Raw genomic sequence first — 140,109 nt, 5'->3', positions numbered from 1 at the left:
CAGTTACATCAGCACCGGGCCCACTCTCATTAAAATAAAGAGTGTGTTATGAATATCAGAAAAAATAACAGAGTTTCCTTGAAGGATACTCGGTTTTAAAAGCTTACATTCCCAGATGGGTACCAGGAAGCTGCTGTACTTCTATCACCATGTTTTTTTCCACAAGTGGAACGATTTCACAACATAAACGTTTGCTTACAAAAATCTCCTACAGAATTCCTACATGTAAGCACAGAGCAACTGTGTATGTGATGGAGCTGAAGGACAAGACTGAACATGTTCTGTTCAAAGAGGTAGAGGCAGGCAGAAGGGTGAGGTAACACTGCCTTGTTAGATATGACTGGATGTTTTCTACAGTATCTGTCCAAGAAGGCTCTGATATGTAGTTCACGTAACAACAAACCCACCCAATAAGGCCACTGGCCTATCGCTACTGGACCTCAAGAGATGTGCAGTACATCACGCTGTAAACAAGCATGTTCAAACATGAGCCAATTTGCGGAATGTGCAAAATCAAATCCATTTGTTTCCCATCTTTTTTTTATACATAGTTATGCCTAAGTTGCAACATAGAATGATGTGAATGATGTGATATAACAGGGAATTAATCTGATGAAACTGCATTCAAATGAGCTTTCTGATGAAACGTGACATACGTGTTCTAAACAATCCCGCCAAACTGAAAGTGTATAAACAGATAATTATGTAATTACACAAGAAGTTTCATGCCTTCAAGCATCAAATCTCACCCATCTGCATCAGGACATTAAAACTCACAAAGAAAATAATTTGTTCCAGGTCTGCCAGCCTGAGATCTGCTATGGTTTGACCCCACCTAGCTGTCACTAAATGTGGATGAAAGCAAACACCCAGGTATACAATCACTGTAATCAATACTTTGCACTTGTCCTAGTGAGTTTCATGGTACCAATAGTTAGTATTCCGGTAAGCTGCCCAGAACCTAGAGGAGACATGACATTTCGCTTCTTTCCTATCACAAGTATTCTGATTTCCTGTTAAACTCCTTAAAGAGCAAGTCATCTCTTTTCAGGAAACCATGCATGGAACAAAAGAGTGAAAATGATAAATAAATAAAGAGTTCAGTTAGTGATATTTTCAGAAGAATCCTGTGGGTAAGATTCTCATAAACCAAGCAGCGTGAGAAAAAGTGGGTGGGGCAGCAGTTTACCGAAGGTGATGTCTAAACCTGCCCATCGATTTAATTTACACTGGTATGTTAATTACAACTCATAACAAACCAAAAATAACATTCCAGTTACTCTCAAGTTTCTTTTCCTCCTCTGTTTCCATATTGACATTTTAATAATTTTCCTAAGTACTGAACCCCCCCACACTTAACTTACATTTTCATCCTAATAGGGAGAAGCAAACCTGTTTGATGTTGAGCTCGGGGGCATTTTTTGTGGTCACATGTCAATTATTCAAGGACTTTCGTAACAGCTCTTATCGTTTATCAATCTAGTTGTTGAAGTGATGAAATAACGACATTCTTTGAGTGTATTGTACACTGCAGCCCTAAAGGTGGTGTCCCAGCCTCCAGACATATGAAGACATCAGTAAAGAATCACTCTTGGGTTGCCTAAGATTTCAGTGTGGATATTAAGGTGAGGTTCAGGACTTTTCACTGCAAATAATCCAAACTTTGTGCCCATATATAAATTTCTAACCTTGTGCTGTGTTTGGGCTCATGTCAGGCATTTCTTGGCTTGGGTTTAGTCCATTTTTGATGTTTTTATCCTCTCAAATTGGAGATTATGTATCGGAATTTCAGGAGCGGGACCACGCCTCCAAACATCTCCTTCCGGTTGTCATCTATATAGGTTCCCCCAGTTCTGCAAGCTGTTCATTCTTGTTTACGTGGCATTCTCGTTTACGTGCAAACAGGGTCCATTCTCGGCGAATACCTTTAAACACAGCTCATCTCTCAGGAGTAACGTAATTTTATTCACCCTTCCATTCTGTACAATCGCCCTCTTGTCCCTCAGCGCGTCAGACGAACAACTACTCAAGCTCTGCATCCATCGCTTTTCCTCCGGCAATCCCAGAAACAAACCGAATGTCATGGTGGCGCTTCCAAAAAACCGAATGCTGACGACCTCCTAGCAGTTTTCTCGCCACCCGACATAAGGTCTGCTAACCCATCCATCTAGTCGTCTCATCTCCGCCAAATCCAATCATGAAGTAACTCCGGCCCCCCGCCTCTTCAGCGAAAACCAGCGGGGTCGCCCGCCAGCAGAACTCACAGCAGAGTCACAGGCCGGGCAAGTTAGCCGAAAAGCCGACGGACGTCAGCACCCAACCCACGCTTCCAAAGAAATCGCAGCTCCAACAGCAGAAACTACAGCGTACTTCGTAACTCCACCGTAACTCCACCCACCTGCCAGCGCCAGGTAGCACGGGGAAGCTCAGCTCCGTGCTCCTTCCTTCTAACACCATTTAATGCAAGCTGGAAATCTGTCGCTAGCTCCATACTCTCTACTGTTCTCCATCGTCGTGATGATTCCATCCCTCCTTTTGCTAAATACTTAAGCAAGTTGGCACCTAGATGCCCGGTCATTCCCTATCCGCCATTCGCAAATGCAGCAGCAAGCTTCCTGCCACCGTACTGCCAGTCTCTCAGCAAAGACGACACAAACCCCCCCCCCCCAAAAACCCCACCTCTCATCTGTTAAACTCCGCAGCAAACCTCGGCACCAAGTTGCCAGGTTCTCAGCCACTCATCCCTCTGCTAAACTCCGCAGCAAACCTCGGCACCGAGTTGCCAGGTTCCCGGCCTCTCATCCCTCCTCGGCTAAACTCTGCAGCAAACATCGGCACCAGGTTGCCAGGCGCTCAGCCACTCATCTCCCCCCCCCCCTTGCCTTGCAAATTCTGCAGCTAACCTTGGCACCGGATTGCCAGGGTCCTTTCTCCCTCATTCGCAAAAGCAGCAACAAGCTTTTTGACCATCGGGTTGCCAGTTTCTCAGCATAGTTAAGAAAAGAAAAAAAAAAGGGGGGGGCACAGAGTTGTCAGTACTCCATCTGTCATGGTTCTGGGTCATTTTGAAACAGCATTTTCTGTTTCTTATGTTTTGGTGTTTTTCTTTATTATGATTTATATCTGATTCTTTAGCTATCCTGTTTTGACGAGTATTATAAATCAATGTTTCAGTTTGGTTCTGGTCATGAGTTTAGTTTGATTTTAATTCTTCTTTAAGTCTCTGTTGTCCCTGGGTTCCATGTGTTGTATTCTTTCAGTCTGCTTCTCAGTGTCAAGTCTGCGTCTTTGTGATTTGTTTCGTGTTTTCTGTTTTATTTTGATAGTTCCAGTCTAATGTCAGTGTGTTCAGTTTTACTTCTCCCGTCTCATTAGTCTAATTTCTCCTAGCTGTGTCTCCCTCCTGTTTCCCATTCCCTGATTATTCCCCTGTGTATATTAGCCCTGTGTTCTCCTTTGTTCTCTGTTGTGTCGTCCCCTCATGCTGTGTGATTTTCTTCCTCTGTGCTCCTCGTCACCAGGTTTCTTAGTGTTTAGTATTAGTTTCCAGTTTTGTTTTTGCAAGTTCTTTGTTTATGGAGTTTTTTCTGTGACTGCAATAAAGCAGGCTTTTGAGTTTACTCCTCTGTCTGAGTATCCTGCACTTTGGGTCCTACTCCTGTCTGCCACACAGCCGATTCATGACACCATCCCTCTGTAGTATGTGCAGCATGCTTCAGCACCGCGTTGCCATGCTCTCAGCCACTCATCCCTCCTTCACAAAATTCTGCAGCAAACCTCGGCACCGAGTTGCCAGGTTCCCAGCCTCTCATCCCTCCTCGGCTAAACTCTGCAGCATACGTCGGCACCAGGTTGTGAGGTTCTCAGCAACTCATTCGTCCTTCGCAAAATTCTGCAGCAAACCTCGGCACCGACTTGCCAGGATCCCAGCTTCTCATCTCTCCTCAGCTAAACTCTGCAGCAAACGTCAGTCCTGGGTTGTCAGGTTCCTTTATCCCTCATTCGCAAAAGTAGCAGCGGCAGCTTTTCTACCATCGGGTTGGCAGTTCTCTACATAGACAAAATAAATAAAAAGGCACCGGGTTGCCAGGTTTTCCTTCATCCCCCATTCGCATGCAGCATCTAGCTTCCCTACTACTGAACTGCCAGTTTCTCAGAATCTATCATTGCAAGCAGGCGGCAAACCCTTCTAGCACAGTGGTGTCAGGTTCTTGCTATACCTGCCATGTGCAAACCGCAGTGACAAGCTTCTTACCCCTGGGTTGCCAGTTCCTGTCCATCTATCATGGCTAAAGCACCTTCTAGCTGGTTCCTTCTATATCCACCATTTGTAATCGCAGCAGCAAACTTCTTCCACCACATTGCCAGTTTCTCTGCATCCGTTATTGCAAAGCAGTAGTAAACCCCTCTGGCACCGAGATGCCAGGTTCTCTTCCTCTATGCACCTACGCAAATGCAATAGCAAGCGTTGGCACCGGGATGCCAGCTTCTCTTCCTCTGTCCCTCCTTTACGAATGCAATATCAAGCTTGGCACCGAGATGTCTGGTTCTTCTTTATCCCTCATTCGCAAACACAGCAGCACGCTTTCTAATATAGAGTTGCCAGTTTCTCTGCATTTATCACAGCACTGCAGCAGTGAATCCTTCTACCGCCAGGATGCCAGGTTCTCTGCATCTAGCCCTCACATGCTAAGCTGCAGACGTTCCTTTCGGCACCAAAACGGCAGGTTCCGTGTCTCTATTCCCTATTTGCAATGCAGAAAAAGCTCTTTGCCCCGAGATGCCAGGTTCCGTTCCCTAAGCAGCTCCCCCTTCCGGTATTGGATTGGCAGCTTCTGTCATCAATCACTTGCATGCAAAAAAAAAAATAATAATTCCTCTCTCCAGGATGCCAGTTTCTCTGTTTCATCCAGTCTTCCACAAGATGTAGCAGCAAACCGATCTGGCACCGAGATGCCAGTTTCGCTGCCACCTTTCCTGCCTTCGCAAAGGCGCCGGGATGCCAGATTCTTTCCTCTTTCGCTCCTTTTAAGACATCCAAACTGCGCCGTGCGCATAATTCTTCATGGCGTCCCTTCACTTCTCATGTGCTTTCACTAGCATCATCAGGCATCCACCCTCGACACAATCATTCGAGACCACTCTCTAAGTTGACTCACGGTTCTGACTGCGTCTAAACGGCTTATCATCTCCCACAAAGTCCAGTGAACTCGCACTCTGCTCTCGGACGATTTTGGGGGTTATTATTATGGAGATTATTTTCCTCTAATCAGTCTTTCAATTCATCAACGCTTCCCAAGCTGCTGCTGTCACTTTTGTTCAATCAGAAATCAACTCAATCGTTAACGCTACCTTATCTGAAGTACTTAACCAGCTAAGCACCCCCTCTTCATCTTCTACTCAAACACAAGCTCACAAGCTTTTCGAGTCACCAAGCCCTACCTCAAATCTCAAATCCACCATTCTTCTCTGTCAGAGCTTCAGTTCAAAGTCGAACGACGTCGCTACCCGATCGAGGGTTCCCCTCATTCATCTATTAAGATTTCCGTTGTTTGCAACTTCCTTTGATCTCTTCTCCCGCCATTCCTTCCTAATTGTCCAAGCTCATCCAATCCACACCACGGAACATCGTTCCCTATCTCTGTCCTTGTCTTTGTCCTGTTCTCCTTCTCCCCAACCGGTCGCGGCAGATGGCTGCCCCTCCCTGAACCCGGTTCTGCCAGAGGTTTCTTTCTGTTAAAAGGGAGTTTTTCCTTCCCACTGTCGCCAAAGCGCTTGCTCATAGGGGGTCATATGATTGTTGGGTTTTCCTCTAGATATCATTGCAGGGTCTCGAGTCGTCTGTCACTGTGGCTCGGTGCCGTATAAATAAGTCGAATCGAAAATCAAATTATTCCGCTGACATCTTCGACCTTCGTATCGCACAGTTATTACTGCTTCTAGGGGATGCCTTCTTTGGGGGATCTGCCAGGCCCGGGAGCTGTCGCTAGTCTCCTTCGAGGCCTTCCCCAAACCAATTCATGTCAGCCCAATTCATGTCCAAGCATTCACCTTTACCTACTAAAACGCTGTCAAACCTAAAATGAGGACTTGGTCCAGTTAGTGAATTGGAGATTATGTATCAGAATTTCAGGAGCGGAACCACGCCTCCAAACACTCTCCTTCCGGTTGTCATCTATATAGGTTCCCCCAGTTCTCCAAGCTGTTCATTCTCGTTTAAGTGCCCCACCCTCCCTCTCTCCCTCCTTGTTCTCAATTCTTTAACTTCTTCACTCCTATTTAGTGCATGGGGATCTGCCAGGCCCGGGAGCTGTCGCCAGTCCTCTTCGAGGCCTTCCCCAAACCGCAGCTCAATTAATGTCCAAGCATTCACCTTTACCCACTAAAACGCTGTCAAACCTAAAATGAGGACGTGGGCCCAGCTAGTGAAATAATGTTAGAACATGAGGGGTTCTCAACATGTTGGGGTTTTTTTTTTAGAGAAATGCATCCTTCATTCTACAATTTCCCTGTAAAAAGGTAGCTCACAGATCATATATGCCAGCTAGTCCAGGTTCACTGACACTCACTTGTGTTGATTTCTGTCTCTGTTGACATTCAGAGTTGTTCACGAGACCGCTGGGATCTGCTTGGCTCTGAGTCATCAGACATTGAGACCAAGGGTCCATGTGGATGTCTGCATGCTTGCCAATTTTCGTGACTCCACAGACTTGTTGGCAGATAATTTACATTACGTTACAATGTACAGACCATACACATGCTTTAGTTGACAACTTTTTTGACAAATGAACTACTTTGCCGCAGCGTCTCCAGCTCCAGCAGCAGAGTATAATCGAGTCTTTAGCATCTATGTTTTTCACATAAGCCTGGATGTTACATTTTATTGTAATGCCCAGTAGAGCGTCAAGTAAAAAGAAGCTAAATGAAGATACAATCACACAGGTACCAGGTGTAGATTATGGCATTTAGAGTGAAAAGACAGAGAAAAGCTTCACATGGAGATATCTGAAGGTTGTAGATTTGTAGATTTTTCAAGGTGATCAGGATGAACCGCATTTTAACTGCAGGACAAGTTCAGGTCAAGTATTTTGGATGTAGTTTTTTATTTTCTACAGATGGAGCTCCCAGACAGAAGGAGGAAAAGAGGAAGACCATAGAGAGGATTTGTGGATGCAGTGAAGGAGAAAATGCAAAGACTTGGTTTGACAGAAGAGGATGATAGGGATAGAGTTAGATGGAGGCAGATGATCTGTTGGGAAGACCCCTAAAGGGAGCAACTGGAAGAAGAAGATTTTATCTTAAGTCCAGAATTGAATCCACACCCCAAACACTCCTGTCTATAAATGCCTGTGTGTCCACACACGTTTCTTATAGTTTCTATGCCCTACCCTCTCTCTCGCGCACTCTCTCAAAGGTATCAGTCAGGGAGCTGCTGACAATACTTCATAAGGCTCCAAGTTTTGTTGCTTCATTATTATAAAACATTCACATGTGGGGTTTTGGTATTTGCTAGTGAATTATGAGTGCAACAAATAGCATAAATGAGGGAGCCACTCCTCATTATTCAGTTTATTAGAACGCTGGGATGAACAACAACAGGGTTGTGACCAATTTATCACATCTGTATAAACACCTTAGTTTCATTGTTATCATCTTGTAAAAAGGTGACTTCAGATTGGCTTAAGGTATACTCCTGGGTCATAAAAAAATACAATAAAAAGTTCATATCTGCGTATGGGATCTTTTCAGAGGTGAGCCAAGGTTCAGCGTTCTTCAGCTGCAGGCTGTAATTAACAGGTTCAATGGGAATGTCAGGAGCAGAAACATCAGCAGGCAGAACGGCATCTCACATGAAGGCGTTTGTAATGCAAATGGGATTTCTCCTTTGTTTTTGAGAAAAAAAACAGTGCCAGCTATTCAGTAAATCTTTTTGTGCGCTCGTTAAAAAGGAACTAAGATTGCACTACTTCACAGAATGCAGGCATGGGGAGTGACGTTATGCACTGATATGACAATGTACCATAGTTTTACCATAGTTTTACGTGTAAGTGCAATCTCACTGCACACAGTCACAAAACGAACAAACATCGCTACTACTACTTACTAGTGTAAGGACATAATATGTGGTAGATAACATTATTTCTGGCCCATAACTTTTAAGTTGAGTTTTTCGTTGCTTGTTGCCATGCAGGAATGTTTGCTTTTGGCAGGTCAACAAAGTTGCTGGGACAAGTTTAAAGGCAACACCATTAGGGGTAGGGTGGCTTACATAAGTGTTATGGTTTTATAAGTATGCACGCATCTGTTTGGGTCCGAGTTGTGCTCTTCATCAGAGGCTGAATGTCAGGCCCCCCGCCTGTTAGTTACAGTGCCATGAAAAAAGGTATTTGCACCCTAAAGCTAATAATTGCAATCAAGTGTTTGCAGTAAAGTTATTCACTTAACTGCAAAGATGTTTTTTGGCAAATATTTGAGCCTTTGTGTTTTTTTGGATCTCTCCCATTGAAGCTGTTTTGGTCTCTTTCCTATCGTTGAATCAGGAACTCCGACCCTAACTGAGACAAGTTACGACAAATTATGCATCCGTCCTTCAGGCTGATTCTAAACAGACTTAAAAAATAGACAACTACTTGCCTCTGGCTCTGTTTCTAGACAGGCTCAATTCATTTGACACTATGTGACATAATAATCAGTTTGTTTGAATTTGTACTTCCTCTCCTCTACCAATCCTAAAGTTCATTGCTCTGTAGTGACTGTGACCTGTTGATTACAGTCATGTTTGGCCACGTTTTAGGAAATGTCAGACACCGATGATGCTGGAGATTTAAGAATATTTTCCTTCTAAATCATTATAGTTTGTTTGAACATTAGTCTATGAATTAAAGTTTATTTACAAGAAGTGAAAATGCTTGATGTTTTCCAACCTGATGAGAACTGTTCTGCTTCATTGCTCAGTTTAAAATGATTTTGAATTCATTAATAATAAATAATTGAGTTAAAAAAAAATGCAATAACGTTTTATATTTTCAACAGGGCAGCAATCAATCTTTGACTTATTGCATTTCTAAAATAATTTAAACATAAATCAACATCCTTTATGGGGGTTTTTTCCTTTAAATGTTGTTTTCTTTTTCTTTTATGAGTCTGTTTTATAAAAAAAAGAAAATTTGTTTCTCACATTTCAAGCGGAAGTAGAAGTGAGAAGTGCATGCTTTGACACACCCTGAGTACTGCGAAATCAGAGGGCAGTACAGTTTATCCTTAGGTCTTTTTGGGGTCAAAAGGTGACGTCATGTTAAGTCATTCCAGAGGGCAAACTCAGTTTCTACCTCTATGTTTGATCATACAGCTTGGTTGTTTCACTGGTAAACACGTATTGCTGCCTGTGGTCTCAACTGCTGGTTGTTTGTCTTGAGCGTGTCCCGTGAGTTGTTGGCTAATATGGAGCCAAAGTACACACAGGGAGGAAGAAGGGGGGTTGTAATGGAGAGGAAAGATGGTTGGTCACTTGCTTAAATGAGAGGGAAACTGAGGCAATTCAGTGACAAGCAGAGGAAATACAACTGATGAAACAGCAGTGTCATAATCTCTAACCACACCACCCCGTGTGGTCAAAAGGTCCAATGAAGACTAAAAGGTCATTAAGGCAGCAGTTCACATTTAACGAAACTACATTCAGTGTATTCGCTGTTCTAATCATCACAGCTGCTTACTTAACTACTGACGCATTAACAGAATACAAGAAAGATGAGTGTGAAAGATGAGGAAAGTCTGGCATCCAAAGGGCTCCATTTTTCAAAGAATCTGCCTGGGTATCAGTTAACATCTGGTAAATGATTTGGTAACACTGGAATGTATTGCATTATTAATGTGGGAGTATCCTGTCAAAACATTTGATTTAATTAACATAGTCACCCTGGTGTCAAAACCAGTTTCAACAGCTTTGATTGTGTATTTTGTCTTAGTTTCTCCACGTTTTGAAGCCTACAGGATGCTCAGCATTACAGACGTGGTAAAAACACAGCACATCCTCTTATAAGGTTTGATTTAACAGCACAAAAAATATTGGTCATTTTGAGGTTTTCAAAATTACAACCGGTGTCATTATTTCTCTATTTTATATCTATGTCAAAATACAGAAGGAGAGTGTAGATAAACGGTCTGATTTGGCAATGGCCCAGGAAAAGTCCTCACCTTGAACTGATTGAAATGTCGTGTACAAATAAATGCCTGTAGTCCTCAATGAAATGATGCAATATTATAAAGAAGGGAGGGCCAAAATTCCCCCCACTGAAATGTGAGACACCAAAGATATGAAATTACATAGATAAAATAATAAGATAAAATTACACATTAAAGTATTACTTACTCATATTCTTGTCACGAAGGGTGGTTCTACACTCCTGTTCCTAAACAAACAGCTACAGGGTGGATTATTCACATGGTTTCAGCTTTCACCCCAAGGCTAATTTAACATTGCAGGCATGTATATCCGCAGTAGCGGTTTTTGATACGGGCGACATGGGCAGTTGCCCGGGGCGGCATCGTGGTGGGGGGCGGCATCACGGGCATCCGCAAAAAAAGGGAAAAGAAGAAATTGCTCGTACTCATGCTGCCCCGACATCAGCCAGCGCATATTGGGAATGGCAAAGGCACCGGTCGGTTTTCTATCGCCCATTTGCTGAGAGCAAGGGCGCCCTCCGTTTGCGAGGTGCGCCTGCTGCTTGCGGCACAGGGAGGAGATGGTGGGGTGGCGGGGGCTTCTCTGGCTGGCTGGAGCAGCATCTAATAATCAACTCGCAAAATAAAACAAAATCAAAACAAAACAACAAACACGAAAACACCAGACATCATGATACAGACTTATAATTTGCACCGATGTTTTTTCGAAATTCTATACGGGAAAAGTGAGCGCGGTGCGCCTGCTTGAGATTTATTAATTAAGATTTATTGTTTTTAATTTATCTCTATAAATAACGTTGGAACAGGTGGTATAACTTTCCTGGTAAAAATTGGGAAAGACTCTTTGGTGCTCTACGCCACATGAATCAACTGTAGTTGCTCAGGTAGTTACATGAAGCATAGTTTCTCATGGTGCCAATGATCTCCAGCAACAGACCTGTAAAAAAACAAAAAAACAAAACAAAACTGGAAATAGCACAAAAAAAAATGAGAGCATCTGTCTGTGATAACCTTCACGCGGAAGGTTAACGTTGCATCTCCTAAAATAAAAGGAAACAAGTCATAAAGTGCAAGAGGTTCCAGTTCAAAGACAGAGAGACAATTTTGCTTTGGCTTCATTGCTAGAAGCAGCAAAATAAGCCCTCACTTATAATTTCAGAGTTAAAAGAGGATTTGTGTAAACTGTGTGATGAAAAAGGCATTTAAAAAGCTTTCAAAGTGTTATAATTATTTAGTGCTGCTTGCACTAAATTAAATCTATTTGTGAGATGCAGACCAAAACCTTCAACACCTAAACTACTGCAGAAACAGATGAAACCTCTGTCCATTTGGCACAACCACTACTGTTCTAGGGAACTTACTGAGAATACAGTTCATATTTCAGCAGAAGTGTGTGTGTAGATGCGTTGGAGGTGAATGGAATTTTTATGTCAGCATGTGGGTGCGTTGCGTCTGTCTGTGAGAGAGGATATTTTGCTATTTTCCCTGAGCTTTCCATCAGTTTTTGAGAAATTTCTAAAGGAAACTAGAATTACTCCAGTGCTATTACATGCCCCCACCACTCATCAAGTTAACACTTTACTTTAATGTCTCATAATAAATTTAGTGAAAGCTTTATTAAATAGATGGTCACCAATAAACTGATAAAATAAATCATTTTAAATTGGTAATATCTTCACAATCTCCCTTTCTATCCCTGAAATATGCTACTGAGTAATTGCTAGAAATTTTATGGTGTAAGTCGACTTTAGAAAAGACAGAGAAGTTGTCATTTGATTTAATTTGATCTCATTAACATTTATGAATAAATATTATAATTCGCCTAGGAACTTTTGAGCTATGGTTACTGAGGTCACCCATTAGCTTACCGTATTTTTTGGACCATGAGGCGCACCAGATTTTAAGGCGCACTGTTGATGAACACGTCTGTTTTCATGAATCAGACACACCGGATCATAAGGCCCATTAAACAAAACAAAACAGATAAGTCAAACTTTACTCACCTCATTCTTCTTGCTTCCTCCACTTCTGTACCATTGATTCATTAATGCTGAATTCTCTTGCAGCTGCTCTATTCCCATGTTGTTGTAGTATATTAATGACTAACCTCGTATTGTGGATGGATTATCTCAGTTGTTCTCCTGACTGAAGTTTGGTCTGTTTATAACATTTGTCCCTAACCATCGGGAACCCTCGCATTAACTTTTACCGAGTGGACAATGGTTAGCGTTCATCCTCCAGCTTCACTGTGTTTATGTTAAGCTAACATAGCTGTGTCGCTAGCGATCACGTAGCACATCATTAAATACCAGGTAGCCCAACTTCAGCAACCCTACAAAAGTCACTGCTGTTTAATTTTCTGTCTTCATTTATGTTGAAAGTGATAGCAGAGCAGCACGGTGGCACGGTGGTTAGCACTGTTGCCGCACGGCAAGAAGGTCCTGAGTTCAATTCCACCATCAGGCCGGGGTCTTTCTGTGTGGAGTTTGCATGTTCTCCCCGTGTTTGCGTGGGTTTCCTCCGGGTACTCCGGCTTCCTCCCACCGTCCAAAGACATGCAGTTTGAGGGGATAGGTTAACTGGATACTCTAAATTGTCACTAGGTGTGAATGGTTGTCTGTCCCTGTGTGTTGGCCCTGCGACAGACTGGCGACCTGTCCAGGGTGTACCCCACCTCTCGCCCTATGACAACTGGGATAGGCTCCAGCGCCCCCCGCGACCTTGGAAAGGATAAGCGGAAGCGAATGGACGGATGGATGGTGATAGCAGAGCTGTACGTTTTAATTTTTTCAGAAATCTCTCAGTGAGAACATGATATATCATGTTTAGGTGGAAACTAGCGAGCTAACTTCCTGCTAACTTCGAACTTTGTTAAATTTAATAACTTCCGTTTTCATGGATGCCTGGCTGTAAAACTTAATTGTTACACCTGGTAAAGCAGCAACCCTGATCATTTTATCAAAGATGAAAGAATTTAGACAGTTTTTAAACTCTCAGTGATGCCGCAGTGTTTGTTTGACTTTGGGACCTGAAGCGGACGGAGTTTTGGACCCAGATTACTCCGCGAGGCTCGGTACAGTAGCTGTAATGCTCTGACAATCCATCTGACAATCCATCAAGTGGTGCGGCTTCGTAGCTTACCAAAGTCGTACTAGAACATTTTTTGAGCGCCCTGTACCACATAAAATTGGCTTGAGGTCAGTAAGTACAACCAGAATTCATACATAATTATAAGGCGCACTGTCGATTTTTGTGAAAATTAACGAATTTTAAGTGTGCCTTATGGTGCGAAAAATACGGTAGTGCCGTAATTTAGTACCACAATCATCTATTTTATGAGTGCAGCTCACAGAGACACTTAATAAAGAACCTCCATTAAACTCGCAAAACTGATGCTTTTCATCACAAACAGCCAAACTATATGTCAGATAATTAAAAAATCAGTCAATTGATATAATTCAAGGACTTGACAAAAGTAAAGCTTAGTAGTCAATAATCAGTGACATATAACAATGCCTAGGCCAAAAAACATGGACTTTAATAAATACAAACAAACAGCTATAAATTTGGTAGAATCTGAAAAGTTTAGTGTAGGGATACTGTACAACATCATACTGTCTAAACATTGTCCAGCTAAAAGGCAACAATGGGACTCAAACTGTACTCTCCCGGGTAAATGTCCTCCTTTAAAACAAACACTTGATCCCATTCCCATGCAGTTTGTTTGCTCTTTAATCTCGGTCACCTCTCTCACTGGATAAATTTTTCCATTACAGGCTACGTTTCCTGAAAAACTGAGCCAAGATGCTGAAATTTTACTATGGAATTTCATCTCAGTGGCTCAAAATGATTTATAATCTCAGCATTTCTAAAACATTTCCTGCAGCCCTGTTCTCATCATTCTTTATCTGTACACAGAATCAAAGATTGTATCAGAATTTCAGCAGAACTCTGTGGATATTTGTGTGTGTGGTGTTACTTGGCAGTTGTGTAGCTGCCTGAATGCCTTTATCTTTGTTTGTTCTGGGTGATTGAGCATATATTTGTAGCTTAATTATCTGTCTATGCAGGCTGCCTACTGGATTCCTCTGAATAAGTCAGTGACATATTCCTTCCCGCCTGGGCAACGAGCGTTTCCTTACTTATTGTGCACCGTGAGTTGTTTTAGAGAATGGTTCACTTATACGTTGGTCTCGGCTCAGTTTCAAAGAGTCTGTGATGTCAGTTTCCTGAGGATGTCTGAGGAACTGGAGAAGCCAGGCCAAATATGGTTTCCAGGCATTCAGTGTTTAATTTGTGTAACTTGGAGACCTTGATGGGTGGAGTTCAGCACAGTAAGGCAGCTGGGAGTTTTGCAAGATCATTTCAATTTTTCCTTGAAACTGTTGATCTCTGTTTCATTAGAAAAAATTTTGTACTTTTTTTTGGCCAGTGGTGTTTACATTGGAGCAGATTAATGAGTGGATGTACGGTAGGTCAACTTTTTCTGGGTCCTAAGAAATTTTTTTCTAATATCCTTGTAAAACATTTTCTCTTAAATTCAACAACTTAACATAATTTGCTTTTTCAGGCTGTAAAAGGTAAGACTTCCTCATTTTCCAAAGTATTCAGACTTCTGGACAATAAAATGACCATTAGAAATAATTTAAAACCACTTGTAAAATATTTTAACCTTCACAGTGGGGGAAGCAATTATTTGATCCCAACTGATTTTGGCAGAAATGACCAGTGTCTCATTTTTACGGTAGTTTTATTTTAATGAAAAGCGAAAATATCAACCAAAACTCCAGGAAAAAACACATTACAGAAGTTACAAAATGATTTCTGTGTCATTTAGTGAAATAGGTGTGCGATACCCTACGACACAGCTAGAATTCTGGTTCACACATGTGCAGTGTGCCTGACCCAGGCATGCAGAAATGGGGGGGGTCAGCTCAAAACTACATGGAGCTTTTTAATGATCAGTCGGGACCACAATCACCAAGACCACCATTGGTAGCACGCTACATCGTAATAGACTGAAGTCTTGCAGCGCCTCGCAAGGTGAGAATGACCCAAAGAGCACCATCCCCACAGCCAAGCATGAAGGTGAAAACATTATGCTTTGGGGCTGTTTATGTGTTAGAGGTACAGAACTTCACCGACATCAATGGACAGGGGCGTGTATCCTAAATTCTTGGACTACAACCTCCTTCCCTCAGCAAGAACACTGAAGATGGGTCATGGACGTGTCTTCCAGTGTGACAATGACCCAAAACATATCGCCAAGGCAGCAAAGGAGTGGTTAAAGAAGTAGCACATTAGGGTCCTGAAGGCATACCTCATTGCCAACTACTGGAAACATCTTATCACTGGCTTTGCCAACAAGGGTTTCTCCACTAAGTACTAAGACATGTTTTACGTGGGATCAAATAATTTTTTCTGCCACTATACATAGAGTATGGGTTAAATTTGGCCTGCTGCAGCCTATCCCAGCTATCATAAATTAATTCTTTTAACATGAAAGTTAATGACTTGTCTTAAAGTGTGTGCAATGAGGCTTTTCCCGATCAAATTTGACCTGTATGTGGTTAGATGGATTTTAGAGGGAAAGTTTCAGGGAATCCTGAAACTGTGAAAGCATACTATGGGAGGAAGTGGGAGTACTTGGAAAGAACTTCCTCAGAAAGAGGGAGAACATACAATTTCACATAGAAAGGCCCAAATGTGAATTTGACCAGGACCTTTTTACTATGAAGTGACATATCTCTTTAAGTGTTTATTTAAAAATTCCACCAATGTTAAAAATATCCAGAATCTACGTAGATTTAAAGTTTTAAAGAAGTTTTAAACCTACTGTTCATCACGCCTCTTTAATAATACATATTATTATAATTTATTCATTATGTAGACATCATTAATGTTGTTTAGACTGATTTTCCATGGAGCCGCCTACTGCCAGCTGTAATTCTACACTAAAACGCTGAAAACAGCTTACCTTCCCACTTTGTTTCTTTTTGTCTTCAAAGAATTTATCAGCAGGTTTGTGGAAGAAAAGCATCAGTTTGGCTTCCCTGAAATCTTTTGCTACGAAATGGTTGGTCTCCAGTGGTTTGCTTCATCATTTTCTGTGTCGAAATGATCCACTCACCTCTTCATGTGAAGGGGGAAGGAAGGAAGGAGGAAGGAAAAGTGAAAGAGCGCGCTCTGTACTGTGCTGTCTTAAACTCTGATGCAGTTGTGGTCAAAATGGGGAACTGGTAGCGTCCGCCAACTTATAGATTTCTATTCATATGCTTAAGTTTGTGTGACTACGACATGTCTGGGTTCAAACTGACCTCAAGACTTCTAGTGAAAGGATGTGATGTCCTCAAAGACGTTTCTGTTACTTAAAATGATGATGGTGAGCATTAGCTAACCCGTGACGCAACTGAGAGATTTCGCAGTTTTCATACATCATGCAGGTCTGGCTTTCACTCAGTGGGCTTGACCTTTTGTGAGTTTGAGCCACACAAACAAGTTTTAATGTTCTGGTTGTCTGGTGTGGTGTCACTGTGGGACTGTGGGAGGAATCCCAGGCAAGCATGGGAAGAACATGGAAACTCCACACAGAAAGGCCCCATGTGACCAGGAGATTTAAAACCAGAACCTTTATGTTGTGGGGAGACAGCGTGCTAACCACCGCACCATTGTGCATTAGAAAACAAAGCTTTGATTCAAAGTGCGGTCTGTGGGTTTAGTACTTGACGTTGGTAACATTTCATGTGTCTCTTAAGTGCAAAATAAAGTGCACTGCTGTGCTTTTCTTTCAACCAGGACTCATGGCGTATTAGCATATAGCAACACAAAATGATGCTAAAGGAACATTTTACTTCAGTGTCAGCTTCTTGTTTCATCCACATCTTCTGACAGCCATCTCTCCAAACAATTAAAAAAAAGGCACAAAAATAATAATTACCAACTTAAACCACTAGCACCTGAACAGACGCAAGTGCTTGACTTGTGCAATTTTATTGTGCAGTCAGCTAAACAAACAACATCAACAAAAGGGATTATCATAAAATTAGGTTTTGGGATTTTACTTTTTTTTATCACTGGCAGAGTGAAACAGCTACTGGAAGAAGCATTCTCACAGAAATTGTCTGTCTCTGAATTAAAGTTAATAAACAGTCCTCAGGGCAAAAATGCCTTGTTGATGTCAGAGGTCTTAGGGAAATGGCACACTGCTTTGAGCAGGCAGGAAAGAAACAGGAACTCAAATAATTACTCATTAAAACCAAAGAAGGCAATATCTGAATGCACAACAGGTCCAAACTTGAAGCAAATGTGCTCCAGCAACAGAAGGCCACACCAGCTACCACTCCTGTGTGCTAAGAACAGGAAACTGAGGCTACCGTTCACACTGGCTCACAGGACTGGAAGCACATTTGTATTGTAGAATCAGTATTTGGTGAAAACAACATACAGCACGGATCCATCTGGCGTTGTATCAGCAGTTCAGGCTGCTGTTGGTGTTGGAGTTATTTCCTTAGCACACTTTGGGATCCTTAATACCAAATGAGCAATGTTTAAACAACCTGACCAGTGATTATTGATGAGTAGGGTGTGTCACCTTCTAGCAAGATAACACACCCTGTCACAAAACTCAAATGATCTCCACCGGGTTTCTAAAACTTGACAGGGAGTTCACTGTACATGGATGACGTCCACAGTCACCAGATGTCAATCCAATAGAGCACCTTTGGGATGTCATGAAACGAGAGACTATTGTGAGGCTATCACAGCAACATGGACAAAAACTTTCCAGAACCTCAGTGAAGCTACGCTACAAAGAATTATAGCAGCTCTGTGGGTAAAAATGGGGTCCAGCCCCGTACTAGTGAGGTGTACCTAATAAAGTGGCTACTGAATGTGTAAACATTCTTTCAATCCCTATCCCTGATTAAAGCTGATTAAACTAATGTTGTTTTATGAGCAAAGGTTTCAGACTAGCTTCTATGAGAAGAAGAAGATAATAGTAATGGCCCATCTTTCTTCATTTAGGAACAGTGAAAATGTATAACCAGATCCATTTTGTTAAACATATGTCCACATAGAAATGAGTCAGTACTTTATTCTGATCACAACAAAGACAACAATATTACACTGACGTTGCTTTTCGACTGATAGCTTCGTATTTGCTGCAGCTCAGGTCTGCTCTCAGTAACATGATCAGCTCTGTAACAACACCACCAGAGGACGCTCTTCACCGGGATTTGAGATCAGCAGCAGCTCAAACCTGTTGCATCGTCACTGTGTTTAAGCGTGGTGAACAGCGCTCTCTAGAGGTTCACTGCAGCATTACAGAGACACCAACTCTCAGATACATTCAGAAGTTTAACTCGTCTTCAGAAACTTTGTTCCCTGCCTCAAACAGAACGGGCTGCCATGTTCTCGGGCTGCAGGGTGGAAGAGGTGGAGGAGGCAAAGGAGCAGTGCATGATGGGACAGAAGGGCTCGTGGGCTCTAAGAGCTTCGGTCAGCAGGTGCTGCTCCTCTGACAGAGAATCCACCTGCAGATGAATTCACTCTGTTACTGCTGTGTAAAAGCAATGGAGGTACACCAGAACTATTTTATTTTAAATATTTAACTTGGTTTCATTTCTGCTGTGTTTTTAATGCATTTCATACAAACAGGCCTTGCTGCTGTTTATATAAAATAAAATTGTCTGTAAAAGACGAACAGAGACAGAATTAGCAGTGTGTTTACCTCCCTCCTCAACTTCCTGTTCCTCTGCTCTAGCAGCTCACAGGCCTGGAGGTGAAGAGGGGGAAACAAAGTGGGAAATACATGTTACATTAAAAAATAACAGCTTTCATATAAATATAAAATAATATTTATTTGAAAACAAAAGCTAGACTGGGCATTTCATCATTGGGGTATTTTGATTGGGATTGTAATTTTGGAAATGTGATTTTTGCATAAACACAGGTAAATGTGGCTGCTACACATTCATTGCATAACTGCACAATCGGATTTTTATTGCTGCAGTCCCAGCTTGTAAGCACTCAGTCATCTCTGGATTTGATAATATGGAGACAGAGTAGTCAGAGAGCACTCTCCTTGCCCTACTTCACAAGCAAACAAACGGTCAGGAGCCACACATCACATTTTTTTATTAATAATAAACTTTTTTTTTTTTAAAGCTACAAAAGTAACATTAATTAACTCCATTTCACTCCATATTTTTATCCTGGTGGTCCACGTGTAAATGCTAGTTGCTCTTTGACCGACAGTTTGCTTTAAACCAGCAGCTTCAAGCAAGAGAGGACCTGTCAAAACACTCATTCTAGTTTATCAGCCACATACATCCCAATTTGATCTGAACTGTGGTAAAACCTAAAACAGTTTGAGAAACAAACCAGCCAGCCAGAAACACTCCAGCTGTAAATCAAAGAAACATGTTGGCATGGTCGTTGGTTTAACCACCTCACTTTAGCCGATGTGTTATGGTCAGTAACAAGTCTGTAAAGGTGAGCGGGCGGCCATCTGGCTGTGATGAAATTAACGTCGCAGACAGCCAGTCTCAAAGACACAATCTGCTCTCAGTGACTTGCAAACTAAATCTTCATGGAGAAAAAAATACAGTGCAAAAAATATTTGCAACATTTTGCAAACCTGTTAAGAGCCCAAAATAGACCTTTTGGTGGGCCACTTTGGGCCCAAGTGCCATATGTTTGACACCCCAACTTTATGCATATAATCAGAATCTGATCAGCAGAAATACGCTCACCCACCTCGTGCAGCAGGTCGGCTCTCTGAGTTTGTCTTTTGCGGCTCTTCTGAGCTGCAACTCTGTTCTTCTCTCTCCTCTTCATCCTCCGCCCCTCATCCTCCGAACACTGACACAAACAAACACTATAATCCGTTGACACGTTCTACATTTGTGATATTTTACATCTCATTTTTTACTGCTTAACCCGAGTTTGTTTGTGCAGATTCATGTGGGGACGCTGGCAGAGTAACATCACATATCTGCCTATTTCTCACACAACCTCAGTGTGAAGCACTGAGGATGACCATAGCGATATCAGCCTATATACACAAGACGATGCTTTAAACCTGCTTAAAACCTCTTGACCCCTGACCTCCCCGTGGATTAGGAGGAAGGTAAACAGTAAAAACACAAACCTAAATGTACACGTGTAAAGAAAAAACACGATGACGTGATCTTTCTTACCTCCCATCCTTCACAGAGCTGGTTGGTGCTGATGTTATTCTGTTGAGACTGGCATGAAAAACCAGAGTCTGACATCACAGGCTTTAAAATCAAAACCTAAAAGGAAAGAGGACGGTATTCTGAACACTGGTTCTGTCAGGAGACTGATAGGTGTGTGTGTGCTGGGCACTGAGTCCAGTCAAGTTCAAACACACCGGGTAGAAAACTAGCTCGAGTTTCACTTCAGCTTACTTTTCAATTTCGCTGCCTTTTTTAAAGAAGTGGTGAGGAGAGTTAATGTAAGTCATGTGACTTGGGGGGCCCCATGGTTAACCTGTATTTAGCATATGGAAGAAGTCTTTCTTCAGGACTACCAGAAACCCAACTGAGATAATCAACAGACGAAGCAGATTCTATTAAAAAAAACCTGGTAAGACACAAGACTTTCACCCTGGAGGTTAGAGTTCAGCTTCAGCTGCTGTTTACAGTCACACATTAGATTTATGCACCGAAACTATTGGTTAGATTTACAGAGTGAAATGTTTTGCATTAAAATACACACTTCTTCCATTCATAAACATTTTTTAAAGTTTCTGTTTTTACTGTGAGCACAGATCATTCCCACATTCTGCAGGTGACAACTATAAATCCACTACTTAACATAGTTTCCCAAAAATACAGTTTCTCTCAGTTAAACCTGTGAAAAACAGAAAAGGGATTTTAAAAGTTGTAACATAACAATATATTTAACTAAACCAACAGTTTTTATAGAGTGTTAACCATAAATTTAAGGTTTATGAATCTCTTTAAAGTGGATTAAAACGACCACAAAGTGATCAATATGAGAAAGACGGTTACAAGTACAAGCAAAGCCTCTGGAATTGTATTTTATATAATATGCACAAGATAACAGAAATGACCGAAATGATTTCATTTGATTCACTCAAATCCTCAATACTAATTACAGTTTTCCCTTTACAAAAATCATCAATTTAGTTAAACAATCTTCTAACAAATGAACAAATCTGATGCTGATGAAGCTGAGATAATATGCAAAAACATGCTGCACATAACTCCACAAGATTACACCTCTGATGCTACTTTAGTCCTTGCAAGTGGAGAAACAAATCAGCCAGTTTGGGCTATTTTTATCTGTGCTTTTGACTTGCCAAACAGTATCTCTGTTGCTGCCCACACATGAAACTGAAACTTCTGTTTGGCTTCATGGAAAAGAATGATCATGTTTACACTTATTAATTTCAGCCACAGACTGGATATTTAAAAAGGGATGTATCCACTGTGACACAATCTGGTGTATTTAAGGCCCCAGTGTTGCTATTTTGGCCACCACAGTGCTGGTGAAGTGCCCACAGAGAGAGCAGTGAAACGTTTTTGGCTAAGCTTGGACAGCAAGCTGCATACACAGAGACAGGCCTGCTTATACTAAAGTTAAACCTTGTATAATTGTTAAAGTAGGTGGAGCAGGTTACAGAGAGCAAAACATTTTTGTAGCAGGTTGTAAAGCGCATTTATTTCCGTTGTAAAGTTGGACATTTTAATGTGGGAGTCTATGGATGTGCTGGTTTTTGGGATCAGCCAAGTGGCCATTAGAGGAACTGCAGTGTTTGGCAATTTCACACTGGTTTAATGTTTCTTGAAGTGTCACTCGAGCTTGTCCTCTCCCACGCAGCACTCTGGTTTCTTGGCTTGGGGTACATAGCCCTCTGCGGCTGCTGCTTCCTCTAAGGCTCTCTTGATTGGTTGCTTGTTTCCCATGGCTCTTTTCGCAGGAGGAAAGGGAGCCTCTGATTGGTCATTAAAACCAAACACTTCTCTGTGTATCTCCAGAGAGGCTTGGTTGGGTTTCATTTTGAGGATTTCGCACAGGCCTTCAACTTGTGTTTGCAGAGTGTTGATTGACTGTAGAAAAAAAATATGTGTCAGTAATGACTCCATACATGAAGGTGTGACTCTATACATGAAGGACAACTTGCTAAGAGCTTTCGGTGTGTTACCTTTATGACCTGGATGGCCTGCTTTACCACACCAGGAGCGGCTGCTGTCAAATCATTCATGATGTTCTCTGGTAAAACACAAGAACGGCACTGTTATCGAGGGTAAACTGCACATCGGTGTCAGCAGTGTCTACAGTTAGTCTTGTCTGTCTGCTTAGCCAAAATAAAAAGGACTGTCCTCACTGATTTCACACAAAGAATATCACAAAATAGTCACAGAATCATTGGAAATAATGAAACTAAACTTAAACTAAGGGAATACTGTCTGGTATAAAATTTGTAAGGAAACAGTGACTATATTTGGACAAATATTACTTATACAAAGCACTTCTTTTTTAATTCCTTATTTCAACATCTAGAAAATTTAAAACAAACTAAAAACAATTCAGTTTTATTTATATAGGACTAAATCAAAACAACAGTTATCTATTTATAAACCATATAAACATATCTGCTTGATATGCTGAGTTTTTGTATATTCTGCTGTGATAAAGAACTGCACGGTCGTTTTTACGACTGTTCAGGAGGCCATGCAAGAATTTGCTCTCTTCAAGCATCATTTATCGTTTTCAAGCTAATGTTGATTCAAATTCATTTTAAAGAGCGATTGATTGGGTGGCTGTGGCTCAAGAAGTAGAGCAGGTCATGTACTAATTGGAAGGCTCCAGTCTTCATCTCCAAGAATCAATGGGAAATATACTGAATCTCAAGTTGGTCCTGATGTTCCACAGAATGATAGAAAGCACTAACACGCAGGAAAAAGTGAAAGTGTGTAAATTAGCGACACTGTATACATGTATAAGTGATAAAGCATTTTGAGTGGCAAAATAAGGTAGAAAATTCTGTGCATTTACCATTTAAAGTGGCAAACTGCCAGCATTTCATTGGGTCCTACTCACTGCTCTTCAGCAACATGCTTAGGCCTCATTTTATCTGAAAGCCAGCACTAACTACGCTCTCTCTGGCAAATCGCTCGTGGTAGCAATTTACTATGAAAGTAATGCAGCTCTGCTCTGCTTACCAACATCTGTACAAATTACTCCTTAAGTTTAAAAAATATATATGTGTATATACATATATAAACATTTTTCATGGTAACTGTATGAATGACCGTGTGACCTGCGATACTACAGTAAAACTATTGTTATCGCTTCATGAGTCATTTACAACCTGCCGATATGTTTTTATTCACAGTCTTTGCTTCAGTCTACTAAAAACGGTGAACAAGAAGTACTGATGCATTTAGGTATTTCACTTCAGTGACGCTGAAACTTTCATGTCTGCCTTTAAAAAGAACCAGTTCTTCCTAAATGCACTTTAAAATAGCAAACACCCCCTCACTGGACAAAGGGTGCTTTATGTGTTTTTCTTTTTGACTCCACACGTAACCATAAGTTGTCTAAACTTACTCTTCAAACTAAGACAGTAACACTGTCCTGAGCCAGCAGTACAGCACTCTGTAGCTGGTGCTCAGCATTTCAAGTCAGCTGTAGGTGAACACTCACTACCTGTAAAGATTTGGTGTTTGGGGAAGACCTGAAAACACTAGAAGCTAAAATAAAAAAATGTGCATGTCTGTAGAAATGATCAGAGGCTACTACCTTGATCAGGATCTTTGACCATCTCTTGAGGTTTGATGGCCTGCTCATACAGCCCCTGAAACATGAAACGTGTTTGTTTCAATCTTTAGACAAATATCTGTTTATGAAAGATTCTGTGAAATCTGTAATAAGCAATAAACATTTTCTCAAAGACAGAAAATACTCTTTGCTTTGAAAAACACTTGGCACTTTTGCACTTTAGTTATTCAATATGTTTATTTATTTTTATACGAAAAACTAAAATTGAGAGTAATGGACAATAATCAGAGCTGGTAAATCAAAAAATAAACAAGGAGGAAAAAAGCCCCACCATGATTTTCCGTTCAGCCCTGAGGGCATGCACCACATGAGGAAGGATCTTTTTGGGGAATGTACGGCGCCTTCTTGTGGTCTCAACGACAGTATCGTCCAGGAGGCTTTCCAGATCTACAGCTTCATCCTCTGCTGAGGGTGTTGGTGGTGGAGAAACAGGCAGCATATTTAACTAAATCAGGCTTTCCTCAAAATATGATAATTGAAACAAGAGTATGAAAAGGGCGAAGGATCACCTTCATCATCGGGCGCCTCCTCCCAAGGCCGTCCATTCACCAACACGTTAGCCTGAACAGCAGCCTCAAAATTCTGCACCGTTTCAAATAAACAAGCACACAATCAGTGGCAACGCACATTAAAATATGACGTCAGCTGTGCAACTGCAGCAGGATCAGATCAATTTGATAACATTTCTATTTTGGTCAACACAGGAAGCCATATTACACTTTATTTTACAGGACTGTCCTGAGTAATCTAGTCCCAAAGAAGACTACCAGGATCATTTTCAGGAAACTCTGTTGCTGTTATTATATGAACACTGTACAGTCCTCCATACAAAGGTCAAACGTTGATCAGAGTTGTTTCTGTACTTAGTTCACATGAAGCTTAAACTGAGCTACAAATAATCTGCACAACTGAAACACTGTTTTCCCCAAATTTTCATGAAAACTTTCGGTTTCTTCTACTGCAGTGTGATGATGATTCAGTATGAAGCACACAGCTCAAAATACATGGGATGCACTTACTGTGTACTTAAAATATGGTTTTATATTAAGCACTAATAGTGTGACAAAAAGACTTTACAACAGTCATGCCTGTCTTTGAGGATTTAGTCAGTGCAAAAACTGATACGAGTCACAACATAAACTTCAAACGCTGCGTCGGTTACAATAAAATCATTTGTTAGAAGACTGACAGCCGGCAATATCTGTAGATCGGAAGTTTATAACGCAAGTATCCACACAGTAGTGGACAACTTAAAACACTAAACAAACAAACAAACACACAGCATTCACACACTCTCCATTTAATTATTCTCCATCCCGGAGCATTTAGACTACCCCTAAGTACTGTCACCATATCAGATTTCCTCTATGTAATTAAAAAAATCACTATAGTGGCATTTTTTTCAGCTGCCTGTCTGTTGTCTCTTTTTGGCACAGACAGTCTGTAATCATAGGTGTATAAAGGATTTGTAAAAAGAACTAGATCCAGAAATGGGGTCATCACAGCAGACCATCTCATCCTAACCCAGGCATCCTCTTCTTCTCTCCCGCCCGGCAACTTCATCTTCAACATCCATTGTGCAATAGAGCCATTATCCCGCCTCTGCACTTTTCCACACCATCTGTACCTCGCCTTTCTAACTTTGTCTCAAAAATGCTTAACCTGTGCTGTCCTTCTGATGTACTTATTTCTAATTTTGTCTCAACACGTTCAGCTACCATCTTTTTCCACCTCCCTTGTGCATTGTCCATTTCTTTGGAAGGTGACCCCAGGTATTTAAGCTCCTCCACTTTCTCTACATCCGCTCCTTTCATCTTGTTACACCTGCCTTCCTCTCATTCACACACATCTATCCTGTCTTGCTTCAACTGAGTTTCCAGAGCATACCTCCAACTCTTCTCTTCCACCTACTCTCAGTGTGGTCTGCTAACAGCCCACAGACACTAATGCCTGACCTCATAACTATTACTGTTGAGTTTAACAGATGTAGCTTATTAATATCAAGCTGTAAAGTATATATGCAAAGATTTTATTCAATTCAATTCAATTCAATTCAAATTATTTATTGTCCCAAAGGGAAATTACTTTAGCAACAGGATAAAAGTAAACAAAACAATAACATAAAATGACAATAACAGTAATAGAAAATCCCAGAACGGTTATATGCCATTTAGGAGACAGGATGCAGTAGGGATAAAAGAAGCCTGGAGTCTATATATTTTTATAATTTATATTATAAATACAAATACGCCTTAATTAAAACAATTATCAGCGGCCTGGCATCTACAGTTTAGCATTGCCCACATCATGTTCAGTTACAGTCAATCCCAAAATGTGAGAAAGGACTCGGACTCACTGCCAGCAGCTCCTGCAGTAAAACTCGCTTCGTCTCCTCCGGAAAGTCCTCCGGCTGTCCGTCCAGAGCCGTCTTTAAAAGTTCTTTGTATTTGTTCACCTGCTCGCTTACTACTTTCTTCGAGGTTACCTGGACCCTGTACTCTTGATTTGTTACCTCACTTGGTAAGACTTCACTCTCTACGGCCTCCATCTTTACCGCCAACTTGTTTATATTTTTAACGCAACCCGGAACTGAACAGAAACGAACCGGTCCTACTACCAAAGATGACCGTGAAGGAACAACGTTTATTTCTGGAGGACTGTTCCGGGATGGTTGTTAGCTACTAACGCAGAGAAGTTATTCTAATATTATTGGTCTCTTAGCTTTTATTTGTTGATTTTCAATGGAGAATGGCTTCGTTGATTGTCACTGTCATATCTCGGCTCATGAGTTTGAAGAGGTAAATTGTCACATGTTAGAAATTATTCGTCCCCTCTTCATGAACTGCAGGAAATTTAGAGCGTTACTAGATCAGGAAACGTGCCACTCTTTTTATTTACAGTCTGATTACAGCTCCTAGCTTTATATATACTGATCAAATAAAGCCTTTCTTTTACTTTTAGGATTTCGAGGATGTGATCCTGAGGACGAGGGAGGTAAGCATAATGAATTCATTTTATACCTTCACATATGCCTTACAGGTCTTGGCCATTTGAAAGCAGTAAATATTTTCAGAGTCATCTGGAAATACAGCCTGAAACTACAGATGAGAAAAAATGTAGTTGTATGTTTCATCTTGGTTCACACAAGTACAATAAGTGCAGTTTAATATAATATTTAAAATAGTAAGCATGCAATTATGTGTGTCTATGTGTAGGCTGGTGTAAAGACTCTGGTTGCAGTTACAGAAGAAGTCGGAGAGTTTGCCCGAGTTCTCCAGCTGCAGGAAAGGTCTGCATGTCTGCAAAGCACATTGTCTGTCTCACAAACATATATTATGCTGCTTGCTTTTTATTGAGAGGACACCAAATTGAAGAAAAACGACATCAACAGCATAAAGCCTAAAAGATTCATTAAGCTGAGCTAAGACAAGAAAAAAAGAGACAAACTTTCAGTTATTTGCTGATGAAATAAATAAAACTATCCAGGAACTTAGGTGCAACTAAAGGTTAGGTTTTCTGGACTAATATTTGTATAGTAAAAGTACACAGACACACTGAGGTTCACTCACAGTAAGAACAGAGCTTGTGTTACTTTTTCTTCTAAAGTCAGTCATGCAGAGTGTAAAGAAAACAAATGTTTATACTGTTCTGCGCAGCTGCTCACAGCTGGAAAGCATTGCATTTATTATCTTTGATCTTATGTTGAATTTCTTTCTCACAGCTATCCAGATCTCGTGGCTCCGTGTTTTGGCATCCATCCACTGCAGGCTGCCGAGGGGCCTCAGCAGCGCAGTGTGAAACCTCAGGTACTGAAACAATGTGTAGCACATGTGTCTTTTAAATATTTTACTTAAATGATTATGAAAAAATGGGAAGGAAATCTGTATCCAGACTGTATCCAGCGATTTGTGTAGTTTGCTTACTACAGTAGAAATCTGCTTTAATTCTTTATGGCATCAATTTAACAAGGTGTTTGAAGTATTCCTCAGAGATTTTGGTCCATGATAGCATCAACAACCCAATACAGATTTGTTGGCTGCAGATCCATGATATGAATCTCCCGTTGCACCGCACCACACCCTAAAGTGCTCTGTTGGATTGAGATCTGGTGACTGTGGAGGACATTTGCATACATGTTCAAGAAACTAGTTTGACAAGGATGTTCCAACCAGCTTGAAGCAACCATCAGTAGACAGGCACACTGTGGTCATAAAGGGATGGAAATGGTCAGCAACAGTAATCAGAAAGGCTGTGATGTTTAAACAATGCTCAGTCAGTTCTAAGGTGGTGCAAAGTGTTGTGAAAGCATCCCTCAAGCCATTACACCACCACAGGCTTGAACAGTTGATACAAGGCAGGATCCATGCATTCATGTTGTTTATACCAAATTCTGACTTTCTGTTTTTCAAATTTATTGTTGTTTAATTTTGTGTGTGAGTGTGTGTCTGTGTGCTGAGAGATGCTCTTCTGCTTCTTCTGCGCACTTCAGCTATAACAAGTGGTTATTTGAGTTACTGTTGCCTTTTTATTGCCTTAAAGCAGTCTGGCCATTCTTCTTTGATCTCTGTCATTACCTGCACATTTACACTCACAGAACTGCTGCACACTGGTTGTTTTCTCCTTTTCAGACTATTCTCTGTAAACCCTGAAGATGGTGTGTGGAAATTTCCAGTAGATCAGTGTTTTCTGAATACCCAGAAAAATATTTTTTAATGTTTTTTTTTTTAGCCTCTCCTTTAATAAAGAAATGTGTTCCACAGGATCTGGATGCCGCCCTTCCACACTTCTATAACCACAAAGAACGCCTCGTCGCTGTTGGAGAGGTAGACTTTTAACCTCTAACTGAACCTTATAATAACCTCTTTTATTAAAATATTTTTAATTTTACTGCGGAATTAATAAAACATGTTTATATGTCTGAGCTAAACCCCTTTTTAAATTGACTAAGAAGTGTGCTGCATCTCAGACAGGCCATTTTTCTACTGAAATGGAGCTCAGTAGAAAAAGTTTAACCAAAATTTTATATAATAAATAATTCCATGACTGGAAGTCTTCATAGATAATTTAAGTTACAGCAACTTCTGAAGGCTTAAGGGTGGTCATGGATTCAACTGTTACAAACACACACATTAACACACACTGTGTCTGCTCTGTGTTAAAAAATCTTTACATTTTTAATGTAACCTGTCTTGAAGCAAAGCAGATTAAACGTGTTAAAAGCCCAGATTTACCTGCTAATCTCGCGTGTAAGAAAAGGTTAATGCACACAGTCAGTAACAGTCTTTCTCAGGCTCACAGACAGTCACACACACTAACTGCTCTCCAGCAGGTGCTGATGGTGGAGGGAATTTCTACATGGTGTCAATGAGGAATGTGTGTTTGTTCCAGCACATTTCAGGCATCACAGGGCTAAATCAACACTCTCCTACTGCTGTCTCCAGCTGTTGGATTAGGTTGGAGACATAGAGCTCCATCCTGTGCTCCACTGAGCACATTTTAGTTCAGCTACAGTTTGAATCTGTAACCTTTTCCCTCATATCTGTTCTGGCAGTTTTTTCTTTAATCTGCGGACGCTTGAGAGATTGAGGGTACTTTGTGGTTTTAGGTTGAGCAATCAAAACCAGTTTGACTCGACTTCATTTGGACATAAGCTCCATGAGAACGGACTCACTTGAGAGATGGCGACTTAAACCTCTTCCTTGCCAGAGGCTCATGCACCAGAGCAGGTGTCAGTTTTTAAGGTGGCACACACAAATGCATCCAATGTAGCATTTGGTGTTCCTCATTTCTGTTTCTTATGAAACTTATGTTTCAGAAATTTCTTATGTTTCTTCACTTATGAAACTTAATCAGTAACGATTCACTGACATAGTTCAAAGTTTTAAAGAGCGAACCTGAGACGAATGTTTAGTTTCTACAGTAGCATGCATAAATCCTTTGAATACTGAACTTGTAGATCAGTGCTTTAAATGTTTATGTCATGTTTATGGTGAGCATTAAGATGTTTTTATAAAACCATAGTCTGAGTGTATCTTTACAGGAGAGGAAATTTTAATTTGTTCTAAAAAGGACTTAAAATTTTGAACTGTCATAGTGAAAAAGAAATGCAAAGTGATTCTGGTCTTCTAAAACTTCTACTACATTAATAGTAGTCTGGGATGGGATGACTGATTTAAAAAAAATGTATTTATTTTTTACGATTTGGGTGTGAGAGGTCCTGTGTTCAAATCCCGGATAAGCCCCAAACTTTTACGTTCTCTTAAAAGGTCCGGGGGATGAGGGAAATATCTAAAGGTGTCTGGGTTGAAAAAAGGAGACGGGGGAGGCAAAATGGTTAAATTAAAGGGTTTTATTAATGTTTCTATTAGCAATTCAACTAAAAGAGACGGACAAGCCCTATCACATTTTAAAGAAGGAAAACAAAAAAACCCAGTAGTTGGTCAATAAACTGAAAAGTAAGTCAAAAAAGGGTTAGTCACCAAAACACACTCGTCTCCACAGAGCAGGCTAGCTACAAAACCCGACAAGGCTCTCTGGCACTAAACCTCACCTGTCTCTGGCCTTAATTGCTGATTAGAGTCAGCTGTACAAAAAGGGTGACACCTAAGGTAGGAGAGGGCAGGACACACCCACACGAGGTCAGTTTCACAGGAGGCCCTCCTAGGGTCATAACAGCCTTCTTTTGATTTTTCAGATTGGTTTAGACTTCACTCCCTGGTGCGCCCCGACTCAGCAGGACAGAGATGACCAAGTGATCGTCTTCATCAAACAGCTCAACATCGCCAAGGAGCTGGACTTACCTGTGTGAGGATTAATTAAAATAGCTATTGTTAGAATTCTCAGACTTAAGTCATGGCGAGTAGTTCAAGTTCTTTCCCTTTTTTTTGGTTTTTCCTTTTTAATCTGGTCACTCTTTGGCTACTTATAGATCACAAATGTAACACAGGGTTTATACGGCCAAAGGCAGGTGGGAAATTGTGAAGCCCCAGACTCCAATGTGTTGAATTCCATTGTTTCATTGTTTTAAGGTTTGAACTTTTAAATGATGGATTTAAGACATTTTAGGACGAAACAAGACTTAAAGACGTCCCAGTGCACCAAGACTCAGTGTAAACATGAATGAGCAAATCATAAAGAGTCCAAGAATAAAAATATGAAGCTCACACTGAGCTTTTTACCCCTCAGCCTGAAAGGCTCGGGGTATTGTCATCATCCTGCCAGGTGAGCGGATGGCGTGGACACCCAACTTCGTTAACACGATAACTCAGGAACGAGGCTACATGGGATTTTCAAAGTGATACCATAAGTGTGTCTATTAAAAATCTTGGACAAGTTTGATTCTCAGGGACCTCAAGATAAAAGTCAGGTCAGGTCTTCTAAAAATATCATGTGACTGTGATAACTCAAGAAGGAAGTCACCCAGGATTTTCAAATTTATATATAGCTGCATAAACTAAGATGCTGAGGGGTAGCACTGGTGTCCACCAGTATTTTTAAGGCTTTTTTTTTAAGACCTTGCTTCCAGTTTTACTGCGGTTTATTTCCAAACTTGATTATCACATTTATGAATTAGGTTAATTTAGATTAAGTTAATTTAGAATACCTCCCCAAATAACTGCTTCAACGTGGCTGCCAGATGCCGTAAAAATTGCTTACTGAAGGGCTGCTTCGCTTTCTTTTAACTTGTTTTTGGAGAAGCGTTAGGTTAGTGGAGGTACAGTTCCTGTGATGGTCAGACACAAGCAATCAAAGAGTCAGTCTGCCGAGCATGCGTAAGTGGCTAAGTGAAGGTTTTTAATCCACATAGAAGTCTATGTAACGTGTTGATTGTGAATTTCTGTTCAGGAACGTCCACTCCAGATCAGCTGCTAGGGTCACGATTGAGACCATGAAGGAACAAGGTGGGTGTTAGATTCCAGCGAACCATCCAGACATCTGAACGTTATCTCATGTTCTGTTTTTCTGTCAGGCATCAGCCGAGCTCTGCTTCATAACTTTGCGGGGAAGCCATCGGTCGCTCTGGAAGGTGTGAAGGCGGGCTACCTCTTCTCTTTTCCCCCTGCTGTCTGCAGAAGCAAACAGGTGAGATGGGAAGTTTCGTCCTATGGAAAAAAAAGTTTTTGCAAATTTTTTTGCTGAGTCACCTGCAGAAGCAGAAGCAAACAGGTGAGATGAGAAGTGTCATCCTGTGGAAAAGATTATATAAAATTTTTTGCTGAGTCACCTGAATAAACAGTTTTAATACCGCCACACAGAGATACAAGTTAATCAAGCAGATCCCGTTGGAGCACATTTGTCTTGAGACAGACTCTCCTGCCCTCGGGCTTCACCAGCATGTAAGTTTGAAAGGCTTTAAAATCATCATCATATTGAGACACAGCGCCACGAGTGCAGACATGTTTAATCTGTCTTTTGTCTACCAGGTGAGGAATGAGCCCGCCAACATCATCCTACCATGTCGCTACATCGCCGATGTCAAAGGTCTCCCTCCAGAAACTGTTCGGCTGGTCACCGCACACAACGCATACAGACTCTTCCCCAAAGCTAAAACACGCTGACAGTGACGTGAGCGTGATTTCGAAATCCAAGGCTCACCCAGTGTGTGACGTCATGGAAAACATAACTTCCTTTCCTACTGTCCGCCCCTCAGTGTTTCACTGCGAGGCTCAACGTGAACTTTTTTAAACACATGATGAATAACACTGCTAACGTTTGAATATCAGAAAGGTTTTTCTTTACTTTTGAGGTTTTTTTTTTTTTTTTTTTTTAAGTTTCACACAAGCTAGAAGCTTTCTGCAAAGTCTTGCAGATAATTCTAATAATTAATAAGATGTGTCTTTCTTGACCAAAATGAGTGATGCATAGAAATTATTTTTCAAAAATGAGTTTTTAATATCAGTACTGTCAATAACAAGCACAATCAAATGTCTCAAGACCTCACGCGTCATGATCTCCAGCATATTTGGGGTTTTGTATTACGTCAGATATTAGTCATGAAAATAAAATACTGAAAGTTGCCCCATGTCTGGGTCCCAGCTGTATGTGTAGTAAGAGCTCAGGTCATCTTCTAAGGCTGCAGCTCTCTAGACCAGGTGAGTTTTGTCTGGAAGAGAAGAGACAGATCTCAGGAGTCAACAGCTGCGCATTTTCTCTTGGATCACAAATCAAATAATACAGCTGTTCTCAAACAAAGTTCTATTGAACATTGACAAAAAAAATACTTAAGTAGAATTTCAGTTAAGTAAAAGCAAGCAGAATAGAATCAGCAAACTCTTGTTTTGTTTTCCTTCATAAATCATTGATACAGCATAGTTCCACCTCATGTTTTTGATAAATATGTTTATGTCAGCCGGATCAAGACATGCAGAAATTAAGTGGTGCACTACAGATTTTCAACTTTCAGCCAATTAACTACAGTACAAGTGGTAAATTTGCATTAGATGATTGTCTGGGTAAGTGGTGTGAAACTCATTTTACTTTGTGGGCTGCATACCATCAATTTAACGTCAAGGAGACTGGACTGGTAAAAACACTGCATCAGTTTTTTTTTTTTTTTTTTTTTTTTTGCACAAACTGATAATAACATGCCTCAGTTTTTCCTTTTTCAGTCTGCTGTTAGGGCGAAGAAAGGCTTCAACGTGGCTCCTAGGTGTAAGTGGATTAGTAAGGTGTTGTATGACACATTGTGGGTAAAGTCTTTTAATAAGAAGGCTGGGAAACTGACCATGATTCAAGCTTGAGGCTCAGATTTAGCACGTTAAACAGCCATGCTCTCCTTTTCTGCAAAATCATCCAATGAGGTGGAAAGGACCTACTGAGGCTGGGTCTGTCCCCAAACACATGTGGGCCACATGTTTGACAACAGCAGTCATAAAACCTGTAGGGTCCTAATGTAATGGCATGTGTGCAAACTATCTCTCATCACTGAAATTTCATTTGTCTGTACTGTGGACCAAATGAAGCTACTAAACTAATTTCATCTTTAATAGTGTAATAAGGGAAATTGAAATATCTGGCAAGTAGGGTTCTTTGATAAACTAAATTGTGGAATAGGATCTTACATAATTGCTGTAGTTTTAAAATACTGAGTCTTTCAGCCTTTTAGAATGTAATTACCTAATTAAATATTAATATCTTTAAAGTATTTGGGACACACACACACAGTTTCTCGTGTCCATATCAGATCTACAGAAATATTTCTGTAAAATCTTAAGACAAGCCTTCTTACAGCCCTCCTCGAAGTGCCTTCTCTCGGGGAGCTTGACGGGGGCAGGCCGCTGGGTGCAGGCCTCTCTGCGCTGCGGTCTGCCGGTCAGAGCTGTAAGGAGAACCGGGCTGGTCTTCAAGTGACTCCGGTAATGTCTCCTCTGGGATCTCTCCCAGCCCTGCCGGGGGTCCATCTCCACCTGACACCACGTCTCCCTGCTCTGATTCAGCTCGAGCAGAGCCCGCTCCTCATACCCGGACATTACTTTTTACCTTTGTAGGAAGTATTAATGTGGACTAGATTTCCTTTCATAAATTATCCAAAGGTAAGTTGTGACAATACACTTGTTACCAGGGCAACAAGAAACCGGAAGAGGGGTCTCAAAGACAATTTATTAAGGAGGATGAGCCACTCTGTGGGGAGCGAAAGTAGAACCTCCCTCGCTCCTGGGACCGAGATTACTAGAATGTGGAGTAAGAATCCCACATCAGATATTAAATTTCAAATTTAGTGGGAAGTGTGATCTTAGTTTTCTTTGGTTTTATTTTATTCTTTAGTTGTCAGGCTTTCACAAAAACACTGATATATGAGAAAACAATATATCTTGTACGAGATTCAACCTGTCTTCAACAGTCTGCAGAACCTGTGAAGTCAGCTGCATAAAAACAAAATAAATTAAAAAAAAAAAAATAGACACAGCTGTGACGTCCGTGGTTTTCTTTTTGTCTGGTATCTTAAAATAGGGACATAGTAAGATTTAGCTGCTTTATGATTTCAAAAGGAGGCAACACGTGGACAGTAGTTTGATTGATCCCACTGAGAAAGGACCTACTTAAAAATAATAATAATAATTGGGATACTTAGAAGCTCGAGATTTATAGATGATTGCAAGCTGAATATTTACACGTTGTTCAGTGAAGTCAAACAACACTGCACTGCCATTCATTGGAAATGAAAACCAGAGAGGGCTGTGAAATGTTGCTTCCTTTGTATCTTAAAGTCCAGTAAAGAGATCAGCTGTGTGTAGATTTTACTGTAGGTGTGAATCACCTGTAGGATCAGACTTGCTGCTGCATCCAGTCTCACTGGGTCACACTAGGATTAGAGCAGATAATGCTCAGCATATGGACAGGCTACTTTGAGTATATGGAGCAGGCAGCGTAGTTACAGACTAAAGGAACAATTACTGATTAGTTTTATATTTTTTCAATCAGTTCTGTTTATGTTTACTTGTATTCCATTTACAGTATTAGAGGAAGAACCCATACAATCTGATAATCCCCATTAAGGTAGGGCTTGGCGACTGTGGTGAGGAAGAACACGGTTTTATCCAGGTCTCCCATAAGCTCAGGGAGGCACAACCATCTGTTGTGACCAAAGAAAGAGGATTGTAGATAAAATATAAAATCCATGAGAGAGTGGCCAAACATTAGTCACATACAGTAGTGGCATATTAGCAGCAGGAGTAAAAAGAAAAAAAAGGAAATCCTCAGTGCATCATGGAAAGTATTGCAGCACCCTGAGCATACAACAGCATAAATATCACGTGAGTCAAGCGTGCCTGCTCCAGCCCTGCTTTAGACAAAGTAGATTCAAATCTAAAAAGTAGAGGGTGTGTCTAGCTCCCAAACTGAGCTGTTTCCACGGGAGAGTAGCCTGACAGGCCGTGTTTCTAGGAACCACAGACTTTATGGTACTGAGAGGTCTCACAAGGAGCCCGGATCACATATGAAAATAACTCACTCATCTAATTTGGCAGAAATTAGAAACAGATTCTGAAAAAGTCTAACATCCAGAAACATTTAAATGATCTCGCGTTATTTTTTTGTTACAGATTAAAGAGAAGGTGATTTAGTAACGAAACTGACTCGTTTTGACTTCCTAGCAGAGCATTTTCGTTACTAAGTGTCGCATCAGAGCTTCCACGGTTACCATTCACACATACGCCCAGACAGGCAGCACTACTAGATACTACAAGCTCATGCTGCTCTGCTATTGGTTCATCGCTATCGAAAGGCTTCGTGTCAGAGTCGGCTTAAAAGGTAGAGAGACGTATTGAAACCACCAGACAGGGAGAGAGAGAGAGAGAATCAAGTGTGTCAGACCGGGAGCAGCACGCTGTTTGACAGAAGCCGGGTATTGTTTTCAAAGGATTGCGACATGTTCGAGTATTTTCATATTTAGGGATGTGTAGTCTGCAGTTGTTCATATTTCAGTCATCTACAGCTCAGCCTTCTTTTTCACAGGTAACCAAATGAGGAAACCTCTCTGTTTCCTGCTCGGCTCGCCTCAGTCGATCATCTCTGGACTCAGCATCACACCAAAAGAGCAAAAGGCTGCGAACACGCATCATGGTCGCCGGTGAGCTCGTGCAGGAGCATCTGCGCGCGGGTACCGACGCACCTGACGACATCACGGTCGGCAGGAAGGAGCCGGAGGACGAGGAACGGCACGCGGAGCGGCCACACGGAGCGGCGCACGCGGGCGGGGCCGGGGAGACAGGCTCAAAGCGCGCGCAGGAGCTGGAGGAGGACAAGGAGGCTCCGCCTGATGAAAGAGAGGTGATGCTACCCAACGGAGGAGGAGGAGAAGGCGAGGCGGAGGAGGAAGAAGAGAAAAGGCTGGAGACCAGGGTGTACGCCCGCCGGTTCGCCGTGCTGGCCGTTTTCAGCCTGTACTCCCTCGTGAACGCCTTCCAGTGGATCCAGTACAGCATTATCACCAACGTGTTCAGGCAGTACTACGGGGTGACCAACGACAAGGTGGACTGGCTCTCCATCGTCTACATGGTGGCCTACGTGCCGCTCATCTTCCCCGCCACCTGGCTGCTGGACCGAAAGGGTCTGCGCTTAACGGCCCTGCTGGGCGCCGGCCTCAACTGCGCCGGCGCCTGGCTGAAATGCGCGAGCGTGAACCCCCAGCTGTTCGCAGTCACCGTCACCGCGCAGGTCATCTGCTCCGTGGCGCAGGTGTTCATCCTCGGCCTGCCTTCCCGCGTGGCCTCAGTGTGGTTCGGACCCCGAGAGGTTTCCACCGCGTGCGCCACGGCAGTACTCGGAAACCAGGTTAGCGCGTGCGCGTGTCACAGATTATTGATAGGTTAGGTTTGTGTGGAGTTTAGTGAGCAGACCGAGTCAGGGGGGAAGAGAGACGTGATTCTATTTTAGTGATCAGTTTTTACAGCAAATAAACAACAAACACAATAATAACAGCCAAGAATTCACTGACAATTATTGACCCCCCAAAAATTATTGTACCCACGAACGAATAGTCTAAATTCCAACATTTTCATTACTAGTAATAGAAAAATGAGAAAAACTAGGGACTCATGGAACATAATACTACTAATAAAATCTAAGAATAGGCCTATAGTAGATGAAAAATAATTCCTTAGCCACAGCCAACTAATGGACAACACTATCATCACCAGATCATCAGCTCTTTATATGCTCAGTTTAGCAATAGTAATATTTGTGTGAGTAAATAATCTCTTCTTCTCTCTCTTCCTGTGCCTTGTGTTTGTAGTTGGGGACAGCCATTGGCTTCTTGTTGCCTCCTGTTTTGGTTCCTAACACCCCTGATAATGTTGAACTCACAGGTCACAACATCATGATTATGTTCTACGGTACAGCTGCCGTCTCCACGGTCCTCTTCGTCCTGGCAGTGATAGGTACACATTTAATATCACACAGTCGCACGCTGGCTTACATTATGCAAAGCAGCATAGGTTTTCTTGATACTGCCAAATGTTTCAGTTGCCAGGGAGTGGTGCTCAGACTCAGACTTCTGTTGTGTACATGTTGACAGAGGCTTGCAGGTACAAAAGAACACTGGCACACCTCTGCTTCCTGGTACACAGGTGTGCAAGTGTGCTTTTGCACATCTAAGGGCCAGGTTGTCTTCCTGAGACTAAGAATATTGTAAATATTCTCAAAAACACTAAGCATCCAGTTCAGGATCATGAATTTGGGTTTGAGATTGAGATTCTGCATCATTCTGTAAAGTGGGGTAAATAGTAAGTGTCTTTAAATAGCTATGACACGGTATGTAAACACACAGTGTTGAAACTGCAGCTGGTTTAAAACGAGCCAATCAAGAGATGAGATATTACCCGAGTTCCATTGCAGTAATTTCAGGAACTCCTGGTTTTGGCAGCAGTTCAGTCATTTCAAACTGCTGAGGCAGCTGACTTCCTGAAACTACCTCAGACTCTATAACACATCTTTGAATTGAGTCAAAAATAATCTAAATAAATCATTTATCATTCAAAATGTGGGTTGTATGTATGCAGATGTGTAGTCATTACATTTGATACCACATATCAATCATTTTCTAACTTTTCTGGTTCTTGTATGCTCACAGAGGCTCTGATTTATTTTCTTCTCACATAAAAGGTCCATCACTTCACTCTTTCTGCCTTTTCCACAGTCATAAAAGACAGACCTCCTCTCCCTCCCAGTCAAGCACAGGCTGTCTTACCAGACTCCCCTCCTGAAGATTACTCCTACAAACAGTCCATCCTCAACCTGGTGAAGAATAAAGCCTTTGTCCTGCTCCTCATCACCTATGGTAAGTGTAAAACACCTGATTTTTACATTGTTTGTCTTTATTTTTGGTAACATTATGGAGACTCTTTCAGGTCAGCAGATCTAATAGATTAGCATTACTCAAAACAAACCCTGGCTACACTTCACTACTATACACTACTACGATCATTACCTCTGTTATCCTGACTTACGGCCTATGCTATTATAATCATGATGAATAGTAGCAACTTCTTCTCACCCACCATCATCACCTATACAGATTATCATTACAATGTCACAACCTTATCACTATAAAGTTACCCCAGATAGCAGCATTACCCATAGTACTGCTACACATATTTTCTTTCATTTGGTATGCTTTCCTTTTATGCTAAAATTACTCCTCTATGCACACCTCTATTTCTGCATTCTTAGAAAACAGCCGACCGCTGTCTCACATTTGATAAGCTTCATTAAACAAACAGTGTGGCACCAAGGTTGAATTTCATAACCTTTTTTTGCTAGTGTGTAAATTTCAAGATCCTTGGGGCGATTTGTTCTAAAGAGAGCAGCACTGGGCCACTTAAATAATAATAACTGGATATGCTAATGATAATTGGGATGGTCACTTCATCTTCTCTCCAGGTGATATTTGAAGAGTCATTGATAAAACAGGGTCTGAAAATCACTGAGGGTATAAATCACATCCTTTATAAAGAGTATGAGTTGATACCCTCAAGAAAAAGGTACATTGTATCAAACTGTACCTCTTAAATAGATCGAATTTTCATAAATAGATAAAAATGTTTCAGTGCCTTTCCTAATCAAATTCTCGAATAGTAAGAGGTGAAATTATAAATCAGTGCTTGTACTTGTGTGTTATCTTACATGATGTGTGTTCCTCATTTGTCCAAGACAATTTTCCCCTAAAGGAGACAACAATGGCTAATCTAATCTAACGCACACACACACACAGACACACACACGGGAAGTAATTGCAGTGCAGACAAACAGAGCTGTGCATTTAGTAATTTTCCATCAAATAAACATTAACTTCTAAAGTTGCAGCAATTCATTCTTGTGCTCTGTGAGTGAAATCAGTCTGAGGCCTCTCCATCAAGCACAAATTATGCATCCTACATGAGTCCTACTGCACTGGCAAGAGGACATTGTGGGCTTTGTAGTGATGCCACCTATCTGAGGGTTAGGCTAACAGATAACATATTTTCTACAATCATATCAGATTGTTTCTTTGATATGGGGTGCCTTAATTAAGTCTAGTAGGATTTCAGAAATATACATCAGTTTAACCCTTTTAAAACAAACCTTTTATTCCGTGTCCTTGGCAGTGGACGTGGAATAACTGACTTGCTAACTCTTGGTGTCAGCCTACGTCCCTCCTTCAGGAAGCTGAGGGAAGGGTGAGGTAGAAAGGATTTTACTCAGAATTGTAGAAAGGGAGTCAGACCTATTGTAGTCAGGAGGGGAGGTGGAGGAGGATAGAGATTAGAGCAAGACGGTGAAAGTGCAGAGGAGGCCGTACGAGTTATTGCAGAGCTTGAGCAGGGAAAAAGTGACAGCACCGTTATGGGTAAGAAGCAATGTGTAACCCAGGGCTTTAAAGCTTTTTGGGATTACAATGTGTACACATACACACACACACACACACACATAAATGTAGAATGCATAATGAGCTAAAATTTAGATTTTGTTAAAAACTTTTTTTGATTTCTATCATTAGTAATACATTTGCTAAAAGTACATTAAAGTTTGGCTCTAAGGGGAAAACAATAATGCCCTCTGGAAGGTGAGACCTCTCTTAAGCAGACTGCAACAGGACTACATCAGTCTGCTGAGACTGTGGTGTAGCTGAGCAGATGCTTCCCTTCACAGGCCAGTGTATGTTAGACTGAAGTTGTGGGATTTGGTTTGTCTGGCACAAAGTGGAGAACAGGACACAACACTTCCTATCAATAATAAACTTCAGGTATCGTCATTTCCTCAAAAGTTAGTATTCCCTCCTCTGAGCTTTCCTGTTTTGCTGTCTGGCCCTCCTCTACCTCGTCTCCTGACAGCACTAAGTCTGAGTCCTCTTTCACAATTCTGAGTGAAATCCTTTCTGCCTCACTCATATCACTCTGTCATGTCACATATGATCAGTGGGTGATGTGACCTAACAACCCTAATGATAATTAGGCGTGCAGAATGAAGTTTAAGCTAAAACGTCTTTGTTAAAATCATGTTTTAGTCTTCAGACATGTTACCTTCAACAACTGTTGAATGTCCATGAAATAAAAATACATTTTACCAGAAACCCACACAAAAATGAAAACAGTATCATTACATTATACCATTCTGTAGTCAAGCAAGACCAGATGTCCTTTACATACGACTAAAAATAAATATATTTTTTTTATTTTGCTGTCACATATTTCTTTTAACCACAATACTTATATAAAAAAAATTAAATATCAAAAACTTCTCAGAGGTTCATGAAAGACGAGCTATAACGTCTGTTTACAGTACATCACTACTACTAATGCTACTTTTACTGTTTGGTTCTTATTTTAATGTCTGCTTTGATTGTTTGCATTCTTATACTTATTGTATATTATTTATAATTATAAACATCAAATTCAAGCTCAGTCATAATCCTCATGGATGAATTCAATTTTAAGCTAAATGCAAAACTGTGCTCACCTTTGCCTTTGTTGTCTGTCTGCAGGTATAATGACTGGCTCCTTCTACTCTGTCTCAACACTTCTCAACCAGATGATCATGGCCTGCTATGAGGTAAAATCATCCATCTGTCCCAGCTGAGACTGGGCATGATGACTCTGGAGAAGTTATGAATGTGTCACGGGGCCATTTTAGAGTTATCCATAGCACCCGGAGGAAAACCAAAGCAGGAACAGGGAGAACAAACAGACTCCACACAGAGAGGCCCCACAGAGCATGTGAGGCAGTTAGTGCTAACCGCTGTTACACATTACAGTACAATAATGTAGCAGACATCCATGGCTACAAACACTCATCACAATCAAGTTGATTTGATTCTGAAGAGGCTGTTATTAATAGTTAACATAATAATCGTTATTCTGAGCTCTTAGCTCATGACGATATTCACATAATTTTGTAATTTTGGTTCTGGTGTCATTAAACTGGTCAATGGATTGCTCACCAGTTTGATATAATAATAAACATCTTGATCTTGTGCAAACATTTTGATGTTTGCATTGTCTGAGACAATATCCCACTGGTTTGAAATTTCCATCTTACTTATTCTGATACTTTTGATGTTAAGAAGCTCTTTCATTTGGTAAAAGTGCTGGAAACTTGCAAATCAACATGCTTACTTACTTATTGGTAAGATAACTCAGTTTTATCATATAGCAAGATGTCAAGTAATACCACACAACCTGCATACTAAATGTATGCATGTTAATCTGGCTTTTTTTTAACTTAGGCTAGTAACTGTGATTCATCTTTTTCTGTTTTGATGCTTTTGAGACTTCAAAAAACACAGTAAAAGCCACCTAGAGACCGAAACTGGGGAGTCATGAATGTGAGACATAAATGTTTTTAAAAATAACCCAAACAATAACTGGTGACAGTCAACAAAGCTGAACATCTCTCCGCCTTGCATACAAGTGTCTAATATATATATCGATTTCCGACCTCTACAACACAGAACTCAATAGACTCTTTAAGCATAAAAAAACGCTTAAATTACACATAAAACCATCTGATATTGCACATTAATATCAGTATAATCCATTATTCTAAAATCAGCAGCTGCAGTTCTGCGTATACTGTATTTTGAGCCAAAGGGCAAAAGAAAGCCTTCAGTTCACTGTTTATCTTTGATTTGACCCTCATGTTCTTAAAGGTTATGATGAAAAGAACGCGAGTGTGGACACGATGTGGGTAAAATAGTGTCGTCATAGTGGAAAAGTGTTACTCTGTCAGCACATATGTGCACCAGCTGATCCACTTCGACCACTGTAAACCATGTTTGTGTCGTTTAGGTTGCTCTGGTGAATGTAAAATGTAGACAAAACAGGTGTTAGGAAACTGCAGAGTGGCTGGAGAGGCTGAGAGGGAGAAATATACAGAGAGGTTATTGAGAGAGCAAAGAACAGAGCAGCTTCAGATGGCTGCGATGGGACACGAGGTTATTGTCTGTGGCTCTGAGTTCATTAGCTGCTTTCATGCATGCCTGCATCCCACCATAAGACACACACACACACACACACACACACACACACACACACACACACACACACACACACACACACACACACACAGCTAAATCAACAGAGAGCAAGCTGATTCAGTCACTTTGAAAGACTCATGTCTTTCTTTCTCTGTCGCCCTCAGACACTGTACACACACTGAGTGACGGAAAAGCTGATGCTCATTCAGCTGCTGCTTGTCTCAGCAACACACACACACACACACACACACACACACACTGAGAGATCCTCAACCTTACATGACCTTATAAAACTCTTTGTCTCTTAGCTAAACTGTTAGATGACTTTGCAGTCCTCTCCCACCAGAAGCATTTTAAACCTCTGACCCCCCTCACCCCACCCTCCAATTAAGAGCCATCATACTGACAGAACATGTGACTATTTTTTAATCTCCACCTGTAACTGAGATACTGTATTCTCAGTTTAAAATGAGGCTAAAGCCCTTGAATCAGCTGCACTTCATTTCTGCACTGTGGCTCTTAGTGTAACCTCTCCTCTCCTCTCCTCTCCTCCCCTCTCCTCTCCTCTCCTCAGAACCAGGAGTTGAATGCTGGGAGAATCGGTTTGACTTTGGTTGTTGCCGGGATGGTCGGATCCATCCTCTGTGGCCTTTGGCTGGACCGCACAAAGTTGTACAAGTAAGCGACACTTACACACTTATGTATACAAGCTATAGATATAGTTTATATTATAGGTAGGTGTCAAAAACATGACCCATCATCCTGCAGGATAGTTTCTGGATGGCAGAATTGTAAGTGTATTTTGCACATCTTTAAGAACGGTAATCCATTAAAGGCAGAAAGACTTCCCAATAACAAAGACTTTACCTTTGGTCTGCCAAAGGACACCGAAGTAAGACTGTTAAACCGAGGAGCTGTGCCAATGTGTTTCTGAGATATATTACAAAAGGCTGATTGATTTAAGAACAACTGAGACATATTGCTGAAAACTGATTGTGCATGTTTTCAGAATTTACACTGAAAAGGAGGAAAAGTGTTTTTCAGCGGTTATTATTCACTGCTCTGGTGCTATGGCAGCCTCCATGGCTCACTGGACACTGCCATGGCAGCATTTGCTTGAATGAGAAGGTCTATTTCACATTCAGCACTTTTGAATGTGTTTGAGAACAGGCTCTGAACCAGTGGAGGGAGCATTTTAAGGTTGAGACAGGAAAAGGCCCTCCCCAGAGAGCTGACATACCATTACTAAAATATTATTGTGAACTGTAGCAGTAAGATTTCCCTTCCTGACAGCTAAGACCAGGCTGGATACTTCTGATCATATAGAGGGATGTCAGAGTTGTTTCACATGTCCGACACAAAGAGTGGTAATCCTTCAGCCAGGAGGATAGGTACAGTAAATTAAAGCGTCCAAACACCTGCCACTTTGGACATGATTCAGTTTCTGCAATTAAAGCTTTATTTTAATGTTTTCACATAGTTTTTGTCAGTTTGTTTTGGTCTGTGTGGGAAAAAACAGTTTTATATGCTGGGAAGTATTACAGACGCATGAAGGTTGTCTTTGTGCTTGGTGACCATAATCAAATGAGTACGGGGGCTCTCATGTTTGCGCTGTTGCTTTTTCACAGGATCACAACACTGATCGTGTACATCCTGTCGTTTGTGGGCATGTTGGTCTTCACCTTCACGCTGAACCTCAACAACATCCACTTGGTCTTTGTCACTGCTGGAGTCCTGGGGTAGGTCCAGCTGTTCTTAGAAGCATTAAAGAAATATATATACATACAATATATTTAGTGTTATAGTTATATTATTTAATAGCAACAACAAACAACAGGCTTTAGCTTCCTTTTAAACTGAGCATACAGATCTCAGTTACAAATTGATCAGCTGCTTTTCATTTTGCAGGCTCTGTTTCTGATGCTAGTACGTTAAATTGTTTGTTTGCAGGCCACACATCTTTCAGTGTTTTTTGTTGAAACACACCCCGCCCTTAGGCAGATACAAAGTCGATGTTTACATGTAAATACCAAATGAAAATACATATTCTTGTACATTTTGTGGATCAGGTCATTGGATTTTGTTTTGATTCTAAACCTCGTTTCTGTGACTTCTGTGTTTCAGGTTCTTCATGACAGGTTACTTGCCCCTGGGCTTTGAGTTTGGAGTGGAGATCACCTACCCTGAGTCTGAGGGAACATCATCAGGACTCCTCAATGCCTTTGCTCAGGTACTCCAGAAGCTGTGCAACACTTTCTCATACTTAAGGAGTGCTTTCTATTTGCACTGTGGGCCACATCTGCAGTGTAAGCACTACAGAAGAAAATGTTAAGATTGGACCTCTTTCACCAAACAGATTTTAATTCCTTTAATAATAAAACATTTTGGGTTTTTTTATCTGAAACATTTATTTAAAGAAGCTAAATATTCTTTTTCATTTTATACCTTTTGGCAACAGATTTTCCGCATCTTATTATCACTTTGCATGTGATCAGAGACTACTATGTTTTTTAAGGATGTAATGTACTTTATTAGCCTTCGTTGCTAACATGGTATGTGGGTGTTTACCTATGTTGCAGATATTTGGGATTATTTTCACTCTGATTCAGGGAAAACTGACCACAGACCATAATCCACTGGCTGGAAATCTCTTTCTCTGTGCCTGGATCTTCCTGGGAATAATTCTTACAGGTAAGCAGTGTGTGTGCGTGTGTGGGGTGTATATCGGTGTGACTATGTGCTCATTAGTGCACGGTAAATCAAATATTAGATTTCTAATGTTTTATCATGTTATGTTTTCAGCCTTAATCAAATCAGAACTGAAAAGACACAATGTGAACATGGGAGCAGACGCCAATCACCTGCAAGCGGTAAGTCCTTCCAGGAATGTTTAAACTAGATTAAACAATTTAGCTAAACAGTGAAATAAAATATTAGTATTATAAAATTTAACTTAATAAAGTCTGTTGAAAGTAGAGTCTTTATCTGGAAACAAACAAATGTAAGTTCACAAGCTTACAGAAAATGAAAATTATATTTTTATTGTAATGGCAGAAAAGTAGCAATAATTGATTGTAAATGGAAACCATTCACAGGCACCTTTTAAAATATGTCTTTTACATTATGTTGTTGGCTTTCTGTGTCCTATACGGCTGACTGTACTTAGTCTGAGTGTCTCTTTGTGTGATATTTTAAGGTGACCTTCAGAGGTGACAGATTCTTGAACCTTTCTCTACTTTCCCTGAACATTAAGTCTCTTTTTGTTTCTGTTCTGGCATTTAGCCTTGCAAATTGTCCTCTAAGCAGACAAGGCTTTAAAACGCTATCTTTTTACACATTATCTTGCTGCCAGCTGGTTGTTTCTAATGATTTTGCTTAAAACCCTTTAGACAAGCCAGGCCTTTAAATCTGTTTAAGGACTCTCCAGTCAGTTGATAGACCACCTTCCCACCATCCTGCTGAGTCGCAGTTGAAGTGCCCTTTAGAGACCTCAATTTATTCAGGCTCTCCTTCGTTGCCTTTATCAAATTTGACATTTTAAACAAATGTTTCACACATTCATTTGTAGGTTATGAGGTTACCACAATTTAATAAATGCCTCTGAATACAAAAACTAAACTAAAATAGCAAAAATAATGTCTCTGTCCAACTGTTCCTCTGCTTCAGGGGTCACAAGTAATGCCTGCATGTTTTTATTGGTGCCATCTGGTGGCAGTGTTAAGAATAACATTTTAGTAGGTGCTAAATAGAGCACAGGACTGTGCCAGCTTCAACCAGAACAGAGATTTAATCACACAAAATCTACATTTCATTTCTTTATTTATTTCACACATGGTTCAACAGTGTTTCGTTTCCTACATACAGATCCTCCTTCCCATTAATATAACACTGCACCCATGGGTGAAAAGGAGCAGGAAGAAGAATAAATTCTTGTTAGCACCTGCCCCCTATCTGCAATCTAATTATTCTTACAAGAGGGCGCCAACAACCCAAAAAACCCTCTAACATGTATCTTTATGTAACAATGCAAAACTAAACAACAAATCAGTATAATCAGCAATATACAGTACTACTAAATGGCAATGAACATTTTTCCTTCCACATTTAGCCCAAATTACTTTCATGTTCTTCATATTGATTTATCCTTTTAAGTATGTAACACATTTTAAAACGGTGCATGTTTGTAGAACTCTTGAGATTATCTTGAAGAGAATTCCATATTCTTATACCCTTAACTGTCGGACACATTTGCCTTTGTGTGTGGTCCTAGCAAACTGATGCTTAAAGTCAAACTTCCTCCTACTGTCCCCACTTCCTGAACACAATACAAACAAACTTTGTAACTTAAGAGGTAATGTATTATTTCTTGCCTTAAACATGAATAATAATGTCTGTAATTTCACTAAGTCTTCAAATTTCAACAATTTCGATTTTATAAACAGATTATTTGTATGTTCTCTATATTTAACATTATGAACCGTTCGTACCACTTTCTTCTGTAACAAGTATAGAGGATTTATATAAGTCGCATATGTATTCACACTTCAGCACAATAACTGAGATAGGGGAAAATTAGTGAGAAATATAAAATACGCATTGCCTTATAATCTAGTATATCGCTGACATTACCCAAAATATAAATATTTTTAAATATCTTTTTTCTAACAAGTTCAATATGAGATTTCCATTTTAATTTATCATCCAATACTACCCACAAAAAAACGGAGTTCAGTAACTCTCTCAATCGGAACTCCATGAATGGACAGAATTACTTCATCCTCTTTTACCCAATTTCCAAAGATCATAAATTTTGTTTTTGTCAAGTTCAAAGATAATTTGTTTACATCAAACCAGTTTTTCCATTTGAGAAACCATTAATTCAGCCAAGTCTTTCAATTTATCCCCAGCACAATAAAGATTTGTATCATCTGCAAACAAAACGAAATTTAACATTTTGGACACATCGCAAATATCATATATAAATTAAAAAGTTTTGGTCCCAAAACAGAACCTTGAGGAACCCCACATTCAATTTTCAGTCTTTCAAAGGAATTGTCTAAATAATGCACATACTGGGACTATTTTTGGGACCTATTTACATAAAGATAATGTGGATAATAAATTGCAGAAAGAGTAATGCTGGATTTGGATAAAACCCTGAATTGCCACATTTCTGAAATGAACATCTCAGAGAAGCCTAAAAGCATGACGAGAAGAGATGTAAATAAGGAAATATCTTATAGTTACAAGAGTCACGGGAGTAATTGTTTGGTGGGTTATTTGGCAGTTACTAGAAAAAGCCCAAAAAGAGATGTGTTCATCAAGTCTGATTAATTACATTACATTGAAAGCAGACATCAGTTCATTTTGATTTCTTGTTTGTGTCCTAGCTTACTACTGATTGTCCCGGAGACTTCCCTTCAGAAAAGAAATCCAACGGAGTCAAGATGGAGCCCTCAGTCAGCTTCTCTCGTGAAACCTCACTGTGACCTGCCAAGTCACCCAATCACAAACAAGTGAGACTATCTCCTTGCTCACCTGGGAAACAAGTTGGCATCAAATACCTACAGCAGTACCTGCTTTTTGTTGCCAAGCCTAATCTCCTCCTTAACAATTGGAAAGTTGAAGGCGCTGGGCGTGAGCCAGGTCTAATTAAACACAGCCACAATCTACAGGTGATTTAGGACAGGTGTCTCATGGATGGGATTGGTTAATGTTGTAACCAAGCTGCCTGACTCCTTTCAAAGCTCCTGGAAAGATTGTTGTAGACTGACATGCAGAAGACACTCCACTACACTTTACTTAGCTGTAAGTAAAGGATGGCACTCTAAGCTGGTTAGTGAAGGAAAACTGACTGGTTAACCCCCCCAGTTCCCAGACGACTGTCACACTGGTTCCTGTAAGGGGAAGCGAACAGAGCAATCCTGTTCAGTTTTATACTGTCACAGATGTTAGGCCACCATTTCCTGAGTTTACTTGAATTATTCTTTGATGCTCTACTCTAGATGTGAATCTCACTGTAAATATCTATTACATTTTTTTTACATGGCAGTAATCAAAAAGGTACTTTGACTCAGATTACCTCCTGGAATCTGTTTCAAACCTGCTTCAACAAAGAATACAGAACATGTTTACTGTTTTCTAAAAAGCAGCATGAATTTCAATAGACTGTATATAAAGGATGGATGTAGGCACTGTGACATCACCAACCCACATTTTGAAACCTCAGCATTAGCAATTTAGCAGCTGCCACATCATGTTTCTTTTAGAGTCAGAAGTGACCATATTTAGATGAGAGGGTGGGGTGCTAGCTAGGGCTCAGCTAACTTTCGTTAGCAAGCTGCATCCATAAAGTGCACAGGTCCACAAACACTGATCCTAAATAGTTCCAAGTAAAAGACTTCAAATTATGAAAATAATAATGAATATTTAAGCTTCACAGACAGCTTGGATGGGCTTTACCACACAGACAGCCAAAAGTCTTTCAAAAAGCATCGGCACAACGGAGACGTCAATTTAGGGAAGTTGGTTTAAAAGATTCAGTTCAATGAAATTTTATTTATACAGCACCTCAAGGCGCTTTATCTTCTAAGGTAGACCCTAAAATAATGCATACAAAGCGAAACCCAACAATCATATGACCCTCTATGAGCAAGCACTTTGGTGACAGTGGGAAGGAAAAACTCCCTTTTAACAGGAAGAAACCTCCAGCAGAACCAGGCTCAGGGAGGGGCGGGGCCATCTGCTGTGACCGGTTGAGGAGAGAGAAGGAAGACAGGATAAAAAGCATGTTGTGGAAGTGAGCCAGAGATTAATAACTAGTATGATTCAATGCAGAGAAGTCTATTTACACATAGTGAGTAAGAAGTGTGACTGAAGAAGAAACACTCAATGCATCATGGGAATCCCCCAGCAGCCTATGCCTATTGCAGCATAACTAAGGGAGGATTCAGGGTCATCTGATCCAGCCCTAACTATATGCTTTAGCAAAAAGGAAACTTTTAAGCCTAATCTTAAAAGTAGAGATAGTGCCTGTCTCCTGAATCCAAACTAGAAGCTGGTTCCATAGACGAGGGGCTTAGCAGGAAGCTACTTGCCTGTGTGGCATACCTGTGAATTAAAGGAACCACACCCTCACTTTAAGCCTTTAACTTTATCCAGATGGATGGGTTATAGCTAAAAAGGAAACTCAGCTCTAGTTTAGTTGTCATGGTGGGAGAAATTAGCTTCGCCCCAATTGTTTCTTGCAAATATGTTATTTTCATGTCATTGGGCGTTTCAACATGGGCGTCTCTGGGAAATGACTCATTTTTGGAGCCAACAGCAAGTGGCCAATTGAGGAATTGCACTTCTATGCTAGATGATGTCTAAAAATCACCATGAAGACCTCATTGCTTTTAACTGTAGTTTCTTTTTACCACAGCATTATGTATAGATGTGTGCTGTTTTGCTGGACACATTTAAAGCTGGAGCGACATTTCATGGTGACTGAATGCACCTACTTGCTACGTCCAAAAAAAACCCATTCAATAGTTAAGGAAATTAATAATCCCTGAGCATTTTAACTTCTTCCTTCTGTTTACACACAAAGATAGTGTAGGATCAAAACACTTGATCTTAGAAGCTCTTTTTATAAAGACACACACAGTCATATCCTAATGTGAACACATCCAGTCACAAAGAGCAAATAGTTTAGTTATCATTTGGAGGGAAGGCGAAAGCTGATGACTGTAACTCGGCAGTAATATTGCTCAATAAAACAGATTGTGCAAATCATAAATATGTGACAAGCCGAATGTGCTGCAGTGTTTTCCAAATTTGGACCAAACAGAATGTAAAGATTTTCTGAGTTCAGCGCACAATTTTAAACACAGGCACAACTTTAGGCCTTTTTCTGACATACTTGATTTCAGATGAGTTTAACTCTATCGGTTATGTCTGCATGTCACGGCTGGTCGAGCTGCTGTTTGTGGGACGAGGAAAGCAGAGTGGACAGGAGAAGCACAAAAGTTTGACATATGAATATTCTCAGTTTAATATTCCTACTGTATCCATAAAAGTTTTTTTCCTTTTAAAGTCTTGCGTAAACGCAGATACTTCGGTCTTAGCTGACACGTAGCCTTGTTTCATGTTTGTGTCCATGCTCATAAACCATGTAAGAAACATTTGTTTTCACTTATTTTGACCTCATAAGTCCTGGTCTATAATGTGAACTGCATGAAGTCAGACTTTGATTCTATGTTTACTTAAAAACTGTAGATTAGAATAAATAACAGACAATTACAAATCTACTAAATATGATGCAACAAAGCACAACAAGTCCTACGCACCAGGTGGCCTCTTCAGTAGATGTGCCGCACTTGTCAACCTTAGGGCTAATTTGTTATGGCCTACTCCTCATACTTGATGGGTAGGAGGGCTTAAAAAATCTGGCTCACCATCATAGACTTTTAACTGTCCATTCTTTTGTTCTTTTAATTCAGCTTAAAACTGAAAAGATGTAGAAAGAGAGCGTTTGTTTTTCTCCTCTGTGCAAGATTTTTTGGTATAAACATTTTTATTTTTCTGCTTTCTGCTGCAATCTCACCAACTCTTCACTCCAAGAGGATTCATGTCAGTTTACAGGTTCTCTTTGTTTTTCTGGAGTTTGTAAGTAAATAAATATTGATTGGCAATTAGATATTGATACAACAACCTGAAACATTTAACTTTTTTATACCCTACCTTTACGGTGGTAGGGTATTTTTCCAAACAACTGTTAAATCCTCCGTTAAACCTTTTTGTAGTTGAAAAAAAAAAAGATCTGGTTATACTTTTTTTATCTTTAAAATACTTTATGTGTAAAACCTTTAGGAATATTTCATGCATTTTTCCTGTTTTCTGGCTTATTGTTAATCAAGATTTGTTTTTTGTTTTTACTTTTTCTGACTCACTGATATTTGTCACTTTTATAAATTACTAAAAGGTTTTATCTGGAATATAATTTTATTTATTTATTTTCAGTCTATTTATTTTCCTGTGAGTACGTTACAGAAAACAGCACTTAACAATTACAATGATGAGGTGGTGAATAACATGGCCTCGTAGTCTGAAAAGACTTCAGCCTGTGGGGCAAAAGCTGTAAAAATATTTCATATTTTGTCAGCCATATTTTACACTGTCTACATCCAGTTTTGAACATTTCTTCATATAATAGAAATAAATTATGTGAAATCAGTAAAGCATTATATGCTTCCTTTGTCTTGGGTATCCTGTTTGCATTAACTGGGTCACTGGATTTAGTGGCTATTTTATATCACCATTAGAATCTGTTTTTATGCAGCAGATGTTTTTTATGCTTTTGCATGATTGACAGTTTCTGTTTTCTGACATGTAAAAATCAAGTAGTTGAGGGTACTTTACGACTTTGTTCTCCCACACAAGTCTAATCTTTAAAGGCTAAATAGACCAAAACAAGGTGCTGTACATCGCACTGCATTGAGCCCCTATAGCTCACTGGTATTCTCTTAAATGGTCAGCCAAAAGTTAAAAATAAAGAAAACTGGTTAAAAATGTCAATTTTTGCAATTGTGGAGGACTATTTTTATCTGTGGATGGATACAAGAGATGTACATAAAACTTTTAACTGGATGTATTTTTTCTTGTTTTGGGTCTTTGTAGAGAATTTTGTTTTGACTGTAACAAAAACATGAATAATGTCACTTACCTGTGAAACCAGGATGTATATTGTAAATCTCAATGTCAATTATTGTTGAATATTTTCAAAGAAATAGCACAGTAGCCGAAAGTAGCTTTTATTTTCAGAGAACGTGTTATCCGGACAAGTGAAACTTAAAATTGGAAACACCAAGAAAAGATCTTGTTTTTCTTCACTGTCAATACAAGCATTTTACTGTAACATATTTGTTCTTACAGATTTTTTCTCTGTCCTCTCATTTTAACATAAATTTTACTTCATGTAAGTTGCTCAGTTTGTCTATTTGGCAAAGCTGACTTGGGGTGACCAATGTCTCTAATTTTGGTGAAACTGAATTCAGTTCAGACCATTTCTACCATCACTGTTTCTCATGAATGGTTAGTTTTCTTGTTTTTTCACACAAGTTCTTCTTGGCAATAGCTTTGACTCCTTTCTCTACCTTGTTCAGTTCACTTGCCACTCTGACTCACTTCCTGTATTTGTACCGTAACCCTTAACTTCTTCTGATGTCCTGTATTATAAAGCAAGTTCAAGATACCTTTCAGTTGTCTGGCTTCAGTTACCCTAACATCAGCAGTCAGTCTAGCGATTGCAAAGATGTGGTTATCGACTCAATAAGTAAACTCAGAACTGAACAATCTAGCTGATCTACCTATAAGTTCATTTACCTGAAAGTGAGCTAGACTGAAAGTAACAGACAAAAAAAGTTGCGTGTGAGAGAGGGACAGAGAGGAAAGTTGCTGTTTGAAGCTGTGGGCAGTTTGATAGTATGAGGTTGTAAGAATTTATTACTGATATTTACCAGAGAAAGACAAATACTTTATAAGACACTATATAAAAATAGCATACTGAGATAGGAGGGTTCTTCCAGGAACTGTGACACTGTTTTCCAGAGAACTGATCAGTAGGCGGTGACTTCGTACCTGTGTTATACCATAGATGGTTACAGCTGCTTTCACAAGTTTATAAAAACTCATCGTGGGCAAGAATTTCCTGATAATTCTGGCCTTTTAACAATTTCTTTGAACTGCTCTTTTTTCAGGATGCCATGATTGTACTGCGTAGGCCTTTAATGACTTTAATAAATAAGAATTAGGTGCATATAACAGCACAGTGTTGCAGTGGTTAGAGGTGGTTTCTGTGTGGAGTTTACTTGTTCTCCCCATGTTTGTGTGGGTTCTCTCTGGGTACTCGGCTAATTGGGGATCTTAAAAAGGCCATAGGTGTGAATAGTTGTCTTTCTCTGTGTTAGCCCTGGGTCAGAGTGGCGACCTGTCCTGGATATACCCCGGCCCCCGTCTTACGATAGCTGGGATAGGCTATCCTTGTGTATGTGTGTGCATTTTCCAAAGAGGATGTTGGTTTATGTATTAGTGAATGTGGCTTGCAGTATCAGTATTTACCGAGAAAGCTATAAAAGCCAAACCAAGACAGGAAACGCATCCAAAAACTCCAACGTGACCAATGTCAGTGGCCATGACGCCTTATAACATGCCCTTTCAACCTATTTTTGGCTGATGAGTTGGTGCTGTTACATAATTCTTTACTCATAAATACAACCATCAACAGGAAACGCAATCACTTGTGTACCAGGAAACCCATTTTGAGCCTGTGAGATGCAACAACTTGTAATAATCCTGATTTTTATGCTTCAGTTTGAAGGTAATTATTCAGATTTTCTTTTCTTGGCTCTGTTATCTATGTTGCAATGAAATATATACATTTTAATTGATTGTTGTTGCCATGTGGAAAAAGAAATACCAACATCTAAAGTATATTTTTAGGTTTTGGATCATAATTAGAAAAATTCCATTGAATTCGGTTGACAATAGAATGTAAAGGGTTTTTAGATATCACATAAGTCATCATAGATCACTTGACCCAAAGCATAAAGTGAACTAGGGATCTTACCCTGGATCTTACAGTGCATATACTTTCACTGACTGTTCAGTCCAGTTGAATATACAGCAGTTGAAGGAAGAAAAACTATGAGAAAAACTCAAAGCTTTGATCTTTTAAAAGTTGTTTTGAGAGAGAAATATAGTTTGTCCACGATTTTTTCGAAAAAGACAAAAAACTTAGTAGTTATGGCTCTGTACTCCAACACCAATGAATTCATTTGTATTTTATTTTTGTATTTTCTTAAATATAAGGCCCAGTGCAAGTTAAGGAAACCCCAGAGTTTCTCAAATCAAAGAAATGTAGTATTCTTCAAAAGCCAAGAGCCACAAAAGAGCATATTTTCAAGTTATTAAATTCAAAAGTGAATGCGGAGACCCACAACTGAAGGTAGCTGCATTAAAGACGTAGCAGAACACTTCAGGGGGGGAATCACAACATTTGGTGATGTCCATGTTTTCCTGACAGGCAGTCACTGTCTGCAAAGTTCTTTCATGAAACTGTTAAAAATATATTTTAAATTATGTTCCTTTGTCCCGTTACTATTGAGCCACGGTGCCTTCCTCATCTTTATTGATAATTGGATAGACTAGAATAAACACATCTTTTTTCTTTGCAGTATGCATCAGTAGAAGATACATCAATCTTAATTACAGACTTGGAGATGATGCCATTCTCCCCTGTGACAATGCACCCCCATTGGACTCAACATGCTCCATCGTTAGCTGGTTTCACAGCCGAGACCTACCTTGGACTACAGAGGTGGTTCACAATGGAAACATCATTGAGAAAACAGCCCAAGCTACCAGGCTGAGTCTATACAGTAACTGCTTCCTGGGCATCAAAAGCATCACTTTGAAGGACTCTGGTGTTTACTACTGTCGGCCTGGTGACAACAATGCACTGCTTACAACTGTGTATCTAAATATCCTGACAAGTGAGTACACTGACCTGAGCGAACTTGATTTGCTAGTGATATTTAGAACCTCCTATTGAATGATTCTTTCCCAAACTGATCCCTGCCTCACACACTGCTATGAAACACACTCCATATTTATGTCTGTGTGATTCTCAAACAATTTTCTAGTCCAAAATATGAAGATTATTATTGTTTTTATTTAAAACAGTTTCCTTATGACAGATCATTAGAAGGATATGAACGTGATTTATTGGTGTAGAGAATTCAGTGTGAGGCATTTGGCTGTTCATTTAAAATTTAAAGGAAAAAAGAACCCAAATGATAAAAATATAGCGAAAATACAGAACACAATATAATTTAATTTATGATTATTATACATGTTTCAAAGCATTAGGTTGAATAGGTTACATGGATTATTCCATTAGAATTAAAGTACAAAAGAAATGAGTAGAAAAGTAAACGTGTATTTCTTTGCAGCGGGCATTGGTGTAAGATACTTCTACCTTTATTACAAATCGGGACATGATGCCATTCTCCCCTGTGACAACGCACCCCCACTTGACTCAAGCTGCTCCATCGTTCACTGGCTTTACAGCACAGATCGATCTGGGACTGCTGCCATAGTTTACAATGGGGCCATCGAGAAGAACTCAGCCCGAGCTGCCCGGCTCAGTCTGCACAGTAATTGCCACCTGGGCATCAAGAACATCACTGCTGAGGACGCCGGTGGTTACTACTGTCGGCCTGGCAAGAACACTGACCAGGACACAGTTGTGTATCTACATATTTTGAATAGTGGGTACTTTAATTAAGCAAGAATCTCACGTTATATCCTCGTCTTCCCTCTGACTCACTCCCAAACTGATCCCTCACGCTCTGCTATAAAACACACTACATGTATTTGTGTCCTCTTCTTTCTTCTAATGCCTTAATGGGTTGCCAAAGTGAATCATCTGCCTCACCCTATCCCTACCATCCTCCTCTGTCATACCAGCAATCTGCATGTCCACCTTCACTATATCCATGAATCTTCTCTGTGGTCTTCCTCTTTTCCTCCTGCCTGGCAGCATCATAATTAACAGTCTTTGTCCAATATTTGTCCAGTATTTCCTCGGGTTGGGCCGTGGAGTGTTCAACATTTAGAATTAGAAGCTGCATACATTGAAGTGTATTAAAAATGGTATCGGCTTTAGTTCCCATGACCCTGAATGTAATAAATGGAAGAAACTGGATGGATGGAAAACTTTTAGCATGCAGTAACTGGAGAGTAGCAAACTAAAATAACAATGTTTTGACTAAACATGAATGATGAGATGTATTATGATAAAAGGCTTTTGTTTGGGTGATTTTAACACTTCAGATTCATGCTGACCTTAGAAACAACACCTTAAGAATAAAGTCCCACTGATGAGTCCAATGAAATGTGCATAAAGCTGTTAAACATTAGAATTAGTTTGAGATGTGGGAGCAGTTGTGATGACCTAATTACATTTACTTTGTTTATCACCTATTTCTCCCAGTTTCAGCATCTCAGACACTAAATGGGGATGGAGACTTCACATTAGAGTGCTCTCTGTTCAGATACTCTGATCTCCATCCTTGTGAAGAGAACAGCATCCGCTGGCTGGACGAGACGGGAAAGGTGCTGCTTGACGGAGGTGTCACGAACACTGGACGGACGTGTGTTTCACTTCTGACCGTGAAACATCAGAGAGGCCACAGAAAAACATACACCTGCCAGTTTGTTAAGGAAAACAGCGTGAAGATAGAAGCTCAGTACACACCTGTCTTCACAGGTAGGATAAAGAACAGTTTGATTTTCACATATAAAGCTTTGATTTCTTACTGTGGCTTCTAAATGTTCAAAACATTGATGTTGCTGGACATTGACTATAAGGTTACAAGAAGGAAATTTAAGAAATTTAGGAATGAAAATTTTCCTTCTTTCACAGATTCCACAGATCCGTGTCCTCTGAGCTACATCATGTTGGCCCTTTGTATTGCAGGACTGATCCTAATAATTGCAATCATTGCTCTGATGAGAAACAGAGGTTAGACAATTCAAATGATATCAGAGCTGCAGGATATAGGTTTTGCTGCAGAATTTCAAGCACAGGATCAGTTTGGAAGGCTTTCCTTTTGATTTGGACGTTTTTGACCTATGAATGATTACATATAAGTTCGCTGATCAAAAATAATCAGACATTTCAATTGCGGTTCTGTTTCTTTTTCCAGCTACTTTAAAAGCTTGAAAACACCAAAGTGAGTTGAAGCTTGAAATATGTAGGCTTTTCGATTTAAAAATTTAGCTAACGCTTACAGTTTAAGCTATCAGTTATCAGTATGAGTCATCCAAAGTGCGATTTGATAGTTTTTGAAAACCTATAAACATAATACTGGATGAAACTAAGACTTTATTTCACAGTTTTGCTGTTACAGGAACACTCTCATGAGTTAATACAAGATAGACATGCAAACCTGTCTTATTGCAGGATTTGTTATAAGGAGGAGGCACCACCTTGTGGCATCATTCAGTACTGCAGCATATTTACTTGAATTACTGTTACAGCATTAGATTAGATTAGATAGAACTTTATTAATCCCTCGGGTGGGTTCGGTAATACTACTACTAGCATACTACTACCTCTACTACTAATAATAATAATCTGGTCTTCAGTAGGCCTTAAAGTTGGATAAGTGCAACCTCAGATGAACAGCAACATATGCTGTTGACACTGTGTCATTTTTATTTAACAAAAATGAAACAAAACTGCATAAGCAAACATGAAAAAGCACAGCTGTCACTGGAGGCTCTGCCAGGAGAGAAAGCCTCTTCTCTCTTAAAGGAATATGGCAGCAGGGTTTAGGTTTATAAAGTGGCACCTGAACAAACCACAGAACATCTGTGCATCATGTTTGCAGAAACCAAACAAAGCATATCAGTTCAAACACCTCATAGCAACCGTCTAAATTAACAACACAGGCATTATTTTTTATGTGTCTGTAATATCTAATACACCATTATATACAAGCTATTTCATTAACATTATATTTTTACTTCGACCTTAAAGTGTTTTTGAAGATTTACTTGTGTTGTACTTAACAGGTTGTTGGTGAACGTGCTGATTTCGGTGACCCTGAAAGGCAATGCTGAGCTCAGAGCACCAACTTCATCTCAGCAGGAACAAAGAGTCATCATAATTCTTTTTAATTCTTTTTCATTTTATAAATAATTTATATTCTTCAGAAAGATCATGTTTACTTTCTCTTTCTTGTGCTTTGTGGCTTCTCACTTCCTGCACAAATACATCATGAAACCTTTGGATACCCTACAAGACTAAAACACACTGTACAATGCGTAACTTCTAAAAAAATTAAATAATCTAATGGAAAATGCTTCATCTTCTGTTGTGCTTACAGTAAAATTTTAAATGTTTACAATGTGGAAGTTTACCCGTAGCCTATGTAAAGATGAGGTCGGTAAACGATGTGGATAATTTTCTCCCTCTGCTTTTTTAGGTAGATGTTGTTGCTCACAGTGATATATGTATTTGTATTCTACAGTCAACTGGATTAAAAAAAGCAGGCTTGGTGCTTTTTATGCTCCTTTTTCATGGTGAACTGTGATATTGGAAGTCTTTTTTCATTAATTATGCCCTGATCAGCTTTTCTGGAACCCCAGAATTCTGAAATTTCCATCTCAGAGTTAAGACCTCAGGATCCTGCTTGTGCATATGTGTTGACAAGTGATCAACACATATGCACACATGATCACTGAAAAACCATGTGTCTCTAATTTGAGTAAAACTAGGCGCAAGTCAAATTTTAAATAACTTAAAAAAAAAAACTTTTTAAAAACGTAAACACATCATTGACCAGCTAAATCGTTTTTTCCACCAATAACACAAATAAAATATAGTCAGATGTTTTTTGTGTCATTAAAGCATTTTCACTCCAACAACCTTAAATGACAGAAGGCAGAAGCTGCATTTGTTCCTTGGACTTAATTTGCTGCGAACTACACTACTGAACTAAACAATCTATTTGAAGGCTATTTATGACGAAGAATAACCTTTGACTTTTTAAATAGATCAGATTTAAACTTTCAGAGTTCCATCTATTGTCTTCTGCTCATCCAATTCAGGGTTGCAGGGGCACTAGAGCCTGTCTCAGCTGCCATAGGGCGAGAGGCCAGGTCTACTCTGGAGGTCACCAGTTTCTAAAAAAAAGTCCATTAAACAACTGTTACAGCTGCTAAAATCATGGCCCAAAGGGCCAAAAGAGATGGGAGGTAAAACAGTCAACAAAATCAGGTTTCTAGCTAAACTAATGGAGACAACACCAAAACTAGATTGTGGGTAACTCCCAGCTCTACTTGTAATTAAAATACATAAATAAAACAAAAATGTAATACCCATGCTGATGGTGGTGATGGTGGTGAGGGAGGAAGAGAAAGGGAACAAGATGTCAACTGCCAACTTCCACGCTCTGACTTCTCTGGCTTTATGTACGTGGAAGAGTCTTCTGCAACCGATCGGCACTCTGGGTCTGTCCAATCAGAGAGAACAGAGCTGGTTAATGAGAATGACTAGAAGACAATAAAAGGATGATGAATAAATCAGTGGCCCACACAACACCAGTGATCCCAAAGGATCACTGAAGCATTACTCTCACCTATAGCGGCACCAGTGTGTTTTTTTCTCTTCTTTTTAGATAATTTATTATGTAAATTTATCAAATGCATATGTGTGCATTTGGAGTATTGCATTTCCAGGGAAGAACTTTAATCTAATTTAATAATACAGAGAATAACAGAGTTCTCAGCATATTATGCCTTTCCTTGTGTCTTATCCTGTATATGTATTTAATTGCAGCCCAGAGTTTGAAATAATGAGGACAGAGTATGTGCAAAGCTCACCTCAGGCACACAGCTCTGGATGTGAAAACAGTTGTTCATTCAACTTTCTGTTGCATGTGTTGATGAGGAGCAGCCAATCAGTAGAAAGCTTATAAAGCTATAAATGAAGATGTTTTCTGTCAGACTAAAGATAAGAAGGGGCTATACAAGGAGTAAGTATAAATAATTTGGCCTTCTTGTCCTTCTTTTGTGGCATGTATTTTACAGACTTTTAGAAACTCTACCAGGTTAAATTAACCAAGACCTGTTTTTTTGTTTGTTTTTGTTTTACTTGCCCCTGGGCTTCTATTGAAAAAGCCAGTTATACACCGCGCTGTCCCCATGACCCTATTACTAGCTGATTTAGCTTCTACTGTGACATAAGATTGACCTTGTGGGTGAAACACTTCAGGTATCATGGTAAATGAATGGCAATGAGTATGTTGGATTGTGTCATGGTCCTGGGTCATTCTGACCTAGCGCTCTCAGTTTTCTTGTGTTTCTGTATCATGTTAAGTTCATTTGTCATTCTAAAGAGTTCTTCTATGGGTCCTAAGTTGTTCACTTTAGTTTATTGGATTTCCCTTTGTGTCTTTACCCCCTGTGTCTCCCTCTGTGTATTGGAGTACTGGTGCCTTATTTTCCCTCCTTGTGTTTTATTCCATGTTTCCCCAACCCATCATGTCTGTGCTCTCCCTCGTGCTCCTCAGTGTTCTCTCTCCCCCTCCAGTCTGCCTCTCTGTGTATTTCCTGTTTTACTTTGAAAGTCTGTGTCTTACGTTAGTGTATTCTGCTTTGCTTCCTTGTCTCTTTGTGCCCAATCAGTTCTAGCTGTGTTGCCACCTGTTCCTCGTTCTCTCATGTTCCTGTCTGTGTATTCAGTGTGTGTCATCTCATGCTCGTTGCTGGTTCGTCTGTGTTGTCTCCCTGCATCTCCGTTTAAAGGTTTCTGGTCTGTTTTTTGTTAGTTTTTCCAGTTTAGCTTCTCTTAGGTTCTGCACATGCCATCACCACTGCTGTTTGTACCGTCACCATTAAAATAAAGCTTGCATCAGAAGCTGCGCCTGCATCTTGGGTCCTAATCAGTGTTGGTCAAGTTACTTGAAAAAAGTAATTAGTAACTAATTACTGATTACTTCGCCAAAAAATTAATCCCGTTACCTTACTGATTACTTATTTTCGAAAGTAATTAGTTACTTAGTTACTTTTTAAAAACATGATACACGACCTGAATATGTAATAAAGCAGTAGACCTTTCAGCCCAACTCTATTTTTTATGTAGTGTACAGCAGACGCTAATGTGTTTGTCATTTTTTACAGACTAAAACTTAAAGTAATGTAAATATGTCCACGCTTTAAACGCTGCATGGTCGTACTCTCTTCCACACTCTATATTATCTATTGTTGATCTACACACGTCTGTTGCATCTGGCCAACAACAACAAAAAAAACCCCATCGGCCCATAAAAACGAAAAATCACCATCGGCCCACCGGGCAAATGCCCAGTATGCCTGATGGCCAGTGCAGCTATGGTTTGACCCATGACATTTGAGCTCCTAGTATAAATAATAGTTTGGATTTTCACAGCAGTTAAAATTATTTAAATACCTTAAAAGATATCAAATTTATAAAGAAATATTTTGAACTGTGTGTTCTCTAGATATCCCAGATCGGTCTGCTCTGAACTATCTCTACTATTCTCAACTACACACACACACACACACACACACACACACACATTCTTGTATTGATATCTCATATTGTCTAATTGACATAATGCTTTCCCTTGTCGCTTACCCTAACCATCAAAACTGAATGCCTAACCCTAGCCCTTAGCCTAAACCTAACCATTACTATTACCATTACATTACTAAGTGCAAATTGCAACACTTTTTGTTTCAACATTATCCCACTCTAAGGCCAAACCAGTACGGTTTTCCTCCATCTAATTAAGGTGATTTTTTTTTAGCTGTGTTTGCATGCACGGATGTGACATAATCCAAGTTCTTTTAAAATAATGTTGGTGGTTTGTGATGATGTCAAAGAGGAAACAGAAGCATCAGACAGACCAGCAGCAGAGAAAAGCCTCATAACGTTCGCCCGCTGACAGAACAGCACAGAATGGTCCTGCTTACATTTCTTCTAATTCTTGTGCTTCAGTGTGAAGGTAAAGCTTCCTTTATTTTTATTGCTTACTTTGATAACCACTTTGATAGCTTCACACAAGGTTTTTGTTACTTGTTAAAATTAGTCAACATTTGGGAAGACAGAATTGTGGCATGAGCGTGAGTTCAGTTTGGAAACAAGTTTAAACTTGATTCAACTTGATTTGTGATCTTCTAACAAATCCAAAGCCATTTCTGTATATTACAAAGAAATCGTTGGACATTAAAGGGGGAAAAAATATAAAATAAAACAAACCTCTTACACTCAGTTCATTCTTTTTTTTTTTTTTTTTTTAGATGACCATGTATGCTATATACACATTTTTCAGAATGTGCTCTTTTCTTTGCAGTGGGGCTCAGTGAAACCAAACACGTTTTGTATCTAACACCTGGAAATGATGTCGTTATGCCCTGTGATAATGTGGCTGATACATGCTCCAGGATTATCTGGGCTTACAACATATATGAGTCTGAGACGATAATTATGGTTCATAATGGAATTGTTGAGAAGAACTCAGCTCAAGCTGCCAGACTGAGTCTGCACAGTAACTGCTCGCTGAGTATTAAAAACATCACTGCAGAGGATGCCGGTCATTACCTCTGTCGGCCTGAGGGGAACACTGATCAGGACACAACTGTGCACCTAAATATTTTGACCAGTGAGTATTTAGACTTCCATGTACTTCCATATATCCATATCTGTGAGTGACACCGTACATTAAGCATTAAACACACCCATCATCCCCACAATTACTATTATGAGGGATACAGCATTGATTTCACTCTACACGTGTCATGTAACTGAATGTATCACCTTTTGGGGAATTAAAGCTCTCGTGTTGAAACATGGAGACAGGTCTTTAAATGAAAAGAGTTTTTATTTCATTGGATGAGAGCAGTAAATCTGGCCATTGCTTATTGATAGGTTTGTAGCTTGAACCTATTCGCTGGAACGTTGAAGACAATGTAATTACACAGCAAGCAAGACACGAGTAGGCAAAGTTCTTTATGTTTTACGTGCACGGGAGAGAACTGGACAAGCGCCGTTCCTTCGCTTGACCCCAGTTGCTCTCGTCCGCTCTCCCGTAACACTGCTCTTTTATTGAGGTTACATGAATATGCATAGGTTCGTTAACATATGACGTATATATACACACAAAGAGTATCTTGCCTGTGCGTTGTGTAAGTATGTGTGTGTGTGCGTGTGTGTGTGAGAATGTGAACCTGTGAAGACTCCCCAAAGCTGGTGCCAGGAGTCTAGCGGTCCATCTAAACAAAAGGCTCTTACACTCAAACAGATATACGTGTGTTTGCTATACCATATATCAGCAAGAGAAGATACGACCTCTCCTAGGAGGTGTGTGATCTATGTCAGAACACTCTGAAGAGGAGTGAACGCACTCCCCTCTTCATGCTACACAGAGTTGTTATAGACGTCCTAGGATGAGACATTCTTTCAATCTACAAATGATTATATACTTCTAAGCATATATGAGTAAATATTTCTAAGCATAAATGACAATAAACAATACAAATCTAACACTTATGTATTCATTTCAAATTTTATATTCTAAATTAGTAAAACTCACTTATTTAAGCTATTAAAATACCAGGAGAAAAATAGAACTTATTTGGGATGTCTCATAAGGTTTCTCACATTTAGGAAGATGATCCAGATGTTTTGAACTTGCATAACAGTTGTCGCTCGTGTTCTCTCCTCAGTTTCAGCATTTCCATCAGACGCTGATCCAAAGAAGGATGGAAACGTCACGTTAGAGTGCTCTCTGTTTAGATACTATACTACCTCTCCTTGTAACAGTATGCGTTGGGTGGATGAGACAGGAAGTGTGCTTTTGGACAGAGGTGTCAGGAACAATGGACGTACGTGTGTTTCTCTTCTGACTGTGAAGCTTCAGAGTGGCAACAAGAAAAGATACACCTGCCAGTTTGAAGATAACAATACTGTGAAGATAGAAGCTCACTACACACCTGTCCTCACAGGTAGGATTTGTATAACAATTAGATCAGTTTGACCCATGACATTTTAGCACCTAGTATAAATAATAGTTTGGATTTTCACAGCAGCTAAAATTATTTAAATACTTTGACTAAAAGATATCAAATTTATAAAGAAATATTTTGAACTGTGTGTTGTCTAGATACCCCAGATCGGTCTTTTCTGAACTACATCACGTGGGCTCTTCGCTTTGCAGGACTCACAATAATGATTGTAATCACGGTTCTTGTGATCAGACACAAAGGTGAGACAATTCAGATCAGAAATGAGACAGATTACCAACAAAAAGACATTTGAATTTATTCAGTGCTCTCGTTTCAGGAAGGAAAAAGCCACCTGAAGACGTCAACGTAAGTTTAAAAAAACTAAATTTTAAACACACAGGCTTTCTAATATAAAGACTGTAAATGGCACAGAAAAACATAATCTGTATATTTTTAATTTAACCTGCTATGATGCTTCATCGCAAATGTTTATAGGATTACTGGGTAGTTTTTAATCTTATCGCCCAAAATAAGACTAGAGCATTGTGTACTTTTTTTTTCATTATGCACCAGAAACAAACAGATAAACGAACAAACAAGGAAACAAATAAAAAAGAACAATTTCATATTCAATGTAATTTAATTTATATATCGTAAAATCACAACAACAATCACCCCAAGATGGTTTGTATTCAAAGGTAAAGACCCTACAACAGTAGAGAGAAAACCCCAACGATCAAAAACCTCTTTGAAAAACACGCTTGGCTACAGTGGGAAGGAAAAACTCCCTTTCAAGAGGAAGAAGCCTCAGACAGAACCAGTCTCAGGGAAGGGCAGCCATCTGCTGAGACCAGTCTGTGACCCAACTGATCTCAGCTGATCACTGTGTCCCTGTGACACACTTATTTCTCAGCTCTTTGGGAGATTTTTTTCTTTTTGCTGTAAATGGCAGGAAACACTATGACCTCATTTTCGGTTGCCATAATTATTTTTCCTCAGTGGCAGCAGAACATGTTTTTAAGACTCCAGAAATGCTCACAGTTAAGTTAAATCTTCAAGTGACCGTGAAATAGTCATTAGTAAGTAAAGTTAAAAAAAACTAACAGTTGTATGTAATCCATTACTGTCTCCATTCAAAAACAATCTCATGCTGTGAGCAGACATGCAGATACTGCAGCTAAGCATCTGGTGCATGCACCTCAAGGCTCAAGTGCTCTGTTTCCTGCACTCTTTAGCTGGGCTATAACAGATTTTCCAAAAACCTAAGAAAACTATTTCCTCCTGTGTCCTACACCTGTTATGGAGGATATCTTAACCTGAGTCTCCCAAAATTATCTGACATTTGTGTGTGAAAATGGCTTAAAGATGGCAGAAGTACTAGAAGTACTGTAAATTATGTAGATGTGCTACCCTCAGTCTCCGTCAGTGTGATCATGGCTAGCTAATTTAAACTAGCTAAGGATACCTTTTAGATGACCTAGTATTTTATTTTAAATTTGATTCAATTTTGATTTTAATGACTAGAGTTTCCCCTGACGATCTACCTGTGTTGTTTTTCACAGGTACATTATGTGGGTGACCGTGATGAGGACACAGTGAACTATGAAAATGTGAGAAACAGGACAGCTGATCCTGAACTGGACTGAACGTCAGAGCACCACCTTCTGTTAACCAGAACAAAAATGAATCTTTGTTTGTAATTACATTTTTCTATTGTAAAAACTAATATCTTACACTTTCCCCGTAAGTTTCTTTTTTTAATACTTCATAATCTCATGACCTCCTTTTGAATGTTGACCAAACTACATATAAAAACATTGCTTGCATAACAAAATGTTGCTTATGTCATGGTCCTGGGTCAGTGACCCAGCGTTTTGTGTTTCATTTTGGTGTCATCCTGTGTTTTGTGTTGATTCTTATTTTGTATTGTTTTAGTGTTCTCCCTCCTGTGCTTGGTTTGTGTTTGTATACAGTCCTCTATGTACTATTAAAAGGAAGATCAAATTTTAAAATCTGTGTCTAGACTAATATTAAAAACACATTTTAATATGCAATCACCTTTTCACAGTAATTTTTTTGTGTTGGTTTTGTACAGTAACTATTTAATTTCGTGAAATGTCTTTAAATCTTTCAAATATTGACAAAACTATAAAGACTTGTATTACAAAAATGGACCTCCTGGAATCCTGTTTAGTTGTTTTCAAAGCTACCTGCCTCATTCTGTGAGTTCTGAAGTTTAAATGTTTTTTGAATTAAGAAAGTTATTCATGTCAGTTATCACGATGCTGCTTCTTGGTCAGAACGTTTGACTCCTGAAGATAAGTGAAGCTGAAAGCCAAAGTTCCTGTCTCATTCTGTGAATCTAAACTGTCCCTCTCAGAAGGTGTCAAGGTAACAGTTATTTAAGCCTCATTTTAAGTTGATGTGATAAAAATATGAGTTTTGACACAACTGCATCACAAACTGTTTTGTTTTAGCCAAACCATCGCTGTATCTGTGATCTTGGACATAGCAGTACTCATTATGTTTTTATAATATTTAAGACTGCTGTTAAATACTTTGAACTTTACTTTTAAGACACACACACATTCCCATATTGATATCTTAGTGAGGACTTCTAATTGACATAATGCTTTCCCTAGCCGCTTACCCTAACGCTAACCATCAAAAATGAATGCCTAACTCTAGCCCTTAGCTTAAACCTAACCATTACCTAATTGTAACCCTGACATTAAAACCACATTTGAAGTCTCAAAAACGCCTTCACACTCATGAGGACAGGTACTTTTGTCCTTACAAGTCACTGTTGATCCCCACAAGTATAGTAACATTCCAATTTTTGGTCCCCATAAAGATGTCTAAACAGGTACACACACACACACACACACACACACACACACACACACACACACACACACACACACACACACACACACACACACACACACACACACACACATACACACAGTGTCAGACAGTTTAATCACAGAGTTGATCATCTGAAATCTCCTCCATATAATCCTGTTTGCCACATGTTTTATGTGACAGGTTGATTTAAAACAGCCACAGTTTAAAACTGGGAACCCCCCCCCCCCAAAAAAAAACAGCTGTTTGTTGCTACCAGCAGCTGAATCATGTCATTTCTGTCTTCTGCTAAATCTGCATTTTAGTTCCAAATCATCACACTTCCTCTTTTTGACATTACTAAATGGAAATTGCAACACTTTTTGTTTCAACATTATTCCACTCTAAGGCCAAACCAGTACGGTTTTCATCCATCTAATTAAGGTGAATTTTTTTTTAGCTGTGTTTGCATGCACGGATGTGACATAATCCAAGTTCTTTTAAAATAATATTGGTGGTTTGTGATGATGTCAAAGAGGAAACAGAAGCATCAGACAGACCAGCAGCAGAGAAAAGCCTCATAACGTTCGCCCGCTGACAGAACAGCACAGAATGGTCCTGCTTACATTTCTTCTAATTCTTGTGCTTCAGTGTGAAGGTAAAGCCTCCTTTATTTTTATTGCTTACTTTGATAACCACTTTGATAGCTTCACACAAGGTTTTTGTTACTTGTTAAAATTAGTCAACATTTGTTAAGACAGAATTGTGGCATGAGCGTGAGTTCAGTTTGGAAACAAGTTTAAACTTGATTCAACTTGATTTGTGATCTTCTAACAAATCCAAAGCCATTTCTGTATATTACAAAGAAATCGTTGGACATTGAATGTAACTGATTCTAAAAAAGAAAAAAGAAAGAAAAAGAAAACAAACCTCTTGCAATCGGTTTATTCATTTTTTTTTTATGACCATGTATGCTATATACACATTTTTCAGAATGTGCTCTTTTCTTTGCAGTGGGGCTCAGTGAAACCAAACACGTTTTGTATCTAACACCTGGAAATGATGTCGTTATGCCCTGTGATAATGTGGCTGATACATGCTCCAGGATTATCTGGGCTTACAACATATATGAGTCTGAGACGATAAATATGGTTCATAATGGAATTGTTGAGAAGAACTCAGCTCAAGCTGCCAGACTGAGTCTGCACAGTAACTGCTCGCTGAGTATTAAAAACATCACTGCAGAGGATGCCGGTCTTTACCTCTGTCGGCCTGAGTGGACCTCTGATCAGGACACAACTGTGTACCTAAATATTTTGACCAGTGAGTATTTAGACTTCCATATATCCATATCTGTGAATGACACTGTACATTAAGCATTAAACACGCCCATCATCCCCACAATTACTATTATGAGGGATACAGCATTGATTTCACTCTACACGTGTCATGTAACTGAATGTAACACCTTTTGGGGAATTAAAGCTCTCGTGTTGAAACATGGAGACAGGTCTTTAAATGAAAAGAGTTTTATTTTCATTGGATGAGAGCAGTAAATCTGGCCATTGTTTATGTATTCAGTTCAAATTTTATATTCTAAATTAGTAAAACTACTTTTAGATAATCACTTATTTAAGCTGTTAAAATACCAGGAGAAAAATAGAACTTATTTGGGATGTCTCATAAGGTTTCTCACATTTAGGAAGATGATCCAGATGTTTTGAACTTGCATAACAGTTGTCGCTCGTGTTCTCTCCTCAGTTTCAGCATTTCCATCAGACGCTGATCCAAAGAAGGATGGAAACGTCACGTTAGAGTGCTCTCTGTTTAGAGACTATACTACCTCTCCTTGTAACAGTATGCGTTGGGTGGATGAGACAGGAAGTGTGCTTTTGGACAGAGGTGTCAGGAACAATGGACGCACGTGTGTTTCTCTTCTGACTGTGAAGCTTCAGAGTAGCAACAAGAAAAGATACACCTGCCAGTTTGAAGATAACAATACTGTGAAGATAGAAGTTCACTACACACCTGTCCACATAGGTAGGATAACATCAATAGGAAAAGTAAATTAAGATAAAATGGGATATAAGAGTGAGTCACTCTTGTTTTTAAAGTGAATTACATACTTCTTAATGACTTTTTAATGACTTTTAATGCTGACTACTTTGAATCCTCTGACAGATTCCACCCTGAACCAGGCTTTCATCATCATTGGTGCTGTGATGCTGGTGCTGGTGGTTGCTGTCATCGCTGCTGTTTTCATCAAATACAGGAGGCGTGCTAAAGTGACAGAGGGTTAGTAATTATAGTGCATATAAATGTGGTCATCATCTGCTTCATCTAATATTATTATTACTATTATTTTATTATTACAAGATCTCTATCCCATTTTGAACAATCTGCAATAATTGCAGCTTAATGTTAACTTGTGAAAATGCTAAATTTTCACTGTGGTTACTTCAGTCTAATATACTTTGCACTGGAAAATTGATTTAAGAAGCTCTACACTATGATTATTGATTCTACCTTTTGTTCCAGACATTGAAAAACCCACCCGACCCAAACATGTAAGTATATTGATTCACACTATGTATGATATATTTTCAAATATAACAGAAATACCAGTGAAGTTTCTTTTCTTTATTACATATTAATATAACCTTTACAAAGGACCTTGTTTCTTGCACATTATTGCCACTGATCACTTGGAAAATTGCAACATGCTGACTGTGCCACAGTATATGATGACAATGTGTTCTTCCCTTTTCTCGTTTAGAATGAGGAAATACTTCAAGGAGTCTTGAAGTAGTTGATAAATAATTCATGTATCTATAATAAATATAGTAATGAACATAGTAATACATTAAATCATTACTTATATAATTATCCATTCGCTTAATTTGCTGTGTAAAGTATTCCAGTTAAACCTGGATTCATCAGATTACTGTGTATGTTGAAAACTGATGCTGCATGGTTACTTAGTATACCCACTGATCAGTTTACATTGATGCACAATGAAATTTGAAAAATTTCAGGGGGAACTTCATTATATTAAATTATTAAAACCAGGACACTACATTCATCTGCTATTTAAAGTCTGTATGGATAGAGAGGGGAAAAAATACGTACCTGTGAATAAGTGGACAGGTGCACTTTGCAGCAGTTTAAAGCTGGTTAGAGATGCAATGAGTGACTGAGGAACGACAATCACTTTTTTGGCACAATGTCATAATAACCTCAGCCTGCTTGCAATTCCTGTTCTCTGACTTCACTGATTTTAGTGGACGTTTTAAAAGGGTTTTTGGTTAGTTTCACCCTTTCATACAGAATTTTACTAAAATAAGAGTAAAGCCAAAATCAAGTCTTTATTTGAAAGTTAACATTTAGTTTTTGAGACTATGTTTGATCATCATGTGCCTGAAATAGAACCTAAAGTAGTTTTCATTCATGTTTTTGCTTTTTGAACCACTGTGTTTGCTTTCAGGATGAGCCAGAGAGCAGCATCACCTATGCTACTATTGACCACACTGATCAAAATGCCTCACTGAGGAAAAATGTAACTATTGTTTTTTTTTTTTTTTTTTTTTTTTTACTTATATTCTATTTTAAAATTACTTTTGGGCTATCTAACAGTTGTAGATTCATATTTTATTCATTAACCCATTTGATTTGAACCAGTGTTTTTTTTGAGAAACAAAAAAAGCAAAACAAACTCTACTCTCTACTGTTTGTTATGGTCTGAATTATTTAAAGCCTTTAATTTTCTGTTATACAGGTTAAAAAGGAGGAAGCGGTGACTTATTCTGCAGTGAAGACAAAGGTAGAAAGTGACCCCAGCGGCTTCTACAGTAACATCAGCTAAACTTACCAAAAATAAATAAGAGGAAATAAAACTTCTCATAATGCCACTGCTTTTATTTAAGCTTGCTGTTGTCAGAGATAAACATAACCTTGCATCTTTATCAGCTTCAAATACATACAAACATGAAATATGGCAGCATTACTGTAAAATACATGAGTTCATCCAACTAAAGAAGTAAAAAGTTTGTTGTATAATTGTGTGTGTGTGAGTGTTTTTGACATGTTATTTAATTTTTTAGTTTAAGTCATCCATAAATTAAATTGTTCTCATGGTCCTGGATATTTGACCCAGGTGTTTGAGCTTGATTGACTTGTTCTTGATTTTTGCAGAATATTGAGTTTCCGATGTTCAGTGTAGAGTGCCTCTGAGTTTTGTTACTTAAGTTCTAGTTCTTAGTTCTTGTTTAAATTAATTCCCTCTCCGTCTTTACTTGGGTAGTCCTCCTCAGCATCCACAGTGTGTAGTCAGTCATGTCAGAATTATAGGACTATGAGGAGGAATAACAATTACATGTCCAAATGGGGAAACAAGTCAACAAGTCCAGATTCAAAACAGCTGATTTTATTTTTAGGTTAAGCTTAAGGTGCTGATAAAAATATATAGGAAAAAGAAAAAGGGTAGATGGCAGTCCCGAAATGGCAGTAAACAAAGGAAACAGAAATAACAAACTATGCAAAGAAAAACTTCGCACTAGCAACAGTTCCTCACAACTGAACCACAACACAGTACTCAGCTGGGTAAATGATACTGATGTATATTTTAATTTTGGAAGACTGTCAGAGCAAATAGATTAAACGGAAGTTTTTTGTAAAGCCTGTGACGAGTGTCTTTCATTTAAAGCACTTGCGTGAAGTCTATTGCAGACACGGATGTGAAGAAATCCAAACTCATGACAGTATGGGTGGCGTGTGATGGGCTCAAAGACAAAACAGCAGCAACATAAAGATAGAGAAGTGCCTCACAATGTGTGCCTGCTGACACAGAATGGTGCAGAATGGCTCTTTGGAAATTATTTCTGGTTTTTGTGCTTCAGTTTGAAGGTAAATCTGTTTTTTTTTCATGATGCTAGGCCCAAAAATAAAGGCTTGTTTTCTGTTTCTTCAGTTTGCCACAGTGGGTCTGCATTTGGGTCCTCTATCCTGCAATACCATGACAGTTTATGTTAAGTTTCTTTGAATGATTTTGCAGAAATGATACAGAGATGCCACTTTCATAAGCTTCGGTAACAGTTTTTTAAAAAGTAGCCAGTATTTGGGAGAAAAAAAAGAATAGTAATTATGAGTTATATTTGGAGTGATTCTCAGTTTTATGTAGAATTTATTTTAAATCAGTCTTGATTTTGGATTACATGAGATGTACAGTAAAGTTAGATATCATTGAAAGTTATTCATATAAGAACTCATGCACTAGATGTATGCATGTTGCAAATGTTAAGGTCTACATTTATTATTTATTTTATTTTTTATTTTTTTAAAATATGGTGGTTCATGTTGCTGCATGGTGGCACGGTGGTTAGTGTTGTTGCCTCCCAGCAAGAAGGTCCTGAGTTCAATTCCACCATCATCTGTTTGTGTGGATTCTCCAAATATTCTGGCTTCCTCCCACAGTCTGAAGACATACAGTTAGTTTAATTGGTCACTTTAAATTGCCCATAGGTGTGAATGGTTGTCTGTCTCTCTGTGTTAACCCTGCTGGTGGATGGATGAGTGGGGAAGAGGATGGATGATGTGTGTTATTCATCATAGAAACTTTCCTTTCCTTTGCAGCAGGAATCAGTGGTGGACCATACTTTCTCTATCACAGACCAGGAAATTATGTCATTTTGCCCTGTGACAATGCACCTGATATGTGCTCCATGGTTACCTGGTTTTACAACAGAGAGCCATCTCAGACAATACAGGTGGTTTATCATGGAGATGTTAAGAACTCAACCCAAGCTGCTAGACTAAGTCTTCACAGTGACTGCTCTCTGTGCATCAACAACATCACTACTGAGGATGCTGGTGTTTACAACTGTCGGCCTGAGGGGACCACTGGCCAGGACACAACTGTCTATCTAAATATTTTGACTAGTGAGTACTTGGACATGAATCCATTTTGGTGGAGTCTGAGCTTTAACTCGATATGCCTATGCGATAAGAGGAGCAAAATTTTACAGTAACATCTGGATGAAAGTCACATATATTAAATATGTAAAAGTACTTTTTCTACAGGACAATCACTCAGTAAATCTGTGACAATAAGAAGAAATTACAGAGCTTGCATTTAAATTCACATTCCACTTTTTTCTTAATGCTGAGGTAACTGTCGTCACTCATTTTCAGTTTCAGCATCTCCATCAAACCCTGACCTACAGATGAATGGAAGCATCACATTAAAGTGCTCTCTGTTCAGACTCAGTAGCCTCCCTTGTGACGAGATAAGCATCCGCTGGGTGGATGACACAGGAACTGTGCTGCTTGATAAAGTCAGATACACTGGACGCACGTGCATTTCACTTCTAACTGTGAAGCTTCACAGTGACCAGAACAAACGATACACCTGCCAGATTGTTGAGGAAAACAATGTGAAGATGGAAGCTCACTACACACCTGTCTTCATAGGTAGGTTATATGTAACGATTAGATGATTTTTACCCATTAAACACTGATTAACAGAGTCCACAGATTCCATAGCTCATTACACACCTCTAGCGAGAATAAATAAGCTGGTTAATTCTACCTAAGATATGCAAGTCACTGCTATAAATACATTTTTAAAAAGGCAAATTGCCTAAGATTTGAAAAGACAATACGTTCTATCGGTGACGAGGGGAAAACCACCATGGTAACTTGTGGGTTGGAAATGTGATTCTGGCCAGTTCAGGGCTCAAGGACACCACACTCAGGGTTGTCATAGGTCTTTTGGTTGTGGGCTCCATGCTCTGACCTGGGAGTGTAACTGTCAGTCTTTTCCCGCCCAAGCCTACTGCCTTCCATCAGGTTGGCCACCACCTAAAATTGTGATTCAAAGAAGAAAAAAAAAGACAGAAGCTAGGCCAGGTTAAAGCGGTAGTAGTGTTTTGGTCCACAACTGAAACCAAGGTTTCAAAGCAGCTGCTTCTGAACTCTACAGCGCTCTTCTTTTTACCTCCCTGGGTGTCCTAATTTTCAAACAATTTGTAACGTCATTGGCAGATCTTACCAACATACAGGACCAGGTTGGAATCTGACTCTAATTAATGTTTTGGTCTGGTGAATCTCTTGCTAAAGGAGGTGATAAAGAAAGCATTTAAGACTTCAAATAGCTTTTAAACTGTCCAGGACAAACCCCGCCTCTCTCCCTATGGCAGCTAGGATAGGCCCAAACCCCTCCACATTGATGACTTGGATAAGAAAACAGATTGATAGAATAGCTCTAATAATCACATTCCAGTTAGGAACATTCAAGAAAAATTGATTATTATAATGTGCCCCTGGACTACAGTGTAGTCTCCACTCCCACAGAAAATAAAGGCATACAATAACTTATATAGAAAAAACCCCCCAACCCAATGTTTAGGGAAATCCCCTCATTTATTCCATAGTGCTGCATTTTGTAAAAATAACTTTGAGTCCTACTTTAGTTTCCAAACATTCAAACACTGAAATGCATGAAGAAATATGTGAACCATGTGCTTTGTGCAGACTTCAGAGAGTCCATGGAGCAGTCTCCGCTGAGCTATGCCATGTGGCATCTTCGCATGGCAGCACTGATCCTAATGATTGGCATCACTATTTTTGTCATCAGATACAGAGGTGAGCCAATTCAGATTATACATAATAACTATAATTACTGAAAGTATACGTTTAAATTAAATTGCTGCTCTTTTTTTCAGGAAACAAAAAGCTCCTTGAAGAGAGCAACGTGAGTTTAAAAAGATCTTGTTCTAAATGTTAAATGTAGGAGTTTTTCAATAAACACCGCACAGTAAGTGGCTCTGATAAGCAGATTCCATGTATACACAATTTGTCAGTGTGCACTGGGTAGTTTGAAACCTAGGAGGAACTAAAATAGCTTGTAAGACACATGATGAGAAAGTTGGTTTACTGTAAGTTGCCATTTATATAAAACTGTTTTCACACCTGGATGGCATTACTGAATTTTTCTAGGACTTACCTGATAAAGATGCACGTGAAAACATAAATGTCCTAAAACAGTTTAGACTTGACTTTAGTCTTTAACCTACCAGATCCTTGGTGACAATTAAGTGAAGTATAATGAATCCTCAAGTTATTACTTTAGTGGCCATCCGAGTTTCCCTTGAACATCTGCTTGTGTGCTTTTTACAGGTTCGTTATGTTGGTGACTGTGATGATGCCACAGTGATCTATGAGAATGTGACAAAGTCTGGCTGACCCTGAACTGCACTGAACTTCAGAGCACATACTTCAGCTCAACATTTTCTTAATCCCTTTGCAACTACTTAGATTTTCTTTAACTCTTTTGTATATTAACAATAATGTAATGTACACCATCCAACTAAAAAAATAGACCTGTAACCAGGTTTAGTTTTTTTTCGGTCAAATCTTACTTTCTACTTACTAAAACTGCAGTAATGGAGTGATCCTGAATGGAGTTATGCTGCGTCTTGCTTATATATATTGATTCCTGAAGATAAATAAAGCTGAAAACTGTGAATGGAGAAGAAATGCTCAGTGCATTAGCAGCCTCAGCCTGTAGCAGCATAACTAAAGGATAATTCAGAGTCATCTGAACCATCCCTATGAGATTTATCAAAAATGAAAATTAGGCATCTAATCCTAAAGCAGCGATGGCGTCTGACTTCTGAATCCCAACTGGCAGCACAGGAGAAGAGGCAAATAGCTGAAAGTGCTGCCTCACATTCTTCTTTTGGAAACTCTCAATGCTGAATCTCAAAAGGTTGATTCTGCTCACCTGGACGTAGCCTTTTCAATGGGAGAAACGTTTCATCACTCATCACTCTCAGCTGACTGCAGGTTTCCCCAACCTTATAAACAGTGCATTTGCACAAATGAACAATGGGCTGTGAGGTCAATTCCTTGATCATTAATATGCAAATTGTCATGACCATTGATCAACAACCACTGATCAAAGCTCATTGACCAATATGCTATATGCTGAAAGCAAAAACACTTGGGTGCACCTCTCCATCACTGAACACGCCTTTCTGGCAAGCCTCCAGTTTTCTTTGTCCTCCAGATGTATTTTAGCAATTGAGATATCATTCACAACAGATACTGAAACTGATCTCCATGTCACAGGTAGAACAAGGAGATGAAGCTGCGCAAATTAGAAAAAACCCTAAAGATAATTGAATAATTGAATAATTGAATAATTGAATAATCCAAAAATGTACCTCCTTCTGAATCACGTTTCCTTGACCTCCATGGAGGTTGCTATCCCACTTTTACCATCAGCATGCTCTGCATTTAAAGGTGGCTTTGTCTAAGTGTGTCCAGTGTAGGATGGTTTTTTGGTTGAGCCAATTTAATATAAGTTTGCTCTGCTGATGTTATCTCAGGATGTTAGTGCAGGAGATGAGCCCTCATTTTTGTAGTATTCACAGATTATTTTTTTATTTATTTAATAAACTATCAAATCTCTGTGTGAATACATAAAATAGCTACAAAAGATATTATAATACCATCAACCCCCCCACCCCAAACTCTAGTACTTACAGGAATGGTCACATTGTTTTCCAGATAACTGATTGGCCAGTAGGTAATGACATCATACTGTAAAGATTGACCCGACACACTGTGATGCTGTTCACTTGAGGAGTGTTTATTGAAACACCACACATGTGGCTTTATGTTTCGGTGCACTGTTCACCAACTTTTCAGTTAGTCATCTGCGAACACTCCTCCCTCTGGCCTCTGGCTTCACTATATAAAAAGGGAGAAACCTCGTTAGGCAAATCATCGCCGCCTGTCCCTCCAGCCTCCTTGGCAACGCCCACTTGAGCTTAACTGCCCCACTCCGCCCCTGCAGCTTAGCCAGCGGTCACACCTCCACCACACATACCTGTTGATTTCAGGCAGTAGAGCCTGTTCTCTAACAATTAGAGATCTCTAAGATTAGTAGTTCAATCCCAGGTTCCATCAGCTCTTGACTAGGTTTGATCTCCTAATTGTCCTGGATGTAGCCGTGAGTGTGTGTGACTGCTAGAAAAAGTGTTTGAAGGCCTATTTGAATTGGTGGCTTGTAGTAAAAAGCAGTATGAGTGCCAGTCTAATTATCATTACCAAGAAAGAGACACAAAGCTAATTTTACAGAACAGAGAAAGATGAGGCAGAGAGCAGGAAGAGTAAAACATGGACAGTAAAACAGACAAAGACTCAACAGTATCATTAGAAATTACTCTATTACAAAAATAACAAAATCAAGATGGGAATTCAAAACTCAAACAATAAAGAAATAAATAAATGTAGAGCACAAGAACAGCAGTAAAATCAAATAAAAAAGTGCCCAATGCCAGGGACTGCGACCCACATTCAGATTAATACATACCCTGTCAAACTGTGCAGATACGTTGGGTGACGAATAGGACAATTTTGCAACTTTTTCTCTGAAACCAGGAAAAGGAAATGTTATCACTTCTGTTCTTCTGTGCCAGAGAGCCTAATTTGAGCCTGGAGAGAGAGATGCAACAACACATTTCTTCACTGTTAACAATCCTGATTTTTATGCTTCAGTTTGAAGGTAATTACTCAGATTTTCTTTTCTTGCTTTTGTGCTTGACTATGTGGTTATGAAATATGAACATTTAAACTGTTGTAGCCATGTGGAAAATTATCATTGATTGCCAACACAAAAATGACAACCACTTTGTATTCTTAGATTTTGGACCTTAATTAGATAAATTCCATTGACTTTAACTGCAACAGAAAACTGAAAAGGTTATGATCCAGCGCTTGACACAAAGCAGGTTAGGCTACTGTAGATTCTGCTTATTCTATATCTTATTATGCACATAGCAATCAATTAAGTGTTCATTCTAGTTGAATATACAGCACATTTCTCTTGTTTATTACTGTTTATTTCTATTGTTTATGAATTATTAGTTATAGAATGAAATCTGCATATCATTATTAGAATAATGTTTACATCTTCAGTTGGCTGAGAGGTGCAAATGACAGGATAGAAGCTACTAGAAAACACTGATCTTTTCACAGGTCTTGATATGGACGATATAGAGTTAAGAACTTTATGGACAGACAACATTTTTGTAGTTTTGCCTCTGTACATCAGTACCAGTCGATTTTAAATCAAACAATCAAGATGTGATTGTAATGCTGACTTTTGGCTTTAATTTAAAGGCGTCTTATAAAAATTGTGCATTAATTGTTCAGAAATCATAGTTGTTTTACACTTTCAGAGGCTTTGCAATTGTACAATTAACTGGCAAGTAGTTTCATGGCCAGGGGAGACTTTTTTTTCCTTTTGTATCTCATGACAAATAAAGCAGATAATATATATTAATTTGATTCAAACTGTTGCTTTTCACTGGATTTCTAAATATGAGGCCCAAATAGAAGACTGGAAGTGATGGAGGACATCATTAGGCAGAAAAACAGAAACCTGTCAGAGAGCTGGTAAAAACTTCAAGGGCATGCACAGTTCAGAAAAAAAATATTTCAACAGATGAAACCATTATATCCTTAAACCTGGGTACATTACACTCGCCAACCCCAAATTATGGCAAAAAGTGCAGTAGACATGCCAGTCCACCTGAGCTTTTTTATATCCCATATGCCTTGCCATGGAGTTTTAGAGCCGACTTGAAAATCATTTTCTGGTGGCTTTTAGAAATCAACAACTGGCAGTGTCATGGCTCACTTGATAAAGTCTATCTCTGATCAGTACAAAATGCTGGTAGGTCAGCGCTGCATCAAGGCGCACCATGTGACCATCAATTTTTATCCATTGGTCAAAGGCTGAGTGCAGGGTATCATCACGAGATTATTCTAGTAGGAAATCTCCTGTGGAGTGAAATCCTGGGGCGGGCAGGGCCCTGCTGTCTCCTCTCCCCAGAGCCAATGTCGGACGAGCCCGCATCACTGCTGAGTGCAGCACAGGTGCTACATACTGTTAAAGGTCATGCATCCCCACACACTGCCCTAGCAGGTTATTAAACCAATCAGGTTTCAGGCCAATCTGTCCCCAGAGAATTAAGGGATGCACAGTCTTTCCTCTATGCGTTTTGCCCTTATGTTTAATTTGCAGTGGCACTATGGCATATTTGGGTATGTCCCTCTGCACACATCCAACTTCCACCGACTCAGCCTCCAACCTCCCTGGCTGAACCAGTGTTTGTTAGACAAGGGTCTGTGTACAGCCCGTGTCAACCATAGCCAGGCGTGTACCCCATTGGGACCTTACTGGATCCCTGTACGTGCCTCCTGAGCCAGGGAGTCTGTTGGGACTTCAGCAACACCGAACACCTCGCTGGCATCCATGAATGGGCACTCCTGATGGATGTGTCCGCGCCCAGTCTTGACCTGCAGGTCCTCTAGCTGCCCCCCATTCACAACTGCCTGCATCTGGTGCATGGCTGCCATGTTGGCCTTCATCTGGGTCACCTGAACTGGCTGTGGTACCTGTGGGTTTGACATGTCACACCGGGAAGTTGGGCGCCACTGTAACACTCATTACCAGAACCCCAGCAGTTGCTGGGGCCTCTTCCTCTAGGCCCCAGCAACTACTAGAAATAGGGAAGGTGTGGTTAGGATGATGAAAATCAACTGCGCCAGCAGGCCTTCCCTGGCACTGTCCATTGAACACACTACTCCACCCCTCCCCTACAGCTGAGCCACAAACCACATCCTGCCACAGTAGTATTATTCATTCAAGGAGGAAAAACAGCATTTGTTGATGTCCATGAGCTCTAGACTTCAGACAGCCATTGACTGCAAAGAATTTTTAAATGTTAAAAACAACTGCTATATTTCAAATTATGTTAGTTTGCCCAATTATTTTCACTAACTCAAAATAAGGGGACCATGTATATAAATGGCTGTAATTCTTAAATTCCACAGAGAAATACCCGAGCTGTCCAGCAGATTCAAACCCAGGACTTTCTTGCTATGAGATGTACCAACATCTTACAGGATTTATATACATGGTTCCCTTATTTTCAAGGGCTGAAAATAATTTAGCAATATAACATAATTTGGAATGTAGCAATTGCTGAGGACCACATTACCATGCCACCCTAGCTTAAGCCATCAAATAAAAGTCAGAAAGATAAGTGAAGGAACATAACCTGCATCACAGAAATGATGACAGAAATGATTATGAAAAAAACTGAAAAGTTCAAATTAACATGAGTATGAGAGGTTCCTATTAGTCTTATAGGCTGTGTGCAAAAATGAACATTTATGTTTCATGTTTCTTGATATTGATTGATAGGTAAATACATGAATTCAAAGAAAAAAGAAAGTAGAATAAACATGTTTATTTCTTTGCAGCATGCATCAGTGAAACCTACATGGATCTTTATTACACACCGGGAAATGATGTCATTCTCCCCTGTGATAACACATCCTCATTGAACTCATCATGCTCCATCATTACGTGGTTTTATGACAGAGATAACTCTGAGACAACAGAAATGGTTTGGAATGGAGCTATTATGGAGAACTCAGCTCAAGCAGCCAGACTGAGTCTGTACAGTAACTGTTCCCTGGGCATCAGGAACATTGTTGCTGAAGATGCTGGCCTTTACTGCTGTCGGTCTGGGAACACTACAGCCCAGGATACAAATGTGGGTCTGCATATTTTGAACAGTGAGTACTTAGACTTTAATGATTCCCAAACACCACAGTTATGTTCACTACATTTTTGTCTTATTAAATTAACTGCTTACACAGAACATTCAGCAAGCAATAACTGCAGACTAACAAACTGTGAAAGTGGCAAAGATTTGATTAAACATCGTATAATAGTTTTAATTTGGGGATTGAAAAGGTTTCAGACCTTTGAAACAACAGCTTAAAAGTGAAATCTCACCAGTGAATCCAGTGAAATTTGTTTGAAATGTGGGAAAATTTCTGAGGACCTGTTACAGAGTTTTAGATTTCTTTTATCACCTGTTTTCTCTCAGTTTCAGCATCTCAGACACTAAACGGGGATGGATACATCACATTAGCATGCACTCTCTTCAAATACTCTGACTCCCAATTGTGTGGCGAGAACAGCATCCTCTGGTTGAACGAAAGAGGAACTGTGCTGCTTGGCAGTGGTGCCAGGGACACTGGACCGATGTGCGTTTCTCTTTTGACTGTGAAACCTCAGAGGGCCCACAACAAAACCTACACCTGCCAGTATATCAAGAAAAACAGTGTGAAGATAGAAGCTCACTACACACTTAGAGGTATGAGAAGCTTAAATGAATTTCAAAATAATCTGAATTATGCACTTCAATAAATAAAGCTTTGGTTTTATTTGTAGAAGTAATTTACTCTAGTTTCCAAATGTTCAAACATTAATTTGACCAGAATTTAATAATAAAGTTACAAAAGCATAATATTTTCTTGTACTGTTTTTCATAGAATACACAGATCAGTTTCCTGTGAGCTACATCATGTGGACTCTTCGCATTGGAGCAGTGATCCTAATGACTGCAATCACTGTTTTTGTCCTCAGAGGCAGAGATGAGACAATTTAGATCCTAAAGAGCACTGATAAACAATCTGACATTTGAATCTAATTGCTGTGCTCTCTCTCTTTTCAGGAAGCAAAAAGCCAGTGAATTAAAAACAACTTAAAAGATTTGAAATTTATATCACGTATTCTTATTTCAAAGTAAGCTTTGGACACCAAAAGACATCTTTGTGTCAATATAAGCATTTTACTCTTTGTGTCAGAGTTAAATTAGAGACTGTGTGTCTCTAATTTAATAATCATATTTCTCACATAATCCCTGAACTAGGACTAAGTTCCACTCACCTGGTCAGAAATTGAAATGATGAACTGCTCTTCTGTATGAGAACAGAGCCTGAGGGCCTGAGAGCCCGGGTTAGCAGAGAAGACAATAACCACGCTCAATATCCCTGTTATATCTGACTTGGATTTTTGGTTTTGCCCACCCATCTAAGACAAATAAACCTGACCTTGCTTCACTATATATGAATTTCCATTTTAATAATCCCCCACATTTCTTCCCCATCTGTGGTAAATTATCCAGTCATTCACCCCGGTATTGTTACCTGCCTTTGGACTGTCACAATGATAAGGATATGGGCTTTTGTTCACAGCAGTTTCAGTTCGTCTTGTTGAATAAAATGTAGCAGCATTGCACATCTTCATAACAGATACCAAATTATGGAATCAAAATGTTATGACTAATTTTGGGTCCTCGTGTTATTGAAATAGTAATTGGGCAATAGTAACTACACAACTTCCTCTGAAATTCTGCCTTTTAATTCATAAGAAATAGGAAATGTCATCACCTTTTCTGATGTAAAGCTTGTTTACAGAAATCCAGCAACAAATGTCTTCACTGACTTTTTATAGAAGACTGTAGGCGGCCCGATGAACATAAGCTTTAACACAATACTGATTTCATCGTTAGGTTCTTTTTCTTTTGTAATGTCTGAATAATTTCCTCTGGAGTTCAGTCAATTAATTTTTAAAACTAATACAGAGACATTAAGATCTCATTTATACTTATTCAATTTCATAGGGTGTGAACTCAAGATGGCTGAAGCATGCACAAATAGAAGAGCCCCTTTATGGGTAGTGCAAATATTTGAGGGTAAAGAGTAATGCTGAGAAACTGCTGAATGAAAACACCAGGATGACAAACAGACGAGGGACAGAGGGAAACACACTCTATATATACTCACACAGAAGGTAAATTCTATTTATACATTTAGAAATACAGAGAGACCCCAACAATTAAACACTTGGTGAAAATGAGAAAGAAAATCTCCCTTTTAAATGAAAAGACAGTGGCTCCGGCTCTACAGGTTTATTTATGATTGCAATTAATTATTAGTTTGTATTAAGAGGCTGGGGAGCTGGATTTGTGCTTTTGTGTTATCACATGGTCAAATTTATTTCTAAAAGAGTATATGTGGCTAAACCTATAGAGTATAGTGTAACGTCTTGTTTTCAAAGGGGTCCACATATGCTGTTTATTAGTTTTTGCTAGGGTTGCCTTGCTTAACGTACAGGTGTTTCCCATTAAATAACTGTTGGTAGAATAAAAGCACTGAAAAGTACAGCGGTACTCGATAAAGCCAAGTTATGATTCTTAAGCTTTAATATTTGTCATCACTTGAACAAAGTAGTTCAAGTGATGGCGATCATGGCTCAAGAGTTGGGAGTTCACCTTGTAATCGGAAGGTTGCCGGTTCGAGCCCCGGCTGGGACAGTCTCGGTCGTTGTGTCCTTGGACAAGACACTTCACCCGTTGCCTACTGGTGGTGGTCAGAGGGCCCGGTGGCGCCAGTGTCCGGCAGCCTCGCCTCTGTCAGTGCGCCCCAGGGTGGCTGTGGCTACAATGTAGCTTGCCATCACCAGTGTGTGAATGTGTGTGTGAATGGGTGGATGACTGGATGTGTAAAGCGTTATACAAATACAGACCATTTACCATTTAATAATTCCTCTGTATCGTTGGTTGAGCCTAATTTTGTGAGACATCTGGAAAAATAAAAATCCTGCGTTATGTATTAAGTTACTCGTTTCTTCAATTTCTTCCTATTTAGACTGCTTAAATGATAAAAGTGAAGATCTAAACTTGTATTTGTAGCTTCTTATCTAAATACTTTAAATGGCAGCATTGCTGTAAAAGAAATAAGTTTATGAAGTTAAATACAGAATACCTTAAATGGTGTGTCCTTTGTAGCTATGGGTGACTTAATCAAGACAGAGTTACAAATAATGACTTTATTAAAAATACTGATTTTATTTAAGAGCCAAGTCAACTTCAAGAAATAGCTAGGCTGTTATTTATTTAAAAAAGACACCAAACCCTCATTTCTGCTAAAAAACCCCCCCAAAAATGTAAAATTGGTGGGAATAAAGAATTAAATACATATAGAAAGAAAGATAAACTCATTTGGTTGTAGTAGAACTTATGTTAGGTGTTAAAGGATATGAAGGATTTTAGTAAGTTTTTCAGTTAAGTCACAAAATGACTAAAGTTAGTGTAACATAGATCAGTTTCTATTTAACAGACTGTCACTGAAAAGATACAAAACAACCCAAAAATATAAGCAAGTTTTAAGATTTTAAAAGAAATGTATTCATGCCATGCTTTGACAGAATAAACCAGACATGTTTTACATATGCTGTGGGGCCAGCGCGCTTACATGACAACATCTGAGCTTCAGTTTGACCACTTCCTTTCTTTTTTTCCACCACACCTCCACAACCACAGTTTTCCACTTAAATTCCAAATCATAACACCTGATCTTTAAAAAAAAATCTAATTAGATGTGAGAATGAAAATTACTTCACTATTATTTCAACATTTTACCACACTGAGGTAGGATTCAGCCTTAAAATGATTTTGGGTTGATACCAAAATTATTAAAATTATCATAAGCAAATAGATCAAACATGATTTTTTTCTTTACTAAAACCTGTTATCGGTTCCTTTAACGTGTATTTGAATTTATTGTGTGGAGTGGATGTGATGAAACCCAAAATGTCTCATGACAGTATGGGTGGTATGTGATGATGTCAAAGAGGAACTAGCACCATTAGACAGACTGGTAGCAAAGGAATGCCTCATAACATTTCTGTGCTGACACAGAATGGCTTTGCTGGAACTGATTCTCATTTTTGTGCTCCAGTTTGAAGGTATAGCTTCTTTTACTTTACCTTTTTAAGAACGGATTCTTTACAGGCCACTCTAACCTCGCAAAAGCTTTTGGTATAGTCTTTTTTTCTGAAAAAAAATTAAAAAGTTTGGAAAGAAAAATTTTTGGCAATTATAAATGAGTTAGGTTAGGAAATTTTGAGAACTGAGATTTATTTGAAAATTGTGAACATGTTTCTTACAGGAATTTATGTTCTTGGCATCTATGTTGGTACATTTTCTCTATGTTGCTGCAAATGTTAGTTATTATTTTGTTTGATGATGATTATTTGTGTTGTCTTTTCTTCTGACTCTGTCTTTTCTAAGTAGCAGTGATCAGTGGACAGATGTACCACCTCTATCACAGACCTGGAGAGTGTGTCACTCTACCGTGTGACAGTCTATCTGATACATGCGCCATGATTAACTGGCTTTACAGCAAAGACTCATCTCAGACTGAAATACTGGTTCAAAATAGTAATGTGAAGCAATCAGCTCAAGCTGCCAGGCTGAGTCTGCAGAGTAACTGCTCTCTGGGCATCAACAACATCACTGCAGAGGATGCTGGCAAATACTTCTGTCGGCCTGAAGGGACCACTGGTCAGGGCACAAGTGTCTATCTGCATATTTTGACCAGTGAGTACACATTCATAACATCTCATTAAAGGTGGGGTACTTTAAAAAACAGAGATCCCTTTCTCACACCCAGTTCTGTAAATAACCCTTCACACTAAGAACTAATCACCAACCATCATCTCCACAGGCTTTATGGGGGATGCAGCTTTGATTTCAATCCATGTGAACTGATGTCTCATGTAACTGAATGTATTGCTTTTTTGGGATGATGAGAGCAGGGATTTAAAATGATATGCCTATGTGATGAGATGAGCAATCTGATTGGCTATTACTTGTTTATTCATGTGGTAAAAAGTTTGCATTTGCATCTGAAACAATGTCACGGGTATTACAACTGCAAAACTAATGTTTCTACAGGACAATCACTCAGTTAATATGTGGATAACAAAAGATAATAAAGAATAACAAAGGGTAAGACAGATATTAGGTTCTTCTCATTCAGTCACATCCTCTCAGTTTCAGGATCTCCATCAGACACTGACCCACAGAAGGATGGAAACATCACTTTGGAGTGCTCTCTGTTTAGATACTATTCTTCCATACCCTGTAAAAAGAAAAGTATCTGCTGGGTGGATGAGACAGGATTTGCACTGCCTGACAGAGGTGTCCTGCAAAATGGGCAGACAAAATGTGTTTCTCTTCTGACTGTGAAGCATCAGAGTGACCATAACAAAAGATACACCTGCCAGTTTCTTAACAAAAAGACTGTGATGATAGAAGGTCACTACACACCTGTCTTTATAGGTAAGATAATAACAAAATCAAAAGTAAAGTAAGATAACATTTTAATCAAACAAATGCTGTCTGATTATATTAATATAAAATGTTTATTACCAAGTAGCTCATTAAAAATGAGTTTTCCTATTTATGCTCTCTCTCTCTCTCTCTCTCTCTCTCTACATATATGTATATATATATATATCAGTAATATGTAATAATATGTAATAATAATAATAATATGTAATATGTAATAATATATATATATATAATTTGCTTTGGTAAGCCTCTACGAATCCTCTGTCTGATTCCACACCTAACAAGGGCTTCATCATCATCGGTGCTGGGATGGTGATTCTGGTTCTGGTCGTCATCTTTACTGTTTTCATTAAGTACAGTAGGAGAGCCAAAGTGACAGAAGGTCAGTAAAACAGGGACAGTATTTGTAGGAAGGCACAAAGCAGTGCAATAATGTGACATGTGAACTTGCAGAATGATAAAGTGATGCATAATAAGCTATTGTTTTTTTTGGCATTTTTAAGAGTTTTCATGGATTGATTTGAGGAATTTAAGGCAAACAAATGCTAAATTTAAAGCATCCTCTTATTTCTTTTCATTAAACACGGACAAAGGTTCAAATAATGAATTCCATGTATATACAAGTCACCCTTAGGAGCTGAACTCCGAGGCTTCACAGCTCTAAAAGACACTTTTTCCACTCTTACCTCTTTATGATGTCAGTGAGTGTGAATATAATTAACATCGCCATCTCAGGCATACATCTTTCACTCTTTGCACACAAACCTCACCAACCTGCTGCTCAAATGTTTTATTTTTAGTTGGCAGCCAATCAGAAGAAAGTCAGTTTGAAGAAAGGCTTTCTAACAAACGTTGTTGTTAAATTTGTTAAAAAATCAAGACTGGTTTTCATTTTCAGTGTAATGAGCTCTCAGGCCCACTAAAATCATTTGAGCCAGTGCACTTAGAGCTACAGCTGGCTTTTTATCTACATAATGATACGTATATCTACATATGATATGATGTACAAGTCCAAAACCTTTATTATAGTTATATCAGTATTTTCTACCTTGTACTGAAAAAATAAACAATTTTCACATTTTCGGAAATGTGTCATAAGTAATAACATAATTAACACAAACATATAATAATATGATATATATAATAATATAATGCCCCATATTATGACATTTATTAACCAATTCAGTAAATCACTTTGTGTTCCAGATATTCAAAAACCATCCCACCACAATGTGACTATACTGAAAAATACGGTATCTATTAATTTATTATATAACCAACATGGAAATGCCAAAGAAACTTCTTTCTATATTCACAATTTTAAAAGTGAACTTGTTTGTATGCTGAACTTGCTCCTCAAGTTGCCAAACTGACAGGAAGTGTCACTGTGCTTCCCTTTTCTTGTTCTTTAGCTAGAAAATGAGAAAATGAAAAATGAAGAAACCCATACAGGCACATGGAGAACAAAGTCCAAACAAAAAGGTTCCATCTGGCCTGCAGATTTAAACTCAGGATCTTCTTGCTGTGAGGTAACATTGCTACCTTGATAAATCTTTACGTTAGGCTGTGAAATATTACATTTACAATTAACATATAGTAGATATTAGCTAGTTAGGCAATATCTATATTAGATAGATATCAACATTAATCTGATTAATCTGCATTTAAAACCACCTCCACAAGGAAAGCAATTTTAAAACAAAGAACTGTAATACCTTTGAGATCTCAGTAACTATAAAGTGATATTAGAGCTATATTAAGAAAAATAATATGATGGATCAGTTTGAGAATAAACTCCAAATTTTTGGAAAAAATTGTATTTCGAGAAAAAAAAAGTGCTATACTCTGGAAATCTCCTAAGATTAAATGACATTGGCCCACCTCTAATTCTTGTTTTTTGACATTGATTTAGTTTCTGATTTAGTGTACAACACCTTACCATGCTTCCAAGATTCTCTTCATAATTATTTAAAGAAAATTCTCTTGATTATTTAATGTAGCAGATTATTGAACTGTAATAATCTGATCATACTTGTTAAAGTACAGCCAAATTAAGACAGATTAAAGTTAAATTAAACTTTTAAGATCCACCAGGAGACAGTGACCCACTTACCTGTCAGAAAGACAAACGAGGGTTAAGGTTATGTTAACACTGATCCTTTCATATTGAATTTTCAGCTTTAAAGATTCCCCAAAGTTTATTTTTTTAACAGAAAAAGGTAAAAGAGAAAATGCACAAACTAATATTGTTAGAAATGCAACATTCTATAGTTTCTGAAAGTATATTTGTTGAGCTAAAATGGAATTTATGATGTCAAAGTTCTCGCCCTAAGACAGCTGAGTTCTGTGTATTGATATTTATGCTTTCTAAACCACTGTGTTTCCAATCAGGAGGAGCCAGAGGGGAATATCATCTACGCCACAATTGACCACTCTAATCAAAAAACTCTGAAGAAAAAGGTAAGTTTTTCAGTTGTTTCCTACAATAATTATGATCTCATCTTAAATTTTCTTTGCAGTGCTATATGTATTGCAAAGCATATATTTTTCTTCAACTCCTCTGACTTCAATCAGTGAGTTATTTAAAAACTGAATAAAAAAACTGAACTCAACAGCAAAATCTTTGTAACGACCTGACTCATGTAAATGTTGTGTGAAGCAGGTCAAAAACGAGGAGGCGGTGACTTATTCTGCTGTGAAGACGAAGGCAGAAACTGACCCCAGCAGCATCTACAGTAACATCTGCTAAGCTTACCAAAATGAAATCAGAGGGAATAAAACTTCTCATAATGTCAGTGCTATCTACCCATGCTGGTTCGGGTTTTAACACCACCACAGGCACCAACCGCTTTGCAGCCACAGCTGAGTGCAGCAGCTTCAGCGATGGAGGTACTGAACATGGTCCATTTGGACTCAGTGCCCCCAGTCTCCCTTTGAATGCTGTTGAAGCTCTGCTGCAGGTGGGAGGTGAAGATCTTGCGGACTGGGGCCTCTGCCAGACGTTTCCAGCGCACCCTCACTATATGTTTAGGTGCCACAGGTTTGTCCAGCATCCTCCCCACCACCTGATCCAACCCACCACCAGGTGGTGATCAGTAGACACCTCAGCCCCTCTCTTTACCCGAGTGCCCAGTACATATGTCTCCAGATCGGATGATACGATTGCAAAATCGATCACCGATTTTTATTTATTTTAGTCCGTGTCTCATGTAAATGCGTCTGGTTTTGCTTCCTTTGTCTCGTTAGGCCTGATTTGCCCCAGCTGTGTTTCCCTCCTGTTACCCATTCCCTGATTGCTCCCTCTGTGTATTTAAGCCCTGTGTTTCTCTGTGTCCGTGTCATGATCTACCCTCTTCTTGCTGTGTGTTCTGTCTGAGTAAGTTTATTTGCAAGTTTTTTTACCTTTTGAGTTTAGCAATAAATCTGAGTTTGAATTACTTTCCGCCTCCGAGTGTCTGCACATTGGGTCCTCCTACTACCACTCCTGTGTGCACACAGCCTTCACATAACAGAAGATCGCGACCAGAACATGGACCCAGCAGCACTTGCCCCGTCTGATGAGCTCAGGGAGGATATAATTTATTCACTGGATAAATTATGTGACTTGTGGCTGAATCATCCAGGGGAGGAATTTCAGCGTGCTGTAGCAAACCGGCTACAGCGACTGGTTTCTGGTCTCCCCTGGCTTTTGGACTCACTTCACCCACTCATACAGGAGTTTTTCCTTAATGAGCTTCATCTGCATCCCCCTGTTGCTACCGCTCACCTACCCAACTTGGAGAAAGATGTGCTGCCCAGCCCGCCGGACTTGGAGTTGCCCGGCCCATTGGAGCCATCACCGAGGAGGAAGCGGCGGCCGCGCCACTGGCGTGTCACCCCACAGCCAGACCCCGGGATGTCAAAACAGCCAGCTGTGGTGAGCGAAAAGGACACTTTTTCTCTTTCTTCGGGCCATGGGACTATTTATTCTGGGGCTATATTTTTTGCATCAGCTGCTCAGCCACAAGCTCACTTAGCTGCTCAGCCACGAGCTCACTTAGCTGCCCAGCCATCTGCCTCCGCTGGAGGGTCCGAGGGGCCCGTCCAGCCTTCTGCCTCCGCTGGAGGGTCCGAGGGGCCTGTCCAGCCTTCTGTTCCCGCTGGGGGTTCTGGAGAACCACACCAGCCTTTGTTTGTCTCCGTGGGAGGGTCCGAGGGGCCCGTCCGGCCTTGTGCCTCCGCTGGAGGGTCCGAGGGGCCCGTCCAGCCTTCTGTTCCCACTGGGGGTTCTGGAGAACCGCACCAGCCTTTGTTTGTCTCCGCTGGAGGGTCCGAGGGGCCTGTCCGTCCTGCTCGTCCTGTCCGGCCACTTTCCAGGCCGATGACTGGACGTCATTGCCGTCATGAACGGCCCCCGGAACTACGTCGCCGCCGGTGCCTCCCACCTGCCCGGCCCCCTGAACTGTTTTCTGGGCTCTTGGGCCGTCAACCTCCGGCCCGGCCCCCTGAACTGCCTGGGTTTGGCCTGTTGTGCTGTCAGCCTCCGGGCTGGCCCCCTGAACGTTTTTGTGTGTGTGTTTTTTCTTTTTTTTCTTTTCTTTTTTTCCTGGCCGCCTGCGCCTGTCGTGAGCCTGTTTTTGTTCTGTTGTTTTCCGGGCTCCAGTGTTTGCGCTTTTTTTTTTTTTTTTTTTTTTTTTTTTGTTGTTTTTTTTGTTTTTTGTGTTTGTTTCTGGCTCCTTGTGTTTGGTTTGTCTGACCAAAGTCACGCGATCAGTAAACTGCTTCAGTACCTGATTCAATGGTTTACGAGGAAGTGAATCATTGGCGGGATTTGTGATGCATTTAGGTTGTGTTTTTGTTCCAGAGATAGCGAACCAGTGTGTGACTTAATGACATGGAGCCAGTGAGTACTTTCTGTCTGTTCATAAATAAACAACAAAAATAATAACCTTATCTGTTGTTTTTATTTTACCCAGGTCAAAATAAATAATAAATTAGAAATACACTATACATGTAAGTTATAGTATATTATATATAAATGTGTCTGTCCACTGGTTAATCACATAACAGTGGGGGGGGGGGGCAGACAGAGACCTCACACCACAAACATACTCCCAACCTAGTATATGACTGTGTTGTGTATTATTATATATAATTTATTTATTTTTAATTTATCATGTTTACAAATGTCAAGAATTCACAGGCAAAATGAGACCACACCATTTTTCATGTTTAAACAAGGAAGGTTTATTAATTAATAATCAAATAGACATAACATTATTTTGCTACTCCAAAAAATACATACGCAAATTTGTTATATTTATATGTGATAGTTTAAAAGAAGCTGTCAACTGAGCTCTGTAGAGTGAGCAATCATAATGAAAAAGTTGATTTAAAATTTATAGACGCAAGCCGCACTTCATATTTTTGACCACCAGATGCTACCAAAGAAGACTGTGTTGAAAGGTTTAGAGTAACGAGCCCCTTTTGAATACACGCTTCAATCCTTCAGAAAGCTTCATTTGCCCACCACTAGCTGCCAGTCCTTGAGACTGGTTCTGCTGGAGGATCGGCTGAAGCATCCAGATGATCAGAATCAACCTTTTGCCGATTTACTTGCCTGGATGATTGAGCATGCATCAAGACTGTTAAAGGGATGCTTTTCCCTTCCCACTGTCGCTAAGTATGTGGTTATAGGGGGTCATCTGATTATTAAGGTTTCCTTTTGATATTGTAGGGTCTTTATCTTATAATATAAAGCACCTTCAGGTGACTGTTGTGAACTGGCACTACATAAAACTGACATGAACTGAACTATAAAGACATCGAGTGTGAGACCAGATCAGATGACAAGGATATTCTGCTGTTGTGGATTATTAGAGCATGTGAGCAGCTTCAAGTTCCTGGGTGTCCACATCTCCGAGGATCTCATCTGGACGACCAACTGCTCCAAGCTGGTCAAGAAGGCTCACCAGCGCCTCTTCTTCTTGAGGACTCTGAGGAAGAACCACCTGTCCTCAGACATCCTGGTGAACTTTGTTGTGGAAGTTTTCCATTAAATAAAGACTGCAGATGAGCGGTGAGCGGTAGCTAACATTCTTTAATCAAAACACACAAAGAACAGAAAACCAAGCTTGTGGAGAGCCTGCATGACCATGGGGCAGCGTCAGCAGAGTCTCACTGAGCCTAGCATGGCTCTCAGTTAAATACCTTCCACAGGAACAAAAGGCAGTACACAGCTGTTTCACACCTTAAGGTTCACACTCCCTTGCTACCTCCCAGAGTCCTCGAAGAGATAAAAGATTCCTTCCTGTGGAGTTGTCTGCTTCCCCCAACTTCCTAAATAGACCCCCACCATTTGTCTTACAGTATGGGTGTCAGACATGTTAAAATCCAGTGGCACCAAGGCATTATACAATGAAATAATGTGATTAGTACATAAGTAAAAGAAATTCCTTTACAACTTCTATCGCTGCACCATCGAGAGCATCCTGACCAACTGTATAACAGTCTGGTACGGGAACTGCTCTGCCTCGGACCGGAAGGCGTTGCAAAGGGTCGTGAAAACTGCCCAGCGCATCGCCGGAGCACCACTTCCTGCCATAAAGGACATCTACAGGAAGCGGTGTCTGAAAAGGGCTGGGAAAATCATCAAAGACCCCAGTCACCCATCACATGGACTCTTCACCCTCCTGCCCTCTGGGAGGCGCTACAGGAGCCTCCGGACTAAGACCACAAGATACTGGAACAGCGGGCGTTTATCAATATGCGTACTTGTGCGTACTTGCGTTCTCGTGTACTCGTGATACGTCATCAGTCGGAGACCAAGTACTGTTCCAATTCAAAGTACGCATCAAGCCGAGAACGCGAAAAAGTCCCGGATGTGTTCTCGATCCGCCCGTTTTATCGAGCATGCATCGGTGTGGACTTGGGACAGCTATATATCCCAGAATGCATTTCGTCCAAAACTCAACAGCGGACTCCCGGCACATCGTTTTCAACCCCCCCCCCGCTCGCTTGTCACTACTCAGGTTAAAGAAACTCCAGCAGTTGTCTATAGTATTGAGTGTCCACTAGAATAGAAATAAAAGCGTTCTAACATCTCACCTACTTGTTTTTATTAAGGTATGTACACGTATGTACATGTACACTATTTTTATTAATAGAGGTTTCACTACTGAGGTTAAAAATGATATATGAGTCACTTAGATCACTTCTAAATGTTAATGTTTGGTTTATTTCAGTGTTTTATTTGTTCCTGAGTAAACCGGTTTGGCTGTGATTAAAGTTAAGCTTCATAACATGTTACTCACAGTTAAATTAGGAGGGGACGGCAGTAAAAACTCCGGACCTGTGACATCATCACGTACGCAGGTGTTCCAATTGTACATATCGCGAGTCCGTGCTCGCGTTCTCGGCGGGTACGTACTCACCGAGAACGCGAGTACGTACTCGCGTACTTGGGCATTGATAAACGGCCAGCTTCCGTACCCTCAAACACACAATAATAACATGGACTGAACCACCACTCACAACCACTAGCACTTTATATAGCCTCTGTAGAAATTATCCACATATCTCACTTATCTTAACTGCACTACTGTATAGTTCTGTGTAAATAATCATTCTGTACATACAATAATTTTTAATCCTACAACTGTTTATAACTTGCCTAGTTCACATTTCTGTATAACTGTATATCTCATATTTCTGTATAGTTTTTTATTTCATATTTATATCCTGTTCATAGCCTGTACATAGCTTGTACTCACTACAGCCTGTACATACTTATAGTTATAGAATATTCATAACATACTTCATACCGTGTACATTATAACATACCATAATAGACCCATTTCTGTAATATACTTACATATCTATATTATTGCTAATATATATTGTAATATATCTATATCATGGCTAAAGCACCTCTGGATGGATGCAAACTGCATTTCGTTGCCCTGTACCTGTGACATGTTCAATGACAATAAAGTTGAATTCTATTCTATTCTATTATAGCTCTAAACACAAGAGACACACACACACAAAGACAGCCCCCCCCCAAACACCAACACACACACACACACACACACACACACACACACACATATACACACACACACACACACATATACAAAGCATTTAGCAATTATTATATTTAAAGTTTGGCAACATTTTTTTGCATTTCAATTTAATAAGTCTCACAAAAATAATCATAGATTAGTTGGGACTGACATCATTGTTTTGATCACACCTGATGATTATCTTGTGATTTGTGACCAGACTCCCACACTCGCCAGAGTGCTTCTCAGTTCTCAGAAAAACAGAAGCGGCATCATTTTTCACACCTCTAAAATAGTATCAGCATTGCCAAGTATCAAACATCTAATAAATGCTAACTAAACTAAACCAAAATAAACAACACTATAGTCTCATGGGGACGAGACATTAACCACAGGAAGTAGATACCACATTTGTGCTCCTGACAGAGTGCAACAGGAACCTTTGACAGATGCTAGCGTGAGAACAGCAGATAAAAGAAGAAAAAGCTCAGAATTTGGAGCAAAGTTTTTTAATATCTCTATTTTTGATTGTTTTACTTAAAGGTAAGGAAACATATAAATATAACATATATTTAAACAACTATCAAAAACTTGTATTACTTGTATTATTTATATTACTGTTTAGTTTGTTAAGTATCAATTACTCACGAAAAGTGCTGTGTTTGCTGTTTCCTCAACAGCAGCACCTTGAAGAAATTAAATTTACTGTCAGAGTTGGAGGTGAAGTCACTTTACCTTGTGAAAATGGAAAAGATGTTCACGAAAGATGTCACAATAATACCTGGCTCTTAATTCATTAGAGAAACAATAAAACAATAATGCTGCTGTAACACAGGAATTTAGCACCGGCTGCCAAAGATGCCACAGCTAAATAAAGCAGTGCAAGTGTTGCAGAAAACCTTTCTCACATTATAAAAGGACAAAGCTGAGGATGATGGTCATTATGACTACAGACAGTTTTAATTAGGAAAACACCTAAAAGAGGGAGTTATTAAGAGTGAATATTTATGTCCTTGTTTTCAACTTGAAATCTAATTAAAATATATTTCCACAAGAACTTTTATGAAAGATCCAAAGTAATATCATGTAATGTCATTGTTGTCAGAACAAACAATGACAGTAAAAAAAAAAAATATTTTCAGTAGCTCTATACAGCATAATTATCAGTTTGACTGTCAGACGAATCTATTGACCTTGGAAAAAAGGTCAGAGGTCAACATTTAATTTAATTCAGTTTTATTTATACAGCGCCAAATCACAACAACAGTCACCTCAAGGCGCTTTATATTGTAAGGTAGACCCTACAATAACACTTACAGAGAGAATCCCAACAATCATATGCCCCCCTATGAGCGAGCACTTTTTGGACAGTGAGAAGGAAAAACTCCCTTTTAACAGGATAAAACCTCCGGCAGAACCAGGCTCAGGGAGGGGCGGCCATCTGCTGTGACCGGTTGGAATGAGAGAAGGAAGACAGGATAAAAGACATGCTGTGGAAAAGAGGGAGAGATTAATAACAAGTATGATTCAATACAGAAAGGTCTATTAACACAGTGAGTGAGAAAGGTGACTGAAGAAGTAGCGACATGACATGATATTTTAAATCTTAACATAGTTCTTTCGTTATGTTGGTAATACATACAACACTAAGAACAGTAACAATCTTAGTTTCTGAGTTTATAAGGCTTTTTTTCAATTTTCAACCAATAAATCATTAAGTTGACCTTTGTAATGGGGAAAATTTTGGTTTATCCTCATATTTAGATTTAAGCATGCAGATGGCAGCGCAGTGGCAAAAGCCCTCCTATCAGAGATCATCTCCAGATGGGGTATCCCAGAGAAAATCACAAGTGATGATGGCACCCATTTTATAAATCAGGCACCGAAGAAATCAGTGTGAGATTGGGGTTTAGATTACAAACACATTGTGCATATAACCCACAATCTGGAGGGGCTATAGAAATAGTGAAAGACACTTTGAAAACCAAACTAGCAAAATGGTGTGAAGAAACTGGCCTCTCATGGCCAAAAGCGCTCCCCCAAAGTGGACAGGCATGTCTACAGAGCTATGTAACAGTGAAATGACTGTGTATTGTCAAAATCTCCCCAAGACTCTCTCGCAGATACACCAGACAGTGAAGGCAGTCCGGCCCAGACCAGCAGAGGGACCCTGCACCCTTTCAAGTCAGGCGACTGGTTGCTGGTGAAAGATATCAGAAGGAAACACTCGAAGGCAAAACGCTGGTTGGGCCCATTCCAAGTCCTACTAACCACTCAGACAGCAGTGAAGGTCGCGGCAAGTGGATCCACATCATTGTAAGCTCTTCACAGGGGGAATCGCCTGTGACACAGAAAGAACAACCAGACAAAACACACGGGGCAGAATAATCCCCGCACCTCATCCAGGCAGTAGGCAGTCTACCCTCTACCTGCAACGATGTGCCGAACCGAGAAGCAGCTCATTGTCAGGGTAGCCCTTGTGCTGATGGTTGCCTTGTGGTCGAGCATCTGGGGAGACCTGCAGCTGAACACCATGCCAAGCCCCAGGGATGTCTGTACAATAGGAGGAACTGCCAACGAGCAGAGAGACAAATGTCTGACTAAGTATGGCGGACACCTTGAACTACACTATGTATATTCAACCACTCAAGCTTTCAGTTTTGATTTGTGTAATGTGATAAATTGCAAGGGAAAGGGTGACAGTTGGAGAGGGTCTGATGTGTATTTGTGTAGGCTACCAAGGGGACGGCCCGAACCTGGAGACTGAAGCTGGTGCGGTAGCTGGGACGATGTGTGGTCTCACTCGCAACCAAGTTATTGGGGCCCAAACGAGGTACGTAATCTGAAGGAGACTGCAGCGCTTTTCTCGTTAAAGAGAGGCCGAGTTGGGACTGGGACCAGATCCAACCCCTTGTTATTGACCATAAATGGTCTGAAACAAAATCCCTGGTCTATCGCATATTCACAACGATGTTATGATCCATCTGAAGACTCATTTTACATGATTATCGGAGTAGACCAGGCAGGCACAGATAGCATGGGGATAATTAAGGTAGTTCTTCACTCTAAGGCGGGAACTGTCGGTTGGTGGTTACATTCCGGTCAACGCACTATAGCACCACAAAGGCTGGGGGTGAATGTCACGGATTTGGCCTACGAGACCTCCAGAGACCCATTTGTGAGGTATGTAAACATATCCTCACCAGAGGACGTGATACAGGTAGAAACAGGGTACATAGATAAAAACACCTGGCTGGATTGGATAACATACACAGCCAGTACAAACAACATGACAGAGTGTGTGGCCTGCTCTACAGCGCGCCCCACACTGTTCACTGAGGCTGCCCCTTTATTGTTCAGGGAGGACAGGCCGGGATTTGACTGCATGTTACAGCTCCACATGAAGGAGGGGGTGGGTCATGACTGCCAAATTTTAAGTGCACTTTTCCCAGTTGTCACGAAGGGTGTCACTCCTCTGTTTTCCCCCAAGGGCCGGAAATTACACCTGTTTAACCAGGGTAAGTGTTACCCCTATAGGAAACCCAGACGCTGCATGGTGCAATGAGGTAATAGATGTCACTGAATGGGCAAATATGAGCAGCATTAATGTTGCTCGTGCTGACCTCTTCTGGTGGTGTGGAGACAAGACCCTGAGAGACACTCTGCCCAGTGGTTGGTCAGGAACTTGTACTATTTTGAGATTAGCACTCCCTATAGCAGGGGTGAGGGCAATCTCAGTCCACGAGGGCCGATGTCCCTGCAGGTTTTAGATCTCACCTTGGGTCAACACACCTGAATCACATGATTAGTTCGTTACCAGGCCTCTGGAGAACTTCAAGACATGTTGAGGAGCTAATTTAGCCATTTAAATCAGCTGTGTTGATTCGAGGACACATCTAAAACCTGCAGGGACACCGGCCCTCATGGACTGAGATTGCCCACCCCTGCCCTATAGTGTTAATGGGATCTCATGCTACTGCAGAGACCCTTGTGAGTGGAACCTGTAGGACCATGTCAGAAGATTCTGATCTGACTAAAAACTCTCCAACTTACATAGATGCTATAGGTGTCCCTAGAGGTGTCCATGATGAATACAAATTAGCTTATCAAGTCGCGGGGGGATGGATAACCCCAAATAAAACATATACAGGATAAATTATGTACATTATAATGTCCAGCGACTGGCCAACCTTTCTAGGGATGCAGTGTTTGGTCTAGCTAAACAGCTGGCCACCACATCCCTAATGGCCTGGCAGAATAGAATGGCCCTAGACATGCTTTTAGCTGAGAAAGGAGGTGTGTACACCATGATAGGCCCTATGTGCTGTACTTTCATTCCCAACAGCACTGCACCAGATGGCTCAGTAACCAGAGCCTTGGAGGGACTGAAAACTCTGTCCTTAACAATGGCCGAACACTCTGGGATAAACAACCCAATAGATGAATGGTTCACTAACTATTATGGTGAGTATAAGGCTGTTAAGGTCTCCCTGTTAATGTTCACAGCTGCATTTGTTGCTATACTCACATGCTGTGGCTGCTGTTTCATTCCCTGTCTGCGTAGGCTGATAAATAGATTAATCACAATCACACTGACAAGGGAGAAGGATTTTGCTAACCTGCAGTTACCATTAATTCAGGATGAAGGTAGTGTAGAGGATAAGGACAGTGATGAGGAAAGTGATTGTAATGACAATGAGTATGTGTAAAGTTTAATACTGTTGATGATGGATGCAGTCTTAACACCTGAATGATGCACATTGTGAAACCTCTCTGAGCATGCGATGTTGTTGATGTTAATTGGTGTTGAATTATAACCTTGAAAATCATTGGTGATTTTTGTATGATTAAACAATAATCAAAGGGCGGGATGTAAAAGCGGAAAGTTTAGTTTATCCTCACATTTAGATTTAGGTGGTTAGAATTTCACTGTAGGATTTTGTATAACCTTTTGTTCCTTAGATGAAGGATGTGTGTGTGTCAATCTGACCTGGTGAAAAATGCTTAGCTATGCTTAATGATGTTTCAATATGTTATCTGCTAAATGTTAGGACGTAGAAGGACAAACTCCCAAGAAGACCAGCCTAGGTGGTTCCTGAAGCATAGATAGTGGAAAGTCTTCCCTGCCCAGCAACAGCCCGGGTGGGACAAAGAAAGCCATTGTAGCTGAAAGATACAGGTAAAGATAAAGATACAGTTGTGTGTGAAAGTATAAAAGAGACCTGCAATGTCAAAACGTTCACCTTTTGGATTCTGGACACAAACCCTCTCAGGATTCTTAGCCACACTCCAGGAAGTATCACCAACCGCACTACCTGCCTGCCCTCCTGCCATCACCACCCCTCGCAGGGGCCTGAAAACTCAGGTTAGACGTCCTAAACACTCCTCTGCCACCAACTTGTACCTTTGTCTCCCTCTTCAAACCTCAGCCTCACCTGCCTTAGTAAGCCACTCCATTTCATTATTCACTATGACCCAGCTCATGCACCCAATAACACCTTTTCTCTCTCTCTCCCTGTAGTGCGCTCTGTGAGCACCACACCACCAGTCACTGCTTATGTAATATACCTCAGGCTGCCACGCTAGGATTCTCTGCTTTGTAGTGTATTGTGTAGTCCCCCCACCAAGCATTACATCACGTATCAGGCCACACTAAGGTGTTGGGGTTTGTCTCTCCTTGTTTTCTCTGTGTTGTTGTAAGTAAAGCTTCATTAATTCAACTATTCTGCCTCCTCACTTCATCCCACACTTCAGTCCAGTTCTGGTACAGACTTCTGGCCCCCTTGACACTTATAAGACAAAACTCCCAACTACAAGTGAAATTGATTTCAGGATTTTGACCAATTTCTGAGGAAAATACAAATGTTTGAGGCAGGGTTTCAAGCTTGGGGATTTTCAACAAAATCAGTTTATTTCAACAGCAATACACAATAGCTTCAGTGTATAATGCCATTAAAAACTTGCCAAACACAACTGGCAACTTCAAATAAACATGTACGTCTGCACTGAAAGGAAGCTTATGTGTAAGTTCAATAACAGGTGTTACCGGCTAAGTCTAAGCTTCACATTACTTCCACTTTCTCATGCTGTCAAGGTGTTTCTGATGTCTTGTCTGGTCTGATCTCTGGTCTACTCCAATCATCTTTCTCCCGGTTAAATCTGTGGCATATTTATCACAATCTAAGAATATATGCTTTACAATTTGTCCCCAATAATTGCAATAACCTGTAGCATGTTAAGTATTTTAAACATGCTATTCAGTCCTGTATGGCCAAATCAATTACAGCAATGCTAATGAAAATGATCACACTTAACCCTCTCCAGCTTCGTCTTTGTAAGCTTGCCACACTTGCAGCAACAAATTCAAAAGTGAATACATTTAAAGTTAATTTTCCCATTAATTGCATCCTGACCCTGTAAGCAAAAGGCGATGTTTCCTCTCTTCAGCTCAGTCTCAGTTATAAAAGTGCAGACTCTGTCCTTCATTGTAGAGGCAAGCAGGTGTCTCTAGGTTAGTCATTCTCCCACCTGCAGAATGGTCTTCCTTCACTAAAGTGTTAACTGTGTGCACTCAGCATTCGTTCATACCCCATTTGTTTCAAAATTCTCAGTAGGATCATGCATTAAACTTTGTAATATAGCATTTTACACATTATGTCAACATTTTACATTTCCAAGAAGTAGGATTGTGGGTTTGTGACTCGCACGCAATTTAAAATAAGCTTAACATTAGTTAGATACGACAGTGTGGTTGCACCTGATGTTTATTTTTGTCATGTGTATGGCATGCAAACTGAGCTGACATTAACCACAATGTCATCAAAACACCTCCTACTCAGTTCTCAGAAAAAAAATTTAAAAAAAGCCCCCAGAAATGGGTTAGAAGTTCAACTCCCTCATAGGTATGTGTGCTATCAGTCATTGGCATGAACCCTGCTGTTTAAAAAGCACAAATGTCAATTTTCCCAAAGAAGCACACATACTGTATAGTGACACGTTTTTGTACAAGCTGGTCGAGTATATATGGTTAAAGGATAAAAATATGCTAATTTTGAAATATAAAAGTAATGCATGGTCGATTCATTAGAGACTAGTTCTGAAGCAAAACGTTTCTGTTCTTTACATTTATTCATTCACCAATATTATGCTAAAAATTACAGTGTGAATTCGATTTAAACAGGATATAAGTTTAAATTGAACAAAATGAAGACGTTAATGTGATCTGCCTAGACTGAAAACCACCAGTCCCAATGAGACGGAGACAGGAAGTAGGCTGGATTCTACACTTGTCTTGAGACACAAGTACAGCAGCATTGAGACTTAAGGTTATAATAAAGAAGAAGAGAAAGAAGCACAATGGTTGAATTTGCAATATTTAAATTTCTTCTTATTTTGATGCTTCAATTTACAGGTAAAGAAACATATTTAAAATATGTATCAAACCTATACTGACATTGCTAATGATGGTTCAGGATGTAATACTCATGTAACTGAAACTGTTTACTATTTTTAGTTAACATGATGAGTTTAGGAAATTCTTGAACCATATGCATTTTATATATATGAATATAAAATTATGTACTGCATACAATATAAAAGCTGTGTTTGAGTCTAACTTGATCATTTTCTCTACTTTTGTCACCAGCAGTTACACAACAAATGACCAAATTTAGCTCTAAAGTTGGAGGTGAAGTCACGTTGCCTTGTGTAAATGGAAAAGATTTTCACAATAAATATCACACTACCACCTGGCTCTTCAGTGGTTCAGGAAGCACTGAAACAGTGGCACTGTTTGAACATGGGCAGTTTAACAGTGGTCTCAGATCTAAATCCCACAGGCTGAGTGTCACACCGGACTATTCTCTGATTATAAAGAAGGTCACATCAGAGGATGATGGTCATTACACCTGCAGACAGTTCAAATCAGGAGAGCACTTTACAGACTCTCGGGCTTACCTGTTTGTTACTAGTGGTGAGTATTTACATTAATGTTTTCAGCTTTAACTGTTTTGTTAAGGCACACTCAAAGTACAGTAAATAAGTACATTATCTTGGCCTATGCTGACACCTGTATATTTAATGAGGGTTTAAAAAAATCAAGGAAAAATCTAAACATTTAACACCTACAGTGAGTGGATCTAATAGCTCATTTATGATCATGGATAAGTTTTCTGATCTAATTAAGATCAATGCATTCCCTTGACTTAAATTTCTCCACGATTCAGTATAAAGATAAAACATTTGTTTTTATTCTTTACAAATGATTTAAAGTAAAAAATGTGATGATTTCACCAGTCTGGTCTATTTGTCCTGCTTGAGTGATTTACAGTATATACAAAGTATTGCATATCTTATAGTATAGTAGTGCTGTTGCATACAAGTGAGAATATGATCAAAAGTTTGAAGAGATTTCATGTTGAATTGTTTTGTCTTTTTATTGATAGATTTGTGATTTTAAGAGCCACTGTTTTTTGTTTAATGACTGTAGATAGTGAATGTGTGTTTTCTCACTGGATTTTTTTAACATTTCAGAAGGGGACACAACAAAAGGAATAATTACATCAACAACAACCAAAAATGCAACATCAGCAAATGTCCCTAAATCTAAAAGCGCTACATCAACCACAAGAACAACAACTTCATCAGTGACTAACACATCTATGACAAGTAAAACCAATTCAACCACAGAACCAGAGAAAACCTCAAACACAGGTACAGTGTGAACACCTAAAAATTAAAACTGTTTATGTTTATTTCATAAAAAGCTGTTTCTAGAGACACACAGCACATCATCACATGCTGAGTAAATAATACAGATCAAACCATCACCAAAAACAGGGTTAACATTACTTTGGAAACACATTGTCTCAATCAGGCAAAAATGTTTAAAAAAAACTAAAAAATATATAAATTATTTCCACAATTAACATAACTTGGATGTAGCAGTTTTTTCTTCAGCGAGCCCTATCAACACTTGTCAAAACATTTGAAATACTGGCAGGCAGTGCCACATGATGCCATATTGCACAGGTGCAATTAGAGCAATAAGAAAGGCTATCTCTCTCGCTCTCCCATTTAGTGAAAATACACTGGATATAAATCATTTACCATGTTGATAACTGGTACATTATGTATAGTAATTAATAACTATATTTTGTTAATTTTTGAATACATCTTTTTCCAGTTCAAACCAAAAACATGCTGATCATTTTAGCGGGTGGTTTTCTAGTAATCTTCATAATCCTCGCACTCATTGGATGGAAGAGAAATAAAAGTGAGAACACCCCATTTATAGTTGAGAAACACAAATTATAATTATTATTCTTTTTTTTAATGAAGTTGTTGGACTTAAATTTTCCCTATTTTGTCTTTTTAGGGAACAAAAGACAGAAGAGTGATGAAATTGTAAGTTTTAAACTGAATATTCAAAGATGTTTATACAGCGATGACTTCTATAGTTAATTTCTCTGTGGCTAGAACTACTACTGTAACTATAACTACAACTATAACTATAAATGTGCCTGTAGTAATTGAGTAATGAGGTGTATTTGAGTATTTATGTTCATTTTCTATATCTTTCTGTCTTTGTTGCGTAGGCTGATTCTGCTCTCTATGATACCATTGGTAACACAAACGAGACCTCCAAAGCCCCAGTAAGCTGTCTTATTGGTTATGCTTAATGTTAGTTTTGTTGCATGAAGAAAAATTTCAACAACTAAAATTTGCTGTGTATAATTGTGTCGATTGAAAAAAACTCTAATACATTATGCGTTAGTGTGTGTGTGTGTGTGTGTGTGTGTGTGTGTGTGTGTGTGTGTGTGTGTGTGTGTGTGTGTGTAAAAAACCCGTACAGCAGATCTAGAATTCTTTCTGCATCTGCACACTAGGAAATACTAAAAGAAGGCAAAGGTTAATTACAAGAATTATGATATCAAAAATATTGACATATCACCTCTGGTTATCTTTAATGTCTAGGCTAATCCTGCAGCTGATCTTTCCTATTCCTCCATTAAGAAGACCAGGAATAAAACTCGGGTAAGTACCAATATTGGTCAAGAACGAATATCACAGCAGCAAAAGTTTTGTGTAGATATTTGTGATTTCCGATGACTGAAGAATTATGCAGTTTTTTATGTGTGTATTTATTATGTATTTATGTATGTGTGTGTGTGTGTGTGTGTGCTGCTTTCCTATATCTTACAGGTTCACAGTAATTACCATAAAGATGATGCACAGAATTTCTCCATCTTTGACAAAGCCTCCAATGATGATAACAGGATCTACATGAACATGAAAAGCATACAAAAAGCCAGGGGCAGTTATTTTTAATGATCAGAATATGCTTTATATTATTTGATATTACTGTGATGATCATTTAGGAACCTACCTACATTATCTTTTTTTTTTTTCCAAAATGAATCATAAAGACAAATTCTAAAAAACAAAACAACAAAGCCCCCCCCCAAAAAAACAACAAGTTATACCTATAATTGTAACATTTTTCCTTTTTCTGACATCTTATGTTTAATATAAAAATGAGATATTAACTGTCAATTTACTTTGCGTGATCTGAATTCCAAACTTTGCTAACAGCCAAAACATTTTACACTTTTAATTTTTTTGCTATATTTTGAATAAATATTTAGTCAGGGTTTGAATAACATATGAATTTGGGACTGAATAATTTATATTGGGAAAACAATGTTTGAAGATATGCATTGTAAAACTGGAAAAAAAAGAAAAGCCACATTATGGGTCAAAAGATGAACTCGAACTGTGTATTTCTGTGTTGCATTTTACACAATAAATAATAATAAATTTTTGATATGCTGTGTTTTAGCACAAGGTATTATCTTGTTAATTGTTTAAATGCATTTTTATAAATGAAGTAGACAAAGTATTCCTAAAGATTGAACTACAAGTATATTTTGAATGTTTTCTCTAAGTCTAAAAGAAGACATATTACTGATGCAGCACAACATTTGCTTTCCCCTGTAGTATCTCTCCTTGAGATTGTCACATTTTCAACAGCAGTACTGATAAGAAAAATTGCAAACATTTTTATAGGCGCTGCATGCTTTAATCTAGATTGGTGCTGTATAAAGTGTAGATTAAGTGCAGTTTTTGCGACTTGCTAATTGCATAGTTTCAAATTGTGAGACTGATGTGGAATCTTTTAATTGTTCAACTCTATTCAAAAGTAAATTTGATTTAATGTACATTTTAAGATAAATTGTTTTTTGTGGCGGGTTGTGGTTAGCGGTGCCGCGGCAGGGAAGGCGTATGCACCTGTGTGGCTTCGCAATCACACCTCGCCAGCTTAAGAACGGTGTAGTGTTCTGTTGTGTTGTTGTTGTGGATATGTGTGGCTTTCATGCCTCATTTCTGCCACATTTTTATTTTAGTTTCAGAAGCATTTAAAACTTGTCTGTTTGGTGTATTTTCTCTACAAGAATGAGTACTGACAATGACAAATAATAAAAGATCAATCAAATTCTCTGAATTTCAACTTTTTATACACTAAGCATGCTAAAAAGAAATCCCTTTAAAAGGATTTTTAAAACAAAATCAATAACACCACATGCAAATACTACATTATATGACAGCATTGGCCACTTCTTTGTTTTTTTGCCTGTTTGCTAACTGTTTACTGCCCACAGCAGTAAACAGCAAACTTCCTATGGCTGTGTGTGGACATTGTTTGCCCGCCTACTTACTGCTGCTGGATGACCAAAAGCTAAAGCAAGACTTTATGGAAATGGACAAGATTAACATGGCGTTTCTATCTCTTGCTACTACATAACCTAGCAAATTACTATCTTTAAAATTCAGTGTGAAATATCTGTTCGCTGTCTATTGTCTTCCTAAATATATATATATAATAAGGATTTGCATTGTTTTGTAGCCCTAGACCGACCTGAAAGGTTTTGACACCACTGATCATGTCACTCTCATACATATATACTCTCGTATGTAGGGTTCCCCAGGGCTCAGTTCTTGGTCTGATTTTATCATGTATTTATTATGGATGCTACCCCTGGGTATCGTTCACAGCTTCAATCGCATCTTCTACCATTGCTAAGCTTTCCTATTAAGTTTAACAACCTGGGCCTGAGGGCCCGATATCTTCTTGTGGGCCCTGTGCTCACCTGTGTCTGGCACTGTGGAGCCCATCTGGCATTTTTCATACATCAAAGGAATCAGCAGGTCCACCAGTGGTGCACAGTGGTTTTTACTTATGAGAGCAACCTCGTCCTAAGCAAATGTGACAGATGTGAAACTGTCTTTGAGAAGCTGTAGAGAATGTTGGGTCAATCATGGTCTGGGAAAGCATATCCAAAGAAGTGTGCGCATATCTCTGCAGGCTAGGCAATGGCACTATCATGGCCTCTGTATGCCATAGTCCCAAGGAATATATTCAGAGAACCCTTATTTTTCTGTGAAATACTGCCACCCTATTGATGCAGGGGGAAAAACAGTGGGGCTGACTAGAAGTGAGTGAGCACATGGTACAGCAGGGTGATTATAATACATGATGGAAGAACATTAGCACAAACTTCTCAGTCTGAGAGTTGTTTAGTTAACTGGATAAACTGGTTTAGACACAAAGAGGGAGGGCAGCATAGGCTCCCTGTGCCACGATTGAACGAGCCGAACTCCAAGTGGAAGATTGCAACATGCGACTATTTACAACAGTGAGGGACTGTGGAGATATTTACAGGAAGGTGACTAAGTGCAACAGAAAACAAAACTAGGCAATAAACAAATACATGGGGATCAATGGCTGTGAACGATCGAGGCACTATTTACACACACTATGACAAGGAACATATAGTGCTATATACACACGCTATGACTATAATCCTGAGTAGGAAGCAAGACGCTAAATCTACATCAGGGCTGGGAATGGAGGCTATGGGCTGTGGGCTATGAACGTGGGGCCAGGGATTCCATGACTGAGACTCTGGACTGGAGACTGAGTTAGAACCTGAGGGGACAGAAATAATGAGCTGGTGGAGACGGTGCATTGATCACAGGCGAAGGTTCGTGGGAGGAGGAAGGTATTAAATCCCAGTTCTTTTAGATTCTTTACGGCCAAGAAAGACACAGGGCTCAAAGTGGTCAAACTCAAACAATGATCTTTAATTTTACATATCCGGGATTAAGAGACCTGAACACAAAACACACAACCCCACGTCTGAAGCACAAACGGAAGCCTAGTTGTTTATATACTTGCTCTCTACGTCACACCACACTTTAAGTTTCGATCAAACAGCCTAGTTGGTTTCACTTTCTGGCTGCAAAAGCCTGCAGTTACCACGCTTCTGCAAAAGCATGTCGTTTCCTGTCAACACTTTTGGCACAGAGTGTACTCAGAGTTAGGCCTTTCTTATATAAAGCAATATAATCAGCATATAAGCATTTAAGATTATAAATTTAAATCTCAACAAAGGCTAAGCTGTGTGGCAGGGAGGCAGGCAGTAGAGTGATGAGAGCGGAGTCCGTGAGGGAGCTAAGATGGCAGCGGGCTTGTTAGCTGACGATCTGGCTTAAATCCTGCCATGATGGGTCCAGGTGAGACTCCTGAGGAGAAATTAGGTCAGCTCCACCCAGAAGAGGAGATATGTATCACCACTCACCCACACCATGACACCCTGACTACTATCAGGATGGTGGTCAGGACCCATTGTCAAACCCTATTCTGGTGCAATTGGTCATCGGTTTCTGCGGTGCACAGCAAATCCCAGCCTCACTATGTGGTGTGAATATGCGGCAGTTCCTAAGGAATAAAGAAACTGATGCCATTGACTGTCCCCACACTCGCCTGACCTAAATCAAATAGAATGCCTCTGGGACATTATGTTGCAGTCCATCCAATACCGCCAGGGTGCACCTGTGAGCGGAGGACCTCAAATAAGCTTGAGGTCCTCCTGGGGCTCTTATGCTCTGGGGGTCCTGGAGAGGCAGGGCTGTGGCTCCCCACACCCACTATTAGACACTTACTTGGAGAAACCTTGCGAACACAAGCGCGTTCACACACACAGGTTTTTACACAGCTGTTCACACAGGTACTCACTGACACACACTATCTTGGGCAGCTGCTGACTCAAAAAATACCTAGTATTTCTCTAGTACTGTGTGCTGCTCAGTAATATTGCCACTGTTATTTATGTGTATTTATATATGTTGATTATCTCGCTGATGGTTTTTTTTTGTTGAAGCAGATTCTGTGTTTTTTCTCTTTCTCTCTCTCCTTCTTAACTTTTTCCCTAACTTTACTTTCTTTTTTCTTTACCTTTTGTGTTTCCCAGTCTTGTCCGTTGTGGTTGTAATAACTTAAAAATTACATTAAAAATTACAATAATAGTGGTTCCAATTATAAGGCATGAGAGCAGGGACTAAGAGTTGGAATTGTGAGAAAGGGTTTTAACACAATACTGCTTCCAGTAAATTTTTAGTTGAACATCATTAATATTATGCCTTTACCTTTATACCTTTATTCTTTTAACATGGCAAATTTAGTTCCATCTCAACCATCTAGTTCCAGCTTGTCTGTTAGAGCTGGAGATGAAGTTACTTTGCCTGAGATAGATAAGAATTCAATTAATGTAAATGTAGTACGGTTCAGAAAAAAGGTGGATCTAAATCAGACACACTGAGTGTTACAGACTGTTCTCTGGCTATAAAGGTCACATCAGAGGATCACGGTCCTTACACCTGCAGACAGTTCAGATCAGGACAATCAGTTACAGACTCTCAGGTGCACCTGGATGTTCTTAACAGTGAGTATCATGGTCTGTCTGTATCATGGTGTTCCTGTTAAAGAAACATATTTACACACAGATCACTAATGTGTATTGATATTACTGATGGTATTTATCTTTAAATAGGGTGAGTTTAATGCATTTTTCAAGCAAACAAACAAACTTTCAAATATAAATTTAAAAGACATTTTTGGCTGAGATTTCTTTTCTCAAGCTGTCCTATTATCATTTTACTATCTCTTCAAAATATTGATTAAAATTTGGTGTGTATATTTGTGATATCCAATGGCTCGTCACTCGTATATTTTTTCTTTATGTGTGTATTTGTTGGGCTCCTTTCATCTCACAGATTTGAAGTAGATGTAACAAATGTGAAGAAGTGACCTACACCACAATCAATCTCAATCCTTCGCCCCTTCTGGATTCTCCACTGATGACAGCAATGTGCCTCCGACAAAAAACCTTTTTAATCAATCACAGCATTTTTTTGTGTTTTTTTCTACATTGATGAATGATTGTTTATGCTTTCCATTGCTTCATAATACTGCAGGTAATTTCATATATTGAGTTTCAAGTTGTGTTTACATTATAGATTCTATTTCTTACAATGTATAGGATGGATTGCTCTTTCGATCTTCAAATTGAAGAGACAGAAAAAAGGTTTGTGTTGGGTCTGTGTTTCCACAAGCCCCGCTGGTTTAGAGACTTATTCATCATGAAGAAAACAAGACAGTCAGCGACCGATCGATTTACTTGCAAGGGAGGCCTCGTGGTATCTACCACAAAATGACCCCAACAACGGCCTCCTCTCGCTGCCTTTTATTGAAAACGTTCACACAATAAACAATAGTTTACATGCACCTCCCCTCGTAACCCCCCTTGGTTACAAAGACAAGGCACTGTATGTATATGTGGGATGATCTGATATCGTCATGTTGGTGTTGTTCCCAGATCATCATGAAAATGTTGTTCCAGGTTCAACATTGCAAGTGACCAATCAGAATGTTGTGACGTTATTCTTTTGCGCGCCAAGCCATTCGTGCATTTATGAAATTCCAATGTTGCAAGGACAATATCAATTGTGCTTACCGTTTATTAAAGGGTTAGGGTTAGGATTAGGGTCAGGGTCCGTTGATCGGTGGACAGAGGCGGTTTCTCGCAGCTTAAGTACAGTTTTTTGTTTTACGGCGGTTTTTCCCGAAGTCGCAAAACTATGACGTCACAACATTCTGATTGGTCACTTGCAATGTTGATCCTGGAACAACATTTTCATGATGATCTGGGAACAACACCAACACGACGATAACCCTAACCCTAACCCCTACCCTAACGTCCACGCTACTGTTACTCATTTTATATTAAGATTTAAAAATCTAGTTGGTATTGGTATGGCGAGTAACCTTCAGTGATAGTAATAAATCACACAGCAATAGTACATTCATATAGTTGTAAAAAGCATGATAATATATTAAGTAATCCAAAGTATTCAGAATACGTTACTTTCATTGAGTAACGTAACGGTTCAGGGGTGATAGAAGCGGTCTGCTGGTAATCTAATTATGGCCCATTTACCCACAGAGAGTTCTGCTGTCAGTGGAGGCAGTCTATCAGTGATACCAATGGTATGTGGGCTACTCTTGTTTGTGCTGTTGTTGATCCATCACCCTGTTGTTGAAGAAGAGTGAAGCTATAACACAGAAAGAGCTGAAGTGAAAACCAGTGTTGAAAAGTGTGCTCTGCCACCACTGTCTGCATTTTTCATGCTCCATGCTTTCTTTTTTGTGCCTTTCTCATTCTTAGTGAATTCTGCTATTGCTACTGCATTGTGCAAATTCTAAGACATAACAACCACAACTGAATTGACTAATGAAAAAAGAAAAAAAAATGGTGGTAAAGATTTTCATAAAGGGCAATGCTTGTGTCAAATGCTCATGGGTTTCCATATAGTAAGAACTGGCATGAGTCAAACCTGACATCAGGCAGAAACGTCCAAAGTTCTGCTGCTCTTGTCATCACGTGATTATGAAGAATCTCTTACTCAATTCTCGGGAAAATTACAACACGTCTCACACAATTAAAATAGCTTGTTTATGTTTTTCCCTGATGACGAAGCACATCCTGGAAACATCAAACAAATTCTATTGTCTAAAAAACATCATCGAAACAATAAAGAACATCCCCCCCCACCAAGAAGTTGATTTAATACAGTTTAAAATAATAGCCATAGAGACCAGTGGTTACATTTCAAAGCAGGAACACAATCTTGGCTTTATGACCACTGCATAAAACTGTTACTTACGTCGTTTATGTATCTGCAGCTGGTAAGTGAGGATGAGGTAATTAGGATAATATATTATGGTATTAGTAATTAGGATAAGCGTGGGTGGAGACAAAAACACACTACAACATTTAACATGATGGCAGATGTCGGTCAAGATTCGATATTATTCAAAGGAAGCAGATACTACGCAGAGTCCTTATAACGGATGTGAACAGAAAATTTGTGCCTTTTAAGTTTCACCATAACAGACAAGAGAAAGAGAAGAGAAAGAAAAGGCAAGAGAAGAAGCACAATGACTGAATTCAAACTGTTTCTGATCCTGACGCTTTTGTTTCAGGTGCTTTTAATTCCAGGTAAGAACTCATATAACATATAGTATGCCGAGCTTTACACATTTTTTTAAGCCATCATCCGGTGTAAGGTTTGTGGCACAACTGCCTTACATTAACTATACTGGCAATTACCAGAGTATTTTTTTTAATGTTTCTGTAATGACTAATCCACCAGTATGCACAGGGTCTTTTTTTAATGCTAAAGTATAATTATTGCTGTCATCCATGAATTTTCAAATTAAGTATTTAAGTAATTAATTATTCTTTTTTCGTCTTTTTTTTGTGGTTAAGATACAAAATTACAGATTTACAAATATTTACTTGTATTCTTGAACAGAAAGGGTAGTTTTAATAGCGTATGTGTTTACTTAATTTTCAGACTTCTCGAGCAAAATTTGAGTATAGAAACAAGAATTAATTTATTTCCTTAAAAATAATAATATTATTCTTAGTTTTAAACAGGTTTTTGACAGAAAAGCTGAGTAATAAAGCTGAGTAAAAACAAAGCAGCTAATGTTCAAAGAAAAACTTTGTAAGACCTCCAAAAACACTAAAGAACTATTCCTCGAGAACATTAAAAAAAAAAAAAAAAGTCCAGCTGTTTGGAAGCAAGATAAAGAAATGAGGTGTGACATCAGATTTTTGCACAATACTTTATGCTACTTTATACTTGTATGCCCCATGCAAAGTCTTAGGAAGCATTAAACACTTATTAGAGTAGTAATTATTTGAACTGCTCTTTTTTTTACGCCACCACACCGCTACTTCCAGGTCACGTCATTAAGTTAGGAAACTTCCTTAGTAAGACTGGCTAGTCAACCACTAACTTAGTGTGTGTTGGTCACTGTTACAGATCAGTTAGTTGTACATTCAACTTTGTTCCTGTTCCCCATACTGCGGTCAATCAGTCTCCTCACTATATACAGTGGTCCCTCGCTATAACAAGGTTCACCTTTTGCGCCCTCTTTTTTTTGTGCAATTTTGCACGCTTTTTTTTTTTTTTTTTTACTGCATTAGCACCCAAAAGGCAGAGGAAGATGCTAACCATCGCACAAAAAGTTGGACTTTGGACATGCTAAAGGAAGGTAGAAGTTACTGTGTTTTTAGGACCATAAGCCACACCGGGTTATAAGGCACATTAAGTGAAACAAAACAGTCAGATAAGTCAAACTTTACTCAACTCACTCTTCTTGCTTCCTCTGTTTCCGTACCATTGATTCCCTCGCAGCTACTCTATTCTCATGTTCTGGACCTGAAAACAGGGTTTGATCTTTGGTTTCATTCTATAATACTGGACTTATTTTTCTACAAAGGTTTGAACTTTGATAGTGTTTAAACAAGAGAGAAAAGTGAAAATGTTCATGCCTGTCTCAGAAAAGTACATAAAGAGCGTAGTGAGGGGTTTTGCAGCCTTAAAACATAAAAAATAAAGCTGGCTACTTTGCGGATTTCACCTATTTTCACCTATTTTTAGAACCTAACTCCCGCGATAAGCAAGGGACCACTGTACAGTATACATGCAGTTATTCACCTTTCATTTCCCATGTCTTGTTTTATTGCTTGATCTTAAGTATTATTTATTGTTTTCTAGTTTTTTTTCAGTGTTTCTCTAAAACTTTGCGGACTATTTTGATTTGGGTTTTGACTTCTGACTGCTCCCCTATTTGGAATTTAAATCTGTACTAGCTGCGTCGGTGCCAGGGGCTGGATCTGCTACCCAAAGTTTTAAGATTATTTTGTATTTTTGATTTTTCTTATGTTAAGTTGGTGAAAACAAGTTCTTGTCTCATATTAGTTAGGATTTAGTTGAGTTTTATTCTGGTTTTTGTTTCATCTAGGTCTCCTTGGTTATGTGTCATGTTTCCTGTCCAGTCTGTTATGTGTTTCATGTCTGTGTTGCATCCACGTTGTCAAGCTTGTGTGTCATGTTTGCGTCTCTCCAAGTTTCCTGTTTTATTTTGAAGAGTCTAGTGTTTCCATGTTCAGTGTATTTTGTTTTACTTCCCCCTGTGGTGTTATATTCATTTGTGTCAGCTGTGTCTCCCCAGATGGTTCCCCCTCCCTTATTACCCTCCTGTGTATTTAAGTCCTCGGTCTCCTTCTGTTCATTGTCAGGTTGTCTGTCGTCTTCATATCAGGTCTTGTCAGGTCACAGAGTGTTTTGCTGCAGCTCATGTTCATGTTCAGCCTTTTTCTTGTTATGTTTGCATGCTCCTGTTCAGTTTCATGTTAATGTCCCATGTTATCATTTTCATAGTTAGCCAAAGTTTTTCCCAGTCTAGGTTTCAGTTTAGTTTCACCCTTGTTTCGCCTCGCCTTGCTTTTCTGGCTCGCTTTTTCTTTAAACACCAGTTCATTTCTCCCATGTCTGTGTTTTAGGTCAGTTTCATAAACATACCTGGGTTCCTCGCTTTGACAGTCAGCTTCAAACATTAATATGAATATTAAAGTGTTTGTTTATTTATTTCTATTTTGCCATTTTCTCAACAGCGGTAACTCAGCAGTATTCCACCATCACTGTCAAGACTGGAGAGAAAGTCACTCTGCCTTGTGAAAATCGAAAAGATTTTCAAGATAACTGTCAGAGTACTACCTGGAGCTTCAGTGTTTCAGGAAACGCAGCAAGCTGGCCGATGTTTGGAGATGAGACGGAGCGCAAAATCACCAGAGCGAAATTTGACAGACAAAGTCTTTCAGCAAACTGTTCTGTGGTTATAAAGAAAGTCACATATGAGGATGTTGGCCGTTACACCTGCAGACAGTTCAGATCAGGACAAGAAGTCACACACTCGCTGGTTGATCTGTTTGTTATTACCGGTGAGTTTTGTGTGATAAGATTTTAATTAAAAATAAAACATTGTAATAAATATAACTGATGGAGATCGGGTTCGTTAAGGATAGTAGAATTTGTTTAGAGCATTTTTAATTAATTTTTTTCTAACTTCATGAGTTCTGAGCACATTTTGAGAGATTCAGATTTCAGGATCATTGTATCATGAACTCATGGGTAGAGATACAACATCTAGCCTCCTGCACACTTCCTCTCTTTTTCCCTTCTGTGAATATAAGTTGTTAACAGATGCACACTTTCTCTGTATTGATTATATGGTTATCTTTTGAAAGAAAAAGCATAAACTCTTAACTGTTTTTTTCCATTTCACTCTTTTTTTCAACAGTGAGAAATGCAACTTCCAGCTCCAACATCACTGTCAGAGTTGGGGATGAAGTCACTTTGCCTTGTAAAACTGGAAATGATTTTTATTATAAATGTCCTCCTCCTCCTCCTCCTACTACTACTACTTGGATCTTTAGTGATTCAGGAAGCAAAACAGCAGTAACACTGTCTGATAATAGTCAGGTTCATAAAAGCCTCGGTGCCATGTCTGACAAACTGAGTGTTACAGCAAACTGTTCTCTGGTTATAAAGGAGGTCACACATGAAGATGCTGGCTCTTACACCTGCATACAGTTCATATCTGGTAAAAATGTGACAGACTATCAGGTTGACTTGTTTGTTATTACCAGTGAGTATTTGTTTCAATTCTTTTTTTTAGTTTTTAAGTGGAAAAATGACAAAAAAGAAGACTAATGAGGTTAAATGTAAAGCCACTGATGTATTGTACTGCTCTATGTTGATGCATGGAGAGCAATAATATGTCTGAAATATATATTTTGATGAATAACAGAGTGTAGAACCAAACTTTGGCCATTATTTTCTATTCAAATAAGGGAAATATGGTCTATACTCTATAGTAGGTGCAGCTATTTATGGGTGGGAAAATGATTTAAAAAACTCTTGAGATTTGAAGCAAGTTAGTATTAATCTCTCTCTCTCTCTTTTTATAAGAACAGGGTTACCTTCTCAAAGACAAGTAACTGACTTAGCTGGTTAAAGGGAGATTTATGTCTTAAAATTGATATTAATTGCTTGAACATTTCTGAAAATGGTAATGGGAAGGTGGTAACTCTTTCTAAATGCATTTTTTCTTTTTCTGATTTTCTTAACAGTGGTACCTCAGCAAATTTCAGAAATTAAGGTCCGACTTGGAGGTGAAGTACATTTATCTTGCAAAAATAGCAACACTTTTCAGGATAATTGCCTCAGCACTAGGTGGCTCTTCAACAGTTCAGGAAGTAGACCAGTAGAAACACTGTTTGAAAATGGGCATGTGCTCAAAGCAGACAGACTGAGCATTACAGACGACTGTTCTCTGGTTATAAAGAAGGTCACATCAGAGGATGCCGGTCTTTATGCTTGCAGACAGTTAGTATTTGGACTTATGGATGACTTTACAGACTATCTGCTCCATCTGGCTGTTACTAACGGGGAGTATTTATATCATAATGGTACATTGTCTGTGTGTGTGTGTGCTAGTTTAAGCATCTTTGTGGGGACCAAAAATTGGCATTCCACTATACTTGCAGGGACCAAATGCTGGTTCTCACAAATTTGAAGGTCAAAATGTGGTTTTATGGTTACAATTAGGTTATGTTTAGGTTTAGGGTTAGGCATTTATTTCTGATGGTTAGGGTTAGGGTAATGGGCAAGGGAATGCATTATGTCAAGTCAATGTACTCACTAAGATGTGAAAACAAGTGTGTGAGTTTTCTGAGTTTGCATTGGAATTGGACTTTTAATTCATTTGACACTATCATGGTCTACATTTAAACATGAACACTATTTTCACAGTGTAATTTGTATTTGTTTTGTGTTGTCATTTTGTAGTGAGAAACATTACAACAACAAGAATTGCATCTACAATAATAACACAATTAGCACCAGCAGGGACAACTACATCCGCAACCCCTACATCAAACACAGCTGCAACCACTCAAAAATCAACCCCAGAAACAGAAGAAACTACAGGTACTGTATCAATAGCCATTTACTTAACAAGGCAGTTTTTTAAAAAATAAGAAAACAAAAACAGGTAAAAACTTCTCAACCAAAATGTCAAATACTTGTGTTTTGTACAATGCCGCCTACATCTCACTGTTACACTTAGGGATGAATAAAGTATTCTGATACACACAAGTTGTCTTACAGGAAATCCATGAAGCATAAAGCCAAGACCACATGGTCCTGTTTTAAACATTTATAAATTCATACTTTTACTCACAGATGAGGTTTAGGGGTTAGATTACTCCCCTCACAAAAAATCTGCTTCCCATTTTGTTTAAATGTCATATCAAGGGTTCATTTGCAAGTGTCTATGTGGAGTAATAGACAAGTATTTCCATGCCCAATGCTTTGACAAAATGACAATATATGAAAGTAAGAAAGTACTGCAATTTCCACGGTACCTGCAAATAAATACACTAAGCATCATCTGTGAAAAGACAGTGTTTAAAAAACTAAACAAAACAGCATAACACAATATAGTCAACATTGTTTAACTACATAATTATTTAATTATATAATATAATATTTTATTAAGGAGAATGAAATATGAAGGTTGAGACCTTCATTAGAGTTCACTAGCTTGCGATGTTGTCTCTATATATCTGTGAAGGTTCTCAGTCATCCAGGTCATCGTAGTCTAAGGAGCTTGGAAAGAAAAGTGTCTGGACTGGTGTCGTAAGCCACCGCCTCTGTTCAAAGATGGTCGTTCACAGTGGACATAGATGGCTTCTTTCACTCCTCCTTCAAACCATCTGTCTTCTCTGTCCAAAATCTGAGCATTGGCATCCTTGAAACAGTGACCTTTGCCCTTTAGATGCAGATGTAGATCCTCCGTAGTTGGTGTCTGATCTTCTTTTCTGTGCATCTTTGCTGACTTAATGAAGCCCAATTAGGATAACCACATGTTTTAAGAGCCTTCTTTACGTGTGTGTTTTCCCTCTTTATCCCCTCAGGCTTAGAGGGAATATTTTCTGCATGGTATTATAGGGTCCTGATTACTCCAAGAACTTGGATAAAAGAAAAGAAGATCAGACACCAACTAGGGAGGATCAGAAAGACAAACAATATTGTCACCGCCTATGTAGCCAGTTTATCAGACAAATTCAGGAGAGTCTTCTACAAGCACGGCATCCCAGTGTACTTCAGACCCAGCCACACACTCAGACAAAAACTGGTTCTTCCCAAAGACAGAACTCCTAAACACAAACTTAACAACGTAGTGTATCCTGTAGAGTGCAGCGAGGAATGCTTAGTGCTCTACATTGGAGAGACCAAACAGCCACTTCACAAACGCATGGCACAACATAGAAGAGCCACCTCCACGGGACAAGACTCAGCAGTCCATCTGCATCTTAAGGACAAAGGTCACTCTTTTGAGGATGCCAATGTTCACATTTTGGACAAAGAAGACAGATGGTTTGAAAGAGGAGTGAAAGAAGCCATCTATGTCCACTGTGAGCGACCATCTTTGAACAGAGGCGGTGGCTTATGACACCAACTGTCTGCCATCTATAATCCAGTTTCGGATCCCTTCCCAGATGCTTTAATTCCCACTCACATCCTGGGCCATCTGACCTCAATAAATCACATGATAGGGTGGGGCTAGGTTTCACTATGGGTTCACCCGAAACCTTGGCTGATTGTGACCCACACCCGTTTTCACACCTTGGCTCATGTGATTACGTATAGGATAAATAGGGGGTCCATGACCCTCTTGCAGACTCTCCCATAGAGCTTAAAATATGGGACGTCTTCAAGAAAACTTAAAGATGTCAAGACGCTTTCCTTTTTAAGCTCCTTAGACCTGTATGTAATTTATACACATTGATCAGGCATAACGTCTTGATGCATGTTCAATCATCCAGGTAAGTAAATCTCCAAAAGTTGATTCTGTTCATCTGGACGTACCGTTTCCAGTGGGAGAAACGTTTCGTCACTCATCCAAGTGGCTTCTTCAGTCTAACTGAAGAAGTCATGAGTGACGAAACCACTGTTTTAAACCACTGACATCCTAAAGCCTAAATAATTTCAGCCTGCAGTTTTTCCACATTCTAGTTAGTAACCACTGAACGAACAGACTATCTAGGCTTGTGGCTGTCTCTGTAGACTCAACATGTGAAAACAAGCATAATATATGGGCTAATATTTTAAAAGTTTTAAAGTATCAGTCTGAAATATGGTAGAGCAGAGGTAGAGCAGGTCAGATGTTGATACAAAGGTCGGTGGCTTGGGCTCTGGCTCCTCTGATCCACAGGCTGACACATCTAAAAGCTGGACAACAAAGCTGACATCTGTCGTTCTGTCTTAAAATAGTATTAAATGTTGACAAGAGTATAATAAACAAACCAACTTACAAGTGCCAATCACTTATTTAACACCAAAAAAATATCATAATTTCTTATTTACCTTGTGAGTTTGAACCATTATTAATGTATTTAATTGTTGTATTATCTTTTACAGGTTGCTGGGTGAAATTTATTGTGGTTATTGTGGGTTTAGCAGCTCTTTCAGTCACTGTTGTATCTGTCAACATATGGACAAAAACAAAAGGTGACAAAATGTATAGATGAAACCTTTACAAACCACAAGGTTTTGATGTTTTACTATAAAAGCTAAAGCAGAATTCCTCTTCTGCCTTTTCAGGTTACAAATCATCTCCGGCCAAGACTGTGAGTTTTAAGAAATGCATCATCAAATCAAATTCATTAGGCAAAAAGTATTATAAAGGTTAAATAAAACCCAGAGTTCATTTAATTCTGCTAAGATTTTGTGTTTTTTCACAGGACCACAATGAGACCAATGATGGCGAGATATACTATGAAACTGAAGACCGTCCAGCTTAAGTTCTGCTCTACAGACAGCAGCTGAAATTGGTCTTTGTATCATCAACTAAGAAAACAGACCATTTTATTGTTTATTATTATTATTATTTATTTATTTTCATGTTTTTCATGTTTGTCAATAATTTAATATTTATTTTTTCGGGTAACATTAAATGAAGTTTTACTTCACTGTTGTTCTTAGTGACAGTTCAGGAATAGGAACTTATTATCAGTTCCTATTTTAAATTTCCTTTTTATTTAACTATTTTGCACTACTGAGAGACAACAGTTTCCTTGTACGCTTGTTAATATAATGACAATAAAGATCCTATACCATAATTTCATAGTTATTAGTAATACTGTCTAGGCTGTGAATATGACTACAAAAATAAACAAAAAAAAAAAAAAGATTTTGTGAGATATGAAAATATACCAAACTGTGACGACTGGTCTTAGGGAGCCAAAATTTAAAACGATCATGAATATGTACAGAGGGGATCAGGTGAGGGATACGACTGAGTGTCGACAGGTGAGGCTGTGTCTTTTGACTGCACCGGCAGTATTGGAGATTTTTTCAAAATTAATGGAATTATGAACACAGCGAAGTACTCGCAGGTTTTAGTCCAGCATGCAGTACCAACTGGAAACTACCTGATTGGCAGTGGCAACATTTTTTATTTTCAGTGTGGGATTATCTTGGCAGGGAGTGGAGTAAAAGGCAACCAACATCCAAAGAAAAATTTTGAATGTCATTCTGGAGAACTATTCCTAAAGTCTACTTAAAGAAATTACAAGAAAAGCTTATAAGGGCTTTTCGGACCTACACACCTGTTAACAAGCTACCATGTATTGACCCCCAGAGGTCATAGACTTGATCTGGTTTGCTGAATGAGTGTGACAGGCAGATATTTTATTCCTAGTTATGTACCAATATGTTTTTGTTTGTTCTGCTGCCCTCTAATGGACAAACAATGTCATTACTATCTCATGCAGAGTGCAGCTCAGCATCTTCAGTTTTTTGTTTTGTTTTGTTTTTTTATATTGTGCACACTATATCAAATAAAGTATTTAATTTTGATGGCTTTCTTTGATTTGGGTATTTTAATTTTTCTTGACTTAAGTTGCATTGTGAAAATTTCATGATGAACTTTGGACAACTGATGCTGTTAATGATACTGTAACAGACTGGGTTACAAGTTAGTTTGACTGTTGTGTTATCAGTGTATTGTGTTCAGAATTGCAACCCACATATGACATAGTTGCTCCACACCAGCAGCATTGTGATTTACTGAGTGTCCTTGAATGTGTAATAGTCTAGAGGCCGTTGGGCCTGTCAATCAGATCAGCTACCTATGAGAGAGAGTCTGTAGGAGAGCATGCGTGTGGTTGGCTGAGAGTGTTTGGGGGGTGGGTGTTAGAGAGTGTGTTGTTAGTGTGTGCGGGGAAAGGATCATGAAAAAGGGGAAGAGAGAGAGTTGTTTGTTTTGTTTTGATTCTGGAGAGAGCGTTTTCTCTGTTGTTTTGGCGTTGGCTATGGTCCAAAGTAGCCTGTGTTACTGTTCTTAATAAACAGCTGGTAAACGGAATACCGAATACTGTCTTCTGTTGGAGGGACGCTACAATATTAATTAAAATGAAGCTGGTAACATTAGTAAAATCCATTAGTGTGAAAAACATATAGGCATAGTAAATGCTAAAAATAGCTTTATTTAGTGTGTTGCGAGGTAGTCTGTGGACAACATGATGGCATCACAGTGTATAGTTTAGACAGGGACGCTAAGAGGCCTTGGTGTACCTGCTAAGTTTGTCTCTCAGCTCCCAGGTGTGCACCAGGAGTTAGTGGACAAAGAAACAAACACATATCACAGATGCTGTGAATTATAGGAAGGTGTATTTATACTGACCGACTGGCCTCAAATGTCCATGAATGACTCATGTGGTCTTTGTTAGAGACTAAAACCACGGGCCTGCTGCTTTTCTGCTGCTTTGTTTACTATTATGCTGTTTAAAAGAAAAGAAAACCACGAGCTTACATGCTATTCCAAGTTTCCAAAGAGGGGGATTGTGTGTTTGAGTTTCTCATGCAAGTTAAAACTAACATCAGTGTGTTCACACCTCATGATTATTTTGTCCATTTGTGGGTAACACCTCCAGAGCTCTGCTGTTGTTTTGACCAAATTCATAACGAAAGACCTCCCACGCAAAAATTATTTGAGGATAACTGGTGTCATATGACTAAAAATTGTTCTTTCCCAGCTGCTAAACAAGTAAATTGTTTACAACCTGGACATAAAGATGGGCTCAACTGTTCAATTTCCACCTGTTTATGTCTACTGTTAACATGAATTCAACTGTCTAATAAACACCGAATAAATAATACAAGTTTTACTCAAAAGCACATTTCACACTGCATTATATAATGTACGTGGAGTAGTGGGCTTTAGGATAAATGGCACAAGGCTATCATTTAACTGTGTATGTTTCTGCTGCACAAAGAATAACCAAGCAATTTCTAATATCATACATCCATTTTTAGGGTCTGGAGATAAGAAAATTATACAAATAATAATTAATAACAATCATGACCTGAAGACAGAAATAGCTGGAGTGTTTACGGTAATAATGACCTCATTATTGGATGAGGTCACAGTTGCTTTTAAAGATGGCCGTGGACAGGAAGTGTACTCTGGCTTCAGTAGAGACAAAACTACAGCATCTGCACATTTACACATTTACACAAATAGAATAACAGCACACATTAGTTAGCTCTGATAGAGTGTCACTTTGGTAAAACAAAACAAAAAAAGGATAAACACCACTCTTTTTTTTTCTCTTTACATATGCCCAATGGTCTAATATGATCCGCCTACACACACAAAAAAAACCCCAGTGAAGTCATGCTTTGGTGGAACGAAGGAAGTACGTCAGACATACATTTATACTTATGTCTACATTTATATCTATGACACTCGAGTACGTGCCATTTCAGAGTCAGGAGTGCGAGAACCGGAGACAAGAAAAGACCGAATAAAACACAATGGCTGGATTAAAACTGGCTAACATTTATGTGTTTTTGATACTAATGCTGCCATTAGCAGGTAAGGAAACATTTAACATATCTTTAAAAAAATATGAGTCTGTATTTTTTTTAGTTCAAATTTTGCAGTAGTGACAAGATTGCAATGTACCATTATCTTAGTGATGCCACTTTAAAACAAACAAACAGATCTTTAACATTAAGGACAAAATTGAAACATAAAACTGTTCTTCTGTCTAAGTCCATGTTGTAGTTCTCTATTTTTTCTCAACAACAGTTGCCCAACAAAGTTCCACATTAACTCTCACGGTTGTAAATGAGATCACTTAGCATTACCGAGCTCTCCAGAGGTTCAGGAAATGGAGCAGCAGTAATGCTGTTTGAAGATAGGCAAGTTCACAAAGATGGACCTGAATTAATCAGACAGACTGTTTTTTAGTCAAAAATAATGTCACAGTTGAGTGTTTTGGTCTTTGTGCCTCAGTCAATTCAGATCAGAAGAAGCAGTTATACATCTGTCTGTATTAACAGTGGGTATGTCCTTCAAAATAGTGTGCACATTGAATGGTCTGAAACGTTAATAAGACAGCATCACGATAAGGAAATTTAAAGCTAAGTCTACAGCAGGGGTGTCAAACATAAGGACTGGCCCACCACAGACTCCAATCTGTCCCACTGGACGGCTTTGGAAAAGGCAAAGGCAGGCATACAGAAGGCATTTTGGACTTTTAACTGTATTTTCATAAGTTCTGCGTCTTTTCCTACTGATAAAGACCTTTCCCTATTGCCATTGATACTACACTGAAGAAATAAGACACAGTTGAACAATGAAATGACAGAAAGTTTCCATTTTTCACAATCTACTATAAAAATATCTGTTAAGTCTGACGATGAGCTAACAGAACTTTTTCCTTTAATTTTGTATTATTTCTTAAAACTTAAGCTCAAAGAGTCATGCTGACAGCCCTCTTTCATTTACAATAGCAGCATTTCTTTATCATGTGGAAAAACAGATGTATTGTTATATATATTAAATATATATCAGTGTTTAAATGTGTAGTTAAACTTCTTTACACTTACACAAAGGGTACAGTGGTCCCTCGTTTATCGTGGGAGTTATGTTTTAAAAATAACCCGCGATAGGTGAAATCCACAAAGTAGCCAACTTTAACTTTTACAGTTATTATAGATGTTTTAAGGCTGTAAAACCCCTCACTACACACTTCATACACTTTTCTCAGACAGGCATGAACATTTTCACACTTTTCTCTCTTGTTTAAACACTCTCAAAGTTCAAAACTTCATAGAAAAATAAGTCCAGTATTATAGAATGAAACCAAAGATCAAACCCTGTTTTCAGGTCCAGGACATGGGAATAGAATAGCTGCAAGAGAATTCAGTATTAATGAATCAATGGTACGGAAGTAGAGGAAGCAAGAAGAATGAGTTGAGTAAAGTTTGACGTATGTCACTGCTCATGTCACGCCTTATAACCCGGGGTGCCTTATGGTCCAAAAAATACGATAACTTCTACCTTCCTTCAGCATGTCCAACGGTCCAACCTTTTGTGTGACGGTTAGCATCTTCCTCTGCCTTTTGGGTGCTACCACAGGTGCCTTTGACGGTGCAAACCGTTTTGTCGACATTGTTGTGTTTGTTGGGGAGAAAACCTACAAACATACAGTACAGCACTTCAGAGTCTCACTGCTAGCGATCGAAGATTTATCTAAATTTGACAAGCTGAACGCATTCTGTGCTGGACAGGAGACACGGCATGGAGGATGGTCTACAGCCGATCAGGACGCAGAACACAATGCGCTGTAAAAAAAAAAAAAAAAAAAGCTTGCAAAATTGCACCAAAAAAATCAGTGAAACAGCGAGGCCGCAAAAGGTGAAGCAAGGGACCACTGTAATTTCACTGGTCTGGTCCACTTAGGATCAAAGTGGGCTAAAATGAGTTTGACATCGTTGGTCTCCAGAGTAAAAGTACAGAAACTTTTATAGGTAGTGATGTGAGCACAGGAGACAGGAATCGAATGCCAGGTTTTGTATGCCAGAACTTCTAATCTAATGAAGAATGAAGATAAAAGTTTTACGTTTGTAAGTTTTTTGTTTGTTTGTTTTGCTTTGCTTTTCTCTTTTCCTCAGCAGCAGGAACTCACTCCTACCTGTCTGTCAGGATTGGAAATGAAATCACATTGGCCTGTCAAAACAGAGAAGACTTTAATAAAAGCTGTAACAGTACTACCTGGCTCTTTGGTGCTTCCCGAAGTTTCATAACAGTGCCGCTGTTTGAACATGGAAAGATTCACAGTGACGCCAGATCTAAGTCAGGCAGACTGAGTGTCACAGAAAACTGTTCTCTGGTTATAAAGAAAGTCACATCACTGGATGACGGTCGTTACACCTGTAGACAGTTCATATCAGGAAAGCAAGTTTCAGACTTCATGGTTTTTCTGTCTGTTTTTAACAGTGAGTATTTCTATCATAATATTTTTGCCTTGAACTGTTTCAAACATTACAATATTATAATTAGAGGAAGGTCATTAACTCTAAAGTGACTGATAAAGGCTACTTTTGGCTTCTCCCTTATTCACAAAAGGTCACCACAGGAGACAATTCGTATTTGATTTGGCTGATTTAAAGCCAGATGATCTCTAACCATCAATCTTTCACTTATTAAGCAAATGTGTAAATCCAACCTTTATTTAATTATGTGTGATTTATACACAAACGTATAAAGATTTTTTTAGTTAATAGCTTCAAAAAACAGGAAACAAAAACTCAGAGGAGAATCTAATTCATTGTTCTAAATTATGCTGTATGTTTTTGTCATGATAACTTTCTTCTTCTGTCTCCTTCAAACTTATTAAATAATCATTTCAAGTAAAGTATCAAGTAAAGTATTTCAAGTAAAGTGCCTTTCTCAGCAGCAGGAATCCCACCATCCAATTCCACCAACAATGTGAGACATAAAGGTGAAGTGCCTTTGTTTTGTGCAAGTAGTGCAGCATTACTATTGCTTATCTATGAGCAGAAATTCAGAGATGTAGGAAGAGCCTTGAAATTGAGGGTGATAAAGTGAGTGTGTGTGTGTGTGCGTGTGTGTCAGGCACAAACACAGGTGAGCAAATTATGAAACCATAAAAGAAGAAAAAACAGTAAAAGTATACCAGTCCTCCAACTACAAGGTTTCTCAAGACACAACAGTGAAAATATACAATAAATCTATTTGTGCATAGCTGACAAGAAAACTTTAAAGTTTATATAGTTAAGTTTAAATAAGTTTATATAGTTCACTAAATTGAAAGTTAAAAACTAAAACTTAATGTAAAAAACATTTCGGTGAACTAACTAAAAAATGTTTTAAAAAGTGTGCAAAATGTCTTGGAGGACATTTAGCTGGGAATACGTATTGGCTGATAGGTCATTTTGAAAAAAACAACAAAAAAACAAAACAAATCAAAACAGCTAAATCACATATTTTAGAGAGAAAATAAGAATAGTAGTTTTGTGTAAAGAGTTTAAATACCTTTATCAGTTTTGCATTTGGCAGGGGGTCCTTGATGTCTGCCTTTTGCATTTCCCATTTCCTATAAATATCACCTGCACCGTCAAAATGCAACAGACTTTAATGCTAGATGTAACAGTGCAACCTGGACCTTTGTTGGTTGAGTAAGTAATACATCAGCGACGCTGTCACTGGATCAAATCACTGGATGACAGTGATTACCGCTGCAGGGAGTTTATATCAGGAAAACAAGTTTCAGACTCTGGGGTTCTCCTGTCTGTTTCTAACAGTTAGTGTTTCTGTAGTGATGTGTGAACCTACAAACATTACAGTAATTATGATTAGAGTGAGGAAGTTAAGTGTAAAGCCACTGATAAAGGTTACTTTTGACACTCCTTGAGTCACTACAGGGGTCACCACAGCTGGTAGCTCAACATATTTGATTTGGCAGATTTTAATACCAGATTCCATTCCTGATGCAACCCCCTACAGCATTTCTATCTCCCTCTGATCTCCAACCAAAGATCTTTCCCTTTTATGCAAATGTCTAAACCACACTGATACAATTATGTTGTTATTACTCACAAGAATAGACTTTTTTTTTAATTAAGAGCCTAAAAGCAGGAGACAGAAAATGAGACTGAAGAATATTTGTTTAAATTTTCAGTTTTGGACCCTGATCCTTGACCTGTGATACAGTATGTGTTTATCGATATGCATATAATGTCTTTTTTTTTTTTCAAGCATGAACATTTCCAAATTTGAATCTAAACTTCAGTACTGACCTTTTTACTGCTTCCTTTCTCAGCACAAGAAACTCCGCCATCCAGTTTCACCACCACCGTCAGACCGAAAGTCCTTTTCCAAGGTACTTTGTGAGCAAAATGTGAACAGTTAGGATTTATAAATATGTATAAAGTTATAGTGCAGAGATATATGTGTGAGTACACAAAAAAACAGTTTCGTCTGGTTTAATTATATCTGCATATTCCTAGGTTGTAAAACTAAGTATCAGATATTTTATTTTTCTGGAATTTTTGACATCTTTTAGCAAAGGACTCAGCAAGCACAAGAACAACAGCATCGCCAACAACTACAGCAAAATGCAAATCAGAAGGATCTACATCAAGCGCAACAACTACTCAAGCACCCACAACAGCAGTTGTAACAACATCACCCTCAACAACAGTCATCAACAGTAAAACAACTATAACAACAACCAAAACTAAATCACCCATGAGAACAACCTTTACTAAATCAGTTACAACAACAACCACAGTTGAATCCCCGACGACAAAAAATACAACTACATCGATTGTAATAAGAACCAAAGCTATATCCCTGGGGACAACAACAATAACTACATCAAATACAACAGTGACCACAATTAAATCACCTACGAAAACAACCACATTTAATTCAACTACAACAATAACCTCAACTAAATCACACACGGCAACAAACACGACAGAATCAACTACAACAACAACTACAATTAAATCTGCTCAAGCAGCTCAAGAATGCCCAAATGTAGGTCAGTACGGTTTTTCCAATCCTGTCAACATACAGAGCTCTGGTTCATAATAATGTCATGTTTCATTGTTTCAATTATCAACTTTACAGTTCAGTCCAACATCATGTTGATCGTTGTAGCCAGTGGGTTTGCAGTACTCTTTATAATGTTGGCAATCGTCATATGGAAAATAAGTAAAAGTAAGAATGGTATATTTACAATTTATAAACAAAAAGAGTGTCATTTTTTTACAAGTCAGTCAGTATTGAACTGAAATGTGTCCTTTTCTGTTTTTAGTGAAAAAATCACAGACGAGTGGCAACATTGTGAGTTTTCAAATTAAATAATCAGGGTTTTTTTTTAAGAATTATGACAACTTTTGTGAATTCTTTTTTTTTTCTCTATCCATTATGTTCAGTAATAAACTTAAACTAAACTTTGTTTGTCCAGGAAATGAGCACAAACAACTGCAATGTACCAGGAACCACTCAAGAAAGGGTGAGATTATGCACCAGTGCAAATTCACACCTGTTTCATATTTCACGAGTACAAGTATTTTTTACTCGGGTGACAGAGCACATGTATTTTTTTCTGTAAGTGTGTTTATTTGTTACATTTCTTACTCTTATCTCACAGGTTCACAGTAAACGTCAGGAAGGTGATGTGGCGACCAACAGGAGAGTCAGAGTTTCCTACGCCTCTTCTGCAGCTTCCAATGATAGCAGCAGCATCTACGCCACCATGAAAAGAATCTAATGGTCCAGAATTCAAATGAAAAAACTAGTAAATGAAAGTTTTCATTTGTTTAACTACATTAACAGCGATTTTCTGCATATCTGCTATGTTTTTTTTTACATAACAGTTATATATTCCTGCTATTTTGACCCCTGTTCTTTCAGTGTTTTTTTCCTGTTTATCTTACATTACATAAATACCATACATACATATCGTTTGATAATCAGTCTTCTGCTTTGATATTCACATCTTAACATTTGCACTGACCTTTTTCATATTTAAGCATTCATAATTATTTGTTATAGTTATAAGTATTAGTAGTATTACATAGTAAAATTCAATTTTCAGTATATATATCATTCAGTATTTAGTAATATTCAATATCATGCCTGGAATTTATTATATAACCTTCATAATTTCTTTTTGTCTAGTTTTATCTAGTTAACTATCCAACATTACATTTTCATTTCCATTCTTTTTTTAAAACATCAACCAAAATGTTTTTTTTATTTATTTTATATTTTTCAGATTTACGAATAGATTAAATACAGTAATAGTAATAGCTGTAATACTGTGACATCAAGAGTTATAACCAACATAATCTTAATGAAGTATACATTTGAAAAATTTCTTTGTGATATTGCAGTATATTGTATTTTTTATTATTAGCAGTACGCAGTTATATACAATCAATATGCAGATGCTTTCAGGTTTATCTTTTTATTTTTAAGATTAATTCACATAGTTACCATTTAATCTCACTTTGTCACAGGTTTATGCTTCGTACATGAAGTCATATTCTCTCATGTATCAAAAATATTAATCAATAATGTTTTGTGGATGATTTGTTTATTTTATTTGTTAAAACAAAAACATAAACTGTGTTTTTGGTTATGATGTTCTTTCTGAGTTTAATAAAGCATTTTAATGATCTGTTGTTTTTGTTTTTTTCAAATAAACACAGGTCTTGAATAATCAGGCCCAATCTAAATACCTCATAGAATCATATAACCCAGTAGACCCCTTCACTCTATAACTGCAGGCTTACTTGTGGGTCTTAGAGTATTTAAAATTAGAATGGGTGGCAAATCCTTCATCTTTCAGGCTCCTCTTTTGTAGAACTAGCTTTCAATTTGATTTTGGAGACAGACACTATCTCTACTTTTAAGATTAGGCTTAAAACTTTCCTTTTGATAAAGCATGTAGTTAGGGCTGGATCAGGTGACCCTGTGTCTACAGAGAATACATGTCATATTTTTTGTAATAATGTGGAAGAGGGAACAACAAGCAGATATATTTCATTATAAAATGTTTACCAGTATATGCTTCACTAGATTTAGTCAATAAATTTTATAAAGAGACCGTATAGATCTGACTGATCTGATGCTGAAATAATAATCACTGCAATACGCAAAATAAGTTCAGAAGCAATCTCTAAACACAAAATCAAGATAGAACACACCTTGTTTTGGGTGAACAATGTTAACAATTCAATACTCAATTCTGTTTCACACAGCTCTATTTATATGTTGCCAACTCTTTTTATATATTATGTAACAAAGTTTGGATATAACACAGTTTAGATTTGCAGAAATGTAATGTAAAAAACATGCTGACACATAGTAAAGCATACACATATGAAGAAAAACTCCAGCAATCAAATGATGAACTATAGGCAGCACTTGGCGGAGGTAGGAAGAAGAAAAAAGTTGCTTTAACAAGAAGTAATCTTCAGCAGAACCAGGCTCAGGGAGGGGCCGCTATGTGCCATGAGGGGAAAACCAAGAGAAAAAGGAGAGCCAGGAGAAATACACAATCACTATCCACAATGAGAAAGGAAGAGAAAATAGGAAAATTCAGTGTGAAGTAACCATTCATGTTTATACTGTATCAACGCAAAGGACAGAATTTGAATGAGATGAATGAAATAAACAGTGAAAGAGATCAGTTTAGTTTGCATAGTAATAAAAATCCCATCATATCTTTTCATAAACACTTTTTCTGAACCTCAGTGGAAAATGTCATGAAAGGTGTGATTCTGACAAAAGTTAGAATGGATTGTTTTAATGTGACTGAAGATGTTGGTGTGTCAGTTGACTGTCTACACTTGGGTTAAGCCTAAATGCATAATATTGTATATACAATCAAAAGGTGGTTTGCATCTTCTGAATCACCTGTAGATCACCTGTAGGTATGCTGAATGCACTAGTCAGATGCATGTCTGAATTACCCTGATTAAATGAATACAACACTAGGGATTAAAAATATCCTTACAAAGCTCCTCGTGGTGCTGCAGGTTTCTTTCGGAGTATCAAACTGATTTTGCTGGCTTAAAGACAAATCAAGGAAACACCACCCCTTCTACCTATTTCATTAACAGCTTGTTTTGTATAAAGGACTTCTTGTTTAGAATTAATTACATCAGCCCACTGTGTCTCACAAGGGGACAGCACACAGTTTAACATTTGAAGGGTTATGGATCAGGCTATCGGATGCTGATAGACGCAGTTCATCCTCTGAAGCTCCAGGTGGCAGAGTAATTCGGAAGTGCTGCAGAAGGAAGGTGAAGAAGATGAAGAGTTCCATCCTGGCCAGACTTGCTCCAAGACAAATCCTGCGACCTGAAATAGAAAACAAAAAAATATGCTAGATTTTATCTGTGACTAGACTGGGTCTTGACAAGAACTTGATTACAAACCTGCAGAAAAAACCATGAAGGCATCACGCTGGATAAACTTTCCATCTTTGTCCAGTGTTCCAGAAGTGTTCCGAATAAAAAGTGTACGGTTTCTCCCATTCACTCTCATCAGACAAAACAGACAACAGGAAAGGACACACAGCTGTCCCCTGTTGAATACACAAACCTTTATTTCCTGCATTTTTTAATATATATTCACAGGGTATTACACAAAACGCATATATTGTTTATATTGTTTTTATATGTGACTTAAAAGTAAAATTACATCTGGGACAAAATGAGTTTTGGATGAAAACATTCTTAGAATTTAAAAATGCAAATAACTGATTGATAAAGAATGAAGAGTGTATAAAACATTGATTTTTATAATAATTTGGATAATCACAACTGATCAGAGGAAGAATCCTTCACTCTGTTTTTTTTCCCACATCTGTCACAATATTTTAGTAATCAAATATCTGATTAGGTGTTAACATTCCTATATAATAAACACATCATCTGATAAGTGTTACCTTCTTAATGAAGTGACCCCTAAAGGTAATGTCCTGTGAAGTTCTGTGAGGAAGCCCCAGGGCAGCAATGGCTGTTAGCCTCTGTGTCTCATGGATGACAGCGTTGGTGAAAGGCAGCTCTGTCCTGTCTTTAATCTGGACCTGATGATCTCCCATTACTCTACTAAGCTCCTCCCGGACCTTCTCTGGAAGATGAAAGTGCCCGAAGGTAACACAAGTTCAGTTCAGTGTAACACAACATTTACAGGTCCTTTCAAGTATCTTTGCATACTTGGCCATAAGAAAAAGTCCCCATGTGATTGCACGTGATGATGTTTCAGTGCCGTTAACACACTGGGGTGACCATGCTCACAGAACACAGTTATGCAAAAGTGCAAGAAAATATGACTGAGAAGTTGAAGTTAAACATATACTTGGTTGCTGTTTGATAAGAAACACTTTGTTAAAAGTGCTGGTCGTGGCCACTGTCTCACTGTTAAAGTCCAAGTGTCCACCTTTTTTCAGACCTGTGTTCCATTACAGCTGTCACAGTTGTGCGCTCACAGCTGGTTATTTGTATTTATTTCATGCACATACAGTATGCAACTGTTATCTCCACTTTATTTACTGTATGCTCACTCACTTGCCAATCATACCTATCTTATTTACTCCCAAATAAATAAAACAAAACAAAACAAACAAACAAACAGATCAAATACAAAAGTTATGGGAATCTGGCCATAAACGACAGAATCTCTTTTCCATCTCTTTATCCACATCTATTCAATCCAGTGTATCCCGCACCTCGATAGCAGTTTTTCTCTATCACTTTGATGCAGTTCTCATATTTGACACGTCATTCGTAATGCAGTTCTCAGTTTTGATTAAACAGACTCACCTGCTCAAAAGACATTAAAACATTTAAAGCTTTTTTCACATATGTCCAAACATGTAAAGTCAGTCAGTCACTTCACTCTGTAACAAAACCTTTCACCACAGTTTCAAGAGTTAGACGCCAAATGGTTTATACTTTTATCAAAATCTTGCTGACTTTGGAAAGAGTACTGCAAACATGTAGGCCAAATGCAGAATAACACAAAGATAAAAATGTGAAGCATTTATTTTAAACTTTACAAAACTGCTGAAATCAAGAAAAGCACAGTTACACTCATGTATCAGAAAGCAGACAATGAAACTATATAAAAACTAAGAACATAAAACCAACTACTGTATAGTCCAGTAAAGTCTTGCCCTCAGCAGCCAAGTTATGAACTATGCCAGTTCAATCATTAGTTAATGCAAACAGCCAATCACATGTCAGTACAGTATAAAACAGGTGGAAAGACAGCTTTTATTCACTGACACAAGAGTATGCATTTCTACTTGTTTCAGCTAAACGTCTCCTGAGCAGGCACATGCAGAGGGGGGGGGCGGAAGGGGCTTGAGCACCCGCCCCTTTCCTGATGGGTGCCCAAAGTGCCCTTTTGTTGAGGCAATTTTTTTTTAAATTTTTAATTATTTTTTTTTAAATGTGTGTGTGCGTGTGGAGTTCTGTCTGTGCCCCTCAACAATAATATTTAGCTATTAATCACATTTTTGCTAAATAAAAGGATCTGGCTTGCATCAGTCACATGATCACCATTAACCAATGATCGCCCTTGACGGCAGAATGCGCTGGTTACGAGCCGGGAACGAGCTCACAAAGTGAGTTTTAATGTCTACAGTCTCAGATCAACACAGCCCTGCCCTCCAGCACTATCAGCAGCAGGAGCAGCAGCAACCCCTCAACAGCAACATTGTACCCATCAGGTAAAACATAGGCTACGTTTGCTTTGCCTCACAACAGTGATATAGTATGATGCGATCCCATATTAGATTCTTGATGAATGTGTGTTGTTGTTATTCAGCCTGGTTCAATGTGCCCCTTTTTAGCTTTGAGCACCCGCCCCTATAAACGTCTCTGCACGGCCCTGCTCCTGAGAACATGTGGGCAAGGGCAATTACACTCCTATCACTGGCAGCATGTTACTGACCTTGCTCTTTCATACATATTTGAAAAAGGTGGAAGTAATTTGATTGAAAACATTAATGCAACACTGGACAGTATTCAGTAAAGTGAGAGAGCTACAGTTCTGACTGACAACAGTACAAACTGTTTCTATGAGTTGTGATTCAAATGAGAAATGCATCAGCTCAGAAACAAATATCGTTATTAGTGAAATATGAGTAGAAGTGTGTTCACTAAAAGAGAAAGTATTCTGTATAGTGCAGACTAGGACCTGAGGCACCACACCAGCTGCAGCATCAGGAGTTGCGCCTTTGAGTCTGTCTCTGTCTCTCGCCAACCCACCTGCCAGACATTAAGCAATTAATTCACTACCACAGAAGTCACAGTCTGGTGTGCTGGCTGTGGTTTAAATACATGTTCCTTGCTCTTTGACGATGTCTAAAAAAATTAGTTTTGCTAACAATTTTGAAAAATTCTTAGTAAAACATTGGTCTCTTTCAGTTAAAATAACACATTTTGGATATTTTCTAGTGATGGGCAGATGAAGCTTCATGAAGCACTGAAGCTTTTCATCCAATTGGTTCACCCCAGCGCAAAGCTTCTTGAAGCTTCATTTGCTCTAGTAGGACATCTACTGGACGTAAAAATATTAGTTGGCATTAATTTGAAGAGTGTGGCATTTTGCACACAGCCTGTAAATGTCAACAACAAAAGGAGTGTGTAAAACATGTATATTGTAGTTATGGCAGTATACTGTGTATATTTAGCTAAAAATGGAAATGATCATTTACTGTGAGGTTAGGTGTGGTTGGGGTATGGACAGTAGTTGTGCTTTTGTAACATTGAGGTATGGACAGCTACACACAGTCCTGCCTGTTCACATTTTATTCTGTAAAAACTAAATTTTCACTGCTTTTATGACCGTTTTAGTGTGGAGAACATAGCTAGGATTTAATGATTTAACAAATCTTTTAAATCCTTTGTCCTCCACAATGCTAAATGGCTGGGAGTCCTCAATCACCATGCTAACCAGGTCTTCATCTATTTGATTTGTTCTCCTGAGGAAAGACAATAAAAACAAAGCACAAATATAAATATCACACACGTAATTTATTACAGTTGTATAATATTGTTATATCATTTAGTAACATTACAGCAGCGCTATATTATCATGGCATTTGATGGCTCACCTGGTCTTGCTCCACAATCGGTGTTCCCCTTCTTCTCATGCAAAGCTCTGTAGTGCCTAAGCATGGATGAGGTGTTGTTGTTATATCCCAGCTCCCTGGCACATAGCAAACACTTCACCTTGTACAAAGGTAAAGACAGCTTAACATAAATTGTATTGCACCATAAGTATTATGAAAATACATCTTCTGTAGAAATTTACATACCTTGTTGGGAGGAATAAGATCAAAATGTTCCCACACAGGGGAGGACATCCTCCTCTTCTTAGCTGGCTCCATTCTCTCCTGACTTTCTCTCCTCACTCTCCTAAAACTCCAAACTCTCTCCAAACTCTCACTAACCGCAACTCTCCATCAAACACCCACATTGTGAATGAAGTCTGAGGGGCTTATATCGCTGTCATAGCTCGCGGCGCCCCCTCCATTACTCGACACAAGCTTCGAAGCCTCGATACAGAACGTCCCATCACTAATATTTTCTTTTTAGGTCATGGTGATAATAGATGCTGTTTTTATTGAGTCAGCAAACTATGTCTTCTTAGTAATGGTTCTGATTGTGCTCACACTGATCTTCTTCATCTCCTCTTCAAGCTTCAGTTCCAAAAGAAATGTAAAGGAGCCTCCGGGACTGAGAGCATTTCCCCTGCTGGGGAATCTTCTGCAGCTGGACCTGAAAAGACTTGATATCTCATTAATGGAGGTCAGGTTTTTTTTGGCAACTTTTCAGGGATTTTTTTCCCCCTGTGGTTGATTTATCTCTCCAGGCAGCTTTTTCACCTTTGATCTTCCGATTTGTGTGAACATATGAACATATTCTGCTGTTCTTAGTTATTTCAGAAATATGGATCAGTCTTCACCATCTATCTGGGCCCTAAAAAAGTGGTGGTACTGGCAGGATACAGGACAGTGAAGGAGGCACTTGTTGATTGTGATGAAGTGTTTGGAGAGAGACAGCCTTTGCACATTCCGGATGAATTTAGCCAAGGACATGGTAAGAAAATAATATTGGCAAACCTTTCTCATACATTTCATCTCCATTATCCTCAATGTGACTGTGGCTATATGTAATCATTTCTCAGGGCTTTTTTGGTCTAATGGTGATTCATGGAGAGAAATGAGGCGCTTTGCATTGACTAATTTGAGAGACTTTGGAATGGGCAAGAGAGGATGTGAGGACAAGATTATTGAAGAATGTCAATACCTCATTGATGTTTTCAAGAAATCTAAAGGTACAGTTTAGTTTGTTTAAACTGGGATGAACTAGTATTGTGTTATCTGAAATGTTACTTAAATATCTTTATTTATTTATTTTTGGTCACAGGAGAAGCTTTTGATACAACCCAACCAATTAACTGTGCAGTCTCTAACATAATCTGCTCCATTGTCTATGGACACAGATTTAAATATAATGATTCACAGTTTACAACTCTGGTTTATGGAGCAAGCAGAAATATCAGAATTTTGGGCTCTGCTTCAATACAGGTAGTCGTATTTGGAAGTCTATACAGTTGCTCTTCAGTATATAATGCATGAATTTATAAATCACTGATGTATGTTTGCCAGATGTATGAAATGTTTCCATCACTCTTCAAGTGGATTGCCAACAGGAAGGAATTCTTCAAAACTGCTGCTGCTAATTCAAAGCAAAACCTTGCCATAATCAGACACTTAAAAAAGACTCTGAATCCAGAGATGTGCAGATGCTTTGTGGATGCCTTTCTGGTCCGCAAAAAGCACCTGGAGGTTAGTTTTTCTATTATCCGTTTCTTTTTAATGAATAATTAACTGAAGCTGCAGTAAGAGTGAACCTGTGCTCTTTTCTGCCCAATTCTAATGAAGGGGAGACTAAATGCTGTCCTTTACCCCATTTCCTGTCTCCAACATGAAACTGTCCATGCAAGCACCTTATCAATCATTTGCACTTGTGCTTCGAGCCCACATTTCATGCCTGTTAATGTCTATGTGCAACGTGTTGCAATTTTTTCTGTTAATCAATAGAGAGAGAGATCATTTACATAATTTTTTTTTTTTTTTTTGGTAAAGAATAACTTTTGTTCTTGAACCTGCATCACAGAGCTTTGAAGTAAATGTAAAATAAGATAAGATAAGATAACCTTTATTAGTCCCACATGTGGGAAATTTGTTTTGTCACAGCAGGAAGTGGACAGTGCAAAAGTTATGAAGGAAAAATTAGAATAAAATAAAATAAGAATAAATACAGTACACAACTGTACAGAATAGAATAAAATAAAATACTATATACAGTAGAATAAAATAGAATAAAGTATACAATAAGATAAAAATAGAATACAAATGCTATATACAACTGAGTAAAAATACAACGATGCCAGAAAGATTATTGCACATTAGTGTTATTGCACATGTGTGGATGTGTGTGTTTGATCAGTTAAAGTCTTTATTGTAGAGTCTGACAGCAGTGGGGAGGAAAGACCTGCGAAATCTCTCCGTCCCACACCGTGGGTGCCGCAGTCTCCCACTGAAGGAGCTGCTCAGTGCTGTCACAGTCTCATGCATGGGGTGGGAGATGTTGTCCAACAGGGATGACAGGTTAGCCACCATTCTCCTGTCACTCACCACCTCCACTGGGTCCAGAGGGCATCCTAGAACAGAGCTGGCCCTTCGGATCAGCCTGTTCAGTCTCTTCCTGTCCCCAGCAGAGATGTTGCCACCCCAGCAGACCACACCATAAAAGATGGCTGAGGCCACCACAGAGTCATAGAAGGTCTTCAGGAGTGGGCCCTCCACTCCAAACGACCTGAGTCTCCGCAGCAGGTACAGCCTGCTCTGCCCTTTCCTGTAGAGGGCGTCTGAGTTATGAGTCCAGTCCAGTTTGCTGTTCAGATGAACACCAAGGTACCTGTAGCTGTCCACAGCCTCGATGTCCATACCTTGGATGTTCAGTGGTTGCAGTGGAGGATGTTTGTGCCTGCGGAAGTCTACCACCAGCTCCTTGGTTTTACTGGCATTGATCTGGAGGTAGTTCAGCTGGCACCAGTCCACAAAGTCCTGAGTCAGTCCTCTGTACTCCTTGTCGTCCCCATCAGTGATGAGGCCGACTATTGCAGAGTCATCAGAGAACTTCTGCAGGAAGCACTGGGTGGAGTTGTGGGAGAAGTCTGCAGTGTAGATGGTGAAGAGGAACGGAGCCAGAACCGTTCCCTGTGGGGCCCCGCACTGCAGACGACCCTGTCCGACACACAGCCCTGAGTCCTCACATACTGTGGTCGGTCGGTGAGGTAGTCCAAAATCCAGGTAGTGAGGTGATGGTCCACTCCAGAGTTCTCCAGCTTGTCCTTCAGAACCGAGGGAAGAATAGTGTTGAAGGCACTGGAGAAATCAAAGAACATGATTCTCACAGTGCTCCCAGCGGTCTCCAGGTGAGCGAGGGAACGATGTAGGAGGTGAATGATGGCATCGGTGTTGGATAACTTTTTTTTCATACTACCAAAGCCCCTTAAACTTTATTTGAGTGAGTTTGCTGTTAAATGTCTATGTGCAGGAGGCTGGGATTACCAACAGTCACTTCCATGATGATAACCTTTTGATGACAGTAATGAACCTGTTTGCTGCTGGCACTGAGACAACATCAACTACACTGAGATGGGCACTTCTGCTTATGGCCAAATATCCAAAGATACAGGGTGAGGAGCCTGAGTAATCCTCAACTTGAAAATGCCAATGGACAGGAAGGAATGACCATAACAAAATCAAAGGAAGGATGTGATGTAAATTGCATTTCTTGACTATAGCATAGTGTTTTCAGTCCCCTAGGGATAAAATGTGTCCACTTTTGTCTTTCATGTACCAGATGAGGTCCAGGAGGAGCTGAGGAGGGTCATAGGAGACCGGCAGGTGCAGGTTGCTGACAGGAAAAACCTGCCCTTCACTGACGCCGTCATCCATGAGACACAGAGACTGAGCAGCATCATCCCCACTGCACTTCCTCACAAAACCACCCGAGACATCACTTTTCAGGGTCACTTTATCGAGAAGGTAAGACTGAATGGCCCACCTCCTATATTCTCATTGGTTTAACTGAATGCATAAAACTGAATCTTGAAGGCAGGTTGGCAAGCAACTGCAGAAAGAGGGGAATGTATGCAAAAGTATGTGCTGTTTCTTCTCATTCCAGTACTTTTTGTGCCTACTGCCTTCTGGCTATTATTCACCATATAGACGATTTTCCATTTCTGTATTGTAATTTGTGCAGGGAACCACAGTGTTTCCTTTCTTGACATCTGTCCTGCATGATCCCAGTGAGTGGGAGAGACCACACAGCTTTTATCCTGCTCACTTCCTGGACAAAGAGAAAAAGTTTGTCAAGCGAGATGCCTTCCTTCCATTTTCTGCAGGTTTGTGAGCTCAGCCATCACTGTTTAGGTTACATCTGCTGACAGGACAGCTGAAGTTATTCTTCGATTGTCTCTTACAGGTCGCAGGGTTTGCCTTGGAGAGAGTCTGGCCAGGATGGCGCTCTTCCTCTTCTTCACCACCCTCCTTCAGCATTTCCGTTTCACCCCTGCACCTGGAGTTTCAGAGGACGAATTGGATCTCACGCCAAGTGTGGGCGCTACTCTCGGACCTTCACCTCACAAACTGTGCACTGTTTCTTGTATGTGATGGAGAGAAATTCTTGACAAAGGTTGTCCTAGTCTGTACAAAGAACTGAATCATCTGGGTGTAATTATTATTATTATTTTTTTTTTATTAAACAAAAGTAATATGCCATAGAAATGTACATCAGAATCATCAGTACTGTAATTTTCCTGGATGTGTGAAAGATTTTTTTTCTTTTATTAGTTAGATGAAAGATGGATCATATATAGATACAAAAAACAGTTTTTTGTTTTCTTTTTTTGCTCTGTTTTGTTATTATTTTTTTTCCCCCATGGATGATTTATCTCTCCTAAGAACAGCAGCATATGTTCATATTTTCACAGACATCGGGAGACCAAATGCTGCTGTTCTTAGTTATTTAAGAAATATGGATCAGTTATCACAGTCTATCTGGGACCTAAAATAGTGGTGGTTTTTGCTGAATTCAAGACTGTGAAGGACACACTTGTTAGTTATGATATAGTTTTTGGAAATAAAACCATTGCATTTTGAAAAAGAATTTAGCCAAGGACATGGTAAGAAAAGAAAACTATCAAAAATAAGGATCCATCGTCCTAACTGTGTTATGTAAAATACTTTCTGAGCGTTTCTCCTCAGGGGTTTTAAGGTCTAACAGTGATTCATGAATGGAAATAAGACTCTTTGCATTTACTAATGTGAGAGACTTCAGGATGGAGAGCTTGTGAGGGCAA

General features: G+C 39.2%; 13 protein-coding genes, 1 long non-coding RNA gene and 1 pseudogene across 19 annotated transcripts; 11 read left to right on the top strand and 4 right to left on the bottom strand.

Annotated features, from left to right (window-relative positions):
• Positions 1-17,367: 17,367 nt before the first annotated feature.
• batf3 (basic leucine zipper transcription factor, ATF-like 3) lies at positions 17,368-20,659 on the bottom strand. 2 transcript variants are annotated; one of them, XM_039599322.1, is made up of 5 exons: positions 20,613-20,659; positions 20,382-20,477; positions 19,939-20,043; positions 18,911-18,955; positions 17,368-18,713 (listed from the first exon to the last, which is right to left on the bottom strand). In XM_039599322.1, exons 2-5 carry the CDS (start codon positions 20,454-20,456, stop codon positions 18,570-18,572), a joined length of 369 nt encoding a protein of 122 aa, XP_039455256.1. In that variant the 5' UTR covers positions 20,457-20,477; positions 20,613-20,659; the 3' UTR covers positions 17,368-18,569. The 2 variants fall into 2 exon arrangements, with proteins under 2 accessions (XP_039455256.1, XP_031607411.1); XM_031751551.2 differs by lacking the exon at positions 20,613-20,659 and having other exon boundaries at positions 17,373-18,713; positions 20,382-20,584.
• Positions 20,660-21,221: 562 nt separating this feature from the next.
• Positions 21,222-26,612, bottom strand: nsl1 (NSL1 component of MIS12 kinetochore complex). 2 transcript variants are annotated; one of them, XM_031751583.2, is made up of 6 exons: positions 26,372-26,612; positions 24,525-24,597; positions 24,287-24,420; positions 23,977-24,031; positions 22,376-22,443; positions 21,222-22,280 (listed from the first exon to the last, which is right to left on the bottom strand). In XM_031751583.2, the coding sequence occupies exons 1-6, from the start codon at positions 26,561-26,563 to the stop codon at positions 22,023-22,025; spliced, it is 780 nt and encodes a 259-aa protein (XP_031607443.1). In that variant the 5' UTR covers positions 26,564-26,612; the 3' UTR covers positions 21,222-22,022. The 2 variants fall into 2 exon arrangements, with proteins under 2 accessions (XP_031607443.1, XP_039455332.1); XM_039599398.1 differs by having other exon boundaries at positions 24,287-24,417; positions 26,372-26,611.
• A 45-nt stretch (positions 26,613-26,657) lies between these two features.
• Positions 26,658-33,032, top strand: tatdn3 (TatD DNase domain containing 3). The gene is made up of 10 exons (XM_031751598.2): positions 26,658-26,813; positions 26,977-27,009; positions 27,231-27,304; positions 27,737-27,821; positions 28,776-28,838; positions 30,710-30,819; positions 31,861-31,916; positions 31,985-32,097; positions 32,271-32,351; positions 32,439-33,032. Exons 1-10 carry the CDS (start codon positions 26,757-26,759, stop codon positions 32,571-32,573), a joined length of 807 nt encoding a protein of 268 aa, XP_031607458.1. The 5' UTR covers positions 26,658-26,756; the 3' UTR covers positions 32,574-33,032.
• Positions 32,980-34,616, bottom strand: LOC116329556 (spermatogenesis-associated protein 45-like). Its single transcript, XM_031751599.2, has 2 exons — positions 34,244-34,616; positions 32,980-33,118 (listed from the first exon to the last, which is right to left on the bottom strand). Exons 1-2 carry the CDS (start codon positions 34,482-34,484, stop codon positions 33,099-33,101), a joined length of 261 nt encoding a protein of 86 aa, XP_031607459.1. The 5' UTR covers positions 34,485-34,616; the 3' UTR covers positions 32,980-33,098.
• A 910-nt stretch (positions 34,617-35,526) lies between these two features.
• On the top strand, positions 35,527-49,696 carry flvcr1 (FLVCR heme transporter 1). The gene is made up of 11 exons (XM_031751550.2): positions 35,527-36,358; positions 36,469-37,287; positions 37,748-37,892; positions 38,651-38,791; positions 41,474-41,541; positions 43,539-43,642; positions 44,593-44,703; positions 45,089-45,194; positions 45,544-45,655; positions 45,767-45,834; positions 48,355-49,696. Exons 2-11 carry the CDS (start codon positions 36,574-36,576, stop codon positions 48,451-48,453), a joined length of 1,668 nt encoding a protein of 555 aa, XP_031607410.2. The 5' UTR covers positions 35,527-36,358; positions 36,469-36,573; the 3' UTR covers positions 48,454-49,696.
• Positions 49,697-61,304: 11,608 nt separating this feature from the next.
• Positions 61,305-66,551, top strand: LOC116329519. The gene is made up of 7 exons (XM_031751549.2): positions 61,305-61,321; positions 62,423-62,544; positions 62,893-63,201; positions 64,265-64,543; positions 64,702-64,803; positions 64,881-64,909; positions 66,106-66,551. Exons 2-7 carry the CDS (start codon positions 62,499-62,501, stop codon positions 66,187-66,189), a joined length of 849 nt encoding a protein of 282 aa, XP_031607409.2. The 5' UTR covers positions 61,305-61,321; positions 62,423-62,498; the 3' UTR covers positions 66,190-66,551.
• Positions 66,552-66,867: 316 nt separating this feature from the next.
• On the top strand, positions 66,868-71,418 carry LOC116329518. Its single transcript, XM_031751548.2, has 8 exons — positions 66,868-66,934; positions 67,924-68,045; positions 68,402-68,710; positions 69,149-69,427; positions 69,569-69,682; positions 69,926-69,954; positions 70,872-70,943; positions 71,163-71,418. Exons 2-8 carry the CDS (start codon positions 68,000-68,002, stop codon positions 71,247-71,249), a joined length of 936 nt encoding a protein of 311 aa, XP_031607408.2. The 5' UTR covers positions 66,868-66,934; positions 67,924-67,999; the 3' UTR covers positions 71,250-71,418.
• Positions 71,419-72,229: 811 nt separating this feature from the next.
• Positions 72,230-75,648, top strand: LOC120433298. The gene is made up of 6 exons (XM_039599379.1): positions 72,230-72,289; positions 73,016-73,321; positions 73,574-73,852; positions 74,915-75,025; positions 75,106-75,134; positions 75,560-75,648. Exons 1-6 carry the CDS (start codon positions 72,244-72,246, stop codon positions 75,623-75,625), a joined length of 837 nt encoding a protein of 278 aa, XP_039455313.1. The 5' UTR covers positions 72,230-72,243; the 3' UTR covers positions 75,626-75,648.
• A 2,234-nt stretch (positions 75,649-77,882) lies between these two features.
• LOC116329502 lies at positions 77,883-90,512 on the top strand. Its single transcript, XM_039598698.1, has 10 exons — positions 77,883-77,954; positions 80,723-81,040; positions 81,358-81,627; positions 85,393-85,698; positions 86,155-86,442; positions 86,702-86,836; positions 87,661-87,707; positions 87,867-87,983; positions 88,846-88,914; positions 89,117-90,512. The coding sequence occupies exons 1-10, from the start codon at positions 77,897-77,899 to the stop codon at positions 89,201-89,203; spliced, it is 1,695 nt and encodes a 564-aa protein (XP_039454632.1). The 5' UTR covers positions 77,883-77,896; the 3' UTR covers positions 89,204-90,512.
• Positions 90,513-94,936: 4,424 nt separating this feature from the next.
• On the top strand, positions 94,937-97,607 carry LOC120433071. Its single transcript, XR_005608295.1, has 3 exons — positions 94,937-95,039; positions 96,608-97,100; positions 97,230-97,607. It is a non-coding gene; the product is annotated as an uncharacterized LOC120433071 (long non-coding RNA).
• A 3,616-nt stretch (positions 97,608-101,223) lies between these two features.
• On the top strand, positions 101,224-105,974 carry LOC116329517. 2 transcript variants are annotated; one of them, XM_031751547.2, is made up of 8 exons: positions 101,224-101,907; positions 102,145-102,468; positions 103,029-103,208; positions 103,681-103,770; positions 103,873-103,901; positions 104,093-104,149; positions 104,472-104,531; positions 104,700-105,974. In XM_031751547.2, exons 1-8 carry the CDS (start codon positions 101,853-101,855, stop codon positions 104,823-104,825), a joined length of 921 nt encoding a protein of 306 aa, XP_031607407.2. In that variant the 5' UTR covers positions 101,224-101,852; the 3' UTR covers positions 104,826-105,974. The 2 variants fall into 2 exon arrangements, with proteins under 2 accessions (XP_031607407.2, XP_039454625.1); XM_039598691.1 differs by having other exon boundaries at positions 102,142-102,468.
• Positions 105,975-114,007: 8,033 nt separating this feature from the next.
• On the top strand, positions 114,008-119,918 carry LOC120432989. The gene is made up of 8 exons (XM_039598416.1): positions 114,008-114,253; positions 114,365-114,691; positions 115,051-115,398; positions 115,883-115,924; positions 116,601-116,741; positions 119,238-119,327; positions 119,421-119,446; positions 119,561-119,918. The coding sequence occupies exons 2-8, from the start codon at positions 114,508-114,510 to the stop codon at positions 119,618-119,620; spliced, it is 891 nt and encodes a 296-aa protein (XP_039454350.1). The 5' UTR covers positions 114,008-114,253; positions 114,365-114,507; the 3' UTR covers positions 119,621-119,918.
• Positions 119,919-122,578: 2,660 nt separating this feature from the next.
• On the top strand, positions 122,579-129,229 carry LOC116329580 (cell wall protein DAN4-like). 3 transcript variants are annotated; one of them, XM_039599325.1, is made up of 8 exons: positions 122,586-122,697; positions 124,785-125,108; positions 126,956-127,015; positions 127,199-127,681; positions 127,771-127,860; positions 127,958-127,986; positions 128,111-128,158; positions 128,297-129,229. In XM_039599325.1, the coding sequence occupies exons 1-8, from the start codon at positions 122,637-122,639 to the stop codon at positions 128,414-128,416; spliced, it is 1,215 nt and encodes a 404-aa protein (XP_039455259.1). In that variant the 5' UTR covers positions 122,586-122,636; the 3' UTR covers positions 128,417-129,229. The 3 variants fall into 3 exon arrangements, with proteins under 3 accessions (XP_031607492.1, XP_039455260.1, XP_039455259.1); XM_031751632.2 differs by lacking the exon at positions 124,785-125,108 and having other exon boundaries at positions 122,579-122,697; positions 127,199-127,677; XM_039599326.1 differs by lacking the exon at positions 124,785-125,108 and having other exon boundaries at positions 122,579-122,697.
• A 1,602-nt stretch (positions 129,230-130,831) lies between these two features.
• On the bottom strand, positions 130,832-134,846 carry LOC116329516 (annotated as a pseudogene).
• A 423-nt stretch (positions 134,847-135,269) lies between these two features.
• Positions 135,270-139,452, top strand: LOC116329542 (cytochrome P450 2K1-like). The gene is made up of 9 exons (XM_031751580.2): positions 135,270-135,479; positions 135,608-135,770; positions 135,859-136,008; positions 136,101-136,261; positions 136,343-136,522; positions 138,300-138,441; positions 138,609-138,793; positions 139,011-139,152; positions 139,233-139,452. Exons 1-9 carry the CDS (start codon positions 135,270-135,272, stop codon positions 139,418-139,420), a joined length of 1,521 nt encoding a protein of 506 aa, XP_031607440.1. The 3' UTR covers positions 139,421-139,452.
• Positions 139,453-140,109: the final 657 nt, after the last annotated feature.

The sequence above is a fragment of the Oreochromis aureus genome, linkage group 15 (genome assembly GCF_013358895.1).
Source record: "Oreochromis aureus strain Israel breed Guangdong linkage group 15, ZZ_aureus, whole genome shotgun sequence".
Lineage (NCBI taxonomy): Eukaryota > Metazoa > Chordata > Actinopteri > Cichliformes > Cichlidae > Oreochromis > Oreochromis aureus.
The sequence above is the reverse complement of the archived record's forward strand: the minus strand, read 5'-3'. Positions and strand labels throughout refer to the sequence as shown.

Bases quoted from the DNA above. Each gene is read 5' to 3' on its own strand.
- LOC116329542 (XM_031751580.2), top strand. From the start codon at position 135,270: ATGGTGATAATAGATGCTGTTTTTATTGAGTCAGCAAACTATGTCTTC. The intron at 135,771-135,858 runs GTAAGAAAATAA...ATCATTTCTCAG, and splicing joins TGAATTTAGCCAAGGACATG to GGCTTTTTTGGTCTAATGGT. The intron at 139,153-139,232 runs GTTTGTGAGCTC...TGTCTCTTACAG, and splicing joins CTTCCTTCCATTTTCTGCAG to GTCGCAGGGTTTGCCTTGGA.
- LOC116329556 (XM_031751599.2), bottom strand. From the start codon at position 34,484: ATGTCCGGGTATGAGGAGCGGGCTCTGCTCGAGCTGAATCAGAGCAGG. The intron at 33,119-34,243 runs GTAAGAAGGCTT...CTTCTCTTCCAG, and splicing joins AAGGCACTTCGAGGAGGGCT to ACAAAACTCACCTGGTCTAG.
- LOC116329580 (XM_039599325.1), top strand. From the start codon at position 122,637: ATGGCTGGATTAAAACTGGCTAACATTTATGTGTTTTTGATACTAATG. The intron at 127,682-127,770 runs GTCAGTACGGTT...TCAACTTTACAG, and splicing joins TCAAGAATGCCCAAATGTAG to TTCAGTCCAACATCATGTTG. The intron at 127,987-128,110 runs GTGAGTTTTCAA...TTGTTTGTCCAG, and splicing joins CACAGACGAGTGGCAACATT to GAAATGAGCACAAACAACTG.
- LOC116329517 (XM_039598691.1), top strand. From the start codon at position 101,853: ATGGTTGAATTTGCAATATTTAAATTTCTTCTTATTTTGATGCTTCAA. The intron at 103,771-103,872 runs GTGAGAACACCC...TTGTCTTTTTAG, and splicing joins TGGATGGAAGAGAAATAAAA to GGAACAAAAGACAGAAGAGT. The intron at 103,902-104,092 runs GTAAGTTTTAAA...TTTGTTGCGTAG, and splicing joins GACAGAAGAGTGATGAAATT to GCTGATTCTGCTCTCTATGA.
- nsl1 (XM_031751583.2), bottom strand. From the start codon at position 26,563: ATGGAGGCCGTAGAGAGTGAAGTCTTACCAAGTGAGGTAACAAATCAA. The intron at 24,598-26,371 runs GTGAGTCCGAGT...GAAACGGTGCAG, and splicing joins TACTGCAGGAGCTGCTGGCA to AATTTTGAGGCTGCTGTTCA. The intron at 24,421-24,524 runs GTGATCCTTCGC...CAACACCCTCAG, and splicing joins GGAGGCGCCCGATGATGAAG to CAGAGGATGAAGCTGTAGAT.
- batf3 (XM_039599322.1), bottom strand. From the start codon at position 20,456: ATGTCAGACTCTGGTTTTTCATGCCAGTCTCAACAGAATAACATCAGC. The intron at 18,956-19,938 runs GTGGGTGAGCGT...CTTCACCTCCAG, and splicing joins GAGCCGACCTGCTGCACGAG to GCCTGTGAGCTGCTAGAGCA. The intron at 18,714-18,910 runs GTAAACACACTG...ATTCATCTGCAG, and splicing joins ACAGGAAGTTGAGGAGGGAG to GTGGATTCTCTGTCAGAGGA.
- LOC120433298 (XM_039599379.1), top strand. From the start codon at position 72,244: ATGGCTCTTTGGAAATTATTTCTGGTTTTTGTGCTTCAGTTTGAAG. The intron at 73,853-74,914 runs GTAGGTTATATG...TGCTTTGTGCAG, and splicing joins CTACACACCTGTCTTCATAG to ACTTCAGAGAGTCCATGGAG. The intron at 75,135-75,559 runs GTGAGTTTAAAA...TGCTTTTTACAG, and splicing joins AGCTCCTTGAAGAGAGCAAC to GTTCGTTATGTTGGTGACTG.
- LOC120432989 (XM_039598416.1), top strand. From the start codon at position 114,508: ATGTTTGGAGATGAGACGGAGCGCAAAATCACCAGAGCGAAATTTGAC. The intron at 116,742-119,237 runs GTACTGTATCAA...TATCTTTTACAG, and splicing joins AGAAACAGAAGAAACTACAG to GTTGCTGGGTGAAATTTATT. The intron at 119,328-119,420 runs GTGACAAAATGT...CTGCCTTTTCAG, and splicing joins CATATGGACAAAAACAAAAG to GTTACAAATCATCTCCGGCC.
- LOC116329518 (XM_031751548.2), top strand. From the start codon at position 68,000: ATGGTCCTGCTTACATTTCTTCTAATTCTTGTGCTTCAGTGTGAAG. The intron at 68,046-68,401 runs GTAAAGCCTCCT...TTTTCTTTGCAG, and splicing joins TCTTGTGCTTCAGTGTGAAG to TGGGGCTCAGTGAAACCAAA. The intron at 69,428-69,568 runs GTAGGATAACAT...ATCCTCTGACAG, and splicing joins CTACACACCTGTCCACATAG to ATTCCACCCTGAACCAGGCT.
- tatdn3 (XM_031751598.2), top strand. From the start codon at position 26,757: ATGGAGAATGGCTTCGTTGATTGTCACTGTCATATCTCGGCTCATGAG. The intron at 27,822-28,775 runs GTACTGAAACAA...TGTGTTCCACAG, and splicing joins AGCGCAGTGTGAAACCTCAG to GATCTGGATGCCGCCCTTCC. The intron at 31,917-31,984 runs GTGGGTGTTAGA...TTTTTCTGTCAG, and splicing joins TGAGACCATGAAGGAACAAG to GCATCAGCCGAGCTCTGCTT.
- LOC116329502 (XM_039598698.1), top strand. From the start codon at position 77,897: ATGCAACAACACATTTCTTCACTGTTAACAATCCTGATTTTTATGCTT. The intron at 77,955-80,722 runs GTAATTACTCAG...ATTTCTTTGCAG, and splicing joins TTTTATGCTTCAGTTTGAAG to CATGCATCAGTGAAACCTAC. The intron at 81,041-81,357 runs GTGAGTACTTAG...GTTTTCTCTCAG, and splicing joins GGGTCTGCATATTTTGAACA to TTTCAGCATCTCAGACACTA.
- flvcr1 (XM_031751550.2), top strand. From the start codon at position 36,574: ATGGTCGCCGGTGAGCTCGTGCAGGAGCATCTGCGCGCGGGTACCGAC. The intron at 45,195-45,543 runs GTACTCCAGAAG...CCTATGTTGCAG, and splicing joins TCCTCAATGCCTTTGCTCAG to ATATTTGGGATTATTTTCAC. The intron at 45,656-45,766 runs GTAAGCAGTGTG...TTATGTTTTCAG, and splicing joins CCTGGGAATAATTCTTACAG to CCTTAATCAAATCAGAACTG.
- LOC116329519 (XM_031751549.2), top strand. From the start codon at position 62,499: ATGGTCCTGCTTACATTTCTTCTAATTCTTGTGCTTCAGTGTGAAG. The intron at 63,202-64,264 runs GTGAGTATTTAG...TTCTCTCCTCAG, and splicing joins GCACCTAAATATTTTGACCA to TTTCAGCATTTCCATCAGAC. The intron at 64,804-64,880 runs GTGAGACAATTC...CTCTCGTTTCAG, and splicing joins TCTTGTGATCAGACACAAAG to GAAGGAAAAAGCCACCTGAA.